Genomic DNA, 144179 nt, shown 5'->3' with positions numbered 1-144179 from the left:
TTTTCGACAAGTAAATAACACCTCGGTACAGACTTGATGAACATTTAAGGTGATTATCCCCAAATTTGTTGCTTGGATTTTGGATGGATATAACATGAGGAGGCATTGGTTACACGAAGAAGTAAACTGGTTCAACTCAATTTGGAGGGATCTTTGGCATTTCTGGAGCCTAGGATGTAGGGACGGAAAAGCTGCTTCGTCAACAAATTGAAAGAAATGGAGAGGTGGATGTAATTTGGATGTAACTGCAGTGTAGAGATAGTAATGGACAGGACAGAGGCCAAAGCCGTGTGGCATACCTACAGTGGGACGTAAAAGTCGGGACCTGGTATTGTTAGAGGAGGAAACATACGAACGATTCGATGAGAAAGATGCTATAAAGTGGGCATAGCTAACTGGAAGTGCATCGCTCTGGAGTTCGAAAGGAGACCTGATTCACATACGTGCTCACAGCATTTCTTGTTCCAGGAATGTAAAAATAGCTAGTTGGATAGTACATGAATAAATTAAAGAAGTTGGCCATCGGAGAAGTTGCGATGAAAGAGCCTGGTTAATACTCGGAGTTGGTTCAGGTGCTTATGGGTAATCTCTGGGAGAGGACCGATTCAAAAGCTTAGCTATACATTGAGATGAGGCTAATGGGGTAGTGAGAGGAAGTGTCACTCAGCGTGATCGACAGTTGCTCGCATATCTGTTATAATAAGAACGAAATGTCGCCATATGCTATCCTTCCGATCAGGAATAGTCCGGATACACAGCTGATGGGCGATCTTCCAGGTATCGCCACAACAAGAAGTCGAATGGATTTAGTTTCGGGAATATAAAAGACCACGGGTCTTGAAATTGCCTAGAGGTGATGCGGTCATTACCGAAGCGATATATGGTGTTGCTCTTGTTGTTGTTGTTGTGGTCTTCAGTCCTGAGACTGGTTTCATGCAGCTCTCCATGCTACTCTATCCTGTGCAAGTTTCTTCATCTCCCAGTACCCACTGCAACCTACATCCTTCTGAATCTGTTTGGTGTATTCATCTCTTGGTCTCCCTCTACGATTTTTACCCACCACGCTGCCCTCCAATACTAAATTGGTGACCCCTTGATGCCTCCGAACATGTCCTACTAACCGATCCCTTCTTCTAGTCAAGTTGTGCCACAAACTCCTCTTCTCCCCAATCCTATTCAACACCTCCTCATTAGTTACGTGATCTACCTATCTAATCTTCAGCATTGTTCTATAGCACCACATTTCAAAAGCTTCTATTCTCTTCTTGCCTAAACTATTTATCGTCCATGTTTCACTTCCATACATGGCTACACTCCATACAAATACTTTCATAAAAATAGTGGTGAAACACTGTTGCGTTCTTGCAATGCTGGTATCAAGTGTTCCTGAAGAAGGTACTTGTGATGTGCAGATGTCACTGTACACCAAACAAGCCTGGTAAATGTCATCTCTCCAAAGAAAAACCGATAGATAGTGAAAGAGTTTGTGAAATCATTCCATGCAGTGACATAAGCTGAGTGTAATGGCTGCTCCCACACAACATGTGGCAGAGTAGAACCCCCATAAGTTACGTGCATTCAAGGAACCGTGAAGAGTAAAATGTAGTTTTTCCATCAAAAGAATATTTCCCAGCCACATGCCATCCATTTCCATGGGTGACAAAAAACAAAGGGCAAAGACATGGCATTGTAGCCTATCTTGCAGCTTCATATGGTGCTAATTATCAATCATTGAGGGAGACCAGAGTAAAATGAGCCACCAAATTTTTTGAACTGTTGATCAGGGGACTCAGTTCGAGCCCTGGCTGCTTAATTTGAATCACGTGCTACAGAAACTTCATCAACTGACATGGGAACGGGCCGCCTCCCTCTTCCTGCTGCATCACCTAATTCATCTGTTTCTTAAAATTTCTTGATCACATTGTTTAGTTCATTATTTGACATGGGGCCTCTTCGCAGATGCTCATGTCACCGATATTCCATCCATGTAACGCTGCTATTGTTTTCCTTTTGATCAAACCACTTCACCAGCAGTGCAATGGCTATTGCACTTTAAATGGGAAACTTCAATCTCCTTAACCCTTTACACAGATAGTAACTTCACGAAAGAAATCAACAGGTAAAACAGGAAACATTTTACATTCTGACTGCTTCCAGTGCCGAATTTTCACCTGGTGGCCGAAAGTGGAACTATTATTTCTTCAGCATACTCCATGAGTGCAATGATGAGTGAAGGTACGTATGATACTTCAGTGTCGTGCTTTCTATACAACCCGCACTGCAGCACTCAGACCACCGTCTGTTCGCAGAGGGAGCAGAGAATGAATCAGTGTGATGCCGAGAGCAACAGAAGACGGAGGCGGTGGATGGGGTGCTGGTGGCAGCGGCGGAGGTGGCGCTGGCGGCCATAGCTGCGGTACAGAGACAGACTAATAATCAACAGAAACATAGTCGCTAAAATATAAGGGGAATGTTAAGGAAGTCAAGTTCGTATTAAGAAAGGTATGAGGAATCCGTTCCAACTTCTCACCGCTAATGTTCAGTAAGTATGTTGAAGAGCCAATGAATTAAAAGAAATTTTCAGAACAGCAATTTAAGTGCAGGGGAACAGATATGAATGTAAAGTTTCACACGCGAAGTAACACGTCTGGCTACATGCAAAGGAAGACATAGCAGGCCTGTTATTGTAATAATTATATGTGGCTATCCGGACTGGTGCAAGTCTTTCAATTGGACGCCACATCAGCGACTCATGTGTCCCTAACCCACCCGAGTAATCCTCAGAGCGAAGAGTTCAATACGGAATCTGTACCACAAGTTCTTCCTGGCGATTATACATATCACAGAGAGGTTAAGGCTAGGTTCAAGGTAGAGTGGAAATTCCACGGTCTGAACAGGTTCAATCCCGCGTCCTATCGGTTTCTAAGCACTAGCGAGCAGGCTTGTTGGAAGCGACTGAACACGTAGCGCAGAACATTGCTTAAAAGTAAACTGATTTAAACTTGTTATACATATGAATGTGATGAGGAGGAGGAGTCGAAAGAAACATAAAGTCTTGCTTCGTAACACAATTGAGAAAGATGCAAAAGTGCAAACAGTAAAAGACCTGTCATCAAGGTAACAATATTACATAGGGCGGCCGAAGGAAGGAATGTATTACAATTAGATTAGAAATAGTAAACAAAGTTTTCTTCAATGAAGGAACACTTTTAAGCATCCAATATTGATACAAAGGAAGGAATTCTGAAATTGTATCCAACTAAATGTGGGTTATTCGAAATCTTGAGTATACTAAAAATTAAATGCACTGATGCAATGAGAAACAAAGAGTTAAAAAAGGAAAAGAACAGCCATTTGTTAAACAGGCGGATGTCACATTTTTTTATGATACTCACTTTTTTTACTGATTATGAAACCCATAAGTTGGGCCTATCACTTTGTGTCAAATGGCAGTAATACTTTAATAGCAAGTAGGTTTAGGATGCTCTTATCTCTTTCATATTTTGTTGAGAGGTCAAATTTTCTGTGCATCCACCTTTTTAACATAGTTCTTCATCTTACCTTGTTACTGAACTGGCAATATATCTTGGCGCCTGTTAGTAGACAGTACAGAATTCCATTACAGTTGACAATACTTTGACTCCGTTAATTCAGAGCACAGCAATCATTATAAAAGCCTGATAAAACAAGTGTATATAAATTTTACTATTTGAAAACTCATGAATCCCCACCGTTTCTTCAAATGAAGATGGATGAGTTCTTGGAGGGAAAATAAAATCAAACTCCCAATCTATAATACAAATATAATAACACAAACAAGATTGAGAGGAGAATATTATAAGAACTACACTTGAAAAAAATATATATGCCATAATAATTGGTGGAGACTGCAGGTTCATTGACATTATTAGTATTTTTTCCCTTAAGATAGATCCGTTGTGCAAGAGGACAGGTGTCTCCCTAGAAACGTCACTAAAAGAGAGGAAGAGACAATTTATTTTAGCACGAGTTCACTACGTCACTTCATTTACGATTCCAGCGATTCTGGCTTCATCGTGGGATTGCCATTTGTCAAACATCTGATCAAACATTCCTTTAAGGTTTGTCTACACTAGCGTGTAAAACTATCTAGAAATTACACTGCCCTTCTGGTGAAGCACCCATGAAAAGCAGAAGATAGAGGACCTCCACAGAATGATTCATTATGTGGAACGTAGCTGCAGTAAATTTCATATGGACTTCCTGAAGGACGCTGTGGTGGAAAAAATATCGAATTAGAGGACTAATATGAAATTATTACACATGGTTTTCTTTTTAAATTTCCTTCCCAAGCCTGATAAAAAAGTGTGGTAATGTACAAGCACTGAAAACCTAGTAAAATAGACATTTTTTTTAAATTTATATGTTCATTATTTTTTATTTGTTAAATGGTTACAGATCCACACTTTTCGAAATGTAATAACATCACCATTCTGCTCAGTATAGAAGATTTCAACTCAACCATCCTCATTGAGAGTGACAGCACTGTGTTTTTAGAAAGGAAAATTCATTGACAACTCATGAAATGCAGCAATGAATAAGTAGTTTCTTGATGCAAGAAAATTCAGTTTCACGCGCTTCTGTCCTTTTAAGAAATGACTGTGCCGTTAAACCTTCTACGGAAGGTGGGACAGGTTAGTGGGACACAGAATAGTTCACGTATCACTGAAAGGAAAAATAGTAGCCGCAAACAAAGTACACTACGTGCTATACATATTTTGAGATGTGTGACTTTAAGAAAAGTAGAATTAATTATTTGCAGTGCAGTTTAGGTCATAGCAACTTGTTGAGATAACAAAAGCCATCTGAAATCTGAGCAAAAATGCAAGCAGGTGTTGCACAGACGTATACAAATTCTGAACATACCTGCATACATTATACTGAGAGGGACGACATGGAACGGACTAGTTCCGAATGTGACTGCTGGGATGTTGAGACGGACAGAGAGGCCACCACCGGGGTGAACAGTGCAGTGTTAATGGAACATGGATCTCATTACGGGGCCATTCGGGCCATCTACATTCAGCGCATCCCGGGAGCCAATCGAGGGGGCATAATTCACTTGCCGGGCGAACGGCGCCTCGGCACCGTCAGCGCGGACGGGTAATAACTGTCTCCTTGGGCGCGAGCGCCTGAAATAATGAGCAGACCGTTATTCAGCTCAGGCGCCAGCCTGCGTCGCCACTGTGCGGAGGAGTAGGGTGGGAGGGGCTTCTTGACGATACTGAAGGAGACACGACGGGGTTTCGTAAACTAGTAATGCTTCTGTCTTACCATTTTCTGTGGTAGTGTTTATGACAACTGCCTTGATGAGAAGTTTCTCTGTGAGATTGTGATTTTGTCAACGTCATTTAACTGTAAAACTCCGCAATTGTGTACAGTCGAAGTTTGAAGGTTATCAGGTCTCAGGACTACAAAAGTGTTGCAGTCTAGTTTGACCAGAAAATTCACAAGAGATGTAAATGAGGTATTATGCCGCAAAAGATAAGCACTTCAGTATAATTGTTATTCATCTTCATAGCAATTTTCTGCAATGCTGACCGCTTTCTAATGACCAGGACATTTTATTTTGGGAATATGTATGCCCTGTATAACTTGTTTCGAATAAACTTCCCGTCTTATTTACTTAATATGCATCACACTTGCTGTAGTTAATTTTTTATATATCTGGCTTCAGGACCATGTCGGTATTCAGTCTACTTTATGATGAAGAGTTAAGCTTATTATCAAATGTATGGCTGCTAATTTAACATTTGTTAGCCTCCTTCTCCAATACTCTTCCAATATTTTCTGATCATTCAGTTCCTCTTTCTTCTGTTACCTGCGGGTAGATTTTAACATTCATTTTTTTGTGTATTTCATTCAGTCTTCTTTTATACAGTGAATCATGTAACTATGATGCCTTTCGCCCCCTCTAGCAATGCGCGTCACCTTGTGTCGTAAAAAGTAGTATTACAGAATACGCAGCAGTTGTAGTGACACAATTGGGTAGAGTGTTGTACCTGGAGTGTGGTGTACATAGGAATGGATGAAGTCCCTATGACAGTCCACTGACTGATTTTAGAATCACATGAATGAATGCGCATTAAAGACCGCCATAAGCAGTTCTTGCCGTTTTCTACTGTTTTTGTTGTTCTTAGTCATGTTGTATTCTGAGCAACATTCGCAAATAGTTCGTTTTCTAGACATTTAATTGCTGTAGAATATATAAAACTAAATGAAATATGTTGTAAATTTTTCATTTACAGAATGTTATGGCGTGTAAAATGCAATATATTTTTAGAACTATTTAGCCTATACAACACGTGGACAGTTACGACATACTTAGCCAGTCGTGCTTCATATTTTACTTGAAACACAATGAGGACTCTTACTATGGAACATGTGTTACCTGAAAATCAACTTAGATTTTTTAATGTCATTATAGTTTTACCTGTCTCGAAAATCATAATTTTTGTCAGTTTCCCATAGCAACGTTGGTTTTAAGTTTATGTTTTAAGTATTTCACACAAATAGAAGAATTTTAATAATCAACAGTGACCACGTCAAGCCCTAAAAACCTAAGCATTTGTTTGAAACTATATATACGGATGCAGTACTCACAGAGTCAAATTTCTCAAAATAAATGTTGCTGTGTTGTCTATGTTCTTTCCTTAACGCCAATGCAGAGCAGATTTGGAGTTTCAGTGATGTGATTGAAACACAACTGTCTGGATCAGTACGCACACTTGACAAGACCAATATGTGGCAATGCTACATTATTTTTGCTGCACACGCTGGAAAGTAGGACTGTGAATTTTGTATGAGTTAAAATATATTTTTTCAATCAAACCTTTAAACTTTTCCAGGTAGTTCCTTAGAGGCATGGGCGTCTGTATTTTTTAGATTTGCTAACTTTCAAGGAGCGATTGTACACAAATGGAGAGTTTTACAGATTTTGAGATACAGACTAAGATGGGTGATCTGCCACGAAACAACTAAAACCTAAGGCGTCGCTGCTGCAGCCAAGATAGAACTCCGCATCAAGTATCAGCTGTGCATAGATTTTCCGATTGTCTCTGGTCATTAGTCATCGACATCCCAACTTGTCGAATTGATATGTTTACGCCACAGACAGGTCCGATGAGATAACTAAAGACACGTTCTTGAAGGAGCTTCAACATGCAGTTGTGCCATGTAATGAAGAAGACTTGTTTGTACTCTGTGGACATCTTAGAGGGCATATTGGCAGTAAAAGTGATGGTTACGCGTACCATGGGAATTTCAGCTAAAGTATGAGAATCGTAAATGGACTCTGAATTCTAGACTTACTGAAACACAATATCTAGTTACCACCAGTACCTTCTTTAAGAAATGAACATCACACCTGATTACCTACTCTAGCAGTGGGCACAATACTCATGATTAACTACACTCGGCGAGTCAGCTCCCCCTGCCAATGTCGTTTTATGCCTCCTGCAATATTATGTTCGGCCTTCAAAAACTACACTCGAGATTTTCGTACTCTCTCTCTCTCTCGCTAAGCGCGAACTATTTGTTCTACAGAAAAAAAAGGAACAGAATCTTTTTGTAGGAAATTTGATGTAGTTAAATTATGTATCAGGATATGTTTTCGCTGGAGGCGACGGTATTCGAGTTACTGAAGAGAAACGTTCTGTAGTAACCTTCCAACGCACCTCCTCCCCCACAATCATTCCTCACCAATCAGGACTTCCAGTATGCTGTTCAGGGCACTCTCTCCTACCACTGCATAAAAATTTCCTATTACACGAAATATTCCGGATATTGGTCGTTTTTTGGTCTCTTTTGATTGGGATATTATGCCACAATCTTAATTGGCCATATCCTAAACATTATTAATTTCAACATGCCAGTGAGGGTAATCAAAGTAAACCGATTATAGCAAACATTGCTCTAAAACTAAATAAGTTGACAATTCGTGACAAAATTAACCCTGACAAGCAGAGTAGTTTCGTAGTCAGAGGTCTGAAGAACACAATGATGTAATCGAGTACCTCACGGCTTTAAAGTTCACAATATTGTTGGATAAAATTTACATGAACGTCAGTTTTAAAATTAGTTAGTGCTCGACTAAGCAGGTGAAGTAATAAGATCAGACAATACAGACCAAAATTGCTTGAATGTGGTAAATAATTCGTGCAGTCGCAAATTTTTCTAGTGTTGGGAGGGAGTGTAATGAACAACATACCAGAACTCCTTACCATTGGGGGTGAGTGTGGTAGTGAAGGCGTGTTTGAAGGTCACTTTTGTTCATTTTTTATTTAATAACTCGAAAACTGTGGTTCTAGCAAAAACGTAGACGAGTACAAAATGTAACTAAATAAAGTTACCTACAAAAAAGTCCTGTCCATTTTTTCCGTAAGACTAACAGTTTGCTTGTAGCAAGAGAGAGAATATGAAAATCTCGGGCGTAGTTTTCGAAAGCCAGATATAACGTTGCGGGTTTGATAAAATGACTTCGATAGGGTCAGCTGAATCACTCCGTATATTACTCAGCAGCTGTGATATCCCAGTTGTCAGACACACTAAGGCCATACCGTCTGAATGCCTAGACCCTCAGTATAAACTGCTAGTTACCGACCTCCGTATTAGCGCCTACATAAGAACCCCCTATGTGAAAGTCAAGCCAAGACCAAATGGCAGAAGCTACAAGAGCATGAAAAGGCCATCCGTGAAAAGACCTTGTTTCCTCCAGCTGATCCTCCTCATGTAGATCACACTTGGTCACTATTTAGCAGCTGCTATTTATTCCTGATGACCGGTTTCAACAGTTAAGACTGTCATACTATGATCGGTAAAGTGATCTATTTAGGTAGAGTACATGTACAACTATTATTTGCCGGCCGGTATGGCCGAGTGGTTCTAGGCTTTTCAATCTGGAACCGCGCGACCGTTACGGTCGCAGGTTCGAATCCTGCCTCGGGTATGGATGTGTGTGATGTCCTTAGGTTAGTTAGGTTTAAGTAGTTCTAAGTTCTAGGGGACTGATGACCTCAGATGTTAAGTGCCATAGTGCTCAGAGCCATTTGAACGTCTCCCAACAATACCAAAAGGCACGACTCGACCAGTTCCATGAGTCACAACAGATGATATCAAAGCTGCCATTCGTAACACGAAATATGGAAAGACTCGAGGATCAGGTGACCTTTCTCCAGATACAGAGCACATCAAGAAATTTAACGACAAAGCGATCACCTAGTAGGCAGACTGATTCACCTCCTCCATTCACTGCAACCATACACTCATCGATCGGACATCTAGCTTCACAGCGCTTATTTTAAAGGGCCAGGGTTGGCTGAATATGTCAACTACCGTTCAATCCGGCTCCTCTCCAACAGTATGAAGATATTCAGACGTATACTCGACAAGAGGTTGCACACACATAGTCCAGCTCTCAATAAATCAGTGCGAGTTTGTGAAGCTCTATAGGTGCAATTTTTGTTGTGCGTCTGGAGAAATTTCATGAGAAAAGGAGGCCACTCCATCGGGTATTCCTTGATCTTGAGACAGCATTTGATCGAGAACCGCATCAAAAAATTTGTCGTGCTCTTCGCGATCATCAAGTTCCTGGAGCTCACATATTTATTTGCGTCGAACGATGTGAACTTTGAGGAAACGTTGCATTTTTTATATTCGTAACGAAATCACCGAAACATTATGAATATGTAAATAAAAAATGAACAATACTGTGGAAAAGGTAAATTACTACTCACCATAAAGACGACACGTTGAGTTGCAGACAGGCGTTACGAAAAGACTATCACACATAAGCTTTTGGCCAAAGCCTTCTTCAGAAAAGATAAACGCACACCTTCACACAAGCAAGCACACCACATATACACTCACACACACACACACTCATGACCACTACCTTCGACTAGTCTGGCTAGATCGCAACAGAAACGGTTGGAACGGGAATAACAGTCGGGAGTGCAGTGGGGACGGAGGAGGGACTTCACAGTCCTTGAAATTAAAAATGCACCAGACTAGGAAATAATGAAGGCGGTTGTTTCGGGTTTCGACCAAGGAGATGGAAGTTCGTCATCGGGAGAGAACTCAAAAATGAAACAAATCTTCGTTTTTCATACGGTTCCTCAAAGCGTCTATGGTGGGAAGACAACAATATGTTAGCTAATTATTATTTGCGTTTCCCTCCGCTCAAAATTTCCCACCCTTTCCCAGAGCAGATTCTACAACATACAATAACACACGCAAGCGTATAACAGAGAAACGAAAATCGTACTGCGTTCAGACACCACAACACAAACATAAGGCGAAGAAAAACAAACAACAGTTGATAACACTATATGCTGTAAAAACATACAACTAACACACAATTAAGGTGAAGTGTTCACGGAAAATGAGCTCGAAAACGCCGAAAAGCAGACCCTCTGGTATACACTGTACAACATAGTGGTACTCCAGGACAATAAATGTGGAACAACGAGAAACCAAATCATAAATGGCAGTTTCTTACCTAACGAGGGAGAAACTAAAAACTGCGATATATGAACATCGAGTGTTCACGGAAAATGTGCTCGAAAACGTCGAAAATCGGGACTTCTGGTATACACTGTACAACGTAGTGGTACTCCAGGACGACACATGTGTAACAACGAGAAACCAACTCATAAATGGCAATTTCTTACCTAACGATAAGGGAGCAACTAAAAACTGCAACATATTAACATATCTGGAAAAATTATGTAATACAATAATCATATACACTGGGAAGCCGAAACATTATGATTACCGACCTACTATCGATATAAATCCATCCAGGGGTTAGCAGCCTCACCTGGTGAAGAATGACAGTTCGTCAGAAACACGCACGGTCCACGCATTGTCTGGAGCGTGTTGTCTGTGTGTAAAATGGGGAAGTAGCGCAGTCTGCCTGAATTTAACCGAGGGCAGATTATGATGACCCGGAGGCTCGGCAAGGGCATTACCGAAACTGCATGACTTGTCGTGTGTTCGAGGAGCGCCGTGGTGAGTGTCTTGAACATGTGGTGCACTACTTTTGGATCGAACTATTTGTAAATTAAGCTAATTATTTGTTAGACCTTTAATAACAAAACATCATCATCTATTATTACGACACTTACCTTGTAATCCTTTTAAAGTATGAGCAGCCCGGAGATTACGTTGTTTCTCCACTTACGTGTTCTGAGTGATAGTAATCTTCGTAAGATGAAGGTAGTAAGAAGACGTGACTGTGTGTTTTTCTGTTTGTGAGTGCGTATAATTGTCAGCGGCAGGGACAAACGGAATAGAAGTTTGAATGTCCTGCCATTTTAAACTTTCTGAAATTTTTCTAAATTTCCTCCACCATTTTTAAGAAGAAGTGACGAAAGCATCGCTTATAGCTTTTTATGACATGATATCAGAAGTGCTGTCATTGTGAAATTACCTTCATCAGCACTCGAAGACAAGATCGTCTGCCAGTTAGCACTTGAATGCCCAAATATTCCGTGCTCACACTTAAATACATGTATCTGATGTTATGTACAATTATAGCTGTTTAAAATAAACCTCCTTTTATTACAGAAATTACAGAATTACAAAAACAGATCTGCGAACTGATTTTGAGTCATTAAATAGTCCTGTTTGTTTTTCGTTCAAATGGATACCCTGGAAGCCATACCGTCATATAATTCACTGTTTTTTGGTGTTAAAAATTTGATCTCAATGAGCGAAGCTACAATCATTGATGCAAACATTATATTTCATGGTTAGTGATGGAAAGTATATGGGACAAATGACGCTGTGGACATATGAAAAGAAAGAATAAGATATTACAATGAAATGAATACACCTAGCTGCAGACAGGCGTTGATATACGTCAACGGGGACAGTTGAAAACGTGTGGCCCGACCGGGACTAAACCCAGGATCTCCTGCTTACATGGCAGACGCGCTATCCATCTTTTCTTTTTTCTTTTTTTTATATTTTGTTCTATATAGTTCGTTTCGTTTGGTCTTGGCGGATGTCGTAAGAGATCCGTTCAAGTTGATTGTTGATTCTTTGACTCAGTTTTTTTATTACAGAGAGCACTTAGCCCTCTGACCGAACACGCTGAGCTACCGTGCCGGCACCCATCTGTATCAAGATTGTATCTGTTCTTTCGGACAATTACTTTTGAACACATTATCCGAAAACTGTCTTGAGCAGCTAAATCGACAGCCAACTCGTAATGGAAATATTTTAGATCTGGTAGCCACTAACTGACCAGACCTCATCGACGGGGTCAGTGTTGAGACAGGGATTAGTGATCATTACGACTACGGTTACGAAAGTTAAAAAGTCGGTCAAGAAGGCTAGGAGAGTATTCTTACTAGAAAGAGCAGATAAGCAGTTGTTAGCATCCCACTTAGTATGAGTCGACTTCATTTACTTCCGGTACGATGGACGTGGAAGGATTATGGGCAAATTTTAAACACATTGTAAATCACGCATTGGGCAAGTATGTGCCGAAAAAGTGGGTTACGGACGGAAAAAACGCACCGTGGTTTAACAGCACAATTCGGAGAATGCTGAGGAAGCTAAGACAGTTGCACTCGCGGTACAAGAAAGATCGGGAGAATGAGGACAGGAAAAAGCTTGTAGAGATTCGTGCTGCTGTAAAAAGAGCTATGCGCGAAGCATACAACTACCACCGTCATACCTTAGCAAAAGATCTTGCTGAAAACCCAAGGAAATTCTGGTCTTACGTAAAATCAGTAAGCGGGTCGAAGGCTTTCATCCAGTCACTCACTGATCAGTCTGGCCTGGCAATCGAAGACAGAAAAACGAAAGCTGAAATTTTAAATTTAGCATTTGAGAAATCTTTCACGCATGAGGATTGTACAAACATACCGCCGTTTGAGTCTCGTACAGACTCCCGTATGGAGGACACAGTGATAGACATCCCTGCGGTTGTGAAGCAGCTAAATGGGTTGAAAATAAATAAATCACCAGGTCCTGATGGGATTCCAATTCGATTTTACAGAGAGTACTCTACTGCATTGGCTCCTTTCTTAGCTTCCATTTATCGCGAATCTCTTGCCCAACGTAAAGTCCCGAGCGACTGGAAAAAAGAGCAGGTGACGCCTGTATATAAGAAGGGTAGAAGGACGGATCCTCAAAATTACAGACCAATATCCTTAACATCGGTTTCTTGCAGGATGCTCGAACATATTCTCAGTTCGAAAATAATGAATTTCCTTAAGACACAGAAGTTGCTGTCCATGCATCAGCACGACTTTAGAAAGCATCGCTCCTGCGAAACGCAACTCGCCCTCTATTCACATGATGCCTTGCGAACCATGGATGAAGGGTGTCAGACGGATGCCATATTCCTTGACTTTCGGAAAGCGTTTGACTCGGTGCCCCACTGCAGACTCCTAACTAAGGTATGAGCATATGGGATTGGTTCCCAAATATGTGAGTGGCTCGAAGACTTCCTAGGTAATAGAACCCAGTACGTTTTCCTCGATGGTGAATGTTCATCGGAGGTGAGGGTATCATCCGGAGTGCCCCAGGGAAGCGTGGTAGGTCTGCTGTTGTTTTCTATCTACATAAATGATCTTTTGGATAGGGTGGATAGCAATGTGCGGCTGTTTGCTGATGATGCTGTGGTGTACGGGAATGTGTCGTCGTAGAGTGACTGTAGGAAGATACAAGATGACTTGGACAGGATTTATGATTGGTGTAAAGAATGGTAGCTTACTCTAAATATAGATAAATGTAAGTTAATGCAGATGAATAGGAAAAAGAATCCCGTAATGTTTGAATACTCCATTAGTAGTGCAGCGCTTGAGACAGTCACGTGTATTAAAGTCCGCCCCAGTAGCTGAGTGGTCAGCGTGACGGATTGCCGTCCTCCGGGCCCGGGTTCGATTCCCGGCTGGGTCGGAGATTTTCTCCGCTCAGGGACTGGGTGTTGTGTTGTGTTCATCATCATTTCATCCCCATCCGGCGTGCAGGTCGCCCAATGTGGCGCCGAATGTAATAAGACCTGCGCCAAGGCGGCCGGACCTGCCCCGCGAGGGGCCTCCCGGCCAATGACGCCAAACGCTCATCATCATCATCACGTGTATTAAATATTTGGGCGTAACATTGCAGAGCGATATGAAATGGGACAAGCATGTAATGGCAGTTGTGGGGAAGGCGGATAGTCGTATGCGGTTCTTTGGTAGAATTTTGGGAAGATGTGGTTCATCTGTAAAGGAGACCGCTTACAAAACACTAATACGACCTATTCTTGAGTACTGCTCGAGCGTTTGGGATCCATATCAGGTCGGATTCAGGGAGGACATAGAAGCAATTCAGAGGCGGGCTGCTAGATTTGTTACTGGTAGGTTTGATCAGCACGCGAGTGTTACGAGTGTTACGGAAATGCTTCAGGAACTCTCGTGGGAGTCTCTGGAGGAAAGGAGGCGTTCTTTTCATGAATCGCTACTGAGGAAATTTAGAGAACCAGCATTTGAGGCTGACTGCAGTACAATTTTACTGCCGCCAACTTATATTTCGCGGAAAGACGACAAAGATAAAGAGAGATTAGGGCTCGTACAGAGGCATATAGGCAGTCATTTTTCCCTCGTTCTGTTTAGGATGAAACAGGGAGAGAGGATGCTAGTTGTGGTACGAGGTACCCTCCACCACCCACCGTATGGTGGATTGCGGAGTATGTATGTAGATGTAGTCGTAGGTATATTCATAGTGCCCCTACCCATTATACTCATTACTTGCGGCTTTTGCCAATTTCCGTAAGAGTTCGTTCACTGTTTGTGCATCTGCACAGAAGAAGATGGTCAAATGGCGCGTGAGCCTTATATATATATATATATATATATATATATATATATATATATTGTAGTATGATTAAGATTGATGGAAGCTTGCAAAAGCAATATGGGATTCACATCTGGGAATAGCTGTCAAAACGTCGTCAGTAGGCAATCTGTAGATATAAGCTTGTGTCTCTGGAGGAAAAAAAAAAAGAAGGCGACATCTATCTAGTCCAAAAGAGAGATTTGGGCAGGTTTATCGCGGATCCAACCGGTTTCTTCTTCTTAATTGCTATGCATAGTGTGACAAGTGGTGAATACTACGTGAAACTTCTTAACCAAGAGCTTAAGAAACATGTAAAATGAGTGTTGGATTATAAAATAAATATAATATCTTTCGTTTTGGCACTGACCATGCTCTCAAAGGCACACTGATAGTGAGGGATTTGAGGTAGCAGTTGTTGAACTATGCTCTCCCTTTATCAGATTAGAGATCATCTGAAAGCCTTTACTTCTAAGTCGCCCATACCCCATCCTAGAAAGCCTTGTGGCTGAAGAACAATTTGAAGTTAGTAAGAGAAATTCGAATTTTTTTAAATCTGTTACTTGTCTTTGGTTGTCCAGCAACGAGGCCAGAATTTATGAAGTTTTTGGTCTAAAGTTATAATGCTGAAGTTGATGACATCTATGCAGTGGAAAAATCATAATGATGGAAAGTGATAGTTACACAAACTATTAAAACTTACAGTTGAAAGTAATCTTAAAAACTATTTCGACTTAGTAGACCAAGTGTATAAAGTGGCAGTAGGGCCTCTCGAGTGCATTGTGAACCCACTTTGTCAGTTTCACAAACAAAAGGAATCACGTGTGGTACATATGGAGGAGCTGTTCTGTAATTCATTGGCAATTATCTGGAGAACTAGTCAATACGAAATTATCTAGTCAAGTATTCTAGCCTCGCTGCTTCAAAAGTAAGAACCTAGTGTCCCATAACCATTTCGTCACACTTAGCAGTACCCGCTGTTTGTCATTAAAACTGCAATGACGTAGGACAGTGTGCAATTAATGTCACATTGGCTCGAAGTTTACCACATGCTTCGGTAAGCATAATATTATCATTTCAGTGAAACTGTACAAAGTAAGTAGGAGTAACACCATCTACTTCCCGTCTACAAGGAAAGATCACAGAGTGGGTTTCGAATCCAGAGATCGCTCTAGAATATTTTTAATTTGTGAGAGGACCATGTTATTCTTCTTGCAGTAACGAGTTAGCATCACATATCAGGACTGCACAGCAACAGGATCATGACCTATCTAGACTTCGGTTTATTGTTTGCATTGTAACTGCTTACATTAATCGAGGCCATATCAATATGGAACTGATGGGTTTATGGATTCAGTACTGAACGCCATATAGGATTTCAATATCACCAAGAGGACTGACCTACTGTTTTCTCATCCATCGAGGATTGTACAGCTGTATCATGTGCCCAGTCAGGAAATGGGCTTGTTCGCTGTAATGTATGCTATGTGATCAAAATTATCCGAACACCTGGCTGAAAATGGCTTGCAAGTTCGTGGCGTCCTCCATGGATAATGCTGGATTTCAGTATGGTGTTGGTCCACACTTGGCCTTGATTACAGCTTCCACTGCCGTAGGCATACTTTCAATCAGGTGCTGGAAGCTTTCTTGGGAAAGGCAGCCCATTCTTCACGGAGTGCTGCACTGAGGAGAGGCATTGATGTCGGTCGGTGAGGCCTGGCACGAAATCGGCGTTCCAAAACATCCCAAAGGTGTTCTATAGGATTCATGTCACGACTTACAACACTAACGTGCCGTTAAACACGATAATGTTACCCTCTGAGAGGATTTCAAAGTTCGACAGTGCTTATGTCTAATGGAAAAGGGTTTCGGACTATAATTTAGAATTTTGAGAAGTTAACAGAAAAACCAAACGAACTTTAACCTTGGAAGTTAACAGAAGTGGTAAAATCATAAAAGAAAAAAAACTGGACATCAGTTATTGAAGTTAATTTTTTTGAGATTTCTCTTTGAATAGCAAACAGGATACAAACTGACACAGTGCATTCTGTACTGTGTGTTGCAGCAGTTACCAATAACACCCACACCAGTAAATCGTGGGGAACAAAACTCCACCGAGCTTGTACTAATGACAGCCACACTCAATAGCATTACATAATCAAATACTGAAATGCAGACCTAATTATGGACATGAGTTGCTTCTATCCCGACTGACATCAAAACCATAAATAAAGATCAATAGCATCTTAAATACACTGTTTAAGCTACTCTGTATATAGCAGTTTTCTTAAGTAACAGTGTAACCTCCTCAAATAAAATATAAAATTAAATAAATATTATTTGGTTAATGATTCTAATTTTTGTGTAACCTCACAACGAAACAGGTTCCCATATAATGTACCCACAAGATTCTTTTCTCATTTAATGTAAGCACGAAACAGAAAAATTCCTAAGTCTCATAATAAAAAAAATAAATTCAGTAACCTGGTAAAATTTGGACGACAGCAGTGCTGCGTCGTGGCCTTGTAAGATCATTCTGAATAAAAAGCAAAAATTCTTACCTCAATAAAAACGGCGAATATATCTGCTCTTACCTAAAAAAATTTTCGGCACAGCTCGGTGCAATGCTGGCCTATACATTTGTGATTAGTGAAAGCAAGCAACTGATTTTTTTGAAATGAATTTTTTTTTAATTTACTTTATATTACCAAAATTATTATTGGGACATTTTTAAAACATTTGGATGACAGTTCAGATACATTACTAGATATGCGCGACGCTGCTTCTTTACCTTATACAATAATACTCCATCTCCAGATTCTCGAGCAGAGCAGACTGCAGACAAGCGCAGACCACGTCAGACAAGCGACTAGCAACAAATAACTGCTTTAGTTACACAGTTCGTACTGCAGTCTACACTGCTCTCTGGTCAGCGATTCTCATATCGCAGACAGCGCATACCTCTTACATAGCCCTCCATTGTTGGGGGCAAAAATTTGGCAGCGATGGTGAGTCAATTGGACTTGCCATGAGCAACAATTTTTTCTTAATTAACTAAGTTTACAGTCACAGAATATATACATATATAGAAGTGCAGAACATGAAATAAAATATAGTGCACATGCACTGAGTACAGAACATATCAAGCAATGACAAAATGTATACGCAATGAGTACAAAACATATTAACAAATGACATAAAGTGCACACGCACTGTAGTACAGAACATATCAGGTAATGACAAAATGTATACGCAATGAGTACAAAACATATTAACAAATGACAAAAAGTGCACACACACTGTAGTACAGAACATATCAGGAAATCACAAAATGTATACGCAATGAGTACAAATCATATTAACAAATGACATAAAGTGCACACGCACTGTAGTACAGAACATTTCAGGCAATTACAAAATGTATACGCAATGAGTACAAATCATATTAACAAATGACATAAAGTGCACACGCACTGTAGTACAGAACATATCAGTAAATCACCAAATGTATACGCAATGAGTACAAATCATATTAACAAATGCCATAAAGTGGACACGCACTGTAGTACAGAACATATCAGGAAATCACAAAATGTATACGCAATGAGTACAAATCATATTAACAAATGACATAAAGTGCACACGCACTGTAGTACAGAACATATCAGGCAATTACAAAATGTATACGCAATGAGTACAAAACATATTAACAAATGACATAAAGTGCATACGCACTGTAGTACAGAACATATCAGGCAATGACAAAATGTATACGCAATGAGTACAAAACATATTAACAAATGACATAAAGAGCATACGCACTGTAGTATTTTTTTTTTACCATTTTACAAGAACTAGGATAGGAAAGGAAAGGATTGCATCATGGTTGTAGCACAGTAGGTTGCACGTAGCTGCACTGAAAGTCCATATATTTCTGCAGAAGCACAACACCAAGTGAGACAATCTGAAGTTCTCTTCCCTGAAGTATTAATCAATGTATCCAAGACACTGAAATGTCGTATTAATATTGAATGTTATCATTTTGGTAGTACATTAGGTACACCAAACAGTGGGATCATAATAACATCTCCATCGCTCAAGGTGGTGGACAGCATGTCGTGTCAACACCACGTTCTTGTAAGGTACACCAACGTAGAATTAGTGCAAAAACCAAATATAGTGCTCCATGATCATGAGGATAGACAGGACAAACGGATATTGCAGTAATTCCTGGTAATTAGGTCAGAAGGTGAAGGACATTAAGTCTTATGCTAGTCATAATTGAGAATTACACTAGTCTATCAACTGATTTGAGTAATTGGTGGCACTCATCGCCTAGTTACTGAACATTTCTGTACTATGTATGAAGTATTACAGAATAATGTCCATAAGTCATCTCATTATAGTGAACATTGGCACTCATTGCCCAGTTACAAACCATTTTATGCATCATTCAAAAGTGATCATTCAACAAGAGTTAATTAATGGCATACTATTTACATAATTCAGCTAGTTATAGTAATCATTGGCACTCATTGGCCAGTTACAAAACATCAGAAGTCATCCTTCAAAACAGGAGCTAAAGAGTGTAGCATCAAGCTACTGGTATTCATATATAATAGCATGCAGGTGACATAATACAAATATAAGAAACAGAGGCATTCATTGGCCAGTTACTATACACATAGCAAGTATTGAATATTACAAAACATTTTTCATCATTCAAGTGACATACGACATATTTAAATAATTATTGGCACTCAATGGCCAGTTACAAAACATCAGAAGTCATCCTTCAAAACAGGAGTTAAAGAGTGTAGCGCATGTATGCATTATTACAAAATATCATTCACTATTACTCAGAACTCATCATTCAAGTGACACATGACATATTTAAAATGTAACACACTGTAACTATTACTCAAGGTCTGTGATTAGAAAAACATCATTCAGTATTACTCAGAACTCTCTTAAACTGGTAGCATTATTTGGGACTGTTAATACATTTTTTTTTTTTTTTTTGCTGTAAGATGCAACCTGTACTGTACTTTTAAATTCTATCTGACGTGCTATTATTTTCAGGAGGATGCTGTGGCATTTCCACTATTTGTACTGTTCTGTTATTTCTTCCTGACGTATTACGTTCGGGATGATATCTACTGTCTGGTTCATTCATGATAATTTGTTGCTGTGGATGATTTAGTTGTTGGTAAGACCGACTGTTATTAAACGTACGCTGAAAATTGTGCTCATTACTTTTACGTCTGTCTTGATAGTCATTTCTATATGGTGCGTTGCGATAGGAATTGAAATAGTGTGTTTTCTGTACGTACTGATTTCCTTGTTGCTGTGAGTTACTATTTGTTGGAGCTGACGCTATACGTGTAGGCGGCGAAGCATTAAAGCTTGGTTTACCTTGCACATTACATTGTTGGTTAGGTATGCTAACCGGCTGGTTTTGTTACTGTTGTTGGGAAAAACCTCTATTGTTACCAAAATGTGTTTGCGACTGCTGAAAATTTTGTACATACAGATGATTAAAATTTTATCTGATACCAAAATTACGCTGGTAGCTCTGGAGTGCATAATGAAAATTGTCACTTTCGGTAAAACTTGTCATATCTGGTTTTCTTTACTCATACGTAATCCTAGATAGATCGATAGTTGAAGAGCTGTTTTGATAGATATAAAGGATAGTAAAAGAGAAGGCAGTAGTGCAGAAAACTAAAGATGAAACAGCACTACTACGGCTCGGGGCCCTGTGCACGCTATGGCACATATTCATCGAAGTGTAATGAATCCCCTGAGGTTAATTACGCGCTGCAAATAAATTTTAGTTTCTGCGTTACAGGCAATGCCGGTGAAAATTCAAAAACAAATTGTTGTATCCACGCCAATTCTAGTTTCTGCATTACAGGCCAAGCTGATAAAAATACAAAAGCAAATTGTCGTATCCAGTCCAAAGCGTGACTCTATGTTCTGTCACTATTAAATACTTTAAATTTTCTCACGGATAGAAAATGCCTGTAATCAAAATTATCGTCTCTGTATGTCTGAACAGTTTCAGGATTGTATGAAAATCTATTTGTCTGTGATTGTTCGGAATCTTAAGTCACGTACTCTCTGTAAATTACCTAAATTATACTGACTGTGTGAGTGTGACAAATGTTCGGAATGTGCCGTATGCTGTGACGTGTTATTGACTGAAACATTTTTCATCTCTGTCACTTCTTGCTGTAAAGTTGATAATTTTCTACGTAATGTATTATTGGACGAACCTATCTCACTGATTGTCTGCTGTAAATTTTGGAATTCGGGTGTTTGATTAAACGAAACTGGTGAAGTATCGTCCGATTTGGTGTCATTATTACTTTCGATAACATCAATACGACTGGCCAATTCATCATATTTTTCAGTCAGTATTTTTACCTGATCATCGTTTTTAGTCTAGCAAGCATTAATTTGTTCTTGTATTTTACGTGTGGTTTTGTTCAACTTTTTAACGTCTACTTTGATGGCATCGGGATCCTGTATTAGTTCTAATTGTTCAAGTCTGTCGGTCACTGTCTTGAAAGTCTACTATGTGTGTGTCTGTTTTTGTTTTAAGATCAGAGATTTCATCATGCAATTCGGTGTTCAACTGTTTGATAGCATTAATTTCGTCTGATACTGTAGCGATATTGTTGTCTACGTATGTTTTTGCTTTCGTAAACAATTTACGCTTATCTTCCTGTCTCTGTGGAGTAATTGTTTCCATGACTTGTCGCTTTACTTAATTCTGTTCCTGTATAAATTTACGGTAACGCGTTTCACTATTTTGTAGGTGGTGATTAAAACGTTCGTCAATTTGGCTGTTCTGTTGGTCAAACTTCGCGTCTACTTTTGCATCCAGCGTGCGTGAAAGTTCTGCTGACATTAATTTAAACTCGTCGCGTAACTGTGTTGCGTTTTCAGAGCATTGTTTAGCGACTGCACTAATTTCCTCTCTAAGTAATTTAGTAGTGGCTGCATGTGTATTATTTAATTCTTGTGCCACAGATCTAATTTCTTCACTACTGTCCCTAGCACAAGCCTTAATTTCCTCACGTAATTGTTCTTTAGTATCATGACATTGCGCGGGAACAGCTGTAATCTGTTCACTAAGTTGTTTGTGATTGTTGTCTTGCTTATCATTCGACTGTTTAAGACTTTCATGAATTTGTTTGTTCGATTCATTGAGTCGTTTGTAATTGTCGTCTTGTTTTTTACTGTTTTCATTAATTTGTAGCAATAATGCCATAATTTGATCCAAGCCAAAATTAGCGACTCTTTTCTCTGAGCTACATGGTGGTGTATCTGAATTTGTCACGTTTTGTGTAACCATTTGGTCATTTTCTGATTCTTGAAAAGGTTCGCCAATTGGATGTGCACTGTTGGTCACTACCTCGGAATCAAATAAATCTGACGTATTTTGACTACATTGTTAAATTTATCCGTTCACTATGGAAATTTTGCAAACCGGGTGTGTCAAACTGAGCAGCGTTCATTGTAATTGAACGTGCCGCGTCATCAATTGTTACATTTACTCTGGACATAATTGGATTTGTTTGCTCATCATTAGGATCAAAATCAATGTTAGTGATCGGTACGCACTGGTTTTCTATAAATGGAGGATTATCATTATTACACTGAGTGTCGCAAGTAATATCGGTCAAATTATTCGAGTCGGCTATCTCACTCATTGCACATCGCGATGTACTGTTAACAGTTTTTCGCGGCATTTTCCACAAATCAAAATTAAGCACAAAAATGAAACAAAGACAAAGCAAAAATGGAACAAACACAATTACAACAAAGAGCAATATATTGCCGATGATCTGTGAAAGCAAGAGTGACAAATTAGTAAATGCGTTGCGCCAGATGCAAACTACATTTAAGTAAATAAGAGCGGATATATGACTACTTCTCAGAGATTCACAAAGAAATACGATCCTGGCCGGATGTCGCCAAGTGTAACCTCCCCACAAAAAATTTAAAATTAAAAGAATGTTATTTTGTTAATGATTCTAATTTTTGTGTAACCTCACAACAAAACTGGTTCCCATTTAATGTACCCACAAAATTCTTTTCTCATTTAATGTAAGCACGAAACAGAAAAATTCCTAAGTCTCATATTTAAAAAAATAAATTCAGTAACCTGGTAAAATTTGGACGACAGCAGTGCTGAGTCGTGGCCCTGTAAGATCATTCTGAATAAAAAGCAAAAATTCTTACCTCAATAAAAACGGCGAATATATCTGCTCTTATCTAAAAGTTTTTTCGGCACAGCTCGGTGCAATGCTGGTCTATATATTTGTGATTTGTGAAAGCTAGCAACTGATTTTTTTGAAATGAATGCTTTTTTTATTTACTTTATATTACCAAAATTATTATTGGGACATTTTTAAAACATTTGGATGACAGTTCAGATACATTACTAGATATGCGCGACGCTGCTTCTTGACCTTATACAATAATCCCGAGCAGAGCAGACTGCAGACAAGCGCAGACCACCTCAGACAAGCGACTAGCTACAACTAACTGCTACAGTTACACAGTTCGTACTGCAGTCAACACTGCTCTCTGCTCAGCGATTCTCATATCGCAGACAGCGCATACCTCTTACAACAGCAATAGTTCAATGTTTCCTTAATAGATGGAGAATGTGATGGTGACACACAAAATGGCATAGTTTCACTAGCCATGTATCTTTGATTATTGCAATAGTAAAAACTAACTCTAAAAGCTAATCATTCACTTAAATTACTCGCAAGGTAATAAAATACAACAGTGGCTTACTTAATTTGAAAAGGAACCGTTTATGGGGGTACCAAAACTAAGCTATCTTTGAAAATGTGCATAACTTAACTTCCAACATTACTACGTAAATCAGTTAATTAAAGATTTAACTGTACTTTAATCACCTGTGAAGTAGCTATTCTTGGCAATAAATGTTTACACAATCTTGCACTATAATCCTATAAAACCATATTTTATAATAAACTAAGGATACTTTAGTAAAAGTCTATCCAACTTCACTTTTGTGGTTTTAGCTTTTAAATTATTAGGGTTATCAATTGCCTATTAATTGATCTTTGAATGTTTGTACGTAAACTTCCTATCTTAACAATTTCACTAGGAGTAGTTCATTAATAAAACATCCAAATGTTACTTTAACTTTTGCTACTCCTTATACTTTAGACAAAAAATAACTTTTAAACACATGAATGCAAGAATTGTTCATTTAAATCAGGATACTCCGTTTTAGTAGCACTTAGGTGAGGACCCTCCGTAGGCCCGTGATCAGGACTGAAGTTATGGTTATGAACAAGAATTAACGTTTTATGTGATTATTATTGAAACTACACACAAAGTAACTGGTCCACGTCCATATACATCACTTAACTGAATATACAGTATGAAGTATGTGAAGCAGTGGTGAAGATTGGTGGCAGACGAAATGGTGGCTAACTGCACTCACGGCTCTTGATGTGTGAATGCTCTATAAAGTCTCTTCTTGGCGTCGGATTTTCTACATGTTAGAGCCATTCCATTATTCTGTGAATATCAAATAATAGCCAGATCCACATCCGAGGCAAATCCCTTCTATGGCAGCTTCCAATTGCCTCTCTTAGCACCGTCGAGGAGTACTGTGCTAAGGCTAGCCACACACTGCGTGTCGCTCACACAAAGGAGCCGCTCAGTCTGCTCGCCAAACGCACCTTTTCCATTGCGTCATGCCACTTTCGTTGCGGAGGGACTTCCCTACAGCGTTTGCACGTTACAAATAGAAGTTCCCTAAGCACGAACCAGCTTTTAACATACAATAATTCAAAATTTCAACATGTTCTGTTGCTTTTTTCATATATACATAACAAAACACTAATTTTCTTGCCATACGTGAAGGAGTTCAAACAACACAGAATGCACACTTTATAAATTACAAATACGCAGTTACTTAAGAAGGAACATGCTCATAATCGATACGTTACAGACTCTGTGCAGGCCAGTCCATTACAGAGATGTTATTTTCGTGTAACCACTCCGCCACAGGCCATTCATTATGAACAGGTGCTCGATCGTGCAGTCGCCATCGCCGAATTGCTCACAAGAAGGAGCTTAAAACCTCAATGTAGGAATGTGTTGTGATAGTGCCAAGCAAAACAACAAGGCTGCAAGTCCCATCCATAAAATCCGACCATACTATAACACTACCGCCTCCGAAATTTACTGTTGGCATTGCACACCCTGGCAGATGACATTCACCGAGCATTCGCCATACCCACACCCTGCCGCCAGACTGCATTGTGTACCGTGATTCGTCACTCATTACAACGTTTTTCCACTGTTCAGTCGTCCAATGTTTACGGTCCTTACACCAAGCGAGGCCTCGTTTGGCATTTACCGTCGTGATGTATGGCTTATGAGTAGCCGCTCGACCATGAAATCCAAGTTTTCTCACTTCCCGCCTAACTGTCATACTATTCGCAGTGGATCCTGATGCAGTTTGGAATTCCTGTGGGATTGTCTGGAAAGGCGTCTGCCTCTTACTCATTACGACGTTCTTCAACTGTCAGCGGTCTCTGTCAGTCAACAGACAAGGTCGGCCCGTACGCTTTTGTGCTGTACGTGTCTCTCTGAGTTTCCATTTCACTACCACATGGGAAACAGGGGACCCTATGGATGTTTAGGAGTGTGGAAATCTCGCGTACAGGCGTCTGACACAAGTGACACCCAATCACCTGACCACGTTAGAAGTCCGTGAGTTTCGAGGAGCGCCCCATTCTGCTCTCTCAGGATGTCTAATGACTACTGAGGTAACTGATATGGACTACCTGGTAGTAGGTGGCAGCACAGTGCACCTAATATGAAAACGTATGTTTTTGGGTGTGTCCAGATACTTTTGATCACATAATGTAGATGTCCACGAGGGAAGTATGACAATATCTGGAGCAACAAGGAATTTCAGTACAGCGTCCACTGTTAAGACTTACCTTTACACTATATCAGACAGAAGTGCAGAATGACACCACTGGACACAGGAATATCACCAGATCGTCTAATCACACCAGTCCCCTTGTATGTAGAGCATCATGATTGTTGTATTCACATTTGGAGGCTCCAAGGAAATCGAATGTTGACACATTGCATTCGTCATCTAGACAGAGGTCAAGTCCCTTGAGTTGTGGTATGAGATGTCACTAATTATGTAACACAAACACCTCTGCTTCACATAGCTGTTAATCAGCTGTCGTTAGATTTATGACATGTTAACGCTGGTGGTCTTGCCTCATTTACGAGTTCTCTGTGGCATTATCTCTCAACGAGATAGCCTAAGATCACAGTGAACTCTTTCTGTTCTGAACTACCTGGATACAGAAGGCCATCGAGTTTTTCCCTAGCTGGTACCGTCTCCACATATACCCATTAAAAACAGCTTGTCATGGACTACTGGCGAAATGGTAGGCTGCTGCCTGTACAGTGTCAAAGCAGCATGGAATGGTGGAATCGCATCTGTAAGGAAATCTCAGTTTCATTTAATGTCCAGCCAGGCAGGTGACAGCTTTATGTGTAGTTTCACAGCCAGTACACCCCCAAATGGCCTACTAAGTTAATCATGTATTCATCCTAGTGTGCCGTATATCAACAACAACTAAAATTTCATTATTTGTAACCCATCCTGGTTGGTCCTTAATGGAGTGAATGAACAGTAAATGCTTTTAATTTGCTCGCAATAGTGCATGAGGTGAGATTCAGGAACGAAACCATAATGAATTTCAACCGACCTTAATAGTACAGCTGATGCTTATCATCCTGCAATCCAACTCCAAGCAACCTACCTGCTCATGATAAAACAGGAACAGTATAATTCCCTCTTCTCTCGACACAGCTGCGTTATTTCGAAATTCTAAAGTGAATTTAGGCCAGGGTAGGGCTATCAGAAAGAACAGAACTAAATATGATTTAAGACAATTTATTATAGAGATTTGGTGGCCTCTAAAATGGTTAATTCGAAACTGATATATCAACTTTGATATAGTCTGCGCCTGGCACCGTGCCACAAAGAACCAACACAAAGAGGCAGTAAATCAGATTAGGAAGTTTCTAAATATTCAACTTGAAGTTTGTAACTTACCTGCTTGTTTATTTTTGTTAACTGTGGAGTGGAGTAAACTTAACTGCTCTTCTCTGTACTCGTGTGCCCTGCTGGGTACAATGTCGGATTGAGATCAGTCAGATGTTGTTCCCAGCTGGGCACACGTGGCAACGGCCAGAAAGTTTAATTTTACTTTTGACATGATCATACCTGCTCCAAAATCTGACTGCTGCTTTTTAACAATGTAATTTTACGATTTAGCCACATTTCATTCTGATGAAAACACCGCTCGTAGGTGTCGAAACGTAGGTCAATGTATCTACCGCTTATATGCATCCAGTAGGCTGTTTAATCATATGTTGAGACAAGTATAAGGTTGCTGAGTAACAGCCATGATCAAAACTGCCAAACCAATAAAGACAGATTCGACTAAAATCTTTCGTTACTCACGCACACCATAAAATATGCACAAGCAAGCAATGCCACAATAACATTAACTCATAATCTTCGCTTGGCCAATTTGTCTCTACAAAATCATAGTTCACAATTCATCCGCCTCTCACCAGCTACACTTAGGAACCCTACAGCAACGACAGTGCTACCAGCAACCAAAGATCACAGTCCTTGTACTCGTAACCTCTGTGGTGTAACATGTCGATTACTGAAAACTATTGTTTGAAAAATGTTTAGCGTGAAATGTGAAATATGAGACATCCAAAGAAAATATAAAGCTCACATCACTTTCCTCGAATATGCATATGTGACAAGTAAGAAAAATTCACTATATTTCCGATACATAACACAGTATCATTATCAGATCTAACACGACTTTAAGTGGTTCTAACATCCTTCTCAGCTCTCGAAAAAATTCTAAGTTTCTGAACTACTGTTTTCTATTCCATCCCCCCCCCCCCCCCACCCCGAGTCAGATGAAATCAATCCAGAACTGTGCCGATGGTTTACTGCGACTTAATACCTCTGTAGGCTGGAAGTCGACTTACTTGGAATGTTCCAGAATCTAGAACGTTCTGGAAGCCAATGCAGGCTTTCCATCTGGCCACATTCGAGTCATGCGCATGACTGCGCATCTCTCCTATCTCTAGCTACACAGGTAAGAACAGAAACAAAGCTGGCTTCGAGCTCACTTCCTTGCTTTATGACGTCTTGCGTACTTACTTGAAATTAATTCCCACAGTGAAACTTAAAACAACTTTTGACGAGACTGAATATTTAAGGAAGGAAGAAAATAAACGACATATAAAAAGAAACAATGAAAATGCCATAAAATTAGCACTAGAGAAGAAAAGTCTAACAAAAGCTTATTATTGGTAAATTAAAAGTAATAGTAATTCAGAAAGATACAGGGTGAATAAGAGACAAGAAAGAAATTTTAGATGATATAAGAAGATACATGAAGTAACACATTAACCACTAATAATACCATATACAAACGCAAATGACGAAGTCCCAGAAATCCTCCCAAAAGATATAAGAAAAGTTTAGTATTTTATCCATCTTCGGCAACTCCAGTTTTATCTATCGAAATAATGAGCAACCTTAACCGGTTTCAGGCACTTAGTGCCCTTCTTCAGAAAGCTATAACTACCGCGTTGACACAAATAGTGCGATAGCTGTAAACTTCTGAAGAAGAACAGTAACTGCTTGAAACTGGCTATGGAAATAAAATTTCTTTTGTGCAACTCGTTGCTGATTATGATGTGAAGGATTACCGTACGATCAGTTTATTCCTTGTTATCTATGAAGTTTTCACTGAAGTCTCTTCAGACCGCGTCAGTGCTATAGTGGGAAACGCACAACCCATAGAACAAGATGGATTCCGCATTCGTTATAACGTATGTGACAATATATGCACCACCCATGAAGGAATCAGTCGTGCCACTGTATGTGAAATGCCACTGTGAGTAGCTCTTATACACTTTGAAAAGAATTTTAATTCCTTCAGCCACACTGCTATTATACTGGTACTGACAGAACAAGGTGTGGAAGCAGCGTACATGAATACAATATGTAACATTTGTGACAACTGTCACATGAGGGAATTTTCCATTGAAAGAGGAGTAAAGTAGTAAGACTTTATTCCCGAAACTATTTGTTGCGATCCTTGACATGGCGAAACCCAAAATTATTTGTGAAGCAAGAGGACATAGAATAAATGGAAAAAGACTCATTTATTTGGTATTTACAGAGGTTACAGTAGTCCTAGGCAGAAAATATAACAGAACTGCAAACCTCTGTACAGGATTTTTCAGTGAATTGCGGAAAACTAGGCCTTCAGATAAATTTGTCCGCAAGCAATACTACGCACAACAACTGGGCAGCAGCGAGACAAATGATGTTGAACAACCGTCTAAAAATTTTTAATAAATGTGTTTACTTGAGACAGTAAATTGCTATCCAAAGCGACTTAGAACCTGAAATTTTTCGGCGAATTTAGCTAGACTGGAGGACTTATAGAAGAAACGCAATCGGTTTTAAATTTAATATGCCAATAAACTTTAAAAAGGTTACAAAATTGTTAAGGCTTTCGTGGCCACTTGTTGACAAACAGCCTATTGGCTTCTGTCTCGGGTTCTTCGGCCGACGTTCATCTAATGATTTTTCTGACGTTTCGCCAGCACGAGTGGCTGGCATTGTCAAAGCTTCACCCTCCATTGCCGGTGATGAACTGGAGGCGAGCTCGCGGCCGCCGACTATATGTACCTGGCGCGCCAACGTCCGAGGGCTTCTCCGCGGTCATTTCCGGTGCGGTTCTCCTCTCGCTACCTGTGACGGTCGTTCGCTACAGTACGGGAAGCCAGGATCCGTTTACCTTAAGGCTTTCCTCTTTCTTGTTGAAACTGTTCGCGTGTTTTTGGATTTCTACAGCTTCTCTGAACAAGCGCGTGTGATAGTGTTTCTCTACAGCCAGAACTTCCGTGTCGGCGAATTTTATTACGTGGTCGGTCTCATTCAGTGCGCGCTCTGCCACGGCCGATTTCTCCACCTGCCCCAACCTGCAATGTCGCTTATGCTCTTTGATCCTGGTGTTAATGGATCGTCCAGTCATTCCGATATAAACTTTTCCGCATGTGCAAGGTATACGGTATATTCCCGACATTGCAAGTGGGTCTCTTTTCTCCTTCGCCGATCTAAGACACTCTTTGATCTTCCTTGTCGGTTTGAAAATCGTCTTTTCGCCGTGTTTGCGCAATATACGGCCGATTCTGTCCGTCACTCTGGGAATGTATGGCAGAAAAGCCGTATCCGACATTTCTTTTTCTGGTTCCAGGCAGAGCACGCACTGAATGAGACCGACCACGTAATAAAATTCGCCGACACGGAAGTTCCGGCTGTAGAGAATCACTATCACACGCGCTTGTTCAGAGAAGCTGTAGAAATCCAAAAACACGCGAACAGTTTCAAAAAGAAAGAGGAAAGCCTTAAGGTAAACGGATCCTGGCTTCCCGTACTGCAGCGAACGACCGTCGCAGGTAGCAAGAGGAGAACCGCACCGGAAATGACCGCGGAGAAGCCCTCGGACGTTGGCGCGCCAGGTACATATAGTCTGCGGCCGCGAGCTCGCCTCCAGTTCACCACCGGCAATGGAGGGTGAAGCTTTGACAATGCCAGCAACTCGTGCTGGCGAAACGTCAGAAAAATCATTAGATGAACGTCGGCCGAAGAACCCGAGACAGAAGCCAATAGGCAGTTTGTTAAAAAAGGTTGCTTTCTAACAGTGTGTTATTCCCCGTGCAACCTAGATTTTAACCTGATTTTTCAAAAGGAAAACGCGAAGAGCGCGAGACAGACCACTCGGACTCTGGGATAAAGAAATGAAAAACGTGGCAGGCTGGCTTCAACTGGCAGAAGACAGCTAGAGACAGAGAGTCATGGAAACAACTAGTGGAGTTGCATTTGTTTGTCTGAGATTAAAGAGACTACACCTTGTAAAGTTTTAATTAACTGAACAACAAATAAATAAATAAATGGCTCTGAGCACTATGGGACTCAACATCTTAGTTCATAAGTCCCCTAGAACTTAGAACTACTTAAACCTAACTAACCTAAGGACATCACACACACCCATGCCCGATGCAGGATTCGAACCTGCGACCGTAGTAGTCCCGCGGTTCCGGACTGCAGCGCTAGAACCGCTAGACCACCGCGGCCGGCAAATGAATAAATAAAATCTCCCAATGACAAGGGGGTTTTAAATAAACTCGCGCTACTTGAGCGAGCCCCCATGAAAAGCGAATGATCATAGGACACTGAAACGTCGTACAAACAATTGTAACGACAAGCTGATGAGAAATAACGGATGATCTAATGAACGAAACACCTTCTAATTTAAAGCCGTATTGCGGCTTGCATTGGTGCCGTTGGTAGGTTGGCATCGTGTAATAGGGATAGTGGCGTCTCGTTTTCTTCTTGTGTTTACTGATGCTACTATGTCTGCTAACGTTGTCTGTCCGCGAGTGGCAGCAGCAGTGGTTATCGATATCTAGTACCGTGGTACTATCTTTGGAAGGACGTCAAGCGTTTCTGTGTTGTAGTGTGTCGGGGAGCTCGGTTGGGGCGGAGCAGCTGTGAGGTCCGGCAGTGAGAGGACATGCCAAGACTGCTGGTGGCACGCAGGCACTGCCAGATCGAGGGGCTGCAGTTGCGAGGGACACAACCTCGTTGTCCACCGGACACAGGACGTTTGAGTTGAGTGAACATTAAACCAGTAATGAAACGTCCACTATTTTGAGATCACGTCGTTTGTTCGCTGCTCACAGGGTTGCTGATACGAAGAACAATGAGTGGAGTGTTTGGACTTGGCGAAATTAGTTAGCCATCCTCCGCTTCTTATTATTAATCATTGAATTCCTTGTGTTTATTGGTGAGGTTCAACCTGCTGTATTTTTCTGCCTAGTGACCACTAGCGCCTCAGTAACCTGCCCTGGAGGTTAGCATATTTTCGCGGAGTGTACCTTTCCTCGCCTTGCCGCTCCTGTCCGGTAAGGCGTGTAGTTCGACAGCCTCCTTTACTGTGGTCCAGATATGTTGTTCCTTTTGGACTACTTTGGTCGTAGTGGTTTCTTCTGATTCTGGATGTTGTAGACACCAGATTCTGAAGACGCAGTATTGTCAGCCGGTTCTGCCATGCCTGGGTTATTCCATCGTTGTATAGGTTATCAGATGTTGGGCAGATTTTGCAAGAGCGTTGGTCTGCATTTAAACTGTCACTAGTTTCAGTTGCCATCCGGTTAAGTGAATACAACTCTTGGCTGCCTGTCTCATTGGTTATGAAGTTGAACGACTTCCCAACTTCTCTCTCGGTTTGATCAGATTGTGCTGCTTGTTTTTAACAAATATTTTAATTTTGAGTTATTACTTTGGGGCCTTCAGTCTTCAAGTAATTTGAATTTCTTGTCGATAAGGCCTTCAGCCCTGGATGCAGTTTGCCTTAAGAATTTTTAATTAGATATTGTTTCTTAAAACTGAAATTTTGATGACTGTCTTTTTTTTTAAAAAAAAGCATTATTTTAGTATCTCTTGGAGAAATGGGACTGTTCTTAAGAATTTTCTATCCAGGCCTTCAGCCGTCAAATTGTTTTTTGTGGTATTACTATTGGGGGCTTCAGCCGACAAATAATTTGAATTGTTGGTCAATAAGTCCTTCAGCCATGAGTGCAAAATGCTTAAGAATTTTATTAGACATTGTGTCTTAACAGTCAAATTTGATAATTGTTCCTTATTGTCAACCTTATTGCAATTCGTTACAAATAAAGTGTACGTCATAAAAAAAAAAACTGAGCAAACAACGGTAACTGAGTAAGGCCCCATCCATACCGAATCCTGTTTTTCCCTAGTCGCATGTTTCAGTAACATTCGTTAACTGCATACCGTTTTCTCATTGAGGTTACAGACGGTGTACAGTGTCACGACCAATTGCATTCACGTCAGCCTCCTAAAACATTTGGGGTGTGATGACGGGTACCTCCCACACTGTTATCTTCTTTGATATCCCCCCTGCCTTACAGGTAACTCCACAGCCAAAAATGACAAGCATTGAAATCTGGTGACCTTGGTGGTCACGCAATTTGGAATTAGTGACCAGTGGTTCGGTTCTCTCCAGATATGTTGAAATCTGGTGACCTTGGTGGCCACGCAGTTTGGAATGAGCGACCAGTGGTTCGGTTCTCTCCAGATATGTCATGGAATAACCGAGTGACCTCACGAGCAATGTGAGGCGCATCTCCATCGCCCATCACAGCAGCTGGGTCCAAAGCACCTCACTCACATGGAGCAGGGATCACGTTATGGTGGAGCAGATCACAGTAACGTGTGCCGTTGACGCTGCATCTCCTTGGTCCCTGGGGCTTGAGTCAAAGGCTAGTCACGACACTAACACTATTAACAACACAAATGCTGCAGCCTACAGTTTGAACATCATTCCTGTTAAGTTAGCTACCCGTACGGTAAGTAGTTTCCCGTCTACAGTAGCTCAAGTAGACAAAGTGTAATTGTAACCACCCACTATTTTCTCGCTAATACATAAACATTACATAATTATACTCAGAAAAGTGTACTTTCACAGCCTGGAATTTTGCATCCGTTACATTAGTGTGAACGTTAACGCCAGTACGATTCGTCAGATATGGAACGGAGTGACGTCATTAAGTGTGCTCGGAAGATCAGCTCACGAAAATATTCGAGCTGCGACGCTTTTTGCTGCTGCGCTATAAACGACCAGCAATGTAACTGAATCTAATACGAGAAATAAATAGCACGCACCAGCAGCAGTAGCAGGTAGGCATGTCAAGGAGAAAGCGCGACCGTCCCCCGCTCTGGCGGCGGCGCAGATGGCGGGGCAAGCGACGGACACCCCGGCTGACGTCTCGGGGCTGCGCTGCACCCGCGGGAAATCAAGCCCACGCCTCGTTACGGCACAGCAGGCCTCGGGCCTCAGGGCTGGGGCCCTCGCCGGAGCCCTTCCGGAGAGAGACCTAATCTCGGTGATCAAAGGAATGCTTCCGCCTCTTTAGAGCCGGAAACCGCACACGTAAAATGGCTTTGATTTCCCCCTGCCCCGCGGCTGAAGCGCTTATTGGTTGTCCTGCGTCTTCCGATCGCTTCAGGTAGCGATTGAAGATTTGTTTTCCTTTCTTGCTTTGGCGGAAAGAAGAGTTTTTCTGCGTAGAAGAACTTTACTGCTTTCCTGGAACAGTTGAAGTGAAACAACGCCACTTCTCAATTACGTGAAATGGAGTCGACTTAGTCAAACATTTCAATTAAATAATGTTTTACCGTACAGAAACAGTAGAAGAGGGACGGGAAGAGGGTTGAGAAGAGGAAGGGCTTGAAGACTCAGTTAATACTAATTAATCTTAAAAAAATGGTTCAAGTGGCTCTGAGCACTATGGGACTTAACATCTGAGGTCATCAGTCCCCTAGAACTTAAGGACATGACACACATCCATGCCCGAGGCAGGATTTGAATCTGCGACCGTAGCGGTCGCGCGGTCCCGGACTGCAGCGCCTAGAACCGCTCGGCCACCCTGGCCGGCAATTAATCTTATACAGATGAATGTTTTACGCGGGATGGCCATTAAAAGTCGCCATTAATCCCGTGGTAATTCCTTTCCAAATGGCACCATTCATATATCTGAGCTTATGATCCGTGTCTGGCATTATCGTCGTCATGACGTTAAACCTAGTCTTCCTTCCTTCCATTAAATGTTGTTGTTGTTGTTGCTGTGGTGGTCATCAGTATTACGACTGGTATGAAGTTGCTCCCCACGCTAGTTCATACAGTAGAGCTGTATGTCCTTGGAATACAAAAGCTATAGCTTCCCCTAAAGAAAAATCTAGAGACGTTCATTGGATCTGTTGACCTAGTAAAAAGCGTTAGACAGTATCAAATGGGGCAAAATGTTCTAAATTCTTAGAAAAATAGGGGTAAGGCGAGTAATATACAATATATACAGGAGCCAAGACAGAAGTGTAACAGTGTAAGAACAAGAAGGAAGTGCTCGGATTAAAAAGGATATAAGAGAGGGATATAGTCTTTCACCCCTGCTATTCAATCTGTACATCGAACAAGCAATGACGGAAACAAAAGAAAGGTTCAAAAGCAGGATTAAAATTCAAAGTGAAAGCATATCAGAGATAAGATTCGCTGATGACATTGCTATCCTCGGTTAAAGTGAAGAATAATTACGGGCTCACCTGAATAATATGAACGATCTAATGAGTACAGAATAGGGATTGAGAGAAAATCGATGAAAGACGAAAGTGATGAGAAATAGCAGATAAAAACTTAATATCAAGATTGTTGATGACAAAGTAGTTGAAGTTAAGAAATTCTGCCGCCTAGGCACCAAGATAACCAATGACGGACGGAGCATGGATGACATAAAAAGCAGAACAGCGCTGGGAAAAAGGGCACTCCTGCCCAAGAGATGCCTGCTACTATCAAACATAGGCCTTAATGTGATAAATAAATTTCTGAGAAGGTAGGTTTAGAGCGCAGCATTCTATGGTAGCGAATCATTGACTGTGTGAAAAGCGAAAACGAAGAGAATCGAAACATTCGACATTTGGTGTTACACAAGAATGTTGCGAGTTACGTGGACTTATAAGGTAAGGAATGAGGGGGTTCGCCGGAGGATCGTCGGGGAAAGGAATATATAGAACAATTTTAATAAACATTTTTGGAGCAGTCATCAAAAATTTTAAAACATTTTCTTTCAAAAATTTAGTCTTGATCACGCCACGTATGCTTCAAGAACATAGGTGACCGGTGTCGGTCATATCACATGAAGTCTTAAACTTCCAACTAGAAATATTAGGAAATATAACTCCATTTTTAATAAATCAGTTTTATGACATATAAAAAAAATGTAATGTCATACCACACTGCAGCTGATCATTCCATTATTACATTTATCTCCAGTGCCAAATAATATTAAAATAAGACTGAATCTAGCACAGGTGCATACTTGCAGTCAAGTCATAACTCACATATCGATATGATGCCACAATGCCAAAGACCTTCACAACATCGTTGACTTTGAAACCATTGTGGTAGTACCACCTTAGCCCATAGAGGGACACTGAGTATACATCGTCTGTACAGTTATTTTTAAAGCTTTTTATTGATATTTTGCCGGCCCGTGTGGTCGTGCGATTCTAGGCGCTTCAGTCTGGCACCGCGTGACCGCTACGGTCGCAGGTTCGAGTCCTGCCTCGTTCATAGATGTGTGTGATGTTCTTAGGTTAGTTAGGTTTAATTAGTTCTAAGTTCTAGGCGACTGATGACCTCATACGTTAAGTCGCATAGTGCTCAGAGCCATTTGAACCATTTTGAATTGATATTTTATATAATATTTAAGTAGTTCCATGGTCGTAAAGAGATATTTTATAAGTAACTATTTTTATGTTATTATTGTACTTTTTTTACGTTTTGACGATTATGTGAACCCATTTTACACTGATTGGTTGACGTGAGGTAGAGGGAGAAGAGGTAGGCGGAGCATCTTCGTATTTAAGCGTATGCCCGTCACATGCTGGCACCAGTTGACATGACAGCAGCTGAGAAGAGTGCTCCATCTACCATCTTCGAAGATTGCCATGGATATAACAAGTCTTATTGTATTTTTTCCTTATAAGCATTTTATCATATTTTATTGTCAATCTAGTAACGTTTCTATTACTTTCTAAATTACAGGTCCGATGATGGTCATGTGATATGACTGAAGCCGGTCACCTACGTTTTTGAAGCATACGTGGCGTGATCAAGACTGAATTGTTTGAAAGAAAAATTTATATATATAGAAAAGTCTGATACGAAGAGCGGACAGGATAGTACGACATCGTTTAAGATATCTCGGAATAACCTCCATGATAATAGAGGAAGCTGCATACGGTAAAAACTGTAGAGGAAAACAGAGGTGGAATACAACCATCAAATAACTGAGGACAAAGGTTGTATGTTCTAATCTGAGATGAAGAGGTTGGCATAGGAGAGGAATTCGTGTCGAGTCACATCACACCAATCAGAAAGCAAAAGATCTTCGTAACTTTTTTCTGGCACTAGTGAGCTACAGCAACCTTCAGAAGAATGACGTGTCTGCAGCATGTAGTTGTGTGTGAATATATCAAATACTTAAAATATGACGAGAAGGCAGTAACTGCAGCACATTCATTGTACAGAATTCTCTACTGTTCATGTTAGTGCTTATCTGGGTTCCACAATGAGTGTAACACACATTTCCCATACATTCAATTTTTTTAAAATTATGTTTCACCGTTATGTTTAGCAGCGACAACACTACTGAAATCTTTAGCGCCACCATCGCAAGGGTAATGGGTATATCGCACACGACGTCCACCAACTGACCTAGTAAAAACAGAGACTGTCTCCTTGCTTTCCATACCACCACTCGAACATCGATGTTTTTGTCACATATGTGTTTACTTACCTTACTGGTAGAACCTTGGCAGTGTTTCGTCAGAAATTCGCAGTCCAGCACCTTGCTTGTATCTACAGTGGTAACTGTGACAACTTCATTCAGCGATGTATGACCTCTCTTCTGCTAGGAACCGTCCTATGCAGCAACATGGTCAGTGGATTCACAAATATCTACAGTTTCTTTCGCTGCCCTGTGCATAGAAGTTTCACGACTTCTGTCAGGGCGTTATGCAAACGTTTATAGTAACTCCCAAATTTGAAAGGTGGCAGTGGTAGATCCATGATAGCACGGATCATCTGGGCTGTTTTTCTTCCGTTCCCGGAACGCCTTTTGGCATTAGCAAGGCGAATATTCACTTCACTGTATTTTATACATGTTACATGAGATGTCACTGTACGTTTCATCACTTTACGCAATTGACATTCCACTACAGTTTTGATGGATAAGTCTCTTCTCTTACTAACGTCCTCACTAAAATTAAGGAATTTACCACTATTACAGTATTTGCATTTATCAACAGACAAAAGTAGTTATGAAAACTTGCACTCGCTAATTAAAAAATAGGGTAAAGTCGAATAAGTTGACGATATGAAAGTATATTACAATTTTTCTGATCTTTACTTTGAAGTCAAATAGTTCATTCATGGAAATATTCTAAAACAGTCTTCCGAACTCAAGTTTACGTTTAGGGCCTTTGTTCTTTTCTTTTTTGTTTGTCTTTGCATTTGCATTCTCTTTTACTTTTCTACCTTTATTCATTTTTCTTTCTTGTTTCTTGCTCTCATTGTCGTCTTTCCTTTGCGTCTTTTCTTCCAGAGTTATTTCGACAGGTTTTCTGCTTATGTGTAGAGATGGCGAATTATTTCTTCGATTCTTTAGACCTCCTTTGGGTGCAGCGTCAGGTAACGGAGATAATGCTGAGGTAAATGTGGTGTTGGAAGTATTTGCGGGCGCTTTCAATACGCGTTCTGCGTGGGATAATGTAGGTAAAATAGAAATAGGTGTAGTCCGCCGCTCGTGGTCTCGCGGTAGCATTCTCGCTTCCAGAGCACGGGGTCCCGGGTTCGATTCCCGGCGGGGTCAGGGATTTTCACCTGCCTCGAGATGACTGGGTGTTTGTGTTGTCCTCATAATTTCATCATAATCCAGGAAAGTGGCGAAATTGGACTGAGCAAAGATTGGGTAATTGCACGGTCGCTGATAACCACGCAGTTGAGCGCCCCACAAACCAAACATCATCATCATCGAAATAGGTGTATGCTTACATGAAGGCTCTGATAGAGATTCTGCTTGAGGTAATGGAGGTAAAATAGAGGTAGTTGTAAAGTTAGCAGAGGACCCTGGTTTTGCTTCTATCCCAGACAGAGCATCTGATTCTGACGGTATTTCATTGATTGCATTGTCCATTGCTAGTGACAGCGCGAAGTCATCATCTGTGAATTTAATGGCTCAAGTCCTGTGTCTATAAAACCCTTGACTGGATTGTTTAAAGATACATATTTTCTAAGGGCAATGTTAAACAGCCTTGAAATGACTCGTTCTGTTACCACTATACCTGGATGATTAGCAAGATAGTCAGTACAAACTTTGTATGGGTAGTCTTCAGAGGACTGTAAAATGACACATCCACCGGTTTCAGTCTGTGACTTGTGTGTCCTGTGAAACCTAGAAGAGCTATGAAATTATATCTGCAGAGAGTAATGGCTTCCAAAGTGAGGTGTGAAGTATTGAGAGAGGACAAGTTACTCTCCCACCTATTTTTCATAAAGATGTCGTTACAACGTAACGCAACTTCAGTGAGACTCCAAAAAGTTGACAGCCTCAGCAGGCGTTGGAAACTGGTAGGGCGCTAAAAGCATGAGGTATTTTTATGGTTATTAGTTTGTAGAAACGGCATGTTGGAAGTTGAAAGCAAGTGTCGGCGAGCTCATCCCTCAGTAAATGTTGCCGGACAGGCCCACGGTTGTATAGGGCAGCCAGAGCACCCCATAGTGGAGACAGGTCTGGAGCAGGACAATCCTGAGCTGTATCTGCATTGGCGCCTGCAGAAGGCTGGGCTGGGGGCGACAGACCGAAGGGACATGTCTACACAGTGGAGTCGTAGACCGGCCATTGTGTGCTGTCCCATGCCAAATAAACATTTACAAGTTTTCGTGTTCGCCGATACTGCAAATAGGCCTGACTCACTTCCATCGGCCACGTCGGTCGTAGGAGAAACTCTGGCGTCTGAGAAACGTTGGCCTCCACAAGAATCTTTATTGCACCTCATAACTAGGACTAAAATGCTCCAAGGCTCAGGTGATTTGGTTAAGATCTTTAAGATTATATCTGTTCGCTTGTTGCCACAGGAAGTGACGCGACTTTGGAGAAAAACGTCTTCTCCCTCCGTGAAAACTTAAGAGGGGCAGTTTTTTTCAGAGATGCAGGTTTCTTAATTCTTGTACTGGTTCGACATGAGTTTGTGCTGTCGTGTAGGAGGGGAGATTTAGCGCCTATAAAGCCCTCTGGTAGGCTCAATACGGGGTGAAGGCGGTGTCGTTCGTGCACTTCGCGGGAAAATTCAGTTTTTTATCTGGAGATGTGCGAGGCACTCGGGTTCTGGACTTCAGTCGGGAAACAACTTCTTGTCGGAGCTCTGGCATGTGTGGTTCGTACTTGGGACCTGTCCTACGACTGACTTCACTTGCGAGTAGTTAGACTGGGGAGTCTGTGGTGAAGTTCTCATTGTACCAACAGTGTGACTTCAAACGTCTCGGACTACTCGTTTGCTGAGGGCACACTCATTCGTTTCTGGTTTACCAGTCTTGACGTTCGGCGTCCTTGTGTACTCTCTCGTATGAGTGAAACAAATCGGTCCTTGGCACGACCAGCGAACGTGTGTGTCACACACTGACATGATTTCAGGGCTCTGGTAGAGAGTAAATTGCGATCCGTCTGCCTGATCTCTAGATCGTGAGATTTTGCATTTCCTTCGTGGCGCGCTCGATTCAAAGGTGCCGCCTTAGGCCTTACCTCTGTCGGACACGACTCGAAGGCTGCAAGCTACATCGCTGCACGAAGCAAACAGGGCAAAGTTCTGCTGCTCCAGCCTTGTCTGAGGTTACAAAACTCAGTCGCCACTTGCTCTCAGCTACACTTATCGAAACTTCTGTAGATCATCGATCAAAGTCTGCTCAGCGTCAGAACAATTCAGATTGCGTTCTACACATTTTTAGGGCCAGAGTATTTGACGCACTTTTGCCACTCAGGATCCTTGTCCATTTTGGTCTTAAACCAGCTGTTAGTTGTTTACGATATTCTACCAGAATTTGTTTAACTTTAATTGTGTCTGTCTTAGTCTTTGTTTTTTTGCGAAAATATATCTTGTCAGTAAACTGAATTTTGCTTGCATTCTCAGTCAGATCATCACTTTTATATACTCACCCAAAGTGTTAACTTCCATTGTGGTGTCACATTCCAGGATAACATTCATTGTGTACTATCCTGCCAGGATAACTTTCACTGTGTACGACCCAGCTAAGATAACTTTCATTGTGTATAACCCTGCCAGGTTCTCAATCAATCATTTTTTATAGCCCACAAACGGCTTAACTTTCAGTATGAGTATCCATTTCTTACAAATAGTTTAGTAGAATTTAACACTATTTTGATTTTTTGCGCACTGCACTGCCTCTTTCCTTCATTCCTAGCTCCATTTATGCCGATCTGTCTTCCTTATATAGACTGTCCCCGTGTTTATTATGTTGCCTTTGATCCAAATGACACGGCTATACAATAACAAAAGAATTAAAAGTATGGCAACAGAGAAGAGACGGATAAGATAACGAATCACCTCGTACCAGTTTCTTTCCGCTCACGACGTCCCTTATATGTTAGAGTCCTGCGGTGAAGTGATCTAGTTGTTGTCCGTTGCAGACGGGCTGTAATACTACGATGCGCACAAACAGCAAGCCAGACTCAGCACTGTGGTCCGACTGAACGACCGCCGTGTCATCCTGCGTCTACAGCGTCATCGGATATGGTATGGACCGCTCTCGTGGTCGTTGCCGAATTTCTCGACCTTGGAACCGGTACTTCTCATCCACGTCTTCTCAATTGGCCTCACAAGGCTGAATGTATCCCGTTCCAGTCGCCCCATCAAAGAAAAATCCCTGACATTCCCTGGAATTGAACCCGAATACTGCACATAAGCAGCCAGACACGCCTACCATTGAGCAACGGAGGCCGACGAGTAAATGGGGGGGGGATATTTACACCAAATGAGATTTGTTTATTAAATGTCGAAATCGGTTACTAAGTAACCTTGTTGTTTATTCTTCTTTGCCTTTACTCATTATTACAATTAAGTAAACCTTAACCATGCGCCGGCCGGAGTGGCCGTGCGGTTCTAGGCGCTACAGTCTGGAACCGGGCGACCGCTACGGTCGCAGGTTCGAATCCTGCCTCGGGCATGGATGTGTGTGGTGTCCTTAGGTTAGTTAGATTTAATTAGTTCTAAGTTCTAGGCAACTGATGACCTCAGAAGTTAAGTCGCATAGTGCTCAGAGCCATTTGAACCAACCTTAACCATGCGGTCTTAATAATAATCGATATACCTGGTCTGACAGCTGGTAGATTTAATACGTAATGCATTAATACGGAACTGTACGTTAGTAGGCGGAGGAGACAGCTGGAAAGTGCGGTTACAGCTTCGTTCATCAGGTCGAGCTGTTTACATCACGGTTCTGTTTAACGACTAACTGGCCTATTATTTAACGTGTTTATTACTAAACTCCACAAGTCACAATACGGTACATGGCGGAAGATACCTTCTACCTGACCACTGCTAGTCGTAAACTTTCCTATTCCGCTCGCAAATGCAGCGATGGAAAAACAGTGTTAAATCTAGCATCATGCCTCTGAAATTTATCGATACCTTCTTTTATTCTGATCTGGTGGTAATCCGAAACACACGAGCAACATAAAGAATGGAACACACGAGTGTTCGCTAAGTGGTCATCTTTGTTTATGAGATGCACTTTACTATAATTCTACCAGTAATCTGAAGTCGACCATTCCCCTTCCCTACAACCAACCTTACGTGCTCCTTACAGTTCAAGTCTCTTTGTGAGGTTATGCCCAGATTTTTATTCGACGTTACTGTGACAAACAGCACATCACTGTATTAGACTATTACAGGATTCTTCTTCCTAATGATGTACATTAACTTACATTTTTCCACATTTAGAGCAAGCTGCCATTCATCACACCAAATAGAAATTCTGTCCAAGCCATCCTGTTCCGTCCTCCAGTCACGCAACGCTACGCGTCATGGTAAGACGCATATGTGAATACCTCACAAGGTTTCCACAAGCACCCACATGATCTGAACCGTTTTCGGAACTAGGGTGCAGTGAATTTCACTGCCGAAGATGAATGTAACCTGTAGGTGCTGCAGGCAAACAAGCGGATGCATTTTATCGGTTAGTATCTCTTCTGCCGTTGAATGGTTAAAGACTATAGCAGAAATATCAGGAGCCCCGTCCAGAAACCAAGTGCTCCTGAATGGTCATTCTAGGTTCATCAGCCCGAAATATAGGGGTTTAACCAGTTCAGTGTGAAATGGGGTAAATACCAATTTCTCTCCCTAAGCGAAGAGGCCAAGACTAATAACAGATCAAAATTAAATTGCACTAGGCCATAGCTGCAATGAGCAAGATAGAATCAGAATCTCACTATGATCTACAAAAATATATGAAAAACTCTTCCGTTTTCGCCTCGAACAGAAACTTATATAAAGGCTAGCAGTTCCTGTTGTTGATTACAGTGATGACGTCCTACAAGGTGTTTCTCAGAAAAATTCGCGGTACGTGGATCTGGTGATGAACTCCTGGACACGATATGTCTGTGATGTTCGACTCTTTCATCATATTTTATCGTGTTATGCACAGCTATCTTTCTTCGTGGGGATATGAGCAGAAATTTCTATACATTTTTTCTCCTTTGGTGGGTTTCAACGTCTCTCATAAATCTCCTAAACCTTAACGCTGTTTTCTGGACAACTTGGCAGAAAAAGTAAAATTCTTTCTGTCCCTCTTCAACACTCAGCCTCCTTCTCGAAGTCCTTTTCAGTAGCAAGACCCTCACTTTGGAACGACCTCTCTCGGCCGTTGTATCAGAGAACTGAATAACATCTCCCGCTTCAAAAGACAGGTAATGATATATCTACTGCAGCAACAATCAAGATTGCTTTGCTCCCGTACGCATTCCTCATCCCATTACATCCTTGTTTCCTACCAAATCATTCTCCTGCCATGTTCTCTTAGCTGCTGCAATCAGCCTATGCCAGCTATGTTAATGTTAGAGCCTTCAGTAATCAGCTCGTAATCTGGAAGTAATTGCGTCGTTCGATCGTGAGTTTTAAATTTTGTTCCTTTAATGCTGGAATAGAGATTTTTTCGGGGTTCGACAGCCACTTGCGCACATAGTGAAGGTACCCTGTGTGAAGTGCCTATTAATGATTAGGATAAATAATTCGAATATATATGAAGGTTTCCAAATATCTAGGAATCTATGAAATTTGGTGGAAAATTTTTTACCTCGGCTTAAGCCCCTTTGCTACTGTGTGATTAAATAGTAATGGAGGAAGATTCATTCCTTCCTGTTACTATGTCTGTTTAAAACTTATGGTCCTTTTTGTGTGGATGTTTTTACCTTGGAGATCGTTCGAGTTGGTACTTATTTATCTTTATTTAAGCATGATTTCTACAAATGAGGGACAATGCACACCGTATTGTTAATTTAACGTTCGTCATATATTCCACAAGGGTTATCAATCACTTTATCAGAGTTGTCCTTCAGTGTCTCTCCTCGCCGTGTATTCGTACATCTTCTAAATATAACCAGCGAGTTTTAAGCCAATTTCTAATCAGATTTTAGGCGTAAAGATTGTCTCTGGGTACTGCATTGCGTTACCATAGGGTCGAGTGTATTACCTTGCACTAGAAGGTACCTGCAGTCGTATAACTAACAGGTTTTTGAACACATATTAGTAACTCAGCAACTTTGAGACTTCTGCTAAGATGAGTGGTAACCACGCCATGTTTGTTTTGTATCATGATAAGAGAAGAGAGAAAATGAAACCCAATGCAAGCGCATAGGCTACTTCTTTCAAATAGCACCATAGGGACCGCCGATTTCAGCGTCTCCATCCGACGTTCGATGACCATTAACAGAGTCAGGTGCTCTCACCTGCTCAGTTATAGCAGTTTGCGTGGTAATGTTCAGCAGTAGCTGTTATATTCAGCACTTTCCGTCTTACGCGTACTGGAACTTAAGCGTGTGATACACCAGACGCGTTTCATTTCTATTTAGTATTATTAGTGGTCGTTCTTGTGCCGATTTTCGGCACGATTGTGTTCCGGCCGCGAGTGTTAAGGTCGATATTGGCCTCGCCAGAGATACTGGGAGGTCGCGTTGGAGGCGGGTGGCCCTCTGGTGAATAGGAGAGGAGGGTTGGAGGGTACCGAGCGTGAAGGACTGAACGGCAGAGTGTTGGGGTCCGGATGGTCCGAATTGGGCATTAATGATTTTGGCACTCTGTGGTAAAGAACTGATGGTGAAACCGAGAAGCTTGGGATTTTAACGGTGCTGTGGAACGATAAGCCGTGGGCTCTGCAGGTGCATAGATGCAATTTACGACGAGCTGTGGCTGATGTCGTTTGTGGGTGTTTTACCACGGTAGATAAACAAGACTGCGTGGGCCCAACCTGAACAAGCTGTGCTGTAGTACGTTCGCCCACAATAATGATGCCATGATACTGGAGAAGAAAGTAGTGGAATACGATACGTGTATTAACCTTCCGTGACTTCTGCGGTGTTCGTTTACTTAACTGTGTGCAGATTGAGCAGTGACTGTCACTTTTCAACGAAATTTACGATTGTGTAAAAGTGTGACCAATGCCGGATGGGCGTTATTATAAAATTATTATATTTATTATTTGTGAACATAATTTTCTGTTGTTAAGATTACTCATTGGACAGGTTTCAAATTTTCAGTTCTTGGCTGTAGTTCAGCGGGTTATAAATACTGGAATTTGACAAATATGCTAACTGTGAGTTTTGGATATGTTTTTATATCTGCGTGTTAAATGAAAGTGAATTTTGAAGTTTGTAAGGTACCTTCCTACCATTACTATTCTGTAAGTTTTTATTTGGGAGTGATGTTTGCTACTGTTATTGTTTGAGAATTTATTACCCGATTAATCAAAAGAACAGTTATTTAACCAGCCTGTCTATGAAGTGTTTTAAGACTTCTTTTTTCAGTAAACTATTATTACTAAATTACGTAAATCAGTACTGTTGTGTTAGCAGTTATTGAAGGCACCTATCTCCATTAGCCAGTCAACCATGGCCAGTTGGAAACGGGCATTGATGTAACATTAGGGAACTAGAGGCTATTTGTTAAGTTGTGGCAACGCTAATCCTGTTGTTTGTTGTTCTTGTTGAAGTGTCTAGCCGCCCCTAAATGAAATACTAATTCCGCACATTCTGTAAATGCAGTATAGATAATACAGTTCTACAATTTGCTATTGGTAGATAAAAACAGTTTTTCTTCATTTGGTGTACAGTTTACTGCCTGAAGTGCAAAAAAACAAAACTGCATTAAAAGAAAAAGCGAACTCCTGAAGACTATAAAATCGCGAAGGATGAATGTGCAAGCAGTGACAAGTGTAGAGTTCAGAATGTGTAAAAAGGAGTAATAAACACCGTGAGTACACTGTACACTAAATCCATAAAGGAGCATTGTTTTCAATGTATACACAGTAATTTTAGGAAATCGTTATGTATACTACTGCAGTCTTAATGATGACACCTTTCTTTTCAATTTCTCCGAAGTTCGTTTTGACTTTTCTAAATTCTTAATCAGTCCCATCAGTTACGATTGTTTTCGATTACTTCACATTTTTCTTACATCTATTTCCCCTTTGGTTTCCTGCGCTTACTACTTATTTCATTCGTGATATGATTTCTTTTACCATACTGTATTTCTGTGTTTCCATGAACACGTTTTACCTCTTTCTTTCGTCAATCGATTTTTTTCCTCTATTAATCTGAGTTTTCTTGCAGATACCTTCCCTGCGAAAACATCTGTCTACCATGACTGCTGTTTTTAGAGATGTACATTCCACCTCAACTGCTTACTGTAGTATTCATTATCGCAGTATCTACAACTATACTTCTTCTCAATGATTCTCTTAAACTTCAGTCTACCCTTTATCGTTACTAAGCTGTTCGTATCAACAACTGGATACTCCTTACAGTACAATATTTGATATTCTCGCCTGGCCATGATGTAATCCAACTGAAATATTCTCGTATGTCTCGTCTTTTTCCAAGTACACCTCATCCTCCTGCGATTTTGGAACAAAGTGTTGAATATTACTCATTGGAATGTATTGCAGTACTCTATTAGCCTTTCTCCTCTCTTAGTCCTCCTACCAAAGGCATATTCTCTCACGGAACTTGTTCCCTGTTTCTTCGGGACACAACGTTCCAGTCGCTGATGATTATTAAATGATCATATCCATTTGTCTACTGAATTATACTCATATACTTCACTATCTCTTCATCCTCTGTATGTGTCGTCGACATGTACGTGTGAACTATTGTTGTTTTTAGAGGTTTGCTACCGATTCCGATGAAAATAACACTATCGCTGAACTGGTCGCAATAAACCGTTCTCTTTCTTATCTAATCATGACGAATTCTATTCTCGTTATATAATTTTCAGTTACTGTTGAAATTTTTACCTTCTTTCCAATTCACGTCACTTACCCCCAGTATGCCAGCAACGGACTTTTATTTTTATCTTCTCTATTTTATTGTTTCACTACCACATCTAAGCTTTTCACATTGCACGTTCGGACTTGTAACATGTTACTGTTCCGTTGGTTATTCAATCTTTCTCTCATGCTCACCTCTCCACTGTCGGTCTCCTTCTGGAGATACAAATGAAAGCCTAATGCGGAGTCTTCGGCCAATGAAGAAATCATCATGACACTTTTTCAATTACAGACCACATGTCATGTGAGTACTCCTTGTGTATCTTTCATGCAGTGGTTTCCATTGCCTTCTGCATCCTCATGCCGTTAGTTGTTGCTGTTTCTCCGTAGTTTTAGGGAGGTTCTGCTACTTCAGGGTCAAGGGGGTGCTCCGAATCTCTTTTCGCTCCTCAGCTCTCTTTGACAAGGCCTTTGGCAGAACGAGGGTGGTTCCTTGCACCGGAAGTCTTCGTCCGCAATGCTGATGATTCTTATCAGGAGTTTAAAAGTGGCTGGGACCTAACCTAGTATTGGTGACGCCTAGATAACTAGTAAGAGATATTAGCGCTATACTACCATGCCCTATATAAAGTAAATTTGCTAATATCAAACCTTGGAGCTAATCTGAGGAACTGTTCTATGAAAATGGACATCTGGAGCTTGCATTGCGTAGAAGTGAATGGCAGATTGTGTGAAAAACGGTTAAGAAGGCAATAGAAGCTATGGGACGTGGTGTTAGAGAAGGATGCAGAAAATTAAGATAAGGAAGGAGGTTTGCCACAGAGCAAGTGAGGAAAGGAGTATATGGTAAAGTAATTAGAGGACGGGCCAGCATGATATGATATAGCTTAAGGCCTTAGGCAGTAATTTCCATGGTACCACAGGGAACCGCAGACAATAATAACTACAGAGGAAGAAATTAAAGTATATAAAACAAATAATTTAGGAAGCTGAGTTTAAGCGCTACCCTTTGATGAATAGATGAGCCCTTGGAGGGACTGGATGTGCCTCTGTATATAATGTAATTTTCAGTCAGAATGGTTCACTATTTCCGTAGAAGACTTTTGGATTCTGTTTATAGCTTCTGGTGATTTTAGGCTGATTAATGCACACGGCATCCCGAAGTATAGAACATCTTTTATAGTAGCACTGCACCACTGTCACAATGCACAATTTATTTCATGCAATACTCCAACATCAGCGCCGCGTCCCTTATGTGTGGGACAAAGCAATGAGCTATGCGAACATCTGTAGAAGGCACCAGTCTATGGCACATGCAAAGAGTTGTTATCGTAACTACATCAATTACTGACGTAAAGTCACATAAGAGAGTTTAAGTTAAGCCAGTCATTCATTTAACCAGTATATCCATTTAATTTTACTTTCAAAATTGAGTATTTCAGAATAAGTAACTACAAACTCAGTGCTTTCTCATTCATTTATTCTCCTGTGAACTGCTGTGCTGTGCAAAAGCGTGAAAACCTCCTGTTGCCAAGTCAGTGATTATTTGCTTAAATTTCTTTGCCATTACCTTCCTCATGAATTTGGAGATTCATTGCCATAGCGGGCTGAGGATCGTTTAAATATCCCTTTTTTTTTTTAGCTAAGCGGTGTTTTCTTTGTGTTATCAGTAACTCTTTTAGTTATTATTACGCGAAACTCCCCCCGCTTTCCCCTGTGCGGTTCGTGAGCGATTGCGCTATACTCCACTCATTTCAAAGTTTTCATCAGTCTTCAGCTTAATTTTAGAATAGATCCTTCCTTCAGAAGTCTGTTGTACACTTTCCTCCACCAAACCGGCGTTATTTTCCTTCATAAAGGATAGCCTTACTCACTGCAAATTTTACTAGGCATATGCAATCCCCGTCAGTTATATCGCAGTCTAGTAGGCCGATTAGGAAGGGGGAGGTTACGAAACCGAACCGCGTTTTAGTAACAACCTGCTTCTGCCAATGCAGTTATTTGCCGTAAGGTAGATGTATTATGTTTTTTATTCAATGCTCACCCGTCAAAATGTCAACACAACACTCAAAACAGTCACCGTAGGGATAAAGATACTCATTCAACACTGCCAGAAGGTCTGAGGAAAGTAATGACAACTCATCTTAACAACAGTAATATTAGATTCTAGCCTCGTTGGTGAATTGCTGACTGACAATTACATTTGTTCTTCGTTATAACAAATGAAGTGTCAATGCACGTTTGACATACGTAAATGGAAATGGTCCGATCTAGAATGTGCGAAAGTGGCTTATTCTCCTTTGTAGGCGATCGTCCCTGTCCAGTTTGTAACATATCCACCACGCGAAGAAAGATATCACTCTCATGCAAACGTACCCCACAACGATGTTTTGCAAAAAAGGATACAGTACTCATATATCGGCAGCTGATTCCTATCCATGAATGCGACAAGAAAACTATGAGTTCCTAAACAAAAGTCAAACGTAACGTTACATAAGCGACTTTTTTCTTAAGATTAGAGCTATTTCGAATTGGAACATGAAGTACGCTGAAGTTGAAACACCATTATCGAGTGTAAGTAGTTTATACAGTGTAATTAAGTGTATGTAACTATGAAGTGATCGTTCTGTACTAGGTTAAGATCCTTTAATTGCCAGAGGGGAAGTGGAAGTTTATGATGTATATATTCTAAAGATTTAATCATGTTTAAAAATAATGAAACGTCGTAAAATATGTATGCTCGTAAAAGAAATTATACTTTGAATACTGGTTCATACTTAGGGAAGTTGTATTATATAAAGGAAAAGATCTAGCGAGCCCCCTCCGCTGCGGAAGGGACTTTGCGCTCGGGAAAAGGTGGATTTGGCGGTCGATCTGGGCGGCAAGAGAGAATTGCCCTGATCATAAAACCGTTTTAGGGTCCTATCCTAAACGTGCAAAAGAGTGAGTATCCTGTTTCTGAATGACCTTCGAATTATTTGTAATTTGAATGTGCCTAAGTTTCAGTGTTAAAGTGTATAAATGTCGCTAGTCAAACGACCTGCTTCACGGGTAATAAAGGGGGCACATAACTGACTTACAGGAAATTTGATTTTGCTTTGACTATTACCATAATCTAATTTCTGAAGTATTATTTGAGAATAAAATTTGAGTAAATTGCTGTATAGTATTGAAATATAAACAAATTCTAGTAAGGTTACAAATTCACACTAGTGTAATGCAATTTGTTCCTGAAATTGTTACAGAATTTGCCTGTAGAGTATATGATAGGTACTTTATGGGCCCCACTACATTCTTTTCTGTTATGAGAAAGTTAAATTGAAAATTGCTTTGGCTAAAAGAATCTGAAATATTTCCATAAAAGAGAAAGTTACTTTATTGCATTTGCGATGCTTACGGGTTATTAAACCAGGACTCTTGTCATGCTCCACTTAGTCTCGTGATGTCTTTGATAACATTTTGGTGCTGAATTAATCAATAAATGGGATAATTATCACTAGAAGTAAAATGGGATTTATCTTTCTGTGATTGCCAATTTATGCAAGTAATAACTACTGCTGTACGCTGTTCAGTTCGTCTGGTAGCTGTGTGTGTTTGTTGCACTTTACAAAGAGAAAAAGTATCAAAATATTTTTGGTATAATTATATTTAAATTCTGTGAACTTAATGTTTCAAATTATTGTGCGTTATTAAACTGGCGACCGTTTATTATTTCATTCACTAGAACTTCATTACTTTCTTAGCATCCAAAATTAGTCTTTCTACTAATTGCCATTTATACGAAATTCATGTTCTATACCCTCTGTCCATTAGATAAACACACGGTCAAACTACAAAATTCCTCCCAGAGGGTAACAATTATTGCATGTTAACGTCATATTTGGCACAATACAACGTACGTATATAGGTGTTATAAAGTATCGAGAAATCAAGGTTGTGTATTACTATCTGCTCCATTAGATTAGGCTAAATGGGATTCCTACAGAATTCTCACTCCTTCCGACAGTATTTCGTCCATGAAAATATTGTTGCGACGGGAGGAAAACACAGAAGCATACCTACAGCTGGTCAGATCAAAACACTGTCACCTTCTTCAATTCTTATTCTTTTCCGTTTCAGCATACCCGTGAAGATATTTTTGAAGGAGACACGCGTGGAACTGATGCAGAAAAATTTGAAAAACTCTGCGCACTAAGAACAGAATAAACGAAGAGCGTAAACCGCAAATATAAATTATTCCTCAAACACAGCAATTCTTACTTGTGTTGACATGGGACTCACAGTTTTAACAGAACTTAATCATTACATTCTACATTAAATTTGGACCGAGCTGCGCAACTCGGTGGCTAAGTGGGCATGTTTCAGAGACATGTCCCAGGGATTCAGTCGTCAGTCCACCATAAAATTTTTCTTTCATTTATCTCTTCTTTAGATATTGCCACTAACTTATTAATGTCAAAAACGACGCAGTGCACTGCGATTAGAAATCCACTTTAAATGTAAATCTTTCTATGTGTGGGCAAATCCGCCGTAGGTTGTCAGACGGTCCCACTAGGATCACAACTAGCAGAGTGCTGCGATGTTCAGACCAACCTTCGGGTTGGAGAAAGCTTTCCTTGTGCAATGATATGCATGGTAAAATAAATGTTACACAAGTTGTCCACTGTTTTATTACAATTCGTGTTCCTTCATGCATTCACATGTATCAGTCAAAAACTGAAACAAAGTAGTAACATCAACACAATAGCAGTGTATGAAAATGATACAGTTGTGCTGCAAAGGTTAAATCTCTATATCTCCTAGAAAAACTTGTCTATCGATTAAGTAGATTTTCTTAGTTACTCTCTCTACAAACAGCCAATGGATCAGCTGCAGTACGATAACGCCGGAAGTTCTAAAATTGTCTTGACTCATCACGTCAGAAGCACCGCAAATTCAGTTTACTTAAATTACAGGAACAAAGTTGTACTTTTCCTCCTAAAATAAGATGCAACAAAATAGAAAATGTGTAATACAATTTAAACTTTCATGTGTACACAAGCAGTGAAGCAGGATAATCCTATAATGCATTTTTGTCGAACATGGATAATCATTTATTGAGTTGTTTTTAGAATTGGAAAACTCATATGAAGATCACTGGTATATTCATATTAGCACTATTTTTTCATGCCCCTTATAAACTTCTTTACGTGGGATTCTAATAAACGAATATGAATTTAACAAAGCTATTGCAAATTCTGTTCACCTATATTCAGCCTACATAGAGAATACGAAATAAGGTGACTCATAAGTAGCTATTGTCATATTTTTATAAGTCAGAAGTGTTGCCTTGTTTGCTTGTAGTACACTCAGTGCTGTTAAGTACAACTGAGAACTGAAACGCATACTTTAAATTATATCTCCAAATCGGCTGTACATACTTCAGAGAAGACAGGCGTCGTAGTACCATTACTATCAAAAAATTTTCCACAGCATTCATGGACGGAACATTAAGAGTACAGACTATTTCTTCCCTTTCAAGCTGCCTGTTTGAAGTCTACAGTCCACAATACAAACGAAGTCAAACATTTGTTAAAAACGAATATTTTGTGTACAAAACATTAGGCGTACTTATGCGAATATTAATAGTTATCTAAATTCAATATTCAATGAGTAACTTAGTTTTCCACACGCTTGACCAATTTACTGTGAAGCAGTGCAGTTACTGTAGTCCTTCATTAGACGTTAAATATTATCAGTTCTAGAACTGGTCCTCATGCGTTATATGTCATATTTTTCATAGAAATGCGGGGCTAATAAGCCAAATATGTAACTTTCTTAAACAAATTTGGTTCTATGATACAGGATCTGCTATGGTGAAATTGCTAAACTTATTATACAATCCTATACACAGGCGGATACCGCATCATCGAAATTTCTGTAATTACGTTTTCGAGATAATTTGCATCACTTTAGGTTAAAAGCAGTTTTTTTTTTCGATAAGTGCTAGTCCGTGATTTGAAGTTCAACTCTCACTTAGTCCAAGGCGAAACGTGGCTTTCCGTATTACTAAGTTACAAAGTAACGTAGACAAATAAGCATGAAACACATAATGGCTCAATCAATATAAACTTGATTGTTGATATTTAGCACATTTTTATGTAAGTATGTCACACTATCCGGTAAGCTTCCTTATATGTATCATTAATAGGTAGGTAATTTTATGTTTATAATCACTGTGTCAATTACGGAACTCAATTTTGTCGGAAATATGACTGCACTGGTTCACAGTAATAATATAACATTAGTAAACAAATGAAGCTTCTGAAGCATCAGAAGGAAAGATTACTATTCTACAACGCTAGTGAGCTCGAAAATGATCGAGGGTGTAATACGAACAAACTAAACATTGTAGCCAGTCGCAGTCTACTGAAACAACTTCATATGACTCGTTTCGATGCTTCATTCTTTGTCACCAGGTAAGTAGTGTGTTGTTCATCACACTGATGTGAAGTCTAGGCAGATCAAATGAGCACTTGTTAGGACATACTGACTTTTTGGCCCTTACGGAAGAAAACCGAGGGAGTTATTTGTCCCAACAAGAGAAATAATAAATCAGATGAGATACACATGTCTTGCTCATAATGGTAGTGAAATAATGTTCCTGTGCTTTGCAGTAAGCAATGGAAAACATGCTTCTTTAAGTAATTGGCAGCGTTTTATCTTGATTCAACCTTGATGCCAAAAATATTTTTTTTTATTGAAAGTTATACTTCACTATCGGAGATTACACTGCGTTGGAAGATTCTCTCCGGTAAGTTTCATCACCTAGATTAGGAAGCGTTAGATCGCTATGTTCCTTTTCCAGATTTCCAGTAACAAATTATACATTGTGTTTAAAATAAAAACTGTATTTCCTTCAAAATGTCCTTTGATCACAGTTGTTAAGAGGTTTACGACAAAATCAAGTTCGCTGTGAGTACTGTCATTCGCCGAAAAATCTCGATCAAATACCTCACAAAATAAAAAATGAAAATGAAAATTTTGCCTTACATGACTCAGGCTGAACAGTGACACAAGTAGCAGTGTCACTATGTACTGCACGCAGAATTTAACTTGATACTTCCCCTTGTGGATCCTGGGACCGGGAGAAGTTTAACAAATAGTATACTTTCTATTGACAATAGTTGGCAGTACGTGATACTTTTTTTGCAAAAAGCTTCCAACGTCAGCTATATAACATTGTTTTGCTGATTGTTGCCTCTCTGCGTCCCTTCTGCTTTCGCAGTAACATATTTGCAAGTTAGTGTATGAAGATTGCGTATGTGGGCGGACGGACTGCGTACTTCCGCACGAAGAGTCGAGTCATGTTGTGCAACAGTATGCATCTTCGAGCACCAGTGGGAAAAAACTGTTTTTGGTCCTTATACGACAGTAATACCACCTACACTCCATGCAGATGGTATGCAAGCTAAATATATGAAGCGTCACGCATTTATCAGCAGCACGAGAATAGTAACTACTAACATGTGGGGATTTTCTGACATTATGATGGGTAGCATACACCAGTTTATTTCTCGTAGTGTTGTGCTCTATGTGGTACTTACTTGTTCACAGATATTCCGCCTAGCGTTTTTTTTCTAGAAATATAGCTTAATAATTCACTTTACCGGTCCCGATGACGGGGGCTAACGAACTAAAACATACAGTGTGGTGAATAAAATAAATCATAAAGGGATAGGTAAAACATTCGTCTTACCACTGCTGAATCTCGATGTGAAAGAGTCGTCAACATTCCATCTCGTCACGGGGGATACTTCCGTGAAGCAGAATGAAGTCCAGAGATGGCAGGTGTGTACCGAAAACACGGATGTTTTGAAAAATTGATATCTACATTCACGCATTAATATTATCCTTTATATCGATGCACCTCCTCGGTATGATGGGTTCTCGTAATTCTGCATTTGTTTTTCTTTTCCCTAAGCATTGGATGTAAGTAGTCACTGTTATTCATCCACATTGCCAAAAATGCCGTTTTTGCTGTGCTCTTCAGTTCAAATAAAGGGTGTTGCTGCAACTACTTGCATTTCTATTTAGGGCAAATTCCTTCGTCTCTGTATACTTTCTGTTTGTATAAGCTTCGATCTCGCTGTGGAAATTTTGTGCCTCGATTTCTCGCTGCTTTGTGATGTTTACCAACCTATACCTTTCCTCAGCCAAGTTTTGCTCTTACCTCTCTCATATTTGTGTTAATGTAAGTTCAATGTAATTAATCTGCTTTACAAATTTTCTTTTATTTAAAACAATATAAATCTGACAATTTTTTTCGTGATAAACATAAATTGTCATAGCAGTGCGAAAATAATGACAGACCCCTTACGAAAGATATTTAAATAAGAACATTTTTCCTTTTTGAAAGTAAGAAAATTTTTTCAGATTTAAGTCACTATTTTAAAACATGTGTCAACAATCTGATGTAACGGAAACATCGATATCATACTTTCTATAAGAATACAGCATTAATATTACTTAGATGTTCTTTCGAAATGTCAGCATACCAATTTTTGAGAAACATTTTCCGTCTCTAATTAAGCCTTGAAACGCTTTATATGAACATGAGCCAGTAAATAGTGACTTCCTACGCTGTACAATTTTCTGAGGGAGATCTCGTTTACCGCTCCGTCTCAGTTGTAAATTTGTTTCGATCACTTTCGATCATGTTCAGATCTGACGAGTTGCGTCACAAACCCGTCTTCTCTGCTCAGAACTAAATATCATACTGACACTACTCTTATATTTGGTTATGAGTAGAGAAGACAGGTTGCTTACGCGGCTACTTACAAGGGAACCTCCCCATCGCACCCTCCCTCAGATTTAGTTATAAGTTGGCACAGTGGATATGCCTTGAAAAAGTGAATACAGATCAATGGGGAAAACAGGATGAAATTGTGTGGAACTATGAAAAAATAAGCAAAATATACAAACTGAGTAATCCATGAGCAAGATAAGCAACATCAAGGATACCGTGAGCTCAGGAGCGCCGTGGTCCCGTGGTTAGCGTAAGCAGCTACGAAGAGAGAGGTCCTTAGTTCAAGTTTTCCCTCGAGCGAATACTATGATTTGTTATTTTCAGTTTATGTGATATCACTTTTTTGAGAGTGATTACCACATACACAAGAAAACCAAAATTGGGCAAGGTAGAAGAATCTTTTTACCCTTTCGCCAAGTGTACAAGTTAGGTGGGTCGACAACATATTCCTGTCATGTGGCGTACATGATCGTCACCAGTGTCGTATAGAATATATCAGACGTGTTTTTCTGTGGAGGAATCGGTTGACCTATGACCTTGCGATCAAATGTTTTCGGTTCCCATTGGAGAGGCACGTCCTTTCGTCTACTAATCGCACAGTTTTGCGGTGCGGTCGCAAAACACAGACACTAAACTTACTAAAGTTAACAGAGACGTCAATGAACGAACGGACTGGTCATAACTTTGCGAAATTAAAGAAGTAAACTTTTCACTCGACGGAAGACTTGAATCAAGGACCTCGCTTTCCGCAGTTGCTCACGCTAACCACGGGACCACGGCGCTGCTGAGCTCACACCACCCTTGATGTTGCCTATCTTGCGCATGGACTACACAGTTTGTATATTTTGTCTATTTTTTCATAGTTCCACACAACTTCTTCCTGTTTTCTCGATTGATCTGTGTTCAGTTTTTCAAGGCCTATCCACTGTGCCAACTTATAACTAAATCTGAGGGGGGGTGCGACGGGGAGGTTCCCTTGTTAAATCTGACGATGATCCAGAGTGATCGAAACATGCAGTCTAATTAAAAATGTGCTGCTTTAGACATAACAATAAATGAGAATTGTCTTAAATATCTATGCAGTTGCTAAATCTCTGCAGACTATTATGTGGCGCACAATATAATTTTCTTTTGTACTATTGTCTTATGCAGTCTCAGTGGGCTCTAGCTTCAAATGTCCTTGCCGAGAAGCCAAAAGCAAAAAAAAAAAAAAAAAAAAAAAAAAATAAAATAAAATAAAAATAAAAAAACAAGAAGAGGTAGTCAGCCTCCTCTAAACATCAGTCTCTCCTACAGGACGTGCGTAGCGCTATCGATAGTCGTGGCGCCGTCGGTGCATCGATTCATCTGTTCGCTCGCTCAGTCGACCTCCTCGATGACGGGCCCGTCCTGCTGCTGCTGCCGGCCGCCGTAGCCGCCGCCGGCCTGCTGGTGCAGCCGCGACATGAGCGGCGCGCACAGTGCCTGCACGTCGCGCAGGCGCTGCTCGTAGTCGGCGCGGTCTGCGCCGGGGTGCGCGTCGAGCCAGCGTAGCGCGTCGTCGCAGGCGTCCCTGGCGCGGCGGCGCTCCCCGTCGGGCAGCCTGGAGCCAGCGTCGTCGAGCGCCTGGCGCGCGCCGTACACGTAGCCCTCGAGGCGGTTGCGCGCGGCCACGCGCTCGCGCTGGCGCTCGTCCTCGGCGCGGTATCGCTCCGCGTCCGCGAGCATGCGCTCGATCTCCGCCTTGGACAGCCGGCCCTTGTCGTTGCGGATGGTGATGTTGCGCGAGTGGCCCGTGCTCTCGTCGCGCGCCGACACGTTCAGGATACCGTTCGCGTCGATGTCGAACGTCACCTGCAACAGTGCCACAGAGGAGCAAGTTATTTCACGAAATTCTACACTTATTACATTTATACTCCTCTATTCACCATAAGAGGAGTGACAGTGAGCCGTGCTGGGCTTATGTTATGTGTTGATTTAAACCTTGGTTCTCTAGTGTCGCGGAATAGTAAAGAGTTGGAAACGTGGAATATTGTCAAAATTTCGTTGCCTATGACGAGAGCCAGAGGCAGTAGGTTAGCCAGGTAAGAGGATTGCGCATGTATCGGAATGTGTCGCCACGCAGGGGCAATGGCCTGGTTACACACAACAGGCGACAGAGAGTTGCTTAGCACATGGGTTTGTGTTAGACCAGGGGCGGGCAAACGTTGCACGCGGCTCACGAGCGCACAGCGCTGCAGGTGTGCTGCTCGCGTGAAGGCGTCGACCGGGGCTGTGGCGACAGCCGACAGGTTGCGGCAGTGTAGTGCCATGCTAAGCTGCGGACGTTGATGCGAAGCGAGCACTATGCAGTGAAAGTTGTATTTCAAGAAACGGAGAAGTGGAGATTTGCTATCTTTTAAAAAGTAATGGGAGAATCATTTTTTCTTTGTGCAAAAACGTGAAAATTCGACATGTTTAATATGTGGCAGTATTCTCGCTGGTCAACGGAAGTTTAGTATTGAAGGCCATTATAATAAATTTCACCAGGACGAGTACAATTTATTGTCGGATTCTGAGCGGATGGGGAATTGACTGAGCTTAAGAAGAGCGATCTGACGATACCAGATGAATCTGTCGTAGTTGGCCGGCCGGAGTGGCCGAGCGGTTCTAGGCACTACAGTCTGGAACCGCGCGACCGCTATGGTCGCAGATTCGAATCCTGCCTCCGGCATGGATGTGTGTGATGTCCTTACGTTAGTTAGGTTGAAGTAGTTCTAAGTTCTAGGGGACTGATGACCACAGCAGTTAAGTCCCATAGTGCTCAGAGCCATTTGAATTTGTCGTAGTTGCTGTTGTCACGAGAGATCTGCGACTTTCTCTCGTCGTGTCTATCATCTAACTGATCTAACATTTTATGGAGCACTGTTTTCAAGTTTTCAGGACGACAACAATAATAGCCCAGCGGTATGTGCAAGTTATAAGACTGCGCTTAATATAGCGAGAGCTGGAAAACGATTTGCTGAATTAATAAGTCTCGGTTAAGAGCAAACAGCAGTGATGAAAATTTACGTAACTGTTTGTTTGTCTGTATGTAGAAATTTTGTTCCACATATTAAACGTATTGTAAACTCCACCTGTGATAAATAAAGGGTATCGTAGGTAATAGGTGCGCTTTCAAACCATGATTTCTTTCAAGCACTCCTACTAACCTTATTCATTCACTCAATAAAGCAAGCTAGGAAACAAAACGTATTACAGAGGAAGGAGCGGACAGAAGGTATGGTGGGGATGGGAGATAAGCGGGTGGCCAGCTTGCCCCTGTGTGCACGCGGAACACCTGTTAACTGCACGCGTGCAAGTGCACCGCACATGTGCAGGATTCCTGCCCGCCCCTGTGTTATGTGCTGATTTAAACCTTGGTTCTCTAGTGTCGCGAAATAGTAAAGAGTTGGAAACGTGGAATATTGTCAAAATTTTGTTGCCTATGACGAGAGCCAGAGGCAGTAGGTTAGCCAGAGGTAAGAGGATTGCGCATGTATCGGAATGTGTCGCCACGCAGGGGCAATGGCCTGGTTACACACAACAGGCGACAGAGAATTGCTTAGCACATGGGTTTGTGTTAGACGGAGACTTTCGTAGAGTATAAGACAGAGGTGTCCCCCCCCCCCCATGAACCATGGACCTCGCCGTTGGTGGGGAGACTTGCCTGCCTCAGCGATACAGATAGCCGTACCGTAGGTGCAACCACAACGGAGGGGTATCTGTTGAGAGGCCAGACAAACGTGTGGCCAGCAGCCTTTTCAGTAGTTGCAGGGGCAACAGTCTGGATGATTGACTGATCTGGCCCTGTAACTCTAACCAAAACGGCCTTACTGTGCTGGTACTGCGAACGGCTGAAAGCAAGGGGAAACTACGGCCGTAATTTTTCCCGAGGGCATGCAGCTTTACTGTATGGTTTTGTATGGAGTGTAGTCATGTATGGAAGTGAAACATGGACGATAAATAGTTTGGAAAAGAAGAGATTAGAAGCTTTCGAAATGTGGTGCTACAGAAGAATGCTTAAGATTAGATGGGTAGATCACATAACTAATGAGGAAGTACTGAATAGGACTGGGGAGAAGAGACGTTTGTGGCACAACGTGACCAGAAGAAGGGATCGGTTGATAGGACACGTTCTGAGGCATCAAGGGATCACCAATTTAGTATTGGAGGGCAGCGTGGAGGAAAAAATCGTAGAGGGAGACAAAGAGATGAATACACTAAGCAGATTCAGAAGGATGTAGGTTGCAGTAGGTACTGGGAGATGAAGAAGCTTGCACAGGATAGAGTAGCATGGAGGGCTGCATCAAACCAGTTTCAGAACTGGAGACCACAACAACAAGAGAGAGGTATAGCGTCAGCTGTACTGCATTTCACAACTTCGCGTAAGTCTGCCGTAACAACACGTAACTCTGTCGCAAGAACACCTAAGAGACGAGTGCGACAGATGAATCATCACTATAAGTGGAACGAATGTGTTCATTAAAAACGAGCATGACGTCAGGACGTCGCTCGTGCTTCCTTTAAATACGCCAGCTTTGACAGCAACAAGGCACTCGCAGTTAGACTTGCAGTTAGATGTGTACTGGGTCGCTGCGTAGCGCACAGCTCGGTGATCGACATGTTAATTTTTATTAAGGAGATGTTGCAGTAAGGGCAGCCCATCCAGCAGCAGACATGAGGGGACAGTACCAGCTCTGGTCCTCTCTGCTGCCGCTGTCAATCATCGACCCAGGATTAGCAGACATCGCGGCAGACTCGCTCGCCGCCAATGCTGACTACATCAGTGAGCCGTCGTCGAGATCGTGCGGGGCCTAGGCCATGTGCATCCGCCGTCACAACCGGGTGAGCCGACGACACTGGGGTATTGCAGCCCATTCCGCCCGTCCACCGCGGACGAGCCACCAGGAGGAGCAGGGAAGAAGACGGGGTTGGGTAGAGTACACTCCGCACTACGAGAACGCTCCTCGTGCCGACAGCGCCGGGACTCCAACCCGGAGCCTCCTACGCGCAGCGGCTTGCTGTCCGCCGCCGAGCCGGCCGGCCAGCTGGACGCCGCCAGCCACGCGCGGCCGAAGTGAGGGCATTCCAACGCTACGTCACAGCACATGGCGCTGCGCTAGCAAGACTCGTACGGCCCGGAGCTGGTGTCATCGCTACGAGTCCACGAGGACTCGAGGAAGGTCGTTGATATCACCAAGCTCAGCCAGCCTGTGTTACGCAGGCCACATTGTACTCGGCAGGAATAAAGGTATTATGAATTAATAATTTTTCTTTGGCGTTTCTGACACGTCCACAGTCATTTCCTAGCATCCTGACAACTGGAGAGGTCACCGCTCGGCCTCCAGTCCACCGTAGGTGACCGGGACCACCGGACCGCCTACAGTTCCTATTCTGTGTTTGGTTTCCGGCGGTTATTGCGATTATTCTGTTGTTCGCGCTCTCCGTGAGAGGCAGCAGTGGCGTGTATCGATATTCGCACCTTGTACTATCTTTGGTCTGGTGTTTATAGTTTCTGGCTGTGCTGTGTGCAGGCAATCTCTGCGGGGCGTAGTTTGGCCGGGCCAACTGGCGGTCTGTACACAGTGCCGGAGTGTTCCCACTGCTACGAGGTCCGTGGCTTACCGACCCTGGACACGGTGGCTGAGTTTGGATTTAATTTATCAGCAAGTCAAGAGTGTTCAGATAGTGCCGTCTGGTTCTCGTTGTCAGTTGTTGGGACATTCCCGCGAGCCACAACGTGTGTGTTTTTGAGTTGGTGAAGGTTTAGCCACTGTCCGGTGGGGTCTAACTGTATTTGGTTATTTGCAATTGAAGTGCACCAGCGGAATTTTCTGCCTTGTGGCCGTTTAAGTTTCGGTTACCTGCCCTGGCCGTACACCTAAATTCACGCAGTGTCCTTTCCACACCGTATTGTTGCTGTCCAGCACTGTGTGTAGTTTGACAGCTTAACGTAAGCTTGGTTGTGGGTGTTCATGCCTTGTACGTATGGCATTGAGCTGCCAGTTGTGTGCTGGTCGAGTGGAGCGCAAATTACCTTGTCCATGGGTCCGTTGACTGTCTGTTGGTTGTGTTGTCGTCAGATCGAGAATGGTTGGGCCGACTGCCTCTCTCACCTGAGTGATCGTTAGTGTTTCAAGTGCTGGCCGACCCCCGAAACTTCTGAGTGTCACTAGCTGCTCTGCCTTCTTATTTTCTATTGTGTGTATATGTATGGCTCATAGCAGATGGCTTTGAATTAAAGTTGAACTGTTTTAGTGGTGTTTTAAGTCATGAGCCTTCAGCCGTTTTAAAATTAAAATTCCTTCCTTGTCAAGTGTTAGATTGTTTAAGGTGTTCAGCCTAATTTAAGGCTTTATTGTTTAAATTTATTTAACCTTGAGTTTCAAGTCATGGGGCCTTCAGCCGCTTTTAAATTAAGGATCTTTGTCTTTCGAGTATCAGACTGTTTGGGGCCTTCAGCCTAATTGAAGATAAGGCCTTCTGCCTTGTGTTTTTTTATTTAATTTTACTCTGAGTCTTAAATCATCGGTCTTCAGCCGCCTTTAAATTAAGGTCGTTGTTTTTCAAGTGCTAGATTGTTGGGCCTTCAGCCAAATTATAGAACTTAGTTAACGTGAGGCCGTCTGCCTTCTAAATATTCCCTTTGGCGTCTCAATTTTGAGTTAATGGATTTTAGCAGTTTTTTTTAAATTAAAGTGGTTGTGCCCTTAAGGCATAAGATAGTGTGGCGTATTCAGCCGATAACTAAGTTCAAGAATGTGTACTCTAATGTTTGGTCAAATAAATAAAGTTATATGTGTTCGAGTGTAACTGACAGCCGCTCATTTTGGTCCCTTTCCACAATTCCGACTACCCATCTTGTCCTGCGGGTTTAGTAGGGCGTCTGAGACAGAGTTAACAGTTGTCGTCGTCCCCCCCCCTCCCTCCACGCCTTCCCTCTTCCTACTCTCACCATCTTCTAGCGACACGCTTAAACGTACGCTTCCATATCTGATGATGACGATGATATTTGGTTTCTGGGGCGCTCAACTGTGCGGTCATCAGCGCCCGTAAAAAGTCCCAATCTTAAAATCATCCAGTTTAGCCACTTTCACGAATGATGATGATGATGAAATGATGAGGACAACACAACCACCCCGTCTGCGGGCAGAGAAAGTCTCCAACAGGGCCGGGAATCGAACCCGGGAGCCCGGGATTCAGAGTTCGCAACGCTAGCCACTAGACCACGAGCTGCGGACATAACTGAAGACATGTGTACACACAACATCGTGACCGCTTCCTACACATACCAAAACAAACACCTCGTAGGGTTTCCCGGTGTAATCAGTCTTTAGAGTCTCTTCGGGTTTGCTGCCGAATCCTAAAATCGGCCCGATTCGATCTTTCGGAGATCCAACTGTTCGCCAGCATCAGGAGAATCCTGATTCTGCTGATGAGTCCCCAGCGGGACCGATTAGCAGAATCAGGATTCTCCTGAAGTTGGCGAACAATTGGATTGCCCAAATATCGAATCGATTTTAGGACCCGCCAACAAACCCGAAGAGACTTTCAAGAAAAACGAATACCGTTTACAATGCATTTTTATTTCATTGGATAAGCATGCACTTCATCATCCTTGACGTCTGGCACAGAACTCGAAATACCGAGACAGCGTAAATGAAAACAGCTTGTCTATAAAACCGTCTACATCGCTTATTAAAATTTATTTATTTATTATGACGTTCCGTCAACTTGCGTCCCCATCAGTCATAGGTTTTACTATTGACGCAGAATCTTCTTAAATAAATTGTAAGCTTTGTGATGGAAATAGCCAAAACACTTTAATAAATAAATATACTTTAATAAACGCTCTAGACGATTTTTTGCACAAAACATTGACAGTAATGCAGACTCTTCAGGAAACTATTCCAGTTTTTGGGCCGAATAAATATTAACAGACCACCGAGACTTGATTTCCTATCAGAGCGTGTAAGGTAACGGCAATGTTCCACTAGCAGGGATTCGAGATTTCTTTGAATTCTTACGGTACGTAGTGATTCGTAACATTAGGGGTAGCGTCTTTGCTAATCAGAATGTCCTCGGTCACGATTTAGAACCGTGACCCGCTTAAATTTTGAAAAAAAAAATCATCAACAGTGGTGGACGAAGACTTCCGCCTTAAGAAGTCATCCTCATTCTGCCAACGTCCTTGTCAAAGAAGGCGGAGGATCGGACAGAGGTTCAGTGCATCCTCTTGCCAATGACGTGGGAAACTTCCCCTAAGGGCGGAAGAATCAGCAATGATCAATGGAAAACACTGAATTAAAGACACATAACGACTGTTCACGATCATGTGGCCTGTAATTGAAAAAGTGTCATGATGAATCCTCAAATGTTCAAATGTGTGTCCTAGTCGACCAAACGGCTGAGGTCATCGGTCCCTGGACTTGCACACTACTTAAACTAACTTAACACCAAGGACAACACTCACACCCATGCCCGAGGGAGATGAATCCTCAAAGGAAAAATTACAGAATAGCCCAATTTAGGATATCCGAGAGGGGACAGCCAAAGCGGAGGTGCCCATTAGAAAAAGACTAAATAACCAAAGAAAGGACATTGTTCAACGAGTCGGGACGTAGAAATTGAACGTGATTGGGAAACTATAAAGTCTGAAAAGTGAAATGATAAGGCTGAACCAAGAATTAGTGGGGGGGAAGACAAAGATTTGTCACTGGACTCGCATTCGCGAGGACGACGGTTCAATCCCGTCTCCGGCCATCCTGATTTAGGTTTTCCGTGATTTCCCTAAATCGTTTCAGGCAAATGCCGGGATGGTTCCTTTGAAAGGGCACGGCCGATTTCCTTCCCCATCCTTCCCTAACCCGAGCTTGCGCTCCGTCTCTAATGACCTCGTTGTCGACGGGACGTTAAACACCACTAACCTAACCTAACAAAGATTTGTGGTCAGATGAACATAGGATACTATCAACAACAGCCTAAATATGATATAAAGAGACTAGTATTCGTTATGAATAGGAAGGTAGTGCAGAGGGTGAGTTAGTGTGAACACTTCTGTGGTAGTACTGTTCTCAACAGAATCAAAAGCAACATCGACAATAATAATTCATGTATACACGCCGATTTTGCAGTCTGAAGATGAAGGGACAGAAAAGCATATGAGGAAACTGAAAGGGTAATACAGTACGTAAAGGAACACCAAAATCTCATAGTTATGAGGAACTGGAATGCAGTTGTAGGGGAAGTAGTAGAAGAAAAGGTTACAGGAAAATATGGGCTTGGGACAAGGAATGAGAGAGTAGAAAGACTAATTGAGTTTTATCATAAATTTCTGCCAGTAATAGCGAATACTTTGTTCAAGAATAACAAGAGGAGGAGGTATACTAGGAAAAGATTGGGTGATACAGGAAGATTTCAATTAGATTACATCATGGTCAGACAGAGGTTCCGAAATCAAATACTGGTCTGTGAGGCGTACCCAGGAGCAGATATAGACTCAGATCACAATATAGTAGTGATGAAGAGTAGGCTGAAGTTCAAGAGATTAGTCAGGAATAATCAATACGCAAAGAAGTGGGATACAGAAGTATTAAGGGATGACGAAACACGCTTGAACTTGTCTAAGGCGGTAGATTCAACAGTAAGGAATAGCTCAGCAGGCAGTACAGTTGAAATGAAATGGGCATCTCCAAACAGAGCAATCAGAGAAGTTGGGAAGGAAAATACGGGTAAAGAGAAGGGTAACTGAGAAGAAACCTTGGGTAACACAAAAAATAATTCAATTAATCGATGAAAGGAGAAAGTACAAACACGTTCAAGGGAATTCAGGAATGCATTAATAAATAAATAACAGAATAACTAGCAAGTAAAGGGAAACTAAGCCGAAATGGCTGCAAGAAAAATGGAAGAAATCGAAAAGAAATCAGTGACGGAAAGACTGACTCAGCACACAGTAAAAAATAAAAATAAAAAAAAAAGCTTCCTTGAAATTAAGAGCAAGGGTGACAACATTAAGAGTGATATGGGAATTCCATTGTTAAATGCAGAGGAGAGAGCGGATAGGTGGAAAGAGTACACTGAAGGCCTCTATGAAGGGGAATAATTGTCTATTGTTGTCATAGGAAAAAAAGTAGTAGTCGACATAGAAGGGATAGGGGATCCAGTAATAGAGTAAGAATTTAGAAGAGCTTTGGAATACTTATGATGGAATAAGGCAGGAGGACTACGGAAAATTGAATCACAATTTCTAAAATCACTGGGTGAAATTGCAAACAAAACTACTATTCAGACTGATGTGTAGACTGTTTGAGTCTGGGGATATACCATCTGACTTTCGCAAAAAGTCAACACAATTTCGAGGATTCACATAGCTGACAAGAGCGAGAACTATCTAACGATGAGTTTAACAGCTCATGCATGCAAGTTCCTGACCAGAGAAATATACAAAAAAATCGGAAATAAAACTGAGGATGTGTTAGATGACTAATATTTTGACTTTAGGAAATGTAAGGCACCAGAAAGGCAATTCTGACATAGCAGTTGATAATGGAGGCAAGACTGAAGAAAAATGATAACACCTTCATAGGATTTGTTGGCCTGGAAAAAGCGTTCGACAATGTGAAACGTTGCAGTTTTTTCTAAATTCTAAGAAAAATATGGGTAATCTATGGGAAAAGACTGATAGCACAGAATTTGTACAAGGACCGAGGGGGAATGAAAACAATGGAAGAGCAAGAACAAAGTGCTCGGATTAAGAAGAGAGTAAGACGGGGATGTAGTCCTTCGCCCCTACTGGTCAATCTATACATCGAGGAAGCAATGACGGAAATAAAAGAAAGGTTCAAGAATACAATCAAAATTCGAGGTGAAACGGTATCAGTGATAAGATTCGCTCATGATACTGTTATCCTCAGTGGAAGTGAAGAAGACTAGAAGGATCCGCCGAATGGAATGAACTGTCTAATGAGTACGGAGTATGGATTGAGAGTAAATCGAAGAAAGACGAAAGTAGTGATAATAGCAGAAATGAGAACAGCGAGAAACTTAACATCGTGTCTGATGATCACGAAGTATACAAAGTTAAGGAATTCTGATACCTAGGCAGAAAAATAATCCGTGACAGTGAGAGCAAGAAGAACATCAAAAGCACACATTAGCACTGGCAAAAGGGGCATTCCTGAGAAAGAGAAGTCTACTACTATCAAACATAGGTCTTAGTTTGAAGAAGAAATTTTCGAGAATGTACTTTTGGAGGGCAGCACTGTATGGTAGTGAAACATGGACTGTGGGAAAACCGGAACAGAACACAATCGAAGCGTCTGAGATGTGGTGTTACAAAAGAATGTTGAAAATAAAGTGGGCTGACAAGGGGAAGGGACAAGATGATGGAATACGTCTTAAGACAACAGGGAATGATAATTTTTTAATAATACTGGGTCACAGTCATAACATATTTCTTTAACGTCAGTACCGCCATTAGACTGTTATTTATTTACAGTCTTACATTCACACTTACACAATCATGATTTCGGCTTCAAAGTGCCATTATGAAGTGTTTTAAGTGTTATAAATTGCTTACGATGGCATACTGTCGTTTTAAAATACACTATTAGACACAGCGTCTAACAGTCTATATTTCTGGCAGAGCCTACTGCTTTGTTTCATTACTGAGTACACCATCTTGACTGAATGACAACTGATTTAGCCAACTGTCATGCCTCGGGCATGGATGTGTGTGATGTGCTTAGGTCAGTTAGGTTTAATTAGTTCTAAGTTCTAGGCGACTGATGACCTCAGAAGTTAAGTCGCATCGTGCTCAGAGCCATTTGAAACAGCCAAGCCGAAATGATTATTTTGTAGGTGTAAATGTAACACCGTAAATAAACAACAGTCTAATGGCAGTACTGACCTTAAAGAAATCAGGGAATGACTTCCATGGTACTATAGGGACCTGTAGAGGAAGACAGAGACTGGAATACATACAGCAAGTAATTGAAGACACACGGTGCGAGTACTACCCTGAGATGAAGATGTTGGCACAGAAAAGGAATTCGCGGCGGGCCGCATCAAACCAGTTAGAAAACAGATGACTCACAATAAACAAATAAATAAAAAGATTCTGGCTTTACAAAAACATAATGTGATACCTCTGCAAAGAAACCACCTTCGCCGTTTCATAGCGCCAGCGGCCCAGGAGGAACCCCGACCCCGTGCAGGGAGCACCCGATATGTGGACACTGGAGCCATTCTACAGCCACTCAGGGGGTAGGCGGGAGGAATCCTCGCCTCGCATAAGAAGACTCTGGTAGACTGTGAGAGAATCGTGCCGAAGCTGATAGAGCCCTGCAGCCACTGGGACGCACAATAGTCACAAAAGCATCAAATATACACCGGTGGAGGTGCGTCAATTCTGCTGGCTTGCAGTGGCCGTTTTTACGTGTCTTAGAAAGCAAGAATATGTCGACCATTCCAGCACCCCACAGGCACTGGGATGGAGCATGAATAAAGCGCCAACTATTCGCAAAGGAAGTTGCTTGAAAATAAAGAACAGCAAAAGAAGTAAGCCTACGTAAAAAAAAAAGTTTTATGGCCAGTAAGGACATTCTATGTAAATCCAGACTCGAGCAGATTCTCATACGGAACACAAACGTGGTATTGGCCAGGCGTGACGCAGAGACTGTCGTCCACAAGGAAGAGTTCTGTGGCTGCTTTCACAACAGCTCAGGAATCCAGAAGAACATCGAACAACATGTGTGAGCAACGCTTGGAAAGCCTACGCAGTGAAATCTTGAGAAAGATGCCACTTCCCAACTCACACACCAGCCCTTGCAATATAGAGCATTTCCTCCCTGCACTGGGAGGTGTGGTCATGAAACAGCGATCAGTCACTGGGCAGCGTTGCAAATACCCTATTCCGCCAATGACAACGTCCAGACGAGAAAAATTTCGAAGAGTCGTTAAGGTATGGATGAGGAGTGAAGGAGAGAGTCGGTGAGACAGCACGGAAGCAAGGTGACATGGCGTCTCTTCCATCCATCGCCAGCATCCACCTTCGTTATCGCGAAAACCCTGTTCGGCTGCGGGAACTTATGGAGACCTTTCAACGTGGAGACCAATCTAGGCAGTCGCTGCACGGGCACGGCACACCGACGAGAACTCCCGACTCAGCCACACGGCTAAGAATGAAATGATAATTAAATCAAGACCCTAAGATGTCGACAGGCGTTGATCTACACCAACGGGGACAGTTGAAAATGTGTGCCCCGACCGGTACTCGAACCCGGGATCTCCTGCTTACATGGCAGACGCTCTATCCATCTGAGCCACCGAGGGCACAGAAAACAGTGGGACTGCAGGGATTTATCCCATACACGCTCCCCGTGAGACCCACTTTCCCAGCTTAATGTGCACACACTACATTCGTAGTGCCCCTGTACATTACACTCATTACTCGCGGCAGACAATCTTACCGAGTACCGTAAGAGTTCGGGCAACGCGTGTGCAGGAGGAGAGGGTCAATGGCCGGTTAGCCTTAACTATATATGAAGATGGTATATGTTCTTTCGGACATGTCCGAAAGAACAGATACCATATTCACACTGCTTAGAGGCGACACGTCGTCTTGGCACAGCGCCTGGCGCCGTCATGACGATACGGCAAACGTCTATGAAGAATGGTCAGATGATTCATTCCCCCCTTCTTCCCCTTAATAGTTGAGTCTCGTCCATGCCCAGTCAGACCAGCCCTGTGTTTGTAATTCTTTGTTTTTTGTGTAAAAGTTACTAAAATTAATGCAGTCGTGTCATGCTTTATTCATATAAACAAACTGTTCCATTCGTTTATCAATCTCGTAACCGTTTCCCTTTTCGATATGACTGAGTTAGTGATGTCACTTAATTGTCGATTCCCAACGAGGGGAAATATACTTAGTAATAGTGTGACATTTTATGCCAGACATCAAATATTACAGATTCACTACATTTCTGGCGCACCGTGTGGGACGATCTCATTGGTAATTACCACGCATGTGATATCATAAAGAAGTTTTCCTGATTCACTACATTTTTTGGCCCCCAAAGTGAAACGATCTCAGTATTCATCTACATGTAACTTGATGTCCGAGAGGGGAATTTTTTGTCGATTCACTATAATAAAGAGCTGTCAAATGAAACCGAGTCAGGTGTAAAATAAAATAAATTAAACTGTTTGTTATTTCAAAAGTAATCGCCACAACTATTATGACTATGACACAACTATTATGACTATGACACAAGATAGTCAGTGCCATCGTGGAAAGACATTTGCGGTTGCCTACTGAGCCATGATTGTGCTAAGGCGTGCACATCTTCGTCTCATGCAAAGTGACGAGCACGAATGTCTAGCCGGCCGCTGTGGTCGAGCGGTTCTAGGCGCTTCCGTTCGGAACTGCGCTGCTTCTACGGTCGCAGTTTCGAATACTGCCTCGGGCATGGATGTGCGTGATGTCCTTGGGTTAGTTAGGTTTAAGTAGTTTTAAGTCTAGGGGACTGATGACCTCAGATGTTAAGTCCCGTAGTGCTTGGAGCCATTTGAATTATTTGAACGAATGTCTATCTTCAGGGCTCTGACAATATGGAAATTGCATCGGTAGAGATCGGGACTGTATGCAGCATCTGTAAGCGCTTGCCAACGAAATTTGGGCAGCGTACTCGGAATAACAAGCACTCCAGCTCTGGGATAATCAAGATGACCTTTTTATTCCACTGCAAGGGCCCCCGTTGCTCATTAACTATCTGGAGCACGACGCTATAATTTAACGCACAGCGGTACGTTAACACCTTGCAAAAATTTAAAGGCGTTTTCAAATCCAACCGCCCAGGAATATTGACGGACGGTATCATTCTGTCGCAAGATAATGACCGATCACATGTTTCCAACGTTGTTTCGATTGCACTGCAGAACTTTCGTTGGGACGACTTTACAAATCCTCTTTACAGTCCCTATCTCTCCCACACGTGATTTCCATATTTTTCGAGTCCTGGAAAATACATTCGTGGCCGTCGATTTTCTGACGAAGATGTGAGTGTCTGGGTACAATGATGCTTCCGTAGGCAAACGCACACGTTGGCCGTCTTGTCTCACAGGGCGATTGACTATGGACAGTTACGGCGATTACATTTGAAATAAGCAATTTTTCCATATCTCGTTTTTATTTTAGTGCCTCCTATATATTAACCATATCTACACACATTTAAAAACATATCAGAGAGAGAAAGCTGAACCATGAGAAGCAGACCAAGTTGACAAAGGGGTGGAGGACGCATCGGTGATTCTTACCACATGCCTGGCGCCTTCGGTCTGCTCTTGCATCATTAAATACTCGCGACCACCAAGCGTGCGAAAAGCAGTCGATATCGGACGAGATTGCTACGTTCTGATAGGACTGAACAGTTAATACTTTACTACTGCTTGGCGGTGAATGTCTACAGAAAGACGCGGTCGCGGTCTGTGACCACGCTGTAGCTGCTGGTACGTTTGTAAGCTGTAACAGAATGGACCGCATGTGACTCTGACCTTTTATGGGCTAACTGGGGACACACTCTGCTTAGCCTCCGGCATGAAAAAAAAAAAGCCTTGCTTCGTGAGAAGATGAATGGCCGGAGTGTGCTTCCTATGATGTACATACTGACCAATTCCTTTTTGCCCCATGGGTTCCCTGCCCTGGTGCAGTCTCAACCACTGGAACTGTGGTTTCTTTTTGATCTGTAAGTGTCCCAGGAGCAACATCATGTTCCTTTAGAACTTCAAACATCTTTAACTGTTGCCATCACCCAGAGTTCACTATTAATTCCTCTGGAAATGAAAGAAGCCGAAATCTGTTGCCTCAATATGTTTGGAATCATTCTTATAAACCTTTTTTTTTGTTTCTGAGATTTATTTAATGGTTTAATTCGTAGTCGAAGTTTAAAGTACTTAGACATAAAATTCATATTTCAATTATGAATACACCGGAGGGTTATTCATCATGGAAGTGACCTGACTATATCGTCTTATTTTTTAATTATTAAATCAAAATACTGACCAGTTTTGATCGGAAGACTTATAATCGCGCTTCAAAATTGTAACCGATTTCGATTTTTATCACAAATCATCTTCAGTCCATGCCCCTTCAGACGGTGAACATAGAGGCTGGAGCATTGGTAAGTGTCGGAGGACACCACTGGTAACTGCTATGGTGCCATTTCGTATGACAGCAGCAGCACTCTGGTGCTCATCCCGCGCACCCTGACTGCAAACTTGTAAGTCAGTCTGGTGATTCGACCAGTTATGCTGCCACTCATCAACAGTATTCCAAGGGGCAATTTCCAACAGGATAACAGTCGTCCACATACCGCTGTTGTAACCCAACGTCCTCCACAGAGTCGACATGTTGTTTTGGCCTGTGGATCATCTGATCTGTCTTCAATCGAGCACATACTGGACATCATAGGACGACAACTCCAGCGTCACCCTCAACCAGCATTAACTAGCCCTGTATTGATCAACTCAGTGTAACACGCATGGAATTCCAATCTACAAACTAATAGCCGACACCTATACAACACAAGACAGGCACATTTGGATGCATGATTCAATATTCTGGCGGCTGTACCAGTTATTTATGATCCAGCGTTTCATATTTGCAACGGCTTACCTTTTGAAACGATGATATGAAGTGTTGTAGAACATACGGTGTACCAGTACTATACGAAACATGCTTGCATCCAGAAAGGTCATTTCAACTGTGCTATGTGGATGACGCATTACTAATCACTGATGGTAGCAGTAAGGATGCTGTCCAAACTGTAGTGCGAAACTTTGAGTTTAACGACAGCGCCTACGATGAAGTAATTAGAGACGAAGCACAAGCTCTCACTGGGGAAGGATGGAAGGGGTAATTTTTTAAGCCCCTTTCAAAGGAACCATTGCGGCTATTTGCGTTACCAGTTTATGGGAATAACTGAAAACCTTAATGTTGGAAGCTGGATTGGGATTTGAACCACCACATTCCTGAATAAGAGCACAGATTCTTATCACACTCTCTCTTCACTCCATGATCTCAAACATCGCCCAATATATTAACAACGTGCACAGGAGCATCCGGTACATCTGTGACCCTGGAACAGATAACAGTATAGTTGAGGAGAAAAATCATATTTTCAGATTATATGGTAAGCCCATTACCCAAGGTATGATGTATCTCTTTATCCCTTCCACCCCAACATGCATAAACTAGCAGGCAGACAATTCACTGACCAATAGGAATGTTAAAAATTCCTTTAGTAAAACTGACCTTCTGAACGTAAGCTGTGAAACAGAACCTAAAACTAATGGCTACCAGTACACACTCAGAAGTATATTACCTAAAATGAAATAAATAAATGAACGAAGCATTCATAAGAAAATGGGAAAACACACCAACAAACTGCGTCTGGTTCCAAACCAATGACAAATTATGCCACATACACTGCCTGACACAAAAATGAGGCGCGCAGAAGATAGGGTCGGATGTCAATGTAATTTCGCACACGTACGCATCATCGATGGATACATCAACGGCTGGAGTAGCAATTCTCTGTGACAGGAAAAATGGTTACCAGACTGCATTGATCTTCTTTGTGTTAAGTGTTGTTACTGGTCCTGGCAGGGTATATAAGGGGTGTGAACAGCGTCAGATATTGAGTGGTGATTCTGAAGGACACAGAGATGCCACGTAGTCGTGTGAGAGACCGTTGTCAGCACCTGACAGTGTTTGGAAAGGGCCTCATTCCGAGTCTCACTTTCTCCTGTTCGTCGAAATGTGCAACATACAAATTTTGGGGGCTCTTGGATGTGATAACGGCCAGATGTTGCATGGGAATGTGAGGGCAGGCATAACCTCGTGAATGTTCCGATCGACCACGTCTATCCGCCTGAAGGGAGGATGGCCGTATGGTGCACGATGAACAGTATAACCCCTTCCGATCCGCGCCTCCCATTCGAGAACACGAAATGGACTCCTTGCAACATCGTCCTTCCGCGCCATTGGTCGGTTAGCAGCAGCAGCCGCCGGACTCCCATTTATACCACAATACAAACGGCTGTGTCTGGAGTTGTGGCGTAACCGTGAAGCATGGTCGGCAGATGAATTGTGTCTGTGCTCAGTGACGAATCGTAGTTCTATACTGCCTGGAATGACAATTTTCAATGAGTGTGGCGACGACCTCGATAGAAGTCCCACTCTTCCAATTCACTGGAGAAGCACAATGATGTTATTGAGTGGGGAGCTACCGTCTATGACTTCAGGTCAGCAGATAGTGATTCAAGGTACTGTGACGGTACAATGATACGTCACGGACAGTCTGTGTCTCCATGTCTTAACTCCCATGCGACCGTGTTATGGTGCCAATTTTAAACAGGACAATTCTCATCCACACATGACATGTCTCTAAGAACCGTTTGCGTCATACTGAACCACTCCCGTGGCCAGCAAGATTGTCATATCGTCCCTTACAAAACATGCGTGCAACTTGTTCGTAAGAACACTATGTGATCAAAAGTATCCACACATCACCAAAAACATACGTCTTTCATATTAGGTGCATTGTGCTGCCACCTACTACCAGGTACTCCATATCAGTAACCTCAGCAGTCATTAGACATCGTGAGAGAGCAGAATGAGGCGCTCCGCGGAACTCAACGGACTTCGAACGTGAGCAGGTGATTGGGTGTCACATGTGTCATACGTCTGTACGCGAGACTTCCACACTCCTAAGCATCCCTAGGTCCACTGTTTCCGATGTGACAATAAAGTGGAAACGTGAAGGGACACGTACAGCACAAAAGCGTACAGGCCGACCTCGTCTATTGACTGACAGAGGCCGCCAACAGTTGAAGAGGGTCGTGATGTGTAGTAGGCAGACTTCTATCCAGACCATCACACAGGAATTCCAAATGCATCAGGATCCACTTCAAGTACTATGACTGTTACGTGGGAGGTAAGAAAACCTTGAATTCATGGCTGAACGACTGCTCAGAAGCTACGCACCACACCAAACGAAGCCTCGCTTGGTGTAAGGAATGTAAACATTGGACGACTGAACAGTGGAAAAACGTTGTGTGGAGTGACGAATCACGGTACACAATGTGGCGATCAGAAGGCAGGGTGCGGGTATAGCGAATGCCCAATGGACGTCATCTGCCAGCGTGTGTAGTGCCAACAGTAAAATTCGAAGGCGGTGGTGTTATGGTGTGGTCGTGTTTTTTATGGAGGGGGCTTGCATGATCGAGCTCGTGTTTATAATGCACGGCCTGTGGAGGGGTGGTTACACGACAATAACATCCCTGTAGTGCACTGGCCTGTACAGAGTCTGACCTGAATACTACCGAACACCTTTGGGATTTTTTGGAACACCGACTTCGTGCGAAGCCTCACCGACCAACAACGATACCTCTCCTCAGTGCAGCACTCTGTGGAGAATGGACTGTCATTCCCCAAGAAACCTTCCGGCACATTACTGAACGTATGCCTGCGAGTGTGTCAGCTGTCATCAAGGCTAAGGGTGTGCCAACACCATATTGAATTCCAGCATTACCGATAGAGGGCGCTACGAACTTGTAAGTCATTTTCAGCCAGATATCCGGATACTTTTGATCATATAATGCAGCTCCGTCCAAGTGCCAGTATCCAGTATCAAGCACTTATTTACTGTGGTCCAGCTGGCCTCACGAGTGAATACAATGAGCTTATGAGACCACCCTCAACCGAATCGGTTCCTGAATCCTGGACATAGATTGTGCATCGCGATACTAATAAGTGGACTCATACCAGCAAGTTGTTTGTAAGACTGACCCGATTTTGCCATCATTGAAATAACATCACATATCTTTACAAGCAGCGGTGTTTAATTTCATCCTCCTCCTTTTCTGGGCGCTACAGTATTTTTTTTTTTTTCAGTCAGTGTACTACCTGTCTGATCAAAAACGTTCAGAAACATATTAGGGGCGTTAATGTGAGATGTGTGCACCCTTCGCTTTCACGACGACTTGAACTCTGCCTTGGACACTTTCACCGATGTACCTGAATGACTGCGGAGCAAGAGTCGGAACCAGAGGACGTAGTGCGGCGGGCACCGAAAACGACGCAGTATCTCATCCCATATACGTTGCATTGGGTTCAGGTCGAAACTATTGACACGCCAGTCCACTTCAGGAATGTTTCTGTCGGCAAACCATTTCCTCACATATGCTGCTTTAGCTGACGGTGCACTGTCATGTTGATATAAACAATTATCAAATGGCTCTGAGCACTATGGGACTTTACAGCTATGGTCATCAGTCCCCTAGAACTTAGAACTACTTAAACCTAAGTACCTAAGGACAGCACACAACACCCAGCCATCACGAGGCAGAGAAAATCCCTGACCCCGCCGGGAATCGAACCCGGGAACCCGGGCGTGGGAAGCGAGAACGGTACCGCACGACCACGAGATGCGGGCTATAAACAATTATCGTCTTTGAACAGTTCCTTTAATCTACGACGAACACAATGCTGTAACGTGTGTTCATATTCTTCCGAAATTTGGGTTTTCTTAAGTAAAAAAAAAAAGGATCATATCCCAACCACGACAAACATCTCCGTATCGTAATACCACCTGTCCTGTTACTCACTGTTGGCGGCTGATGTTCTCTAGGCATTCCCCAAACTCATATCCTTCCTTCGAACTGCTACAGGATACAGCGTTATTCATCACTACAAATCAGCCGTTTCCAGTCATCCACCGTCGCATTTTACACCATCTCAAGCATCACTTAGAACTGACTACAGAAATATGTGGCTTGCGAGACCCTACTCTTTGTAACGGAACATATTAGAGGCTTTACTGTACCGAAGTATGCGATACCCTCCAAATTCAACCAGTTTAACGAGTATTTATGATTATAGAAAAGTTATTGTGTATGTTAACAATGATTGCATAACATGTCTCCATAAACAGTCAACCCATTAAATTATACTGAGTAACTGACCCGCACAAAAGTTTATATCACTTGATCACTGATACAGCAAATGTCATCATGTAAAAACACTAAGTTCATCTTAAATAATTAATATGAAGTACGAAAAATAGTGGCCAACTTAGGTATTTTGGATCTCCTTAAATAAAAATCACCCAGTGAAACCTATTTGTTCACTAGGAGCGTTTTGACTCAGTATTCACGTAATCAATCCTATTTTAGACGAAAACCAATGTAATTCTTAATAATTCATGTTATTTACTTATTTATGCAAAGTAGAGAAGTCAACTGACAAACTTCTAAAAAACGGCCTTTTTGTAACAAAGAATTATTCTGTCAAGTCAACAAATCTGTCTGTCATTTTAATAACATGTTAAATTATGTCACTCCATGCAAATTAATAACTTTTCTGCACAAATTATGATAACAGATGTACATGTGACTTGTAAACTATATCTCTTTTTAGTAGTTCTTTGACAATGTTATAAATACAAGCAGCAAGAACGGTCGGAAAGCAGTCGGAATGTCACTTTGGTAGAGTGTGTTTGTGTGTTATTGTTTGAGGTGGATAAACAATGCAAAGAACATGTAACGGAAATACTACTTTGTGTTGTGTCATGGTCTTTGGTGGACAGTGGAATTAAGATGGCCACCAGAGTAATAAATATTTGAAGTTTACATATTTGTTGGTTTCGCTCGTTCTTTATCATCAAAAGCACATAAAAAAAACACGGGACCTCATGTTTTTAACCCTAGACAACCAGATTTAGAGCCAGCATCAGCATCGAGACACAGCAGCGATCCAGCAAGTGGCAGCGATTACCACAACACAATGCATTTTAATGGCGCCAACCTAACATCAAGTGCTAACAAGCTCCGTAAATGGGAGTGAAATAGTGCGATTATAGCAATTAGCAATATCTACGACCAGGCGACCATTACATCTTCCATTGTATCATACTCTTCTTTAACTCCCTCCGTACAGTCATTCCTCTACCTTGGCTGTCGGTAGCAGTTTACAACTCACGAGTGATTCAATTTGTTGATTTCGTGCGATGTTTTACAACCACCCTCCGTAGTGTTTGAAATGGCTCTGAGCACTATGGGACCTAACATCTGAGGTCATCAGTCCCCTAGAACTTAAAACTACTTACACCTAACTAACCTAAGCACATCACACACATCCATGCCCGAGGCAGGATTCGAACCTGCGACCGTAGCGGTCGCGCGGTTCCAGACTGAAGGGCCTAGAAGCCGGCCCTCCGTAATGGTCGACGGCCCCTATACGTCAGTACATGAGGACCGCCTGGTCTTGGTTAGCCCTGGTTCCACTTTACAATCATATTGCCAACGGTCGACTTGGGTAGCTTTAGAAGCGTTGAAATGTCTTTGACGGATTTGCTACGCAGGTGACAACCAAGGACTATCACGTACCAAATCGTGAGCTCTCTTGACTGAACCATTCTGCTGTTACTGCTTCTCTACTGACAATAAAATACTCCCCGCCCCCTACAATACTGGCAGGTTCTCCTCTCATGACAGGTAGCAGTCAGTTCTGCGTTACGTAGTGCTATCTGGATGCCTCTGATCAGCTAGAGACGTAGCCCTCCGTGACACGCTATCATGGTCGGTATGTTGTTGCTCAAACCAATTTTCAACCTCGACGCTATAACCCTGTGGATGGTTCATAGGATAGCGCAATGCTGTACTGGTTCAAGTGGGCTCAGTCGAGGTCAAGTCAGCGGGTTTTCCATGCCCTTAAATTCTGTTGATAGATGTCTCCTGTTGGAGAGTGTTCGCTAGGTGGGTGCGATGTGTACGTACATTATCGTGTTGAGCCCATCGCTCAAATGTTGACTGCAGATCTGGACAAAGGGTTGGAGGGAACCGTCCCTATACTGCACAACGCTCAATTCAGCCGCGAGAACGATAAAAGGCGCCCGACATTGGTACATGATATCTATGTGGCCCATCTCCCTGCAGACCCAATCACTCTCTTCTACGACAAGCATCAGATGTCTGACAGATCGTACACTAGTCGGTGAAGAGAATCCAACGCCATCGCCTTAGCACAACACAGTAAACCACCACACCCACCCCTTTACTAGCGGCGCTTTGTACTGGCTCGTACGGTTGTTGATAACGCGGCTGGACACTTCATGTCGTACATTACGTAACTAAAAGCCGCAGGACTATTTAACATGCAGCCACTTAAGTTGCTAACGTATCATGTACACGTACTACCCAAGTGTCGTGAATCTTGTACATAATATTTGACAAGATCGATAAGACAGAATATTGGCAATGCTCTTTATAAATCTTTTATAAATACAATAAAGCCATACGTATTTACATTATTTTTCCTTTCTGAGTCCATGAAGATAAATAAGTTGAATATGTATACTTGTTCTTGTTTGGGACTGGAATTGTGAGAATATTTCATGTCAGTCCCAACGTACACTCTTTGACATAAAACTTGACCGGCGGCCGGCCGCTTCAGAGGCTAAATCCGCGCCGATCGCGACATGGGACAAAGAAACTGGCCAACTCGCTAATTCTCTAAGTCCGGTTATCTGCACAATCTGGCAACACTGTAGACTGCGGCACTTCCTGGAGGAAAACTTGTCCCAAGATAGAGAGACTCTAGGCTGATTACGCCTGTGGTCTAGCGGTAGCGTGCGTTGTTTCTGTTCATAATGTCAGTGGATCGAGAGCAGCTGGCATAAAATATTTTTATAGCCTCTTCTGTCTGAATGCTGAAGACGTGAATGTAATGGTAGCGCAGATTCAATCTATTTCGCTTTGTGACACACCGATATCAAAATTTTATCTAGTAACGGTTTTGCGGCAGATTTCCTGCAGACTGTCCTCCTCTGGACGCCGTATGCGGCAAAGCTCCGGGATCCATTTGCTGGCTACTGGCAGCGGCCGTGGCGACAGCAGCGGCGCTGCACCCCCCCGTTCTTTATCGAAAGCGCCTGCTACCGCTCATCGCTTTTGATGATTTAAAACGCTTTATTATTAAATGTTGCTCCACAGAAAATTTCTACAATTTCCATTCACGCTCAAAAGCAACGGAGACAGACGCCCTGATTAGTAGGCGGGTAATCGGCAAGAGCTGAGTATGGCCCGAAATTAATTTTATAGACTGGGACGAAATTAAACCACCTCACTACATTCGATGAATTTATAAATGCTTCATACCTCGTTTCTTTTCCTTTCAAACTTAATTATTTGTGCAACTTTTGGTCAATGTTTGGATGTTTTCGTCAAGCCAGAGTGAGCGTCTGTGGTGTAAAGTGTATTACAGTTCTTGTTTCATTCCTTATGGTAAGTCTATGCGATAAACTGTGTGAATACCTTGCAATGCATGCTCTGTAGCAGTGCAGGCACACTGCACATTTGGAGTTCCATGTATGGGTTCATGAAGTATTTATTGTTGATCGGAAGTGATAGTTAAGGTCATCAGATTTAAACCAGAAAAATTTGTCGTTTTGAAGGTTTCAGAGAACGGAAAGGAATTGCTAACGCCGGTGTTAGAAAACGTCTACAGTTAAACGCTATTGCAAAAATTTAGAAGATGTGAACTATATTAATGAACATGTGCACTTCATAAACAACCTTCTGACATGTTAGACCTATATGACGAACAAAGCTCAAATTTATATCGTTGACAGTCGGTTTGAATCTTTTCAGGACCTATTTTACAGTGAAGCACCTTGGAATTTGCAAAGCAGAAATCCATGATATTAACTTAATTTACTAAGTCGAAATCGGACGAAGATTGATGTTTAAAGGCATTCTTCAGATTTCGCATAAGAAATTTTTACTAGCAGTTTGCAACTCCATTAATTAAAATGGAAAATAAAAGGTTTTAGTCAGCGGCTTCGCACAAGGGAACCTCTGAGCTAACGACACACTGGCGGCCAGGGGCGGACTATAGTCACTGCGATGTTGCCTGAGCCTCAAAACGCAACCTTAAACACAGAAACAGAGGAGGTGGAGATTACTGTTTTAACGTCCCGTCGACAACGATGTCATTAGAGACGGAGCACAAGCTCGGATTAGGGAAGGATGGGGAAGGAAATCGGCCGTGCCCTTCCTAAGGAACCATCCCGGCATTTGCCTGAAGCGATTTAGGGAAATCATTGAAAACCTAAATCAGGATGGCCGGGCGCGGGATTGCACCATCGTCCTCCCGAATGCACACACAAACAGGTGTTACTTATGTGAAGAACGCCGTTCTTGGAGTCCAGAAATTAAATATACTTTCTAATTGTGTCATCATGCAGTGGATTATATCGTACGAGTCTTCGATGTGGAAAACGAATGTTAAGTGAATTTAGCGGGGTAACGCCGACCTACACCCGGAAGTAAATGCACTATCAGAGTGTTGACAAATACTTGCTACGACGCTGCCATTTCTCGGCTCTCTGACGAGGCAGCTCTTCAGCGAAATGCTTGCCGTGATTCTCCGATACGGTTCTTCAGAGTGGAGACGCGCGCGCACGTTTGGTTTTTATGCGGCGTTCTCCCCTGGTGGTTTCTGACGTCGCCTTGTGGGCTATGTATACATATGAGACATTCAATTATCATTAATCCAGAATGATACAAGTTTCAGCTTCCGGCGTGGAAGAAGGCTGTTGACGCCGACATTATATCATTTCAACGTAGGGAAAGCAAAACGGATCATTCAATGTTTCTCATTCAACATAAAGCATGTGAGATAAATTTCCGTAACGTTCATAATCATCTAAAAATACAAACGAAGTAAAAATACACCGGAATCTTATTCGAATTGAATATAATGTAAGATACCAAACGCTTTGCACCTCGATGTCGAATTTGTCCACTTGCAATCGTTTGCAGCATGCACATAGATTGTCATGATTACCACGAGAATGAAGAAATATGTTGGTAAGGATGGAAGCAAGAAGAGACGCAGTCAACAAATATTCTATTCCTCATGGCATTCATTTCATTTGACACGTAAGAAGAGGTAAAGCGGGAATTTACTTTCGTTAACACGAAAGATATGCCGCACATATTGATAACGAGGAAGTCTGCGTCTTCATACGTTTCCTCCTTGAAATCTGTATGCTCTATTATATACTAAGTAGCCCGATCATTGTTTCAGTAATGTTACCCTCTTGTTTGACCCCGTAACGATGAACAGATTCCAAATGCATGTCTCTGCGTGAAAGTAGCTGTTCGAACCCTTCCTGGGTTGTTTTTTGTGTTTTATTGCTTGGAATTCCTGAAGCAGACCACTGTGCCTTCCCCCCTCGTGGGTTAGGTCTCAAAACTAAACCGCTTTGTATCCAATGGCATAATTTATTCATACAGCATCAGCATAAGACTCTTGCGAGTGAGAGAATGACAATAACAATCGTAACAAGAACAAGCAAATAATGAATGATGTTTATTCCAACGCAGAACGAGAATGGCTTTAAATATAAAAATCTATATCTATATCCATATCTATTGATCTTCGAGTTGGCACAATGAAAATATATTCTTAGCATTTAGTTACTGAATTTAGTTCTGGATGTTTGCAGAGAAAAGGAAAAGTCGGTACTTCTCGCTAGTGTAATATAATGTGAACCAGCAACTACCCTTTCCTTAGAACACGACTCAAGCAGGTCCTCAAGTAGGCACTGCTGCACTCTGTTCCCTGACATTGCTCTGATGACGGTTAATGCAGATGGTTCCGATTATGAAATACAAAACGTATTGCAGGTTAGTTCCTAGGATAGTAACATTAAATTTGCGTTGTAGACGGCACATGAACGTGACGACTATCCATATTACTCATCAATATAAAAAGACAGTATTTTGGGAATTTAGCAGGATTACTCAAAATGAATTCTGAAATTGGGTGGCTGACCGCACAGGTGCTAAACGTCGTCAAGAGCATACGATGTCCTAATCGCATTAGGAATATGAAGATCGTCTTCGACAGCTCGCAACTTTCACATAGCTAACCCCACCCTACTCCAGACAGCTCTCGGTGGAGTTGCACTACGTTGCCGATGTTATGGAAGGCCTTCAAACCGACAACAGACCACATATTGAAACATACAAGCGAATTCTCTTGCAGCGTAAGCTTATTGTAACTAATCTAAAAATTATTGGAGAGGAACATTGTCCTATTCAAAAAAGTAAAATGTTACACACTGTTGACGTCAAACGGACATTATCTATGTCCTGTCTTGTGTCCTACTCATCTATAATATCAAGTGTACTATGAAAATGATTATATATAATTGATTATAAGGTAATGCATTGATACCAGATGGTGGGGGCCGGCCGATGTGGCCGTGCGGTTCTAGGCGCTTCAGTCTGGAACTGCGTGACCGCTACGGTCGCAGGTTCGAATCCTGTCTCGGGCATGGATGTGTGTGATGTCCTTAGGTTAGTTAGGTTTAAGTAGTTCTAAGTTCTAGGGACCGATGACCTTAGAAGTTAAGTCCCATGGTGCTCAGAGCCATTTGAACCATTTAACACAAAATGACATTAAAAATTTAAGTTATTCACGAGCAGCTAGTTGAGAATATGTATGAACATTAAATGACACGACGAACCGTCATGTTCTGCATATGGATTCAAACCCAGCTCATGCAGACTAAGCAAAGATTTCGTGACTGACGGAAACTAACAGTCATTCCTGATTAGGCATACAGAGAGTGATATACCTCGATTTTAGACAGTATCAGTTAGCAAATATCAACTTTAAATTGCATAACGCAAACATTTTTAACAGACGCGAATTCCTACCCAGCATCTATTGTCCCTGTTAACGAACTACGAGAGATGTTAAATATTGCTTCTTCACAAGTAACTTACTTGAAATGCCGTGAGGTAAAGCTGTGTGTTGGACACGGATTCGAACCCGGAACCTAATCGGATTGCTATCGAAGCACAGTCAAATGTGACATATCGGAATTTCGCGGCAGTAACTAGATGTTATAACTGAAATGACGAGACGAAAAATTAATTTTTTCCTTCCCAGGACTCCAACCCGGCACCTATCGCTGTTATATTCTAGAGAAAACTAACGTTAAATATGGGTTTGTTGCACCAGCAGTGACATGTGAGCATGTTTGAACTGAAATAATATGACGAAGAGTTCAGCGCTCACTGGGAATAGAGCCCCACACATATCGTTGTTGACTACACACAAAGAGACGTCAGCTACCGAATTTTTCTCCACCAGCTGCTCAGAATAGCATCTTGAACTTACAGTCATCTCGCAAATAGTTCTGTGTCTCACTGGGAGTTAAAAACGTCAGATATCGTTAGTGTGACAGCGAGTGAAAATACATTAAAAATCAAAATTATTATCCACCAGCAGACAGGTGTTCTCATGCTAGAGCTTTATAATACATAATTAAATCTTTAGTGCCGGGCCAGGATTCGATCCCATTCACGCATAATATGTGAAGGTGTTGAGGAATCTGCAGTTTTGAACAAACAACAAATTGTAGCCGAGCTGTATTGCCACGAAGGGATCAAATTCCGCGTTAAGGGCGGTCTGAGTTGCATTCCCAGTTCAGAACCAATTTTATCGACATACAGAAGCTCAAATAAAAGATGGAATAAGTGTCCTGTGACCATACATAGCGTTTGTGTCGTCACTTGAAATAAATAACTAGTATAAGAAAGGTTACTGGTGGTAGAGTTTCTACATGTCGCCACTCCAGACTTTATTGTGGTTCAACCTACCGTCTACTTGGTAAAGAAGGAATATCATCTTTAATGTGAATTTTCTGACCATGCAGCCATTATATCTCCTTCACTTGGTGTAGCCAGGAGAGAATGGAATCTGTCTCTCCCTATCTAAAATCATTGACAGAAGTGGGAATCGAACCCAGACCATAGGTATAACAACCTACCATCCGTCCAACAGACCACGAAATCCTCTTCTCTGCGAGTCATTTTTCTATCGTAACGCAGTTGTGCCACACTGGATGAGAATTCTGACACACAGGCTCCCTGTAGTAATTTGCAGCATGTTCAGTAAATTCATTTACTTGGTTGACCGAATCACCATGAACTAGCTGCCTCGGCTACCCAGTGCATACATTCGACTATTTTGTAATCACAGAAATAAAATCACGTTACTGCCACCTACACACAACTGCCAACATTGTAGGATGCAGAAGTTTAAATAAGAAGTGTTCCTTTTCACTTGAGCTATTCTATTGCGCTGTCTGTTACTAGAAAACGTCGTTCAGTCCAAAAGAAAAGCTGTAACTGTTTGTCTCTCAGAAGTCAAGACATGGCCATATGCATAATCTCACAGTGCTGTGGAATCCAAAAGTTCTGAAGGAATAGTTGCTGAGCTCTGGAGCTGTTGTAGTTCCGTGTCAGCTTGTAGCATAGATAAGATGTCGCGAGTTCGAATACATTCAGTGCTACATTTTTTAAAACGCAATTCTGCTCTCTGCTGAAGTTATCAATCTAATGGAACTTTGAACAAATTCCCTTCACTTCTCAACCCAAAGTAGTCGCATGTGGAAAAAGGACTAACTACTGTGACATTTTGTCCTATTCAGGTTTAATAGACAGCAGGCAGCAGATGCATCTCGAAGATGTGCAGGGAGAGCGCATCGTGCCATAATATGTCAGAAAAGTATTTTCTACATTAGCCGTCGTGTGGTAGTGATATTTTATTCTTCTTCAAACTTTGATTGACAGCTTTAACTCAGAACAAATTTTCTACATGCATGTAATCAATAAACTGCATGTGCATTGTCAGACTGTCATAGGTAACATCAGAGAATTCGCATATATCGTTGATGATTAATTTCTCTCTCATGTTTACTATTGTTTTAACAACACTAAAGGAAACCTTACGAAAATTGTGCACTGTATTATAAGAAATGAAATAAAACTAACCATGATAACCTTACGACGAAAGTATCTGTACACAAGCATGCCTCTATCGACACGAATTAGTAAAATACTACTCACTTAGATTTTGATTGGGTCTGTGTTTAATTGGTATGCTGTGTCATACTCAAGAGGTATGCAAATGTGGCATTTCATAAATATAGTTACGTATTCCTAGAAACCCAAAATTCGCTTGTCAGCAGCGGAAAGAGGCGTTACCTGTTGTGCAGCATTGTAAGTTTTTCAACATTGCACTATGAGCTGAAAGCATTTTCTTACGATTTCCGTATTGATGTTTGATCTGACTGCTTGTAGCTCTTTCACAGAAGGGATAAAAACGTTTCAGTCAGTGAGACTGGAACTGCGAACCGTAACAGACGCTGTTTCACATGTCAGCACGTTACCACAGAGCTGGCGAGGGGGTATGGGTCTCAGCTTCCTATTACGACGGCAATAGTAACTAGAACTCGTAAACCGCTATTTAAAGGTCGAGATTAGTTGCGATTTCCACCTGCAACGACTTTCTTGGGCTGAAAACCGTAAATTTTCAATCTTTTGTTACCCTTCAAGCTATAATAACTCAGATTATTCAATGGAAATGACAGGTAAAATCAAGTGAACTTTGAGGCTTAATTCCGTGCACACCAGGAAGTAACTCGTCGATCACAGAGTTGCCAAACATACGTTGCCTTGTTGCCAAATCTCAGTTACAGTACCAGCAGGAAGAAGACGAACCGATGTGATCCTACAGCGGTCTGGGAAGTGACCATAGCTGGTGTCTCCAAGTCGCGGCTGCTACGGCCTGGAATACGTAATGCGTCTGATTCGCTTTCTGTAACTAGGTTTAGGGACTGGAGCGTAGTTACTAATAATACTCAGAACTGACTGCAAACTGAGCATCATAAATCAGTAACTCTCATTGTTGTTTTTATATTTCTTTCGTAAGTGCACTCAAAACTAAGAAAGTCATTCACAGGCGTTTTCCTGCCTCGCCGATAGTCGAGCAGAACATACAAATAAAAATAAAAAAGAATGTGTGTGTGTGTGTGTGTGTGTGTGTGTGTGTGTGTGAGAGAGAGAGAGAGAGAGAGAGAGAGAGAGAAATAAAAAGCAATGAGAGAGTGTGTAAAAAATTGTTGTAAAGAAATTGAATCATGGTATTTAAAGAAATCTTTCATTAAAATGACACGTTCCACATCATTACGAAATGTCGTATTCATGATCTATGGAACAAGAGTTAATCTAATGTAATGTAATCTAATCTAATCACATCATATTGATTATTAGCCATGAAGAGTCATGAACTACCGAAAGTTTTGCCAATACCAGTAACCAAATCTAAACTTGAAAATAAAAGACGACAATTTTTGTAATAAACCGTGACTCCTATCAAGACCCTTTCATCCCTGTTATCTAACCACGAAAGATGTCTGATATACCTCCATTCTGAAGTAACAAAGTGTGCATGCATTTAAAGATGAAGTGCATGATGTGAAGTTCTGTGACGGAGATACGAACCCAACACGTAATCCGATTGTTAACTAAGAAAAATCAAATGTTACGTATCGGTTTTTCTTACGAGCCGCTAGGTGTCTGAATCTAAAATAAGGATACAAACTTTTGTGCCTAAGCGACAATCGAACTGCACACCTACCGCGCATCCACGAATATAGCTTAAGTATCAGTTGCTTACTCATGAACAGTAAGATGTGTGCGTGTTTGACCAGAAATAACGACACCTGTTGCGATTGTTGGCAACACATGAACAGACATTGAAATTGCGCGTTAATTTTCACTAGCAGGTGGGTGTGCACTTGATAAAGCTAGAAATGAAATTATGAATATTTTTGTACTGGATCAGGTTTCAGACCCACATACTTACCTTTGGAAGAGAGCTAGAGAAGATTGCAGTCTTGGGAAAAGGAACGAAATGACTGAACTATCCTGTTCCGAGAGATTCAGATCCTCGAAAGAGGAGATACGAATTCGAATCACAGTCCAGCACCAAATTTTTAAACGTCTCTAGTTCAATCAAGTACAAGTAAAATAAGAGCCCTGTCCCTTTAAATGGCTATCGGTTCATCAAATAAAATAAAATTTTATAATGTAAGTAAGTTTACTGGCGACTGTATTTCTGTTTACCATGACTGCCGCTTTGTCATTTTCCAACGAAAACTGGCTCTGCTCAGTTGGTTATGAAGGAACGTGATGTTTAATGCGGATTCTGGATTATAACGTCTTTCTCTTGAGGTTACCAGAGGTAAAATAAATCTGTTTGTGCCTCTTAAAAGTAAATGCCTGAACCCACGCATTGCACCTGTGATAGCTCGTTCCACCAGACCATTGTGGCCACATTACCCAGCCCCAGGAGTGTGCTGTAACGGATGATGTGCTTAGCTTACAAAATTAGTCACGGTGGAAAAAATGCGAGTCTATTAAATGGTCAAGTAGAAGCAAGCTTCTGACGCAGAGATTATGCTATTCTCATGTCAGCAGGATGTAAAGACTCTTCTAGGCATCATAGGCTGGATGTGAAGCCATTTTGATTTTTCACAAATTCAGCAAATTTCTTAGTTCGAGAAAATCCACTGTGAAGTGTGAAGTTGCCGGATAATTCGATTATTACTGTTATTATTACTATCATTTTATTCGTACCGCTGATGGAACACGACCGTAGTCTTGAGGTAAAACGCGAGACCAGCTAATATGACGTCTGGCGACCGAAAGCACATATCGACAGAATTTTTATCGCCCCTTTCCTCTCGGTGCTGAAGCTATGAGTGTAATTCAAGCGAATCTACAATATCATATTAGCTGGTCTCGCGTTTAACCTCAAGACTACGGTCGTAGTCTAGAGTAATGTACTAAGACTGGAGTCAAGACTTCCTCTGGGAAGTGCCGCAGTCTACATGTTGCTAGATCGATCATATTGCCAGACATAGAATTCTGAGAGGAGCATGACTGTATTGTCCACCTTACGTGAACGACTCGGCGGTCAATTTTTTGGTCTGAGACTGTATCTACAACACATATTGCTCGCCTAAGACCCAGAAGAATTTTAAAAAAAAAAGTAGTTTATGAGAGCAACGTTAACCATAGCGTTCGAAGTATTCATAGTATTGTATACGTGTGTGTAAACGCCTTCCAGTGACCACTCAAGAAAGACAAGGATACACAGTCTAGCTTCAATATTATAAATACGCCTCAGTTTGTGGATGAACTCAGACTTAAGTTGATAATAATTTTGAAAATATAGCAGCACTGTACCCATTGGTGTTAAACTCGTTTTCAACCAATGATTCCCACAGCTACAGGGATACTACTTGTGATACCTCTTAGACAAAATACTTAAGCAGTGTTATCAGACGATTAGATCAACCTGACACAAACTGTGGGAAGTTTGTTTTACAACCTTCGTACCTGGATATTCAGCTTTTTCCTATTTGAGATATCTGTGAACGTTGCTGCTTAAGACGATTTAAGCAGAAAATAAATTCCCTCAGCTTCGACAATGTTTAAAGAAATCGTCTTATCGGCACTAAATCGTGATTTGTGATTTGTTTACCGGCTGTACTCTTCCGTATTTTGCCGGTTGGAAGGCGAAAGCTTATTGACAAATTTCACACAGAAATTACTGTTACAGTGTACTTATGGAGCCAAATGAGTCAATTGCGTATTTTCCGGTGAGAAAGAGCACTGGCAAACAGTCTTCGCTACATTAGGTTATTTAAACTGGTGTCACTCTGAGCTAGAATTTATGGTCAGCGACTAAGTGTAAGGTCAACGTTTCGGATGCGAGTTTTGCGACTGTGAAATACTTTTATACATTATAGAAGCGAATATTAAATGTGCACTAATATTGCGAAAATTTTGTACTTGGACAGCTTAGAATGAAAATACTTCTGTTTATTGCAAAGGGAAACAATAGATTTTCTAAAACACTGTCTGTCATACACTACTTGAAACAGGTCATGTCGACCAAATCATGTGGAAGAACTAACAGCAACGTATATCGGAAGGCAGTAAGATCTCTTGCCTTTTGGTTTGTCAGTACTCGATAGCCACTTCTAGGCGAAAGTAAATGAAGAAAGGCAGTGCGTTTTTGTTACCAAGTAACGTCTTCGTCAATTACTTTAGTTTTAATGTAATCTACGAGTAATTGCTGGTGTTTGATATTAACATGAAAAGGATTCCGTAGACAGGGAAAGAACCTGTTCTTGGGAAACTACTTCTATAGTGACCAAAAGATACTAAATGATGTTCAAGCACTTGTGTTACAGCAGCAGTATGAATAAAATGATATTAATAATAACAGTAATAATCGAATTATCCGGCAACTTCACACTTCACAGTGGATTTTCTCGAACTAAGAAATTTGCTGAATTTGTGAAAAATCAAAATGGCTTCACATCCAGCCTATGATGCCTAGAAGAGTCTTTACATCCTGCTGACATGAGAATAGCATAATCTCTGCGTCAGAAGCTTGCTTCTACTTGACCATTTAATAGACTCGCATTTTTTCCACCGTGACTAATTTTGTAAGCTAAGCACATCATCCGTTACAGCACACTCCTGGGGCTGGGTAATGTGGCCACAATGGTCTGGTGGAACGAGCTATCACAGGTGCAATGCGTGGGTTCAGGCATTTACTTTTAAGAGGCACAAACAGATTTATTTTACCTCTGGTAACCTCAAGAGAAAGACGTTATAATCCAGAATCCGCATTAAACATCACGTTCCTTCATAACCAACTGAGCAGAGCCAGTTTTCGTTGGAAAATGACAAAGCGGCAGTCATGGTAAACAGAAATACAGTCGCCAGTAAACTTACTTACATTATAAAATTTTATTTTATTTGATGAACCGATAGCCATTTAAAGGGACAGGGCTCTTATTTTACTTGTACTTGATTGAACTAGAGACGTTTAAAAATTTGGTGCTGGACTGTGATTCGAATTCGTATCTCCTCTTTCGAGGATCTGAATCTCTCGGAACAGGATAGTTCAGTCATTTCGTTCCTTTTCCCAAGACTGCAATCTTCTCTAGCTCTCTTCCAAAGGTAAGTATGTGGGTCTGAAACCTGATCCAGTACAAAAATATTCATAATTTCATTTCTAGCTTTATCAAGTGCACACCCACCTGCTAGTGAAAATTAACGCGCAATTTCAATGTCTGTTCATGTGTTGCCAACAATCGCAACAGGTGTCGTTATTTCTGGTCAAACACGCACACATCTTACTGTTCATGAGTAAGCAACTGATACTTAAGCTATATTCGTGGATGCGCGGTAGGTGTGCAGTTCGATTGTCGCTTAGGCACAAAAGTTTGTATCCTTATTTTAGATTCAGACACCTAGCGGCTCGTAAGAAAAACCGATACGTAACATTTGATTTTTCTTAGTTAACAATCGGATTACGTGTTGGGTTCGTATCTCCGTCACAGAACTTCACATCATGCACTTCATCTTTAAATGCATGCACACTTTGTTACTTCAGAATGGAGGTATATCAGACATCTTTCGTGGTTAGATAACAGGGATGAAAGGGTCTTGATAGGAGTCACGGTTTATTACAAAAATTGTCGTCTTTTATTTTCAAGTTTAGATTTGGTTACTGGTATTGGCAAAACTTTCGGTAGTTCATGACTCTTAATGGCTAATAATCAATATGATGTGATTAGATTAGATTACATTACATTAGATTAACTCTTGTTCCATAGATCATGAATACGACATTTTGTAATGATGTGGAACGTGTCATTTTAATGAAAGATTTCTTTAAATACCATGATTCAATTTCTTTACAACAATTTTTTACACACTCTCTCATTGCTTTTTATTTCTCTCTCTCTCTCTCTCTCTCTCTCTCTCTCTCACACACACACACACACACACACACACACACACACACACACACACACATTCTTTTTTATTTTTATTTGTATGTTCTGCTCGACTATCGGCGAGGCAGGAAAACGCCTGTGAATGACTTTCTTAGTTTTGAGTGCACTTACGAAAGAAATATAAAAACAACAATGAGAGTTACTGATTTATGATGCTCAGTTTGCAGTCAGTTCTGAGTATTATTAGTAACTACGCTCCAGTCCCTAAACCTAGTTACAGAAAGCGAATCAGACGCATTACGTATTCCAGGCCGTAGCAGCCGCGACTTGGAGACACCAGCTATGGTCACTTCCCAGACCGCTGTAGGATCACATCGGTTCGTCTTCTTCCTGCTGGTACTGTAACTGAGATTTGGCAACAAGGCAACGTATGTTTGGCAACTCTGTGATCGACGAGTTACTTCCTGGTGTGCACGGAATTAAGCCTCAAAGTTCACTTGATTTTACCTGTCATTTCCATTGAATAATCTGAGTTATTATAGCTTGAAGGGTAACAAAAGATTGAAAATTTACGGTTTTCAGCCCAAGAAAGTCGTTGCAGGTGGAAATCGCAACTAATCTCGACCTTTAAATAGCGGTTTACGAGTTCTAGTTACTATTTTCGTCGTAATAGGAAGCTGAGACCCATACCCCCTCGCCAGCTCTGTGGTAACGTGCTGACATGTGAAACAGCGTCTGTTACGGTTCGCAGTTCCAGTCTCACTGACTGAAACGTTTTTATCCCTTCTGTGAAAGAGCTACAAGCAGTCAGATCAAACATCAATACGGAAATCGTAAGAAAATGCTTTCAGCTCATAGTGCAATGTTGAAAAACTTACAATGCTGCACAACAGGTAACGCCTCTTTCCGCTGCTGACAAGCGAATTTTGGGTTTCTAGGAATACGTAACTATATTTATGAAATGCCACATTTGCATACCTCTTGAGTATGACACAGCATACCAATTAAACACAGACCCAATCAAAATCTAAGTGAGTAGTATTTTACTAATTCGTGTCGATAGAGGCATGCTTGTGTACAGATACTTTCGTCGTAAGGTTATCATGGTTAGTTTTATTTCATTTCTTATAATACAGTGCACAATTTTCGTAAGGTTTCCTTTAGTGTTGTTAAAACAATAGTAAACATGAGAGAGAAATTAATCATCAACGATATATGCGAATTCTCTGATGTTACCTATGACAGTCTGACAATGCACATGCAGTTTATTGATTACATGCATGTAGAAAATTTGTTCTGAGTTAAAGCTGTCAATCAAAGTTTGAAGAAGAATAAAATATCACTACCACACGACGGCTAATGTAGAAAATACTTTTCTGACATATTATGGCACGATGCGCTCTCCCTGCACATCTTCGAGATGCATCTGCTGCCTGCTGTCTATTAAACCTGAATAGGACAAAATGTCACAGTAGTTAGTCCTTTTTCCACATGCGCCTACTTTGGGTTGAGAAGTGAAGGGAATTTGTTCAAAGTTCCATTAGATTGATAACTTCAGCAGAGAGCAGAATTGCGTTTTAAAAAATGTAGCACTGAATGTATTCGAACTCGCGACATCTTATCTATGCTACAAGCTGACACGGAACTACAACAGCTCCAGAGCTCAGCAACTATTCCTTCAGAACTTTTGGATTCCACAGCACTGTGAGATTATGCATATGGCCATGTCTTGACTTCTGAGAGACAAACAGTTACAGCTTTTCTTTTGGACTGAACGACGTTTTCTAGTAACAGACAGCGCAATAGAATAGCTCAAGTGAAAAGGAACACTTCTTATTTAAACTTCTGCATCCTACAATGTTGGCAGTTGTGTGTAGGTGGCAGTAACGTGATTTTATTTCTGTGATTACAAAATAGTCGAATGTATGCACTGGGTAGCCGAGGCAGCTAGTTCATGGTGATTCGGTCAACCAAGTAAATGAATTTACTGAACATGCTGCAAATTACTACAGGGAGCCTGTGTGTCAGAATTCTCATCCAGTGTGGCACAACTGCGTTACGATAGAAAAATGACTCGCAGAGAAGAGGATTTCGTGGTCTGTTGGACGGATGGTAGGTTGTTATACCTATGGTCTGGGTTCGATTCCCACTTCTGTCAATGATTTTAGATAGGGAGAGACAGATTCCATTCTCTCCTGGCTACACCAAGTGAAGGAGATATAATGGCTGCATGGTCAGAAAATTCACATTAAAGATGATATTCCTTCTTTACCAAGTAGACGGTAGGTTGAACCACAATAAAGTCTGGAGTGGCGACATGTAGAAACTCTACCACCAGTAACCTTTCTTACACTAGTTATTTATTTCAAGTGACGACACAAACGCTATGTATGGTCACAGGACACTTATTCCATCTTTTATTTGAGCTTCTGTATGTCGATAAAATTGGTTCTGAACTGGGAATGCAACTCAGACCGCCCTTAACGCGGAATTTGATCCCTTCGTGGCAATACAGCTCGGCTACAATTTGTTGTTTGTTCAAAACTGCAGATTCCTCAACACCTTCACATATTATGCGTGAATGGGATCGAATCCTGGCCCGGCACTAAAGATTTAATTATGTATTATAAAGCTCTAGCATGAGAACACCTGTCTGCTGGTGGATAATAATTTTGATTTTTAATGTATTTTCATTCGCTGTCACACTAACGATATCTGACGTTTTTGACTCCCAGTGAGACACAGAACTATTTGCGAGATGACTGTAAGTTCAAGATGCTATTCTGAGCAGCTGGTGGAGAAAAATTCGGTAGCTGACGTCTCTTTGTGTGTAGTCAACAACGATATGTGTGGGGCTCTATTCCCAGTGAGCGCTGAACTCTTCGTCATATTATTTCAGTTCAAACATGCTCACATGTCACTGCTGGTGCAACAAACCCATATTTAACGTTAGTTTTCTCTAGAATATAACAGCGATAGGTGCCGGGTTGGAGTCCTGGGAAGGAAAAAATTAATTTTTCGTCTCGTCATTTCAGTTATAACATCTAGTTACTGCCGCGAAATTCCGATATGTCACATTTGACTGTGCTTCGATAGCAATCCGATTAGGTTCCGGGTTCGAATCCGTGTCCAACACACAGCTTTACCTCACGACATTTCAAGTAAGTTACTTGTGAAGAAGCAATATTTAACATCTCTCGTAGTTCGTTAACAGGGACAATAGATGCTGGGTAGGAATTCGCGTCTGTTAAAAATGTTTGCGTTATGCAATTTAAAGTTGATATTTGCTAACTGATACTGTCTAAAATCGAGGTATATCACTCTCTGTATGCCTAATCAGGAATGACTGTTAGTTTCCGTCAGTCACGAAATCTTTGCTTAGTCTGCATGAGCTGGGTTTGAATCCATATGCAGAACATGACGGTTCGTCGTGTCATTTAATGTTCATACATATTCTCAACTAGCTGCTCGTGAATAACTTAAATTTTTAATGTCATTTTGTGTTAAATGGTTCAAATGGCTCTGAGCACCATGGGACTTAACTTCTAAGGTCATCGGTCCCTAGAACTTAGAACTACTTAAACCTAACTAACCTAAGGACATCACACACATCCATGCCCGAGACAGGATTCGAACCTGCGACCGTAGCGGTCACGCGGTTCCAGACTGAAGCGCCTAGAACCGCACGGCCACATCGGCCGGCCCCCACCATCTGGTATCAATGCATTACCTTATAATCCATTATATATAATCATTTTCATAGTACACTTGATATTATAGATGAGTAGGACACAAGACAGGACATAGATAATGTCCGTTTGACGTCAACAGTGTGTAACATTTTACTTTTTTGAATAGGACAATGTTCCTCTCCAATAATTTTTAGATTAGTTACAATAAGCTTACGCTGCAAGAGAATTCGCTTGTATGTTTCAATATGTGGTCTGTTGTCGGTTTGAAGGCCTTCCATAACATCGGCAACGTAGTGCAACTCCACCGAGAGCTGTCTGGAGTAGGGTGGGGTTAGCTATGTGAAAGTTGCGAGCTGTCGAAGACGATCTTCATATTCCTAATGCGATTAGGACATCGTATGCTCTTGACGACGTTTAGCACCTGTGCGGTCAGTCACCCAATTTCAGAATTCATTTTGAGTAATCCTGCTAAATTCCCAAAATACTGTCTTTTTATATTGATGAGTAATATGGATAGTCGTCACGTTCATGTGCCGTCTACAACGCAAATTTAATGTTACTATCCTAGGAACTAACCTGCAATACGTTTTGTATTTCATAATCGGAACCATCTGCATTAACCGTCATCAGAGCAATGTCAGGGAACAGAGTGCAGCAGTGCCTACTTGAGGACCTGCTTGAGTCGTGTTCTAAGGAAAGGGTAGTTGCTGGTTCACATTATATTACACTAGCGAGAAGTACCGACTTTTCCTTTTCTCTGCAAACATCCAGAACTAAATTCAGTAACTAAATGCTAAGAATATATTTTCATTGTGCCAACTCGAAGATCAATAGATATGGATATAGATATAGATTTTTATATTTAAAGCCATTCTCGTTCTGCGTTGGAATAAACATCATTCATTATTTGCTTGTTCTTGTTACGATTGTTATTGTCATTCTCTCACTCGCAAGAGTCTTATGCTGATGCTGTATGAATAAATTATGCCATTGGATACAAAGCGGTTTAGTTTTGAGACCTAACCCACGAGGGGGGAAGGCACAGTGGTCTGCTTCAGGAATTCCAAGCAATAAAACACAAAAAACAACCCAGGAAGGGTTCGAACAGCTACTTTCACGCAGAGACATGCATTTGGAATCTGTTCATCGTTACGGGGTCAAACAAGAGGGTAACATTACTGAAACAATGATCGGGCTACTTAGTATATAATAGAGCATACAGATTTCAAGGAGGAAACGTATGAAGACGCAGACTTCCTCGTTATCAATATGTGCGGCATATCTTTCGTGTTAACGAAAGTAAATTCCCGCTTTACCTCTTCTTACGTGTCAAATGAAATGAATGCCATGAGGAATAGAATATTTGTTGACTGCGTCTCTTCTTGCTTCCATCCTTACCAACATATTTCTTCATTCTCGTGGTAATCATGACAATCTATGTGCATGCTGCAAACGATTGCAAGTGGACAAATTCGACATCGAGGTGCAAAGCGTTTGGTATCTTACATTATATTCAATTCGAATAAGATTCCGGTGTATTTTTACTTCGTTTGTATTTTTAGATGATTATGAACGTTACGGAAATTTATCTCACATGCTTTATGTTGAATGAGAAACATTGAATGATCCGTTTTGCTTTCCCTACGTTGAAATGATATAATGTCGGCGTCAACAGCCTTCTTCCACGCCGGAAGCTGAAACTTGTATCATTCTGGATTAATGATAATTGAATGTCTCATATGTATACATAGCCCACAAGGCGACGTCAGAAACCACCAGGGGAGAACGCCGCATAAAAACCAAACGTGCGCGCGCGTCTCCACTCTGAAGAACCGTATCGGAGAATCACGGCAAGCATTTCGCTGAAGAGCTGCCTCGTCAGAGAGCCGAGAAATGGCAGCGTCGTAGCAAGTATTTGTCAACACTCTGATAGTGCATTTACTTCCGGGTGTAGGTCGGCGTTACCCCGCTAAATTCACTTAACATTCGTTTTCCACATCGAAGACTCGTACGATATAATCCACTGCAAGATGACACAATTAGAAAGTATATTTAATTTCTGGACTCCAAGAACGGCGTTCTTCACATAAGTAACACCTGTTTGTGTGTGCATTCGGGAGGACGATGGTGCAATCCCGCGCCCGGCCATCCTGATTTAGGTTTTCAATGATTTCCCTAAATCGCTTCAGGCAAATGCCGGGATGGTTCCTTAGGAAGGGCACGGCCGATTTCCTTCCCCATCCTTCCCTAATCCGAGCTTGTGCTCCGTCTCTAATGACATCGTTGTCGACGGGACGTTAAAACAGTAATCTCCACCTCCTCTGTTTCTGTGTTTAAGGTTGCGTTTTGAGGCTCAGGCAACATCGCAGTGACTATAGTCCGCCCCTGGCCGCCAGTGTGTCGTTAGCTCAGAGGTTCCCTTGTGCGTTGCAGTGCTTGTACTATAAGTTCGAATCACGGTAGAAGCCGCTGACTAAAACCTTTTATTTTCCATTTTAATTAATGGAGTTGCAAACTGCTAGTAAAAATTTCTTATGCGAAATCTGAAGAATGCCTTTAAACATCAATCTTCGTCCGATTTCGACTTAGTAAATTAAGTTAATATCATGGATTTCTGCTTTGCAAATTCCAAGGTGCTTCACTGTAAAACAGGTCCTGAAAAGATTCAAACCGACTGTCAACGATATAAATTTGAGCTTTGTTCGTCATATAGGTCTAACATGTCAGAAGGTTGTTTATGAAGTGCACATGTTCATTAATATAGTTCACATCTTCTAAATTTTTGCAATAGCGTTTAACTGTAGACGTTTTCTAACACCGGCGTTAGCAATTCCTTTCCGTTCTCTGAAACCTTCAAAACGACAAATTTTTCTGGTTTAAATCTGATGACCTTAACTATCACTTCCGATCAACAATAAATACTTCATGAACCCATACATGGAACTCCAAATGTGCAGTGTGCCTGCACTGCTACAGAGCATGCATTGCAAGGTATTCACACAGTTTATCGCATAGACTTACCATAAGGAATGAAACAAGAACTGTAATACACTTTACACCACAGACGCTCACTCTGGCTTGACGAAAACATCCAAACATTGACCAAAAGTTGCACAAATAATTAAGTTTGAAAGGAAAAGAAACGAGGTATGAAGCATTTATAAATTCATCGAATGTAGTGAGGTGGTTTAATTTCGTCCCAGTCTATAAAATTAATTTCGGGCCATACTCAGCTCTTGCCGATTACCCGCCTACTAATCAGGGCGTCTGTCTCCGTTGCTTTTGAGCGTGAATGGAAATTGTAGAAATTTTCTGTGGAGCAACATTTAATAATAAAGCGTTTTAAATCATCAAAAGCGATGAGCGGTAGCAGGCGCTTTCGATAAAGAACGGGGGGGTGCAGCGCCGCTGCTGTCGCCACGGCCGCTGCCAGTAGCCAGCAAATGGATCCCGGAGCTTTGCCGCATACGGCGTCCAGAGGAGGACAGTCTGCAGGAAATCTGCCGCAAAACCGTTACTAGATAAAATTTTGATATCGGTGTGTCACAAAGCGAAATAGATTGAATCTGCGCTACCATTACATTCACGTCTTCAGCATTCAGACAGAAGAGGCTATAAAAATATTTTATGCCAGCTGCTCTCGATCCACTGACATTATGAACAGAAACAACGCACGCTACCGCTAGACCACAGGCGTAATCAGCCTAGAGTCTCTCTATCTTGGGACAAGTTTTCCTCCAGGAAGTGCCGCAGTCTACAGTGTTGCCAGATTGTGCAGATAACCGGACTTAGAGAATTAGCGAGTTGGCCAGTTTCTTTGTCCCATGTCGCGATCGGCGCGGACTTAGCCTCTGAAGCGGCCGGCCGCCGGTCAAGTTTTATGTCAAAGAGTGTACATCACAAATCATTGTCACTAAGTCGGTAAAATCTGACATCGATCAACAACAATGTTATTACTCCTGGTATTCTTTCTGAATAGCAGCTAATAAACCAGCCAGCAATCACCTCTGGCACTACACACTACAGTCGTTGATATCGATATAATAAAAGTACTTCACAGCCTACAATAATAGCATTTGCTTGCAACAAGAGTAGAAACTCACAAACCTTATCTACGTTGACTGCATTTACGTTTTAATCACAGAGAAGAAAAACATGAAGTTGTGACCCGTATGAGGCAAGAGCTCTGCATAGCGTACTTACGTAGACACTCACATCAGCAGTCTCATTTTGCCTTCGTAGTTTATGGCAGCCTGACAGGACTGCGCTGCCAAATGAGATGGAGAAGAGCCAAATCCGGGTTACGACATTAACTCAACGTCTAGGATATTACGTGCACTCGACGGCAGACTGTCGAATGAGAAATTTGCTTATAGAGTCACATGCGTCCAATTATGTACAGATTCTGATAATTCTGAGCCATTTGTTGCTGTTCTCTTTAATACTCAGGAGAAGGTTGTTTTTCAAGCATTCTTAGAATCTTCAAGAAATTACATCTTCCTATGACGCACAACAATAGGGAGGAAGAAAAATGTATTTTCTCGTGTATTATTTTCGTTTCTAATTCTAATATTTACTAATTAGCCAAGACATTACACCTTGTTAATAGTGTATCGGTGCACCTTTGGAACGAAATACAGGAGTTAACCTGCGTGACATGGATTCCACAGTAACTTGGTATGTTCCTAGATGTCTACGCATAGATCACGTTTTTGAGTGCGGAGCTCGCGCCCGACAGCATCCCACATCTCTTCCGTCGGCTTCACATCAGGCGAATTCGGTGGTCAGGGTATCTGTGTGAGCTTACAGTCATGCTCGACTAACCACTTTAGCACGAGTTGTGCCTTTTGACATGGGCAATTAGCCTGCTGGAAGATGACATCGCTGTCGCGGGAAAGCTCAATCATGAAGAGAGGTAGGTGGTCCGCAAAAAGTTTTGCGTAATCCACATCCGTCATGGTGCCTCAGATTATTACCACATCTCACACGTAATATCACGTGAATGTGCGACATAATTAATAAATTAAGACTGCCCTCATCAGTTGGTTTCTGTAGCGCTGTGCATGTTTCCCCAGGATGACGGCGCGTTCGGACACGATCATCACCTTGACGTAACAAGCAACGTGATTCGTCGAAAGAGGCAACACGTTTCCATTGATGTACTGTCTAAACTCGATGATCCAGTGCCCACTTCAGACTTAATTGACCATGTCGTTGGGTCAGTTTGGGGCCGTCTGCTGCGGATTCCCATATTCAGCAGTGTCTGCTGAACGCCGTGGTCCGAAACACTAGACCCTGCAAGAGTCCCAGTTACGTAGATGCTGACAACAGTAGCACGCAAATAGCCGACCTGCTTCGTTATTCAAAATTCGTCCTTGCTCCGCTAGTACACCAATCCTTATCGGACTAAGTGTGCGCGATATCACAAGGTGGCATTCAATATCACGGCGGGCAGTGGTAATAATTTTTTGTGTATCTTAACATCGAATCCTGAGATTTGAGAAATGTTAGATTTTGTTAACGCCTATGCGGTTATGAGAGAAACTTGGAGTTTCACGACACCGATCCCACTACATGGAACACGAGTTTCTAAGAACGGACTTGTAAACAGACATTACTAGGATACTCGCGATCCTTTAAAGAGGCGTTATTTCAAAAATAATAATTCTGCCAAAAGGACACACTGCTACTTTTTATCAGTTTTAAGGAAAACTGAGCTGGATTTTGATATAAAGTAAAGACAAAAATCTTACACTTTTGTCTCTCTATTAGAAATTTCTTCCGCTGTTAATATAAGACATACGAAAGTTTCCCAGTTTACGATAAAAGTGGTATTTACATAAAAGGAGAAGATATTAGCGTTTGATAGAAGTATCATCTGCCTGTTTATAAGAGCTCTTAGTGCTTTTTTTTAATTGAGTGGATTTCTGTCGCAATGGCTGAAAGATGGTTGACACAACAGACTTCACTGAACTCAATTTTACACTACTGGCCATTAGAATTGCTACACCACGAAGATGACGTGCTACAGACGCGAAATTTAACCGACAGGAAGAAGATGCTGTGATATGCAAATGATTAGCTTTTCAGAGCATTCACACAAGCTTGGCGCCGGTGGCGACAGCTACAACGTGCTAACATGAGGAATGTTTTCAACCGATTTCTCATACACAAGCAGCAGTTGACCGGCGTTGCCTGGTGAAACATTGTTGTCATGCGTCGTGTAAGGAGGAGAAATGCGTACCATCACGTTTCCGACTTTGATAAAGGTTGGATTGTAGCCTATCGCGATTGTGGTTTATCGTATCGCGACATTGCTGCTCTCGTTGGTCGAGATCCAATGACTGTTAGCAGAATATGGAATCGGTGGGTTCAAGAGGGTAATACGGAACGCCGTGCTGGAACCCAACGGCCCCGTATCACTAGCAGTCGAGATGACAGGCATCTTATCCGCATGGCTGTAACGGATCGTGCAGCCACGTCTCGATCCCTGAGTCAACAAATGGGGACGTTTGCAAGACAACAACCATCTGCACGAACAGTTCGACGACGTTTGCAGCAGCATGGACTATCAGTTCGGAGACCATGGCTGCGGTTACCCTTGACGCTACATCACAGACAGGAGCGCATGCGATGGTGTACTCAACGACGAACCTGGGTGCACGAATGGCAAAACGTCATTTTTCGGATGAATCCAGGTTCTGTTTACAGCATCATGATGGTCGCATCCGTGTTTGGCGACATCGCGGTGAACGCACATTGGAAGCGTGTATTCGTCATCGCCATAGTGGCGTATCACCCGGCGTGATGGTATGGGGTGCCATTGGTTACCCGTCTCGGTCACCTCTTGTTCGCATTGACGGCACTTGTAACAGTGTGTTACATTTCAGATGTGTTACGATCCCTGCGAAACCCTACATTTGAGCAGGATAGTGCACTACCGCATGTTGCAGGTCCTGTACGGGAGTTTCTGGATACAGAATATGTTCGACTGCTGCCCTGGCCAGCACATTCTTCAGGTCTCATACCAATTGAAAACGGCTGGTCACTGGTGGCCAAGCAACTGGCTTGTCACAATACGCCAGTCACTACCCTTGATGAACTGCGGTATCGTGTTGATGCTGTATGGGCAGCTGTACCTGTGCACGTCATCCAAGCTCTGTTTGACTCAATGCCCAGGCGTATCAAGGCCGTTATTACGGCCGGAGGTGGTTGTTCTGGTACTGCTTTCTTAGGATCTACGCACCGAAACTGCGTGAAAATGCAATCACATGTCGGTTCTAGTATAATATATTTGTCCAATGAATACCCGTTTATCATCTGCATTTCTTCTTGGTGTAGTAATTTTAATGGCTAGTAGTGTATACTATATGAAACCACAAAATGTGGAGCCGACCGGTGTGGCCGTGCGGTTCTAAGCGCTTCAGTTTGGAACCGCGTGCACGCTACGGTCGCAGGTTCGAATCCTGCCTCGGGCATGGATGTGTGTGATGTCCTTAGGTTAGTTAGGTTTAAGTAGTTCTAAGTTCTAGGGGACTGATGACCTCATAAGTTAAGTCCCATAGTGCTCAGAGCCATTTGAACAAAATCTGGAATACATTACATGTATTCGCAGTTGCGAATATGGACAACCATTAGCTAAATGATGGAATGTCGACAGTGAAACTCTGTTTCGAACCTTGATTTCCCTCTATCACTAACTATAGTTATACCATTAGGCTATCCGAGCCACAGGCGGGATATCCTAGCTGGAGTTCGGGTCCGAGACAAATTTTCACTGTCATCTTTCCATTATGCAGCTACTGGTCATCCATATTAGCAATTGCGAATATATTTAATGCATTTCATAACGTCTGTAGCACAACGCAAACACTGAAATATCATATAAACTACTGAAGTTATAAAATGGCTCAAATGGATCTGAGCACTATGCGTCTTAACTTCTGAGGTCATCAGTCGCCTAGAACTTAGAACTAATTAAACCTAACTAAACTAAGGACATCACACACATCCATGCCCGAGACAGGATTCGAACCTACGACCGTAGCGGTCGCTCGGTTCCAGACTGTAGCGCCTATATGGTGCATGTTGCATCAGTGAGCGTGCTGTCCACGTGTAGAATGGAGAAGGCGCGCGGTCTATCGGAGTTTGACTTAGGGCAGATTGTGATGGCCTGGAGACTCGGCACGAGCGTTTCGGAAACTGCACGACTTGTAGGGTGTTCGAGGAGTGTTGTGGTGAGTATCTTCAACACGTGGTGAAACCAGGGAGAAACCACGTCCAGACATCGTGAGGTTGGGCGGCCATCCCTCATTACAGATGTCGGACGTCGTTGGCTGGTCAGACAGCGAACTGCTGGGCAGAGTACAAGTGTGTCTCAATACACGGTGCACCGCAGCAGACCAACCATGCATGTGGCAATGTTAACGCCACGACATCGGCGACTACGACAGACGTGGGTGTGTGGCCATTGGCACTAGACGTTGTCGCTGTGTCAGAGCGTTACATGGTCTGTCGAATACCAATACTTTCTACACTCCTGGAAATTGAAATAAGAACACCGCGAATTCATTGTCCCAGGAAGGGGAAACTTTATTGACACATTCCTGGGGTCAGATACATCACATGATCACACTGACAGAACCACAGGCACATAGACACAGGCAACAGAGCATGCACAATGTCGGCAATAGTACAGTGTATATCCACCTTTCGCAGCAATGCAGGCTGCTATTCTGCCATGGAGACGATCGTAGAGATGCTGGATGTAGTCCTGTGGAACGGCTTGCCATGCCATTTCCACCTGGCGCCTCAGTTGGACCAGCGTTCGTGCTGGACGTGCAGACCGCGTGAGACGATGCTTCATCCAGTCCCAAACATGCTCAATGGGGGACAGATCCGGAGATCTTGCTGGCCAGGGTAGTTGACTTACACCTTCTAGAGCACGTTGGGTGGCACGGGATGCATGCGGACGTGCATTGTCCTGTTGGAACAGCGAGTTCCCTTGCCGGTCTAGGAATGGTAGAACGATGGGTTCGATGACGGTTTGGATGTACCGTGCACTATTCAGTGTCCCCTCGACGAAAACCAGTGGTGTACGGCCAGTGTAGGAGATCGCTCCCCACACCATGATGCCGGGTGTTGGCCCTGTGTGCCTCGGTCGTATGCAGTCCTGATTGTGGCGCTCACCTGCACGGCGCCAAACACGCATACGACCATCATTGGCACCAAGGCAGAAGCGACTCTCATCGCTGAAGACGACACATCTCCATTCGTCCCTCCATTCACGCCTGTCGCGACACCACTGGAGGCGGGCTGCACGATGTTGGGGCGTGAGCAGAAGACGGCCTAACGGTGTGCGGGACCGTAGCCCAGCTTCATGGAGACGGTTGCGAATGGTCCTCGCCGATACCCCAGGAGCAACAGTGTCCCTAATTTGCTGGGAAGTGGCGGTGCGGTCCCCTACGGCACTGCGTAGGATCCTACGGTATTGGCGTGCTTCCTTGCGTCGCTGCGGTCCGGTCCCAGGTCGACAGGCACGTGCACCTTCCGCCGACCACTGGTGACAACATCGATGTACTGTGGAGACCTCACGCCCCACGTGTTGAGCAATTCGGCGGTACGTCCACCCGGCCTCCCGCATGCCCACTATACGCCCTCGCTCAAAGTCCGTCAACTGCACATACGGTTCACGTCCACGCTGTCGCGGCATGCTACCAGTGTTAAAGAATGCGATGGAGCTCCGTATGCCACGGCAAACTGGCTGACACTGACGGCGGCGGTGCACAAATGCTACGCAGCTAGCGCCATTCGACGGCCAACACCGCGGTTCCTGGTGTGTCCGCTGTGCCGTGCGTGTGATCATTGCTTGTACAGCCCTCTCGCAGTGCCCGGAGCAAGTATGGTGGGTCTGACACACCGGTGTCAATGTGTTCTTTTTTCCATTTCCAGGAGTGTACATCATGCCGATGAGAGGACCCAAACCTGTCGCTTTCCAGTGGAACAACTCATTGACACTTGTACTGCGGGACGGAAACAGGCTGGTAGTGGCTCCATTATGCTCTGGGTTACATTCACGTGGGCATCCATGGGTCCAGCCGAGCTTGTGCAAGATACCACTACGGCCAAGGAATACCGAACACTGTTTGTAGAACACGTACACCCCTTCACGACGATCATGGTTCCCAACGGGTAGTGGCAGTTTTCAGTAAATTAAAGCGCCATGTCACTAGGTCAGGAATGTGACCCCTTCCTCGGACTTTACGGGAATTGCGTGACTTGTGTGTGTAGATGTGGTGCCAACTCCCTCCAGCGATCTACCAAGGTCTCATTGCTTGCATGACACCACGGGTGTCCATAATTATCCATGCCATGTGTGGACATACCAGCTGTTACATAGGTGGCCATAATGTGCTGGATGATTAGTGCCTTTAGAGAGAGGAAGCCTAGTCGTGAAAGTACCAAAGTACAGAGCATTGTATGTAGTATATACATACATAATAACAAATATAGTTCTACAAACAATATTTCAGCTAACTGCATCTAAAACAGTTACTTTCGAAGAGACACAGTAGAAGCGTAACTCTTCATTCTGCTATTTCCTCAGTTTTTCTTACAGCATGAGCAATAACTGTCCCTGCGATCGGTACTTCACACGTCAGATGAAATCGCTGTCTCTGTTTCGTTATAATGAGGTAACAAACAGTGTTGATCCATTTTTATTGAAATAATCAAATTTGTCTACAGGAAAGGAAGAGCTGGATAGAGGCCACATAATACAGACTTCCCAAGATGAATTATCTTACAACATACGAGATGCCAGATGATGGAGGTCCTTATCTAGAGGTTAACATCCCGTTGACTTGTGTTTATTGGAGGCGAAGTAATAGCTTCAAAGTGTGGCAACAGTCGGCCGTTGCTCGCTGAAAGACCCTTCTAGGCAGTCATACAAACTTAAGAGAAATCACAGAGAATCAAATGTTGCATCAGCGCTCCCCTATGTTCCTTCAACAAAATCGCTGACTATTTAGCTTCATGCTGGTCGGTATGGCCGCGCGGTTCTAGGCGCTTCAGTCCGGAACCGCTCTGCTGGTACGGTCGCAGGTTCGACTCCTGCCTCGGGCTTAGATGTGTGTGGTGTCCTTAAGTTGGTTATATTTAAGTAGTTCTAAGTATAGGGGACTGATGATCTCAGATATTAAGTCCCATAGCGGTTAGAGCCAGAGCCATTTAGCTTCAAGCAAAAGAATTGTAAATCGAAAATGGAACAGACCGAAGTATCAACTATTAAAGTGGACAGAAGGAATAAAATTAGATACATATATTATGAGAAAAATAACAATGACAGAAAAGTCTTGGGACCACGCCTGTGGACACCCATAATAAAAAAGGCTACTAATGCGATGAAAGTAAAAGCTTAGACGGTGAACAGTGCCCATCATTGACAGAATAACAAAGACACTAAAGTCAAGTATGATGTCCCAGAAGGAACAAGAGAAGGAAGAACCAAAAATTAAAATTATATAAACACACAAGAACTTAGATTATTACTTGATTTAACTCATCGCTGATCTTCTCTCTTTAGATGTCTCCGCCACCTAAAGGTCCTTACCAGCGCGCACAGATTCCTAGTATTAGGTGTCCCATTGTGTAACACCTTTATGATGTGACATGCCAGCTGGCACTAAACAGGTGACATTGAAATCCGTCTGCTGGCTCCAAAACAAACTTTCGCTTTTCACTGGAAGCATAACCTCACTCAGCTGGCTGACTGTTTACAGGGACCCACGTAACACAATTAAAATACAATGCATTTTCTGCCTACGTCAAGCGCTGTGTTACCTACCAGGAACATTTTTAATTTCCTTGTTTCGTTGAGACCAAAATTAATATTTGTTTGTTTTAATGTACGAGCCTCTCAAATAGAAATTTTTCTCTCTTGAAACCTGACTCCAACGTTACAAATTTGGTCGTTGTTGATTTACGCCCTGTACTCCAGTGTCCACAAGCCATTAGTAGGAAAAGCCGATAGCAGAGGTGGGCCGCTACATCAATGAGGAGCCAGATAAGTGTATTATGAAATCTTAAATATTGCTACTGCTTTAGACAACATGTTTTCCCCAAAACCTCTCCACCACCACAGTGAAATGATCTTCTGATTTTTATCTATCGATTTTCTTATATTGTAGTGATGTATTGAATCCCACGATCAGGACCAGCGACATTTGGATATGGTCATACGTTCAGGAGGCTTAGCTAGTCCACTGTGATGAGCGATTCAGAAGACCGTCCGATGTTAAGGCAATGAGCAATGCGTTCTTAACGCTTGGATGCACAACAAGGGTCCTTCGAGCCAGCGATCTTCCATGTTGGCAGAAAAAGTTCTTAAAAAAAATAGTTTCGTTTGGTTCTCTGCAATCCTTGGAAATGCAATTGACTCTCTCCACGAAAAACCTTATTTGGTGCTAATTAAATTAATTACTGCATGTCTAAAATACCGCAAGGGGCATTTTGGACTCCTTTCGAATAGTTCATTTAACATTGATCTGAATGGCATGTTATGTTGACAGTAATTAATAGTCGGCTCTCCTACGCTCATTGTTAAAATGTCAGAAGTACTACGAAAGCTAAGCATTTCTTTACTCCGAAACTGTTGCAGTTGAGCCAAAGTTTTAGTTTCACGAACAGAATAATTATGCAAGATATTCTTAGTCTTTACCTAGGAAAAAGGCTAAAAAATAACATATTCTGAAATCAAAAAAATTCTTGAATGAACTGAAAATGAATTTATTTTTATCGGGAATATGCAGGTGTTTCACAGCTTGACTGTCCCCAGGATAATAAATTCACGTCCTCTAGCATTCCAAGTGAAGACGGATGACAGAAATTCTGTTATCTTTATTGGCCTTCATGGAACTCAGTCGAGTAAACCATTGCCACAATGCGGCAGAACTCGAGTACACAATATTATAAATGTTCCATCAAAACTAGTAACAGTTAGTGTAACTGTCACTCCAAGAACGCATGCGAACGCTTTAATTCGCAAGGCAAGTTAGAGGGGACCGTGCGTTGTACTAATCTAAAGCCGTGCGGTCCATGGCGCCTTGTCACGGTCCGCGCGGCTCCACTCGTCGGAGGTTCGAATCCTCCCTCGGGCAGGGGTGTGTGTGTCGTCCTTAGTGTAAGTTAGGTTATGTTAGATTAAGTAATGTGTAAGCCTAGGGACCGATGACCTCAGCAGTTTGGTCCAATAGGAAATTACCACCACCACTAATCTAGAAGGTAGGCACATTGCTAATGTCACGAAAGAATTAGCAGAACGTAACGTCTGAGGAAGTGAATGCTGTTTTTGGACCACGATTACACAAAACAAATCAGGGTTGCTTTAGCCACAGTAAAGACACTAACAAAGACATGGGAAGAACAGCAACGAACATTACAATGGATAATTTTTCCAAAGTTTGCCACTATTTTAAGAACTATTGCAGGAAAATTACAATAATGCAAACCTTGAGACAAAATAACATCGAAATTCCACACAGAAATGAAGGCTTCCAAGTGAAGAGGAATTTTATCCTCATTGTCTCCTAGACTATTTGACAGCTGTAGGTTAAGTTCCCAGAAAAATATAAGTGTCACAATGCTCTGCTATCCGCACAACAGTGTCACGGGATATGAAGGGCGGAAAAAGAAGACGGAAATACACTCCTGGAAATGGAAAAAAGAACACATTGACACCGGTGTGTCAGACCCACCATACTTGCTCCGGACACTGCGAGAGGGCTGTACAAGCAATGATCACACGCACGGCACAGCGGACACACCAGGAACCGCGGTGTTGGCCGTCGAATGGCGCTAGCTGCGCAGCATTTGTGCACCGCCGCCGTCAGTGTCAGCCAGTTTGCCGTGGCATACGGAGCTCCATCGCAGTCTTTAACACTGGTAGCATGCCGCGACAGCGTGGACGTGAACCGTATGTGCAGTTGACGGACTTGGAGCGAGGGCGTATAGTGGGCATGCGGGAGGCCGGGTGGACGTACCGCCGAATTGCTCAACACGTGGGGCGTGAGGTCTCCACAGTACATCGATGTTGTCGCCGCTGGTCGGCGGAAGGTGCACGTGCCCGTCGACCTGGGACCGGACCGCAGCGACGCACGGATGCACGCCAAGACCGTAGGATCCTACGCAGTGCCGTAGGGGACCGCACCGCCACTTCCCAGCAAATTAGTGACACTGTTGCTCCTCGGGTATCGGTGAGGACCATTCGCAACCGTCTCCATGAAGCTGGGCTACGGTCCCGCACACCGTTAGGCCGTCTTCCGCTCACGCCCCAACATCGTGCAGCCCGCCTCCAGTGGTGTCGCGACAGGCGTGAATGGAGGGACGAATGGAGACGTGTCGTCTTCAGCGATGAGAGTCGCTTCTGCCTTGGTGCCAATGATGGTCGTATGCGTGTTTGGCGCCGTGCAGGTGAGCGCCACAATCAGGACTGCATACGACCGAGGCACACAGGGCCAACACCCGGCATCATGGTGTGGGGAGCGATCTCCTACACTGGCCGTACACCACTGGTGATCGTCGAGGGGACACTGAATAGTGCACGGTACATCCAAACCGTCATCGAACCCATCGTTCTACCATTCCTAGACCGGCAAGGGAACTTGCTGTTCCAACAGGACAATGCTCGTCCGCGTGTATCCCGTGCCACCCAACGTGCTCTAGAAGGTGTAAGTGAACTACCCTGGCCAGCAAGATCTCCGGATCTGTCCCCCATTGAGCATGTTTGGGACTGGATGAAGCGTCGTCTCACGCGGTCTGCACGTCCAGCACGAACGCTGGTCCAACTGAGGCGCCAGGTGGAAATGGCATGGCAAGCCGTTCCACAGGACTACATCCAGCATCTCTACGATCGTCTCCATGGGAGAATAGCAGCCTGCATTGCTGCGAAAGGTGGATATACACTGTACTAGTGCCGACATTGTGCATGCTCTGTTGCCTGTGTCTATGTGCCTGTGGTTCTGTCAGTGTGATCATGTGATGTATCTGACCCCAGGAATGTGTCAATAAAGTTTCCCCTTCCTGGGACAATGAATTCACGGTGTTCTTATTTCAATTTCCAGGAGTGTAGTTTCATTCCAGAATAAAAGTTAATGAGGAGTGGACCTTCTCGGTCAGAAGGTACGTTCATACAAGTGCAAGGACCAGTCAAGACGGTACCATTCTGACCTGTGGACAAATGTAAAAGGTGTTGCGTCCATAAATGCTCTATGTTTATTTTCGCAGCTGCATCCCAACAACTAGGCAGCTGACCTGATAAAGGAACAGTTTTCCTCAGGGTAATTAGGAAGTAAACGATATGATGTTATAAGGAGAGAAGACTCCAACAGCCAACACCTGCAAAAGTATGTGTACAAGCCATATGACCTTGTGTAGTTACCCACCAGCAGCCGAAGATAATCCGAACTCAAAATTGACCAAAAAAGAAATTACGTGTGCTCGCATAGATCAGACAGAAGAAGTGATCAAACACACAGGAACTGAAAAAAATACTAGCAAAACCAAAGTGTTATTGTTTGTGAAGTTCAAGCGTATAACTTCTGAGGTAAGCCCAAAAAAACTGGAAGTTTATTATTTTATTCATGTTGGGTCTTGCGAACTATGCACCCGTTAATGATAGTTGATGTTGTGGCTGGTTGAGTCACACACAAACTAAAAGTCCGTGGCTTAATTTCAGGAAATTGTAACATAATTTGTGATATTGTATTTCATGTACTAAAATGGAGGTCAGAATATCATTATAATTGCATTCTAAGTAATTCTTTGTCACCTAACCCAAAATTATTTGATAACATTGTTTTAACAAATAGCTTTTAGTATTTTTTTTCTGATGAATGGGTCTTATAGACACCCCTCATTCATTTCTGAGAGTGCAGATACTCATGCAACCAGCTTTTCAAACTTGCTAGAACATGAAAGTTGTTAGCAATAGAAAATTATCACGCATAATACTAGAATTCCACATATTTACAATCTGGTCACTACATGGAAGAATACTGCATAGTGATGATGGATATTATCAACCATTTCCAACAACGTCATATTGAGGCGTCAGGCCTTCCTACCTACTGCGAACGTCAGGTTCCTTTTATAAACTTCTGTTCTTCGGTCTACCTAGTCTGCGGAACTCTCTGTGATAATGCTTAGCACTTTTCATACTAAAAGCTCATTGTTCATTGCGAAATGTTAGCACTGTACTCCTTTTTGTTTTGTTTATTGAAGGTTACATTGTAGTACCGCAGTTCTGTTAAAATTCTCAATTTTGTGTTTAGACGACGTTCCTGAAATGACGACTGGGTGCTCAGCGTAGGCAGTATGGGTGTTCGGAAATGAACGAACGCTGCAGTCTTAGCTTTTTACATTATTAGATAACTTCTTTGCAAGAATGTGTAAACATGACAGTATAGTACACGACGGATAAACTGAAAGAGGTTACGCTTTTTTCAACAGACTGTCCTTCTGTTCGAGAAAATGGAGACTTCAATAACCATTTGGGCATCCTGATATAGGAGTCCCGTGCTTTCCTTAAATTACTTCAACCAAATTCTGGGATGGTTCTAACTACAAGGCTACGGCTAACTACCTGTCCCAACCTTGTTAAAGTAAACCAATAAGCATTTGAATACCTGTACGTATGAATTACAATTAAACGAAAATTAAAAACTTGGTAACGAAGTTAAATTTTTTATCTTGTTTAGTTGGTTTATGACCAACTAACTACACTCCTGGAAATTGAAATAAGAACACCGTCAATTCATTGTCCCAGGAAGGGGAAACTTTATTGACACATTCCTGGGGTCAGATACATCACATGATCACACTGACAGAACCACAGGCACATAGACACAGGCAACAGAGCATGCACAATGTCGTAACTAGTACAGCAATGCAGGCTGCTATTCTCCCATGGAGACGATCGTAGAGATGCTGGATGTAGTCCTGTGTAACGGCTTGCCATGCCATTTCCACCTGGCGCCTCAGTTGGACCAGCGTTCATGCTGGACGTGCAGACCGCGTGAGATGACGCTTCATCCAGTCCCAAACATGCTCAATGGGGGACAGATCCGGGGATCTTGCTGGCCAGGGTAGTTCACTTACACCTTCTAGAGCACGTTGGGTGGCACGGGATACATGCGGACGTGCATTGTCCTGTTGGAACAGCAAGTTCCCTTGCCGGTCTAGGAATGGTAGAACGATGGGTTCGATGACGGTTTGGATGTACCGTGCACTATTCAGTGTCCCCTCGACGATCACCAGTGGTGTACGGCCAGTGTAGGAGATCGCTCCCGACACCATGATGCCGGGTGTTGGCCCTGTGTGCCTCGGTCGTATGCAGTCCTGATTGTGGCGCTCACCTGCACGGCGCCAAACACGCATACGACCATCATTGGCACCAAGGCAGAAGCGACTCTCATCGCTGAAGACGACACGTCTCCATTCGTCCCTCCATTCACGCCTGTCGCGACACCACTGGAGGCGGGCTGCACGATGTTGGGGCGTGAACGGAAGACGGCCTAACGGTGTGCGGGACCGTAGCCCAGCTTCATGGAGACGGTTGCGAATGGTCCTCGCCGATACCCCAGGAGCAACAGTGTCCCTAATTTGCTGGGAAGTGGCGGTGCGGTCCCCTACGGCACTGCGTAGGATCCTACGGTCTTGGCGTGCATCCGTGCGTCGCTGCGGTCCGGTCCCAGGTCGACGGGCACGTGCACCTTCCGCCGACCAGCGGCGACAACATCGATGTACTGTGGAGACCTCACGCCCCACGTGTTGAGCAATTCGGCGGTACGTCCACCCGGCCTCCCGCATGCCCACTATTCGCCCTCGCTCAAAGTCCGTCAGCTGCACATACGGTTCACGTCCACGCTGTCGCGGCATGCTACCAGTGTTAAAGACTGCGATGGAGCTCCGTATGCCACGGCAAACTGGCTGACACTGACGGCGGCGGTGCACAAATGCTGCGCAGCTAGCGCCATTCGACGGCCAACACCGCGGTTCCTGGTGTGTCCGCTGTGCCGTGCGTGTGATCATTGCTTGTACAGCCCTCTCGCAGTGTCCGGAGCAAGTATGGTGGGTCTGACACACCGGTGTCAATGTGTTCTTTTTTCCATTTCCAGGAGTGTATTAACGGGTTGGCTATTGACTACAAATGGTTATGAGCTTGTTTTTATCCCGTAACTTTCAAAGATATTCTTTATTGTGAATTTCAGTATCTGCAAAAGAGATCGCTGTTTCCAGAGCTTGAAACCACTACATGATCATTTCCAGATAACAGCATCAAATGAAAGTACTGTAAAAATTTTACCTATGTACAAATACAATAAAACTGTTGTACACACTCTTGTTGTGATACGCTTTTCTTTGGATTACTCTTGAGTCAGTTCTGATTTTTATTGTAGCGATTTGTCAACGTCTTTATAAAGTTTTTGTACGCTTCTCTTCTGTTCATCTCCCAGAGCTTGATTCTCAGTACCGTGTCAAAGGCTCTAACACACTCAACAGCGTAGGGGCAGCCGCTCGAATCTCTTTGCCTTTTAGTAGTGTTCTTCATTATAAAAACGTTTTCAGTACACAACATACGCCTTCACAAGACGGAGAGATACGTCGGACATTCCCTTCGCGCGGTCTACCATTACACCACTGTCATGAGTAACAGTATTTGTCTTCACAGATTAATCCATGTTACTGGAACAACAGAAATTAACTACCTATCTACTGGAGTAGAGCCCAATATAGCATGTGGCATGTTCTCGGAACACATGTTGTTCATAAAACGCTACCACCTCAGACCCATCGAAAAGCTGACATCAGTTAACAATGTATCTGGTGAATTTAATAACAGTCCAACGCACAGGGCCTCAAACAGAAGCACTTAGTTCATGACTGAGCACTGTAGGCTAAGCTCTCACTGGTATGTAGCCAGAACTCTATCGTACTTCTGTCACGGTATAAGGTCACAACGAGTGTACTTATTTTCTAAAATGTCACATAGTCTTTTAATGTACAGGTAATCTTGATAACAAAACTGGAACACTGCAAACGCTGCACTCGTTATATTAACATATGTACTATCAAAGAAGTCCACTCTGACTGAGGGTGAAGGACTAATTTTCACTTCGAAACATCACTGATGAACGTGATCTTCACAAGCATAAAAAGAAGACATATATATCATTAACGTAACATGTTCCCACTCAGACTGATATGCCGCTTGTTACTTACAACAAAATCGCCTACAAACAAATAATTGGGCTCGAGGACGTATTCGCTTGGCTAAATAAGAAGTACCTTTGCGTGAACCATTTCAGTTTTATTTCGCAGCACAGTTAAATGTGGCACGATTTCTTCTATGAATTGCTGCCGCATATGAAATACTTAATGCTTATTTTCCTGAATTTAATTGGATTTGAGGAACAATACCTTTTCCATTTTCTGTAGTTTGAGATTTGTGGCGCGAATTTTTAAATACATCGGCTCTCTTTTTTTTAAAAAAAAATGTTAGCTTCGGCAGGTAATATGCTCTTCTGTATAATCCGTACAGAGTGACAGCTGAGTAATTTCCTGCTGTCACTCTTCCACTCAATTTATTTGTTGACTTGGTCGTGTTAAGACCGAAAGTGGGATTTATAATTCAGAATTTAAAGCGATTCCTCACGTCCGCGTCTGCTTGGAAAAATTCCATCAAACACGCGTTGGACCGACTCTTTTACGGTACCCAAACGGCATACGAAGAGCCCAATTAATCGTATGTGACATTCTGGGAGGGTTGTGTAATTAGCCTGTTTCACTGGAAAATGAAACATAACTTGGCTTCACATACACAGAGCTTTGCATTCTGTGTGTCACAAGTTTACCACAGGCTCCAGTTTGTTAGTTAAAATAAGTCACGAATTTCAAATTTACAATATTTTTTGATGGAACGCTGAAAATAGGATATTAAACTGAACCTGATTTCCCTCCTTTATTACACTGGAACCATTAACGTTCATCACTAAGGAACTTATCGAGGGCACAATTGTTAATACACTCCAGTTAAATTCTGCGGCTACGCAACACCTACACCAACTTCTGTTTTCATTGTTTCCTTAAATCACTAAAGACGGTTACCGGACCGATTACTTCACCATGAGATGAATAATGCTTACATCGAACCAGATGTAATGTTCCGTATCAAACGGTACAAATTTAATCCAAACTGTCTTTTTTATGCCCCAGAGAATCCTATGCCACATTTTGTTATTAAACAGATTGCGATTAATTTTGTTATGCATATAGCATCGAAGACTCCGGAAATAACACTTATGAATTTGACACAAACTTACCTATTCTTATCTTTAGTACATTACGAACACAACTGTAAGATATGAATATGTCACAGTACTGTCCCTCTTTCCCTCAGTCCAAAGGTTACTGTAGACTCTACCCTTTAGCTGAAATTCCATGAACGGCCGACACGGAAGTGACTTGCAGATTGTACAAAAAATATGAAATCGTTAGATAGTTAGAAAAGGAACATTATGTATACTAAAGGGTACCACTAAGTCGAGCTTGTTTGCACAATAGGATGTTGCACAATCCGGCTTCACCAAAATCAGTAAATTCAAAAGACCAACTACGAACACAAACAATAGTCACATGAATATTTCCTGATAGACAGTGTTCGGTAAACCTCTCTCTCTACCGAAGTTACAGTGTCTAGAAAACATATGTAACAGTTTTCATGATTTATCAAAAATGGTTCAAATGGCTCAGAGCACTATGGTACTTAACATCTGAGGTCATCAGTCCGCTAGAACTTAGAACTACTTAAACCTAACTAACCTAAGGACATCACACACACCCACGCCCGAGGCAGGATTCGAACCTGCGACCGTAGCGGTCGCGCGGTTCCAGACTGAAGCGCCTAGAACGGCTTGGCCACCACGGCCGGCCCATGATTTACGGATATCGGCTTAATTACCACGTACTACAAAAATTCTTTCTATTAAGATATCGTCTGAATATTACGTATACATAACTGTTGTGGCGTTAGTGATGAGAACTCAAATAATTAATTTATAGGGTTGATGTATAATAAGCAGTGAATCCTGTTAAGGAAACACTTGGTTACAACACAAAAGGTAACATTTTTTCGGGCGAAATGCAACTAAACAGAGAAAATAAACTGTAAAAATATTCTATTATTGACGATATAGTAGACAATGTATTATATGACTTCGTTTATGAGTATCACAACAAATGTCTCAATTTTTGTATAACGTTACAGGGTTGTAAATTACAGCTTTACACGGTTTCGAATTATTTTAGGTAAAGCTTACATAACCGTTAGATTCCGGCGCATCTGTAGATGTAAATATACAGTGAATTGTTGGTAGCATCAACTGCTTATACGTTCAGCTTGCCTGTAAACACCAGTATTGAAACAATATCTACGCATATATTTAAACACCATTTAGGTACAAAATGCACACTGTTTTCATTTGGCAAAACAGACTGCGATACCGTCCCTTCTACACATATACTTACAAATTTTAAGGAGGAAGATCATGAGTGCTCAACACATTTATTGTAGAATTGAAGCTCTTTTACGTACGGTACTTACTAAGTGAAAATAAATTTTCGAAACTATCGTGGTTGTAACTGATATGCTAGGCACTCTACAATAAAATTAACATAAAAAAATAGTTGCATAAACTGCACGCAGTCGCAAAGTATGTGAATTTTATTACGACTTCTATTGCCTCGTCACATACTTGACAGTATCCATATTTTACTCATTATTGTATACTGATGTTCGTGAAATAACAAAAAACATACGCACATAAAAAATCGATGCTCGAAGACGGTCGTCCATTATGCAAAATATATTGAGTATAGTAATAACATCCGTGCAGTTTGTGACTGAGATTAGCTTCCTATGTAATAATTCCTCGTTTGAATCGCCTCTGGGCTTACAATTTATGAGATGGGTAAAATGAAGAATGAGTACATACTAAAAAAAGTAGTTTTTACACATTTAAACAGACTGTGAGAACACGTAAAATCGGTAGAGGCAAATTTGGAGCACGACCACCGCAAATTTTGTAATGCTTAGAAATACAATTTTAAAAGAACTCCTGACAGATTAAAACTATGTAACAAACCGGGACTCGAACCCGGGAGCAACTTCACCTTTCGCTGGCAAGTGATCTATTAACTTACTTTTTTTTTCATTTTGTTCGTTGTATTTCATCGTAACGGACGTGACATGTGATCCACCAAAGTTCTTTGTTGATCCTTTCACTCAGTTTTTTATTACAGAGGCCAGCCAACTCTCTGACCGAACACGCAGAGCTACCGTGTGGTCTACTAACTGAGCTACCCAGGCACGACTCACAACGCATCCTCGCAGCTTCACTTCCGCCCACCTCTCAATTCCTACCATCCATACTGTGACGAAGGGTGCTGAGTTGGGTAACTCAGTTGGCAAAGCACTTTCGTGCGAAAGGGTAAGGTCTCAGGTTTGAGTCCCGTTCCGACACGCAGTTTTAATCTGCAAGGAAGTTCCTTACCAGCACACACTCCGCTGCAGAGTGAAAAATACGTCCGAATACCACATTAATCGATAAATGTACACTTTTAAAGAAATTTCTACATTTGACTAATCACTGGTCGTTTATTTTATACAACACTGATTTCGGCTTTGTGGATGTTCTCAAGTGCATGTTGTAATGTTGCGATTTATCTGATCTGTCTAAGTGACATGTCATCGTCGAAAAAACATACCTCCTATCTGTTTTCTGCGACGACATGCCATTTAGACACGTGAGATACATCTAACATGTCCACATGCAATTGAGATTGCCTATAAAAATGTTCACATGCACTTCAGAACGACCATAAAAACGAAATCATGATTTTGTGGATGAATGAACAGTAATTTACGGTCACTTAGCGGAATTTTCTTTCAAAAGGTCATAGATGAATGAGATCCTCCACGATAAAAGTATTGTTTTACCATCCGTACAGGCCTACCTGAATCTTAGGAACGCCTCTGGGAGCAGGTGGGATGCCACACAAGTCGAAGGTTCCCAGCAGGTTGTTATCCCTCGTGAGAGCGCGCTCGCCCTCGAAGACCTGGACGGTAACAGCGGGCTGGTTGTCGGAATACGTCGTGAACGTCTGTGTCTGCTTGCAGGGAATGCGCGTGTTCCGTTCGACGATGTTGGTCATGACGCCGCCGGCAGTCTCGATGCCTAGCGACAGCGGCGTCACGTCCACCAACAGCACGTCTTGGATCTGGGAGCTGGAATCACCGCTGAGGATGGCGGCCTGCACCGCCGCCCCGTAGGCCACCGCTTCGTCCGGGTTGATCGACAGGTTGAGGGCTTTGCCGTTGAAGAAGTTCTGGAGCAGGCTCTGGATCTTCGGAATGCGCGTCGACCCGCCGACCATCACGACGTCGTGTATCGCCGACTTGTCCAGCTTGGCGTCGGCGAGCGCCTTCTCGACCGGCTGGAGCGTCGACCGGAAGAGATCGGAGCACAGCTCTTCGAAGCGGGCCCGCGACACTTTGGTGTAGAAGTCGACACCCTCGAAGAGCGCGTCGATCTCGATGCTCGCTTCGGTGCTGGAGGAGAGCGTCCGCTTGGCGCGCTCGGCCGCCGTCCGCAGGCGGCGCAAAGCGCGAGGATTGCTGCGCAGGTCCTTCCGGAACTTCCTCTTGAACTCCTCGGCGAAGTGGTTCACCAGGCGGCTGTCGAAGTCTTCCCCTCCCAGGTGCGTGTCTCCCGCCGTCGCCTTGACCTCGAACAGCGAGCCTTCGTCGATGGTGAGCACCGAAACGTCGAAAGTCCCGCCGCCCAGATCGAAGATGAGCACGTTCTTCTCGCCGCGCAGATTTTTATCCAGGCCGTACGCCAGCGCCGCGGCCGTCGGCTCGTTGATGATCCGGAGCACGTTGAGACCCGCGATGGCGCCGGCGTCTTTCGTCGCTTGCCGCTGCGAGTCGTTGAAGTACGCAGGCACCGTGACGACTGCGTCGGTCACTTTGCCACCGAGGTACGCCTCGGCTGTCTCCTTCATCTTGGTCAGCACCATGGAACTTATCTCCTCTGGGGAGAACCTTTTCACCTCTCCTTTGTACTCCACGACGATCTTCGGCTTCCCTCCGTCGTTGACCACTTTGAACGGCCACTGCTTCAGGTCGCCCTGGATCTTGGGGTCGTCGTACTTGCGTCCGATGAGCCGCTTCGCGTCGAACACTGTGTTCTGCGGATTCATCGCCACTTGGTTCTTGGCGGCATCTCCGATCAGGCGCTCGCTGTCGCCGAAAGCGACGTAGCTGGGTGTCGTCCTGTTGCCCTGGTCATTGGCAATGATCTCTACCTTGCCGTGCTGCCAGACCCCTACACAGGAATACGTAGTGCCGAGGTCGATGCCCACCGCTGGCATCTTTGGTGGCATGGCGTTCGGGGTTCGCGAAATGTGCTATACCTGAGAATTGGATTGCTTCGCGGGACAGTCTGAAAGTACACGTGAGGGCTTCTTCGATGCCGGCTTTTATACGGCAGCTATGCAGGCACAGTGCCACTGGAAGTTTCTGGATGCACTGCTCACGTCAGCGCGCACCCATTGGCTGGCTGGGTGGAGTGCGGGCTATTTTCTGTAGCAAATGCAGGTGGGGGGTTGCGGAGAGGAAGGGGCAGAGAGAGAGAACGCGTGCGCGAGAGTGCGACAGAGGCGTGTGTTGTTTGGGAGCGCGCGGTAACCATGACAACGGTGTGAGTCAGAGCCGTGTACCGACTAGAATAGCAGAGGACGGGCCGTCAGGCGGTTACATCACGCTAGACCGCGGCGCGCTCGCGAACAGACGGGGCCGCGAGGCGCGGTAAGCAGACCGCCCTGCCCCCCTCCCCCAACCCTTACCACCCCGCCCCCGCGCTTCCGGCACCTGCATTCGGCTGTAAAGTTGGCCGCGCCCTTGACCAAGGACGGTATGCAGACTGCGCTTCGGCTGGCGTGCGGCGCTGGGCAATCGATGAACTTGTTTCTGCAAATACAGCACTCCCAAGCAAGGTAGCTTCTCATCATATATTTGAGGTGCAGTAGTAAAACGATGTTAGGGTAAACGAGTACATCGTTCATTTAATTTTGATCTAAGCTCACCACATTCAGTAACAAATTATCTACGTACTAATTACCACATCGTACTAGTTCGACTAAGAGTTCATGCAAGGCACCACAGTGCTTTATAATATGCCGCCACTTCAGTAGAAGCCCACATAGATTTACAAAATATGGTCACACCTTATATACATATCTGTGAGCTCTTCTTCTTCTGAAAAGAACTTGGAGGTGAAAAAAATGGTTCAAATGGCTCTGAACACAATGGGACTTAACATCTCAGGTCATCAGTCCCCTATAAGTTAGAACTACTTAAACTTTACTAACATAAGGAAATCACACACATCCATGCCCGAGGCAGGATTCGAACCTGTGACCGTATCGGTGCAGACTGAAGCGCCAGGAACCGCTCAGCCACACCGGAAGGCAACTTGGAGGTGATTCTAGATTATCGTTTAGATTGGACTGAACACACAACTGCTGTCTATGAGAACGTGTCAGCGTCACTTCATTCGCTACAGAAATACTCTCCTGGAAATGGAAAAAAGAACACATTGACACCGGTGTGTCAGACCCACCATACTTGCTCCGGACACTGCGAGAGGGCTGTACAAGCAATGATCACACGCACGGCACAGTGGACACACCAGGAACCGCGGTGTTGGCCGTCGAATGGCGCTAGCTGCGCAGCATTTGTGCACCGCCGCCGTCAGTGTCAGCCAGTTTGCCGTGGCATACGGAGCTCTATCGCAGTCTTTAACACTGGTAGCATGCCGCGACAGCGTGGACGTGAACCGTATGTGCAGCTGACGGACTTTGAGCGAGGGCGTATAGTGGGCATGCGGGAGGCCGGGTGGACGTACCGCCGAATTGCTCAACACGTGGGGCGTGAGGTCTCCACAGTACATCGATGTTGTCGCCAGTGGTCGGCGGAAGGTGCAAGTGCCCGTCGACCTGGGACCGGACCGCAGCGACGCACGGATGCACGCCAAGACCGTAGGATCCTACGCAGTGCCGTAGGGGACCGCACCGCCACTTCCCAGCAAATTAGGGACACTGTTGCTCCTGGGGTATCGGCGAGGACCATTCGCAACCGTCTCCATGAAGCTGGGCTACGGCCCCGCACACCGTTACGCCGTCTTCCGCTCACGCCCCAACATCGTGCAGCCCGCCTCCAGTGGTGTCGCGACAGGCGTGAATGGAGGGACGAATGGAGACGTGTCGTCTTCAGCGATGAGAGTCGCTTCTGCCTTGGTGCCAATGATGGTCGTATGCGTGTTTGGCGCCGTGCAGGTGAGCGCCGCAATCAGGACTGCATACGACCGAGGCACACAGGGCCAACACCCGGCAACATGGTGTGGGGAGCGATCTCCTACACTGGCCGTACAACACTGGTGATCGTCGAGGGGACACTGAATAGTGCACGGTACATCCAAACCGTCATCTAACCCATCGTTCTACCATTCCCAGACCGGCAAGGGAACTTGCTGTTCCAACAGGACAATGCACGTCCGCATGTATCCCGTGCCACCCAAAGTGCTCTAGAAGGTGTAAGTCAACTACCCTGGCCAGCAAGATCTCCGGATCTGTCCCCCATTGAGCATGTTTGGGACTGGATGAAGCGTCGTCTCACGCGGTCTGCACGTCCAGCACGAACGCTGGTCCAACTGAGGCGCCAGGTGGAAATGGCATGGCAAGCCGTTCCACAGGACTACATCCAGCATCTCTACGATCGTCTCCATGGGAGAATAGCAGCCTGCATTGCTGCGAAAGGTGTATATACACTGTACTAGTGCCGACATTGTGCATGCTCTGTTGCCTGTGTCTATGTGCCGGTGGTTCTGTCAGTGTGGTCATGTGATGTATCTGACCCCAGGAATGTGTCAATAAAGTTTCCCCTTCCTGGGACAATGAATTCACGGTGTTCGTATTTCAATTTCCAGGAGTGTATAAGAAGATATTCCATCTCGAGCTTAAAAACGAGCTCCCCATACCTGATTAAGGTGATCCTAATCTCCAAGGACTTTCGTTATCAGAATTCACGTCGGCAGCAGCTGGCGATGAATGCTTATGTTCGACACATTTGTAACATACTTTGTTCACTCTTGTCTATAATCAATTATCATCGCTCTGCAGAAAACCGTTGAGACTATGATACCGTACGTTTACTCTGTCTTCTTCTCGATCATTGCACTCGCTCTTACCCGCAAATGTTACGCTCCTATCTGAACAGCACAGCAGAAATAAACCTCGCTGCACCACTATGTAACACCAACATTTTCTCTGTACCGTCTTGTGTATGAGGAACCCGACTTTCGAATAATCTTCTTCAAAATATCGGACAAATAAAATTCCTCCCAAATTTCAAAAGACAGGTAATGGTCCACCTGCTACCGCAATAGCTATCAAATCCATACACTTGTCTGCAGCTCGCATTCGCCAGTCCCGTCTCCACCACAATTCTTTCCTCCCTTTTGTTTACAGAGTTCTCTGTTTAATACTGTTCATTTCTAGCAGCCATTCTCACTGTCATTTCAATCAGTCTCTTCTTTCATTATCTCTTCCGCATCTGATAACTTTAAAAATGGCTTCAAACATGATAACCTAAACAGTATCATATTTAATGCAAAATAAGATTATTATTATTATTATTATTATTGTTATTATATTATTATTATTGTTACTGATATTCTTCTGAATTTTTTTACGCTATTTAGTATATGCTGTTCGTGGTCAGATTTAGGGGAGGGCTTTGAGAACCTAATATTATCGGACTAAATAAGCGATGAAAAATAAAAAACTTAATAAATTAAATTCCAAACCAGAGTTATTTCGATTACTTGATAACATTTGTCATACCGTCTGCTAAAACCAACAAATCCAGTGTAAGACATACATTTTTCTGGAATAGGAGCCACATCTGAGACCGTTCCAACCTAGTTCGTACAGTATACGGGATGGACACTACCACAGTCTTTTATACGGAGACAAAGTTTATTTCCATCTGACTGACACTACAGCTTAGCTCTACTTAATTGTTCCCGAGAGGCAGTTACGGGAAACAGACCATTCCGAAACAGCAATGACGTGTAAACGGGACTGTAGTAACCTCTGTGACCGTTAATAATACAATTATTTTTTTTTCTTTTATCTCTTCCTGCTATTTTAGGCCAGTCTTATAATATGAATTCTTCATTTGTGTGGCCACACTGTCCGTAGTTGCCTTACAATTCTTGAGGGTATTTTCGTTCTGTAGCTGCATCTACATAAACTGCTTGTTTTTTTCACCATACGCGTTTCTTTTTATTGATGTAAAGAACCATCAGTGGTGGTGATTTCCGCTTGATGATGATGATGTTTGGTTTGTGGGGCGCTCAACAGCGCGGTTATCAGCGCCCGTAGAATTTCCCAACCTTTGCTCAGTCCAAATTCGCCACTTTTCCTGGATGATGATGAAATGATGAGGACAACACAAACACCCAGTCATCTCGAGGCAGGTGAAAATCCCTGACCCCGCCGGGAATCGAACCCGGGACCCCGTGCTCGGGAAGCGAGAACGCTACCGCGAGCCCACGAGCGGCGGACGGTGATTTCCGCTTGATTTCTCGCCTACATCGAGCGGTCCGCTATCACACCGTTGATGTTTTTCTTCTTTAGACACTGATAGTTGTGGTCTAGTTTTTAGTTTTTCTGCAGCACTAGGCATCTTTTATGTTTTACACTGCGCAGTTTTCACACACCACTGGAAAAGAAACAGAGAGAAGCAAGTTGAATGTAATATTTGCAAATAATATTTTAACCCATGTTTAATTATAAAACACTTCCGGCCATACTGACAATATTAATGTATTAAAGCAAATTTATAAAGAAGAACAATACAAAATGAGAGTTCATAGTTATGGTGAAACTGTTATAGAAATATGGGAGGAAACAGAGAACTCAGATTCTCTTTTTTATGATTGTAAAAAAAGTAGCGAATTATAATTTACCAATAAATAATTCACCATAAATAATTCAAAATTATATTAAGGCTTATTCATTATTTTTATTATTTTCTCGCTGAATAATTAGAGATGTAGGAAAAAATCAACTAATAAATTTATACCATTGGTATAACAAACGTGGCATGGATTTTATTCTTACGTTAGAAGATATAGAACAATTAATTTGATCTTCTTAAAATGTATTAATTAATAATTAATTTCAATAGCCATAAGGCACTGTATCACAACATTCTAGAACTACTCTTTTATCATACTGAAATGAGAGATCTTTCTGAACCTGTTTGTTGATTAGATTTTTAGTATCAACATCTCTAGTGATCTGACTGAACTCGAATTGTATCTTTTTCTTCACTTCATTTCACTCTCTACTAATCTTATCATAGATTCAAAATTCTGCTTTTGAATGTTCTTATAGTTTAAAGTGAAACCCTTTACCTTCACCATTGTGATTTTATCTTTTTTTTTCACAATAACAACTGTTCGGTCCAGTCGAAGCCCAATTTGTTATCCATTTACTATCTCCTAACTCATATGCCCGTTCACCCAACATACCAACTTTTTCTAACTTGACTCTGCCATCATTAATATATACTACAGAATCGGTATAAAAATATATAACTTTTTTCCTAGTTTATCTAATCTTTCATAAAAATCTAAGCCTTGCATTTGATGTAGTGAACGTTGCTACAAAGTACTTACAGCTGTGTTATTTTCCACACAGTAATCCTTCCATTTGTATGTCATCTGTACCATACTTGTATTAATAAAACTTAAATCCATATTATCTAACGGTATTCCAATACTATCTCATAAAAATGTTGTAAATCTGTAACATACTCCCTTTGTGCTAAGTTTGCTGGTACGCAACAAGTGAATAAATTATTGGTCAGAACAGTAAAATTTCTGAAGTCGCGCGCATTACTCCACTGTCAGTTGCGACAGTTTTCTATGAAACTGAATGGAGGGTACGGAGACTTTACATACTACTGCGAAGTGCGCTGGTTAATTAAAGGCTCTGCCTGGAAAGATTTTTTGATTTGAAATCGGCCATTGCTGAATTTATCAAGGAATAAGAAGTCGAGGAACGAAAATTAGAATATCCTGAACGGATTGCAGACCTTGCATTTTAAATGGACCGAATTGCACGTTGCGTGTAAGAAATTGCAAGATGAGAAACAACTTCTATATGACTTGATGGGGATTCATTTAGACAAAAATCGTACTGTGGTTGGGACAAATTCTGATAAAAAGCACCGTCTATTTCCCTATGTATGATGATATTAAAGAAAATGTGACGTTTGAAGAATTCATTGTGTTCTTTCTAAACGTTTTGAGTACACTCCCGATCTTACATCTGTTTCCGAAATGTTTTCGGGACCGTTTGCATTTCCGCTGAAAATGCCTCTGTGCAAATGCGTATAGAACTGATTGATCTACATTGTAAGTCCAGTATGAAAGTTAAACTATTTTTCGTTAAAACTATCCAGGAGGCCTACCTTGTTCTCCGCGGGATCATTTCAATAATGAGGCTTCAAACATGATAAAATACATATTTCGATCAAATTATTGATGTGAAAGGCTTTTTTTTTTAATTCTGAAAATAAGTAAGTCACCTGATTGCGAAAATCTACGAAATTGTCTGCCTCTATCCGCTTGCCAATAATTTGCGCAAGATAAAAATTATTGTCTTCAGCATCAGACATAATTAAATAATACTGAAAATTTGCTTTGTTTGTGATATACGTTTTTGACAAATGTGAAATCAAGCCGTGTGCTGTGTGACTGCATTAACATCAAAATGTGGCACTTTCACACTTTTCCGCTCTTTATCCCCTCACGCTCAGACAGTATGGTGTGGTGGCGGGGGAAGTGTGCAGCCAGGTGAGAGAGCTACGGTACGTGAGTAAGAACACTGCTGACATGGCGAATTAATGGCCGTCCTGGTTTTTACAGCCTATAATGACACAAACTAGCCTGTAATGTAATGCGTTGTGGTCCATCTAGCTGCTGCTAGTCTCTGCAGTAGTCTAGGGCAACCACTGTCACCCTCACATTATTGTCTACACCATGTGAATTCGGTGGCAGGTTTCCCAGGTCTCACATTAATCCCTTTATACAGTAGCAAGTGAACATCTCAGCGCACGTGCAGTGCCTTGAACGGTTCAGTGACTATGTGATTTAAGACTGTTGTGGTGTTAACTTCGTAGAACAGGTAGCCTAACTGTCGCTGCGACTATACGGTTTACGTTGCATGTGTATCTTTCATGTTAATCCCTCAACAAAAGTGCTCTTTTTCTGTCTTCCTCTTTTCTAACAATGAACTGTCAGTAGTGTGTCAGTTCCGTACAGTTGTATATCTCATCAGTAGCAACCATCAGTCAGCTGTCTCAGTGCCATACACCAGACATCGGCCACTGCTTGTTTTCCCTGAGTAACTGACTGCTATCAGTAGAACAGTGGCGCCCCGGTTTAAAACACATCTACTGCTATTCAGCTGCTCCTCAGCCACACTGTGTGGATAAATACCCACCCACATCTACAGCCAAATCTATCATCCACTTCACAGCGTCTGGCGGAAAGTGCTTCTGACACCACTGCTGTCTTTCTGACCCCCCCCCCCCACTCCCCCACCCATCGCCTCTTGGCTGTTATTTTTACAAGCAGATTGTAGAAAGCGTACGTTTTTGTAAAACTTCGTCTCAGGTCTAATTTTATTGATTTTCACGCTATGGTCATTTCACGAGATGAGTTAATGAGAAAGCATTATGCTGCTCGTTTGTTCCTAGAACGCACGCTCTCCAAATTTCAGCAGTAAACCTCTCCCTGATGCACAATGCCTCTCTTGTACCGTATGCCACTGAAAATTATTCAGCAACTTCGTAACGCTCTCGCAGCGACTTAAGGGCCTCTTGACAAACCGCGCCACTCCTCGTCGGATTTTTTTTTTTTTTTTTCACTCTGATCTATTAATCTAAACTGGCAATTGTGTCTCCTGTGCAGTAGCCAAGAATCGGCCATAAAAATGTTTTGTAAGTCACTTGTTTTGTGGAACTGCATTCATTTAGGATATTTCCAGCGGGTTACAGCCTACAATTTGTTTTACGTGGTCATTCCTCTTTATCTGTTCCATAATTTTCGTATTACTTTCGGCTCACTCTAGAGATAACTGAACGATACATAGCCGAAATATTACAGGAAGAAGCTGAATTTATGCAACCGCACGCCCGAAATTTAATGGAGCAGTCACCGCGCCAAGTAAACACAGATGTATTCCACTAGAATGACAACTACTAGGGCTTCAACTAAGCATCCTTTTCCACTGATCAGATTTAAAGCATCCAAATGCTTGTTTGCATGAAATAAGCCTCCGTGAATTAATTTATGAACTGATTAATAGTTAAATCGACTGTTTTTGCAGTGACTCACTGCAATGTTATCCTCTATCCAGCATTAGATTAGATTAGATCCAAAAAACTTAAATGAAATTTCAAAAGCCATTTAATTAAGTCAGATGACTCTGAGGGAGCCAGACTAATAGTTGGACGGGCTGCACTAGAAACGTTACAAACACAGCTCAGTAGACAGTTTACATTTATATCAAGAATTAAATCATACGAGAATATTGACTGCGAGCAAAAAACATCACTTGCACTAGAAACGTTACAAACACAATTCAGCAGACAATTTACATTTATTTCACGAATTAAATCATACAAGAATATCGACTGCGAGCGACAAACATCACTACAGAAATGTGATACTATATGCATAACACAGTAACTATTTCAGTAACTATTTCTCAACACGTAAGAAAAATCTTGGATTGGTATAAAAATGAATTCGTCTTACCTACATGCACACGCACATTCATCCCACAGTACACGTTCAATATGAAAAGAACATAAAGATACATTTCATATCAGATAGGAAAACGATGAGGCAGAGGAACGTAAGTTTTAACTGATCAGTCCTGGGATAGGTAGCTTGCGTAGACATTCTAACCTCGCAGATACTAAACATACAGAAATATATAGGATGAAAGCAAACCCTCATTCGATTCGAAATTCAATTTAAACAGCAAGCTTGACTGAATAGGAATGATACGCTTAAGGTTATCCTCCTTGCGGAAAGGCACGTGAGCTAGTTTACGTAGCCAACATAAACATACATCGCACTCACGAACTGAATTTAAAATTTGAAAAACGGGAAAAGAATTCTAAAACGGTAAACATATTCACACTTCAAGATACAAGACAGGGCTTTAAAAATGCGCTCTCACATAGCTAAGTGGCAGTAGGACCAAGTATCGCTTTAAATGTCAGAAATATTAATAAGTATCGCCGCACCCCCTAATTAAAATGGACACTCTGGGGTTATTTACCATTATTATACTGCTAAGAAACGCATTCGCGTCCAAACCTCAACAAAATCCTTACACGTTACAAATATCTTAATTTACGGACACAGGAGACATCCTCACTTTCGGAAGAACCTGTGCTTTTCCGCACTGCCGGATGTAGGTTCTCAGGTAGAAGCGGAGATGGGTAGAGAAAATACTTCCCGGCTACATCTACCAATTTATTTAATACCTGCTGACCAGCCTCCCACAGAAAAACGTGTGTATAAAAGTAGTTGCAAGAGAAACTAAGTAACAACCTCAACAATTCAGCAACCTCAACTGTGTAGGACGCTGACATACACAAGTCGACGTTATTGTATTTGTTTACTAACGGCCGTTTACAGGGTTACAGAAGACAGGATTAATGTCGAGAAAGACGGCAACAGAAAAATACAGAAAATATGCCGGAAACACGACAGCAGTCTTAAAACCATGCTTTAATGCGGCGTTATGACAGTATTCACAGAAAGCAGTATTTAAAAACCATACAGTACACATGTGATAACGTTTTATTGTGTTTTATAAGTAAGTTGTTTACTGCATGTTTTAGATTTAAAGAAGACACTGATAATGGCGATAATTGCCGCTGAAACCAATTTGGGGAATAAATAAATATACAAAAAAAGTGTTTTGCATCAAGGCGGACTCACAATTCCCACATTGTTGCTTTTGTATGCAAACGCCAACCAAACGGAAGAGTTCCAAGATAAGATTATAAATATATATCCTTCATTTCTTTAGTGACCTATGGTAAATTATAGCTGGAAGAGGAATAATGTCTTTCGCTTAACGCCTGTAGAGTCACACACATACCACGTGGATCTCGTACGGTTCAGATACCAGTTTATTTTCTATTTTGCGAACACATTCCGGCCTCTTCTGTGTCACTTTTAGTTTCGGAAGCCTTAGGGTTACTGATTGCCTAAGTAGATGTTTTCCAGCCGCTAATCACTGCCTTCCCTCTAACGTTACGCTTGGCGCAAGTTGCTTTAACATCAATCGAGAGGAGAAATACCGTGCCGTGACAGGCACCAACCGCTTACCTTGGCTACAGTTTATCAAAGCGCTAGACATGCAACGGGGTTTTAGCAAGAGCCAAAATCACAATTATGATCTGCTTTATTCGATTTTGACAAGCTGTGACATATTTTATTTATTTAGCTGTCCTTCGTGACTCTTAAGTGCGCGATGACGACAGCGCACGTCTGGAACGATCCTCACAGAATATGCAAATCTCTCCTGAGTGCTCCCCCTACGCCTGGGGCACCCACAACCACAAACAACCAAACAAACGGGAGATGTCAGTTCTAAGGTATTTATTTGTTCTCTGTATTAGCCGTCTCCGTTCCAGATGCCTGTCACACGTACATCGTCAGTTTTGGGATAACATACATGTGAAAAGAGGGATCCAAATCTAACGTTATTATCTGGGATGTGATTAGTAACTCACCTGAAGAGCATTTCTGACGGCCGATGTTTATAATCTCAAATTCCACAATGTGGAAAATATTGATTAAGGTGTAACTGTATTAAATTTGCCTTCTGCTCCTTTAGATCTGTACCTTGCTAAACAACTATAACGTCCTCTAGTATACTCTTTTAACTGTCTACGTACTCAGTTAAGTTGCTTATTCATTAACCTCTCGTCCTTCCACATTTAAACTGATTCTTACGCATCTATTCGTAGCTTAATCCAACGTTAACAAAATATCACTACTCTTCCACACACGAAATCCACTATGGCCGAGCGAGATGGCTCAGTAATTAATGTGGTGTCACCGCCAGACACCACACTTGCTAGGTGGTAGCTTAAATCGGCCGCGGTCCATTAGTACGTGTCGGACCCGCGTGTCGCCACTGTCAGTACTTGCAGACCTAGCGCCACCACATGGCAGGTCTAAAAAGACGGACTAGCACTCGCCCCAGTTGTACGACGACTTTGCTAGCGGCTACACTGACGAAGCATCGCTCATTAGCCGAGCAGATAGAATAGCCTTCAGCTAAGTCCATGGCTACGACCTAGCAAGGCGCCATTAGCCTTACATAGCAATTGATAATTATCGTCTAAAGCATGTCTCAACAAGAACGATGTATACCAAAAGGATGGATTAAAGTTAAGTAAACAGACATTACGTTCTTTTCTTATTAGCATTCATTGAGCGTCCTGTTTCAGACTTCACGATATTCTGGGTGAGCTTATAGCGTGCATATCGGCCCCCTCAAAATAACACTGTGTCGGCTCTTCTGTCGACACATCAATTAGCTCACTGGATTCGTACTGTGGAGGACGACGGTTCAAACCCGCGTCCAGCCATCCATATTTAAGTTTTCCGTGATTTCCCTAAATCGCTTTAGGCAAATGCCGGGGTGGTTCCTTTGAAACGGCACGGCCGATTTCATTCCCCATCCTTGACACCATCCGATTTTGTGCTCCGTCTCTAATGGGCTCGATATGGACGGGACGTTAAACCTAATCTTCCTTCTCCCCTTTTTGAAATTCTATATGTATAACATAACCAACTCTGTGTTTAAAGCACAAATTGAACGAGTAGAATTTATATATGCATGAACACACTCATGCATTCAAACGTAACCTAAATGCATTAGTCATGTCTGATGTAGAGATCAAAACTAAACATGAGATACACACGTAGTGCGCATAAGCAGACATAAGTTGGAAGTATGACCTGTGGCGGTTGTTGACTGTAAGGGAAGAATCCTGAAAACATTTCAGTCTGCTTAATACTCAGATTTACGTGGTAAACAAGCTTTGATTTACTATGGTGCTCGCTGTATGACAATGTTAAGCCATAAAAGAAAATGTTTCCATTAACTTCTACTAATCCAATACGAGTCGGTTAATGAAGAAGAATTACTTTCAAGATTCTTCTGACCAAATCTGTTTTTAACTTAATTTATACACTTTTGATGTACGGGATGGTTATATGAAACTTGCGCTACATGGGAGGGGCCTGTCAAAGGCGAGTAATTCTAGGACAATGAAACTTTGAGGAAACATTTGTAAGGACATGCGGAAGAGAAATAACGAATAAACCACTGAAAGAAACGCATTTGTATTTCCACGTGAGAGGTTAGCATTTGTTAACTGAGTACCGTGTTTACGTTCCAGGCCAGAAATGTTGCTCAGTGTGACGACCATTTGCATCAATGAAAGCCTGGAAACGCACTAGAGATTGTTCTACTACTTCCAGAAACGACGGTGAACCACAGAATGTCCAGCTGTTGTGACACAGCTCGTACACTGCTTGAAGATCGCATATTGTATCCAGCATTTTCAAGCTATCACATCAGTAACTTCTTTAACAATTCGTGGCACTCTTGGCCGTAGGTCTCACCCGTAAGCAGTTCCCAAATCGGCAGTAAATTCGAACTTCCGAATTTTGTTCTTCAATCTTAGTGCGGACAAAGGGACTTGCTGTATTATTTTGTCGCGTCGATACTTGCGAAGAGCAGCAGCGCTGTTGCTGCTATTTTGATAAAACAGCTTTACGAATAAAACCCTGATTACCTTGTCCAGATTCATGTTGATTGTTTACTACTGTAATACAGACTGATGCTTCTGTTTCAATCAGTCTACTAACAAAGCAAACCTTGAAGGGCACAGCGTCAACATCCTTCCTATAAAGGTCGGTAGCAATACGGTAAGCAGTTTTCTGTCTACACTGGCTCAAGTAACGAAAGTTATAACCACCTTATATATGTGTTGACTCCGAGAAATTGCACACAGCATATACTTACATGCCCACTTTCGGTAGGTGAGTGGTCAGCGCGACAGAACGTCACTCCAAAGGGCCCGGGTTCGATTCCCGGCTAGGTCGGAGATTTTATTCGCTCAGAGACTGGGTTTTGTGTTGTCCTAATCATCAACATTTCATCCCCATCGACGCGCAAGTCGCCGAAGTGGTATCAAACCAAAAGACTTGCATCTGCACCCAGCGGACAGTCTATCTGACGGAAGGCCCTAGTCACACGACATATATATATATACACTCCTGGAAATTGAAATAAGAACACCGTGAATTCATTGTCCCAGGAAGGGGAAACTTTATTGACACATTCCTGGGGTCAGATACATCACATGATCACACTGACAGAACCACAGGCACATAGACACAGGCAACAGAGCATGCACAATGTCGCCACTAGTACAGTGTATATACACCTTTCGCAGCAATGCAGGCTGCTATTCTCCCATGGAGACGATCGTAGAGATGCTGGATGTAGTCCTGTGGAACGGCTTGCCATGCCATTTCCACCTGGCGCCTCAGTTGGACCAGCGTTCGTGCTGGACGTGCAGACCGCGTGAGACGACGCTTCATCCAGTCCCAAACATGCTCAATGGGGGACAGATCCGGAGATCTTGCTGGCCAGAGTAGTTGACTTACACCTTCTAGAGCACGTTGGGTGGCACGGGATACGTGCGGACGTGCATTGTCCTGTTGGAACAGCAAGTTCCCTTGCCGGTCTAGGAATGGTAGAACGATGGGTTCGATGACGGTTTGGATGTACCGTGCACTATTCAGTGTCCCCTCGACGATCACCAGTGGTGTACGGCCAGTGTAGGTGATCGCTCCCCACACCATGATGCCGGGTGTTGGCCCTGTGTGCCTCGGTCGTATGCAGTCCTGATTGTGGCGCTCACCTGCACGGCGCCAAACACGCATACGACCATCATTGGCACCAAGGCAGAAGCGACTCTCATCGCTGAAGACGACACGTCTCCATTCGTCCCTCCATTCACGCCTGTCGCGACACCACTGGAGGCGGGCTGCACGATGTTGGGGCGTGAGCGGAAGACGGCCTAACGGTGTGCGGGACCGTAGCCCAGCTTCATGGAGACGGTTGCGAATGGTCCTCGCCGATACCCCAGGAGCAACAGTGTCCCTAATTTGCTGGGAAGTGGCGGTGCGGTCCCCTACGGCACTGCGTAGGATCCTACGGTCTTGGCGTGCATCCGTGCGTCGCTGCGGTCCGGTCCCAGGTCGACGGGCACGTGCACCTTCCGCCGACCACTGGCGACAACATCGATGTACTGTGGAGACCTCACGCCCCACGTGTTGAGCAATTCGGCGGTACGTCCACCCGGCCTCCCGCATGCCCACTATACGCCCTCGCTCAAAGTCCGGCAACTGCACATACGGTTCACGTCCACGCTGTCGCGGCATGCTACCAGTGTTAAAGACTGCGATGGAGCTCCGTATGCCACGGCAAACTGGCTGACACTGACGGCGGCGGTGCACAAATGCTGCGCAGCTAGCGCCATTCGACGGCCAACACCGCGGTTCCTGGTGTGTCCGCTGTGCCGTGCGTGTGATCATTGCTTGTACAGCCCTCTCGCAGTGTCCGGAGCAAGTATGGTGGGTCTGACACACCGGTGTCAATGTGTTCTTTTTTCCATTTCCAGGAGTGTATACATATTTTTATTGTAATGAGTAGGTCTGGCAGTAACTGTTACGGTTCAGCCACCAACAGAGGACGTGCGAACTCGCGGAACGGTCACCTACACCTAGTAGCGGAGAGTGTCCATCCGCGAGACGTGTATGTATTTAAGTATGTAATTACCCAGTTTTGTATGTACTAACATTACTGGGAACCGACCACCTTGGTAACCATGCTGGGCCGCTGACAACCAAGATAAGTAGTAATAATGCACAGAGACAGAGTAATGTGTTCCACATAAAACCGTTAGGCATCACGCCCGGGATACAAGTAACATTGAAGTAATTAAAAAAATCGATCATGGTAACGTTAAACAACATGAAGGTACCTGTTTATAAGAGATGCTGGAAATGAAGGCCATAGGCGTCCAGGCATGGCTGACTTCGTGTGATGACGTTATCAGCATCACGCTGTTATTCTGTAGGCGTGATGTTGTTAATTTCCCTAGTAATGTTACATTTAAGATTGTCTGTTGTGCGAGGATTGTCAGCATACACTTTGTTTTTTAGTGTGCTCCATAAATAAAAATCACACTATGATAAGTCCGGCCGGGGACCTTGGGGGCAAGAGACCTCTACAGACAAGTTTGTCTACAGGGAAAACGTTGGTGGTGTGCACCTTACTTTGGTTGGATGTTTGAATGGTTGCTCCATCTTGTGGGAATACTGCATTCAGCTTCTCTGCATCTGTTAATTGTGCATAGAAAGATTAAAAAAATCTATACATATCTGGCATGTAATGCCGCGCGGGATTAGCCGAGCGGTCTTAGGCGCTGCAGTCATGGACTGTACGGCTGGTCCCGGCGGAGGTTCGAGTCCTCCCTCGGGCATGGGTGTGTGTGTTTGTCCTTATGATAATTTAGGTTAAGTAGTGTGTAAGCTTAGGGACTGATGACCTTAGCAGTTAAGTCCCACAAGATTTCACATGCATTTGAACATTTTTAAGGTGTAATTAAGAAGTATGGGGCCAATAATGAGCATGCCGGACGACGTGCACCAAACATATATCTTCTCTGAGTGGAGAGGTTCTTTTCACAGAATATGTGGGTTGTCCTGGGACCACTATCTGAAATTCTGGGAGAGAACATAATCTGACAAATTAAACTAGGCCTCATCTGACACGAAGTAAAGCAAGGGGTTCATTCATTTTAACAGTCAGTTACAATATTGAACTCATTTTTCCTGACTCTCACATGTCAGTTCTCGTACCAAAATCACAAGATACGGTTTTCATTTCATATATTTTAGTACACGATGACAGGATGTACGAGATACGTCAGCCAACTGCGATAATCTCTTTGCCGACTTGTAGGAACTTGTGGTAATGTTCGCTAGAAACCTGTCTACAGCATCAGGGGTCGTCATTGTCTGTTGCTTATTCCTCTGCACTCCATTTCTTGTACGTATCTTGAATAGTGTTGGTCGTGCGGAGTTTTCCGCCAGTGAAGGTCGTCAGGAGTTTCCTACAAGGATACTTCGCTTGAAACATTTCTTTAGATTCTTTGATGGAATCTTTCTCCATGAAACATCCCACAATATCATTTCCAGTTCGCTGCTCCAATGCAAACTGACCTATTTCTGTAACAACGCAGTAATACGAGTTACTCACAACAAGCGACGCACGAACACGCAGCAGCACTCACCTTTCCGATAAAATGCAGTGTAGACAACTTTCGAGACAGTGTTTCCACTTCACAAGCAATTCGACTAGCGATGATTAAATGGTACGTGAGTCGTACCGGTTTTATGTAGGACACGCATAATGATTCTATGACAAACTTCTTCATTACAAAATTAATTTCTTTTCTTAAACTATTTCCTCTTGCTTTTAAATGTCTTGTCAATTTCTAATAGGTTGTGACTGACTACCGCGGTTAATATAGTAATAACCAAGTTAACAGCGTTACGTTGTTATTGTTACGCGTCTCTAACCAGTGATGTGTTTATCGTCGCCTCCCACATTGCTGTCGGCCGCTGTGGCCGAGCGATTCTAGGCCCTTTAGTCCGGAACCGCGCGCCGGCTACTGTCGCAGGTTCGAATCCTGCATCGGGCATGGATGTGTGTGATGTCCTTAGGTTAGTTAGGTTTAAGTAGTTCTAAGTCTAGAGGACTGATAACAAATGGTTCTAATGGCTCTGAGCACTATGGGACTTAACTTCTGAGGTTATCAGTCCCCTAGAACTTATAACTACTTAAACCTAACTAATCTAAGGACATCGCACACATCCATGCCCGAGACAGGATTCGAACCTGCGACCACAGCGGTCGCGCGGTTCCAGACTGTAGCGCCTAGAACCGCTCGGACACCCCGGCCGGTGGATTGATGACCTCAGATGTTAAGGCCCATAGTGCTTACACCCATTTGAACCCACATTGCGGACGCGAGACACTGCTTCACTAGGATGCTAGTGAAGTTTGCTTCTCGCCCTTCGTAGTTGATAGGCATTGTCTCGAAAGCCTAGGATGAGTAGGTGAAAAACGATTGGTAGACAAAAGTACAATGTTCAGTTCCAAAAGACGGAATATTTCTTATCTACACAATACGTATGATTGAACAGCAGTATTCATAAGTAGCAACCTAGCCTTTTTTTTTTTTTGCAGTCGTCAGACATCTGTCTACTTATTGCGTCCGCCACGACTTCCTTATTTGAATTAATTATTTTCCTCTCAGAGAAGCGATTATACCAAACGCCCTCATTTATTTGTTGGTTATGTACCAATCTCTATTTTTCCCAGTAGATTTTACCCTCCACGGCTCCCTCTAATTCCATGGAATTTATTCCCTGATCTCTTGATGCATATCCTATCAATCTCTCGTAGTCATTATCTACCAGTTCCCTTCTCATCGAGTCTGTTGAGAACCTCATTTCCTAATTTCCAACACATATCCATAATATCACATGTCAAGCACCTCGACATTCTTCCTGTTTTCGCCCAGTCTATGATTCACATACCTACAGTGTTGTAGACGTACATCCATCAGAAATCTCTTCCTGACACTAAGGCCTATGTCTGATACTAAATACTTCTTTCATTGGGAATACTCTCTTTCTTGCGATGCTCAACTTCTATACACTAATAACTTGGTCCCTCATACGTTATTTCGCTTTCTAGGTAACAGAATTGCTTCAATTCTCTATCAAGTGCTCCGTAATTTTGATGTTAAGTTTATTGCCAATTGTACTTTTAAGTTTATTGCCAATCGAAGCTTATACTTTTGCCTTTCCTTGGTTCACTGTCAGTCCATATTTTATGTTCAGTAGACTGTTCATTGACTTCAAGAGTATCGTAATTTTTCGACTCTTCCACTACGGATGCCGGTGATATTAAAAAATCTTGTCATAGCTCTCCTGTCACCCTGAATTTCATTTCTACCCGCGAAACTTTCGTTTGTATCCGCCATTGCATCCCAGCGTAACCGCTTTCCTCATCCTCTCTTCTCTCTTGGTGCTCCGTTCTTGTAGCTCCATCTTGATTCTTGTATGTACTGAATGTCACTCGACTTTCCTTGTAACATGTACATTTTCTGAGGCACCATTTTACCATCGAATGTTTCCTATAAGTCAATAAATTCTATGAATCGGTCTTATATCTGAAAGACGTCTATTAAATGACCGCATTCAACGCTCAGTTTTTACTTTTTTTTATATTTTCATTACTTCGACAAATATACAGGGTGTTACAAAAAGGTACGGCCAAACTTCCATGAAACATTCCTCACACACAAGGAAAGAAAATATGTTACGTGGACATGTGTCCGGAAACGCCTACTTTCAATGTTAGAGCTCATTTTATTACTTCTCTTCAAATCACAGTAATCATGGAATGGAAACACACAGCAATAGAACGTACCAGCGGGACTTCAAACACTTTGTTACAGGAAATGTTCAAAATGTCCTCCGTTAGGGAGGATACATACATCCATCCTCCGTCGCATGGAATCCCTGATGCGCTGATGCAGCCCTGGAGAATAGCGTATTGTATCACAGCCGTCCACAATACGAGCACGAAGGGTCTCTACATTTGGTACCGGGGTTGCGTAGACAAGAGCTTTCAAATGCCCCCATAAATGAAAGTCAAGAGGGTTGAGGTCAGGAAAGCGTGGAGGCCATGGAATTGGTCCGCCTCTACCAATCCATCGGTCACCGAATCTGTTGTTGAGAAGCGTACCAACACTTCGACTGAAATGTGCAGGAGCTCCATTTTGCATGAACCACATGTTGTGTCGTACTTGTAAAGGCACATGTTCTAGAAGCACAGGTAGAGTATCCCGTATGAAATCATGATAACGTGCTCCATTGAGCGTAGGTGGAAGAAACTAAAATGAGCTCTAACATGGAAATTAAGCGTTTCCGGACACATGTCCACATAACATATTTTCTTTATTTGTGTGTGAGGAATGTTTCCTGAAAGTTTGGCCGTACCTTTTTGTAACACCCGGTATATCGCAATGGTAGGAGCGTGAGTGGTGGGGAGTGAAACTTGCTAGGTGGTATCACTGGACATATGTGCAAGTTATCTTTTATTAATAAACATGCTATCAGCATATTACACTTGGTGGCAAGAGTGATTTTACAAACATAAATCGCGACCCAGTTTAATATGCATTTGCGTTTGGTTACATTAGCTAATACGTTAAAAAGTCCTTGGTCTTGCTAATCTCGTTATTACTTACCTCTCTGGGTCTTTAATAAAAACTCTTCGAACTACACATTAAGAAATCTATAAAAACATATATTTTAGATTAATTCACAGGTCTTAAAAACTTCACACATCCCTAATGCAGCCAATACTCTAAAACGTAACACAGTCCAACCTTAGAAAAACGATCACCTGATGGGCATCGAATTAATCTGTGGGTCACGGTAGTTCCATCGTATACATGGTAGCGTCAGTACACTCTCTTGGTACCAACAGCGCACAAAACATTAAAAAAAGCGAATAGGGACTCCTTCCATAACTCAAGAAACATCTGCTTACATCAGTTAAAGGCTCCCGTGAGGACAGAAGGGAAACCAAACCTAATATTGATTAAAATAGGAGACGGATGAGAAATAATCTTGTCACTGTAAAGGAACCTAACACTTGAGTTAACTACCTTTACGCTAACGTATATAGTTAATAAAGGCATAAATTTGCAGTAGAATGGAACACTAACGCAACGCAACGCAATACTAGACATGATCATAAGTTTAAGAACACCACTGACAAAGACAGCGCCCTAGCGGACGACAAGAGAACTTGAAACAATGCCGCAAGTTCATCGACAAAGCCAAATGCTCCTGAGCAAAGTTACTGAAAAGTAAACCACACAGTCACAGACAGACAACGTCGCTTAAACACTGTTTGCCCACGCCGTAAGTATGCATCACACTGCTGCACCAGTACACCGCAGAGTGGAAGAAAACAGACAGACATCCTCTATCAGAAGAGACGCTCGGTGGACCACAACAAACAGTCCTTGAGTTGACCCCAGTGAACACTGGTGTGGTGGCTTTTTGTCCTCTTGCAACTCGAGCTGCAAACCGTGCTAATATGCGCCAATCAGTTACTCATCCATCCAAATGTGACAACTATAGCGTGACCTGGTGCGCTGTACTTGTCAACGGCTATCGAGAAGATGGCAGGCATGCACTCTGCACTTGTGGCCTGTAATTCCACAAAATCTGCCTGGGCATCGTACTCCCAACACTGCAGCGAACAAAAGCAGATACACGGCCTGCATTTGTCGAAGGTATCTGCGCACCATCCATCCGGACGCCATACTAATGCACGGTAGTGACCAAAAGACAGGCAGTAGGCCTGTACCCATTCCCAGAGGCTCGACACCGGCGACGGAGCCTACCGGTCTCACCTCGGTGCTTCCATATATAGGCTGGCTGTTCAACAGGCAGATTGACAAGTAAATCTGCCGAAGGGATACACTTCCATTTTGATTAGCTTTGAATATGATGTAGCGTAGACCAAAATAAGAGACACACTGATTGTATTTATCTTTTGGTAATTTTATTTTTCTGGTTTAGGATCAAAAACTATGGTGGTACATATATCACCACGGCACGTTTGTGAGGTATCAAAACTACGGTGGTAAATGGATTTCCCACTTCCCTTCGTGAGCTAATATGTGTTGCCATTACTTGTAAAAAAATAATGAACAGTATTTTCTGTTTTTGTTTTATGTTTTCTTTTACTTTATTAAAAAATATTTGTTACTGATATTATAGTTTACTTACCACAAAGTGAAAACAATCCTAGAAACCTTATCACGCAGTAACGCTATGAGCTGATATAGGTCACAATACTGTATATTCCAGAAGCGAAGAAATGTGTTTCGACAACAGTTGATCTCACGACTAAATGAAACTGATTATTGTAGCAGTTTTCATACACCTGGTGCAGTGTACAACCACACGATGTCATGCAAAGACAGAGGTGGTAAGACATGTTCCCAAGAGATTTGGAATACCTGTAAGTTGCTGGTAAGTATGCTTCCCAAGGACAACAAATGACAGATTAATTTTCTAGTAAGTACACTTCCCAATCCCCTAACCCCCTTAAAGAAACTACTTTGATGGTAGCCGTACTTCACAAGAACCGTTAAAACAGCTTTGTTTAGTGGGATATATACTTCCCACGGTCCTGAAGAGTATATTTCACAACAAACGGAAACTACAGCTGGTGCAGAGGACTGCCACTAAATGTCAGGAGCGTACAGAAGTGATAACACATATTATGTTAAACGCTGTAAAGAAATACATTTAGTGGGACGTATCTACCCAACGAACCGCGAAAATGATGAAATGTCTGTCCTTTTTAATGTACATTACAACTAAGCATCCAGAATTGCCGGAAAACTTATTTTTTTTCTTTATCATTTCGACATTTACAAGCAGCAAAACGTATAGCATCGTAAATGCTAAATTCAGTCATATTATTCAGAAATAAGCTATAATTATCTCCCTATTGCTGAACGCGCGCCCGAGGTATGACCACTTCAATATTAGTTGTCATGTTGGGTTGTTCAACAAGTATATGTATATCGCATTCTTTTGTTTTCAAGTTCTAACATCTTAAGATTTAATTATTTTATATTTGTAATTTTTTCTACATTACTGTTGTAACATTATTGTAAATCTACACAATAATAAGGAATGGCAGAATTGTTTGGATAAAAGAAACTACTGAATGAACTTTGATTTTGGGCACCAAACACAAGTGATTTCGAAAAAAGTGTCTTTTTCGACGAATCTGGGTGCACCATTTTAAAGCGCATTAAAAACGATATAACTTTTATCTGAAGTTGTTTTTTATGTGCGTTCCCGCTTCAATTGGATTCATTCAGAAATATTAAAGTCAGCTGCTACGTCGCAGGTTCGAATCCTGCCTCGGGCATGGATGTGTGTGGTGTCCTTAGGATAGTTAGGTTTAAGTAGTTCTAAGTCCAGGGGGCTGATGACCTCAGATGTTAAGTCCCATAGTGCTCAGAATCATTATTATAAATATTAGGAATCCGATAAAATATCAAATCTCCCACATCGCTGCGGCCGGAAAAAGATCCTGCAAGGTCGGGACCAACCACGACTCAAAACAACCGTTCACCGTGACAGAAGTGCAACCCAGCCGCAAATTGCTGCAGATCTCAATGCAGGGCCAACAACAAGTGTCAGCGTGCGAACCATAATGAAATATCATCGATATGCCAGAATGAGATTTTAACTCTGCAGCGGAGTGTGCGCTGATTTGAAACTTCCTGGCAGGTTTAAACTGTGTGCCGGACTGAGACTCGAACTCGGGACCTTTGCCTTTCACGGGCAAGTGCTCTACCATCTGAGCTACCCAAGCACGACTCACGCTCCGTCCTCACAGCTTTATTTCTACCAGCACCTCATCTCCTTCTTTCCAAACTTTACAGAAGCTCTCCTGCGAACCTTGCAGAACTAGCACTCCTGAAAGAAAGGGTATTGCGCAGACATGGTAGCCACAGCCTGGGGGATATTTCCAAAATGAGATTTTCACTCTGCAGCGGAGTGTGCGCTGATATGAAACTTCATGTCAGCGCACACTCCGCTGCAAAGTGAAAATCTCATTCTGGAAACATCCCCCAGGCTATGGCTAAGCCATGTCTCCGCAAAGCTACAGTCTGGAGCCGAGCGACCGCTACGGTCGCAGGTTCGAATCCTGCCTCGGGCATGGATGTGTGTGATGTCCTTAGGTTAGTTAGGTGTAATTAGTTCTAAGTTCTAGGTGACTGATGACCTCAGAAGTTAAGTCGCATAGTGATCAGAGTCATTTTTTTGTCTCTGCAATATCTTTTCTTACAGGACTGCTAGTTCTGCAAGGTTCGCAGGAGAGCTTCTCGAAAGTTCGGAAAGTAGGAGACGAGGTGCTGGCAGAAGTAAAGCTGTGAGGGTGGAGCGAGAGTCGTGCTTGGGTTGCTCAGATGGTAGAGCAGTTGCCCGCGAAAGGCAAAGGTCCCGAGTTCGAGTCTCGGTCCGGCACACAGTTTTAATCTGTCAGGAAGTTTCATCGTCGATATGGGCTTTCGGAGCCGAAGGCCCACTCCTGTACCCTTGAAGACTGCAAGACACAAAACTTTACGCCACGCCTGGGTGCGTCAACACCGACACTGGACTGTTGATGACAGAAAACATGTTGCCTGATCGGTCGAATCTCATTTCATATTATATCGAGCGGATGAACGTGTACAGGCATGGAGCCAACCTCACGCATCCATGGACTCTGCATGTCACCAGGGGACTGTTCAAGGTGGTGGACGCTCTGTAATGGTGTGAGGAGTGTGCATTGGAGTGACATAGGACCTCTGATACGTCTAGATACGACTCTGGCAGGTGACATGTACGTAAGCATCTTGTCTGATCACCTGCACCCATTCATGTCCATTGTGCATCCCGACGGACTTGGGCAATTCCAAAAATTTATTGATTGGCGACTCCATGTTGTCTTGTGCACTACTACCAGATAACAGGTATTCTTGAAAAAAGAGACAGCATTGGTCATATATTTTTTACTATCGCAAAATAGATTTTCTGTCACTGAGTGACCATCTTCAGTGCTGTATTGTATAACTTAAATTAGGATGCACTGTTGTCACTAAGCTTACGGCAATCACATAGAGTCAGTGCATCCTAATTTAAGTTATACAATACAGCACTGAAGATGGTCACTCAGTGACAGAAAAACGATTTTGTGATAGTAAAAAATATACGACCAATGCTGTCTCTTTTTTCAAATATAATTCCAAAAAATGCGACAGCCCACACGTCCAAATTGCTACAGAGTGGCACCAGGATCACTCCTCTGAGTTTAAACACTTCCGGTGGCCATCAAACATCCGATACATGAACATTATAAAACGTATCTGGGATGCTTTGCAACGGGCTGTTCAGAAGAGATCCCCACCCCCTCGTACTCTTACGGATTTATTGACAGCCCTGTAGGATTCATGGTGTCAATTTCCAGACATTAGGAGAGTCCATGCCACGTCGTGTTGCGGCACTTCTGAGTGTTCGCGGGAGCCCTACACGATATAAGGCAGGAGTACGAATTTCTTTGGATATAATGTATGGATGATGTCCTTGGTGATACTGTAGTCAAAGGAAAAACGACATAAAACTCCGTGCGTATCCTCAGTGATTCAACTGATGTGACTGCTTCCACTGATAGCTTGGCAATCTTAGAATAACGGGTCTTTCCC

At 42.5% G+C, this 144179-nt stretch overlaps 1 protein-coding gene and 1 non-coding gene across 2 annotated transcripts; both read right to left on the bottom strand.

The window, feature by feature from the left end:
• Positions 1-51929: 51929 nt before the first annotated feature.
• LOC126090591 (heat shock protein 68-like) lies at positions 51930-119963 on the bottom strand. Its single transcript, XM_049906997.1, has 2 exons — positions 118511-119963; positions 51930-57831 (listed from the first exon to the last, which is right to left on the bottom strand). The coding sequence occupies exons 1-2, from the start codon at positions 119939-119941 to the stop codon at positions 57358-57360; spliced, it is 1905 nt and encodes a 634-aa protein (XP_049762954.1). The 5' UTR covers positions 119942-119963; the 3' UTR covers positions 51930-57357.
• Positions 69260-69334, bottom strand: Trnat-ugu (transfer RNA threonine (anticodon UGU)). Its single transcript has one exon. It is a non-coding gene; the product is annotated as a tRNA-Thr (tRNA).
• Positions 119964-144179: the final 24216 nt, after the last annotated feature.

The sequence above is a fragment of the Schistocerca cancellata genome, chromosome 1 (genome assembly GCF_023864275.1).
Source record: "Schistocerca cancellata isolate TAMUIC-IGC-003103 chromosome 1, iqSchCanc2.1, whole genome shotgun sequence".
Taxonomy (NCBI): Eukaryota; Metazoa; Arthropoda; class Insecta; order Orthoptera; family Acrididae; genus Schistocerca; species Schistocerca cancellata.
Note: the sequence above shows the minus strand (reverse complement) of the source record. Positions and strands in the feature narration are given on the sequence as shown.

Excerpts from the sequence above, each read along its gene's own strand:
- LOC126090591 (XM_049906997.1), bottom strand. The coding sequence starts at position 119,941 with ATGCCACCAAAGATGCCAGCGGTGGGCATCGACCTCGGCACTACGTAT. Across the intron at positions 57,832-118,510 it reads GAGGCGTTCCTAAGATTCAG|GTGACGTTCGACATCGACGC; the intron begins GTAGGCCTGTAC and ends GCACTGTTGCAG.